This window comes from Thalassophryne amazonica, chromosome 1, assembly GCF_902500255.1.
Source record: "Thalassophryne amazonica chromosome 1, fThaAma1.1, whole genome shotgun sequence".
Taxonomy (NCBI): Eukaryota; Metazoa; Chordata; class Actinopteri; order Batrachoidiformes; family Batrachoididae; genus Thalassophryne; species Thalassophryne amazonica.
In genome coordinates, this window is record NC_047103.1 from 133,638,873 (window position 1) to 133,783,051 (window position 144,179).

The window sequence follows — 144,179 nt, forward strand, 5'->3', positions numbered from 1 at the left end:
CAGTCAGTGCTAAATTAATAACAAATAAGTGCGCGGTCTGGCGAGGTGGAAGAACGGTGCGCTCCCAGCAGCACAAACGGTCCGGAGCCAGAACAGTTCGGACCCAAGGACCCCGCCGACACCCCCCAGGTGGCCGCGACCAACCGAGTCTGTGAAAGAAGAAACCATCATGTGAGTCCACCACTCCACACACAGAGAGACCACTCAAAGGTGTACATAAACAGCAAACACTTCCTGGCTTAATCACCAATCAGCTTCCCACCCTGCAGGCATGGAACACCCAGTTCAATTCTCCACTGCAGTGGAAGCTGATTAAACGACTAACATAACAGCTCAATATAATAAGGTGTGAGGGACACCACATTTACTGACTGTACTCATGTTAGTCACAAAACCTAAAGTACCTCAGGAAGTGTGCTGACGAGCGTGAGACCCCACCCCCTCCTCTTTCACAGACCATGGCATCAAACCTGGTACGGTCTCTGCGTCCATGATGATGAGATGGTTCTCTAAACGTCGATCTCACCCGTCTGGTCACAAGGTCGAGTCTCTGGCAAATACACACTGTGTACTCCAGACTTAAATGCAACCATGCCCCAATCCATATAGATGCACCACAGCTGTGAGTCCTGACGAGTTGCACATGACCAGCCTCAGGTGATCAGGGTGAGGTCCTAATAACTCAGCCACACAGCCACTCAGTCCTGAACGCATGCCACCTGGAAGGAAAAACAAAAGACAGAAAACAGAAGACAGAAACAAAAGCCAGCCAGGCACCCCAGCCACAACAGCGTTATTGCTATCGGATGCTGAATCATGTCACCCCATCCAAATGGGGCAAAATGATGGTTAAGTACACTGGTTGTATGTTTATTGATGTTTCTACAGTGATGATGTTGAGAATGTAGACATTAAATTCGATAAACGGGGGGGATAATGACAGGGTTTTCTATATATTAGCAATATTATTATAAAATATTAATGTCTTTACTTTGATTGTTAATGCCTTTACTTTGATGAACTGCCTTTGATCTTGTTTTTGATTCTGTTCTCTATTTTCCATATATACATATATGCATGTGTAAGAGTTCATGCACCATTATTCTTCTAAATAATCACTCATTGTCAAAGCAGAAATATACACTGAACTGTTGAAGTAATCATTACAAATGCTCCCATGAGAAAAGTAACATTTGTCCTTTTGCTTAATGAATGTGCAGACTTTTTTGCTAGAGCTATGTTTTTGCTGAGCACAGATTAATATTTCGGCCTTGAGCAGAGAATAACAGCCTGTACACTAGTTCAAGTCTGGCGCTGTAACGTCTCAATTTGAAGAACAATTACTATCTGTCTAAGAAGACCATAAGGGGCCTTCCAGGTGCAAAGTGATACAAATATGAATTGACTGAAGAAACGCAGCTGTGCCTTGTATATTGTTTTGTAATATGTCTGTGTGCAAATAAATTTAGGAGCATAGTGGGCGGGCCCTTCAGAGTGAACGAGGACGAGGTTTGACGAAGGGTCGTTCGTTCTCTCCTGATCAGGAAATGAAATTCAGTCTCCAGTGTGATCATTCTTTGTGTTAGTTAACTGAGTTGCCTTTTTTACAGATTACAACTCTGACAAACACCAAAATGTGACTTTTTATTTTGTCTTAGGAAACACTTCCAGAGTGAACTGTCACATTGAAAACATGTTCAAGCCATATGACTTGATTGTTCAAAGATGCTGGTGTCAGGACTTGACATTTTGACATCACTGACCCTTTCATTAAAATAAATACTTGCTTTTGAGGGATGGACAACCTATTTTGAAGAAGTGACTCACTTCTGCAGGTTATCTACTAATTGTTTTGAGAAATGCCTTAGCAGTGGTGCAAATATAAATTGTGTGGTGAGAAATGCACCAAAGTGACTGGTGGAGATTCAGGGGTGTTACCAAGGGGTGGGGGGAGGCAGGGGTGATCAGTGCCCACCCTGAGAAAAACTCTGCCCACCCAATCAAAACTCAAGATAAACTGATTTACTACTATTTGACAACAAATGTGATATCCCATGTGACTCACAGCCGGAGGTAGACAGCCACTCATATCTAACACTATGTGTGATTTGGTGGATTCATTTGCCAGTCTATTCTGATGTAAAACTAACCAATGGGCACTCTCAAATTACTAGAGACCCTCCCATTCTTATTTCAAATGCCTTCTTCTCACTAGTGTTGTTTCAACAGTAATTCTGGATCATAAGCACATTTCAATATTTCAAACATCTCTATCATAAGAACTTCGAACATTTGCCAAACTGTGCCAACAGAAATGCATCGGTGGCTCATTAAAAAAAAAAAAACCAAGCAGCTCCCAATCCCCAAATGCAGTCTCTACCAGCAGCCCTGCAACCACTGAACAGAGCATTGCATCCATGGTGAGGTCTGAGACTGCCTGTGAATCACCAGCCGATGCACCATGCTCCAGTACCTCTGCACCCATGCTGGGGGCTCAACACGTCTGTTCAGGCCCCCGACTCTGCTGTGTCCACTCCTCCAGACTTAAATATGGATCTCCCATCTTAGCCCATTTTAACCAGTTAATCTAAGTGGCCACTTGGGCAAATTCAGAGGTGTTTTAACACAACATGATTTCAAACTGGACCGTGGCATGAATATTGCCAGCTTCTGCTTCAGTTGTTGCAAATTTAGTTCTAATTGTTATAGTGAGGACATATTTACTCAACATGGCTACACTAATTGGAAAAAAGCACACTATAAAGACAGTGGCTTTTACAAATAAACAGCAAGCGTCTCACACTCCAGGGCCATGGTCGCGTGGCAGGAGTACTAGCTCTGGTCAGAGATGGGGGAAAATATGGTCCATCTGTTGGGTCATACCTAAGTAAAAAAGAACAGATACCACATTAAAAGCATGGGTGAAGTCTTTCAGTTTCTCACTGTTAGTGAACTTGCTCTGCGTGGACATTATCACAGGGATATGGATGAGCAGGGACTGTTTACTCGGCTCGTTGATTACACTCCAGAGGTGGGAAGAAGTCACTGTCAAGTCATTCTCAAGCCATCCATCTGCAGGTTCCTAGTCAAGCTTGCAAACAATTGTTGGCCATTATGGCATGAGACTTGACTTGGGACTTTCTGATTCATGAGTTGAGAGTGATTTGATGGTGACTTTGTCCCAGCTCTGTTACACTCTGAAAAAAAGATTCTAAACTCACAGATATCACAAAATTCATCCCGGAAAATGGCAAATATGCTCATTTGGGGCGGCAACTGCTCAATTGGTAGAGCAAGCCGTCTTATGACCAAAGTGTTGGCAGTTTGAATTTGGCTCCCTCCCAACCAGTTAAAAGTCTGCATATTGCCGTTGTGTCCTTGGGCAAGATACTAAACCCACCTTGCGTGTGTATGAATAGGTGGTGGTTGGAGGGGCCGTAGGCGCAGAATGGCAGCCACGCTTCCGTCAGTTTGCCCCAGGGCACCTGTGGCTTCAGTAGTGGCTTATCACCACCAATGTGAGAGAATAAATAATGCAACTTGTAAAGTGAGAAACTTTCTACATTCTACATGTTTCTATTAAAAGTTCCCATTTATTGAGTACATTCTCCAAATTATCATAACATTCTTGTACCTTCTACCTTCCAAATAAATCAGTTTGTGTCTATATATATTTTTTTGCATGTTAATCCTTCAGGATTAATACAGCCTTCTGATTGTGATTAATTTCACAATATAATTTCTGACATCAATCTATAGGAGCACATTGATGAAAATGCACATCTGTCTACAACAAACATCACATTGACCTGGTGACACAACTCCCGATTTCTTCAAAAATGTTTCAAAGTTTTCAGCCAAACAAAATTTAATTGGAACACAATAATCAGCCCCAACATTGTCCCTTACATTTATTGGCTCAGTGTAAATCCTAAAATTCTGTAATCACACATGACAGTATCATAGATTATCAGAAAGTTAGCTTGGTAAGGATACATCAAGGCCCAGGGTGTCATGGTCTGCCTTTTCTGCGTCTCTCCTTTCCTTTTGTTTCTTAACCTTGTGTGTAGTTTGTTAATTTTCCCCCACATGGCGCGCTGCAGAGCTAAGGAACTGGAACTCCTGCTGCTCTTCACCGCCACACACCCGACGCACATGAGCGGCTCATCAGCAGCGGGCTACTTTGTCAGAATCTGCATTTGAGCTGGTATGTCTATCCTCATCTGGACTGATCATAAGAATCTAGCGTATCTCCGCACGGCTAAGCAGCTTAATGCGCGCCAGGTGATATTCCTTAGCCGGTTTAACTTTGTACTCTCATATCGTCCCAGGTCGAAGAATGGGAAACCCGATGCACTGTCCCGCCAAGTGTACTCTACAAACGCTGTTTCCAGCCCTGAAACCATCCTTCTGGAAACCTGTTTTGTGTCAGCTCTAACTTGGGACATCGAATCTAAGATAAAGTCGGTTGTGGGTGATACGCCTAATCCTCCGGAACGCCTGAGGGGCAAATTATTTGTTCCTGCTAAGTTGAGGGGTGAAGTTATTCATTGGGGTGATGATAGTCATTTTTCCTGTCATCCCGGTATCCAGAGAACCATGTTTGTGCTTAAACAAAGATTTTAGTGGCCACAAATGTTAGCTGATGTTACAGAATATGTTAATGCTTGTTCCGTCTGTGCGATGCACAAAACATCCACACGTCCACCTACGGGTGTTCTGTTACCATTACCTATTCCAGTGCAGCCATGGTCACACATCTCAGTTGATTTTGTAACGGGATTGCCTGCCTCAAAGGGCAATTCTGTAATTATGACCGTTGTCGATAGATTGTCTAAGATGGTTCATTTTGCTCCCCTGCCTAATTTACCTTCTGCTAAGGATGCCGCTGTTGCTTTACTTACCCATGTCTTCAGGTTACATGGTCTGCCACAGGATATCGTGTCTGACGGGGGTCCGCAATTCATCTCACAGTTCTGGAGGGAGTTCTGCTGTCTCCTCAGGGTCACATCCAGCCTTACTTCAGGATATCATCCCCAATCCAATGGACAAACTGAATGCCTCAATCAGGAATTAGAGAAAGGACTCCGGATCCTAGCTTCGCAGTTTCCATCCTCCTTGTCTTCACAACTACCGTGAATAGAACTTGCCCATAACAATCTCCCCACTTCAGCTTCTGGTTTCTCCCCTTTTCATGTTGTGTTTGGTCATCAACCATCTCTGTTTTCCCCTGCAGAGCTGCAATCACCTGTTCCATCTGCCTTTGAACTCATTATGCGGTGTCAATGAACCTGAGTGTGGCCACAGAAAACTTTGTTGAAGTCTTCTGAAAGCTACAGGAAAGCGGCTGATTGCAGGAGGACCTTGGTGCCATTCTACTCTCCGGGAAAACAGGTCTGACTGTCTACACGGTACCTGTCACTTCACGGGATTCCCGAAAAGATGGCTCCCAGGTTCACTGGCCCGTTCCCCATTACTAAAATCATTAATCCTGTTTCTGTCCATCTCCGCCTTCCAAGATCCATGAAGATACATCCCACGTTCCATGTGAGCCATCTGAAACCTGCCAAGACGAGTCCTTTACCTCGACTACTCCTCAGCCTGATATTTTTTGGACTGTTGCTCATGTTGGACTGCCTACCTGTGTACCGACTCCTGCTAACATCACAAGGAAACGCCTTAAAACTACAGAGCTGTGAGTCTGTCCTACATTTGTGTCCAGCCTGCTTTGCCAGTCATAGCTGATATACTTAAACCCAGGCTTTCAGCTGATTTACTGCTGGAATCTTGGTGGTTTTCCATGCTATGAGGCCAGATTCTCAATGATCATGAAGCCAAGCCAGATCCTGCTCCAGACTCCATGACCTTGACCCAGTGGTGGGCACAGTCCCGCTAATCCGCTAATTATCGAAGCTAACGTTTTTGTTAGCAGATTAGCTTTTCAGATAACTTTGAACGCCATCAGTGGACCAGTTAGCTTCCAATAAAGTTTAGTTCCGATAATTTTTAGACCACTAACATGGTTTTGTGGGCACAGCGAACAGGGTTGTCAACTCTCACGCAAAGCCCCCAGACCGCCCCAACCAGGGCCCTCTTCACCCCCTGCAATTTTAAGCAATTTTCATTGTTTGACTCTTACATGCCTGTAGATGAGCTTACTGAAATATTTTGGGAAAAGGAAGGATCATGGACGTGGAGAGGAGAAGAATCCTCCTGGTGTTATTAGGTGCTGTTTTTTCAACTTTTTCAGTTTCTGAATTCTTTTTCAGATACCTTTCACAGAACATTGGTTATGTCTGCTGTGCACACTTGGTTTCCATCTGATAACTTGAAGATATATGCATAAGATCAGAACCTCCATCCAGTTTTGGTGGTGTCGGTAAATCCATAACAGAAAAATGAAAGTGACTGAGGCACTTTTGACTGAGATATAATGCAAAATGTACACTAAATGGCCTTTTCAAGATTAAATTCAAATGTTCACAAAATTCACAGTCCAGATCAGGTGTGGATTAAACTGTGTCAGGTGACAGTGAGTGCCAATCTGCACCTTACCTTCAAATATGAGAGCGATTGGGGCACGTTTGATTAAGATATAATGTAAAATATACATTAAATGGGGTTTTCAGTGTTCATTTTAAATGGCCACAAAATCTGTAATCTGGATCAGATCCAAATTAAACTTTGTCAATTGATAAAGGATGCCATCCTACATAATGTTCTCAAATATGAAAGAATTTTGTTATAATAAAAAAAAAAAGTTCAATGTTAAAGATAGGGAGTTTTCCAAGATTTTTTTCTGACACTGACCTTGAAATTTAATCTTCAGTAAAAATATAATGATGCTTTGACCTTGAAAATGAATCTTCAGTAAAAATGTGATAATGACATATGAAAAATTGTGGGTGCCAGGTTATTCACAAACAAAAGGGTAACATCCTTTAACTTTGTTCGTGGAGGTTTAACCAATAGTCCAAATGCATTTTGTGCCCTCCTAACCTCCATTTTTACTCTCATTCTGCATGTGCTTTGGACGTTATAGAATAATCTCTGTTAGTTGTGACCAGGACCAGTAATATGAATGAAAAACTCTTTCACACATTAAAGTCAGTAAACATATTCAGTCACAAAAAATCCACAGTTCACACTGTTGGTTCTTCTTCCTCAAAAAAAAAAAAAAAAAAAAAAAAAAAAAAAAAAAAAAAATCCACCCCAAAATTAAAAGACGAAAAAGTTATTTCGCCCCACGTGGGACTCGAACCCACGACCCTGAAATTAAGAGTCTCATACTCTACCAACTGAACTAACCAGGTATATGTTGATCGATTCATATAATATATTCTTATCTATAAGATGTGGGCGTACCAGGACCAGTCATATGAATGAAAAACTCTTTCACACAATAAAGTGAGTAAACATATTCAGTAACACAAATACGCATTTCTCACACTCGGTTCTTCAAGGTTTTCCTCAAAAAAAAAAAAAAAAAGAAAGAAAAGAAAAGAAAAGAAAAGAAAAAATTAAAAATCAAAAACTTTTTCACTCAACGCGGGGCTCGAACCCGTGAGGCTGAGATTCTCTCTCGTGCTCTCCCTGTGGTCAACAGCGGTAATTTTTTTACGTCACTTCTTGGAGCTGGAAAAGGGGGCGTGGCACAAACACGCTGAGCTGAGCCTTCCCGCTTTAACCTTGATGAATCTTCAATAAAAATCTCATAATGATATATGAAAAGTTGTGGGCGTTGGGTTGTTCACAGACAAACAGGGGTGAAATAACCTCCTCTAACTTTGTTGGCGGAGGTTTAACAAATGATCTAAACGCATTTTTTTGCCTTCCTAACCTCCATTTTTACTCTCATTCTGTATATGCATTGAATGTTACAGAATAAACTCTGTCAGTTGTTACCAGGACCAGTAAAATGAATGAAAAACCCTCACACATTAAAGTGAGTAAACATATTCAGTCACAAAAATACAGACAAAAAAACTTTTCGCCCAACGTGGGGCTCGAACCCACGACCCTGAGATTAAGAGTCTCATGCTCTACCGACTGAGCTAGCCGGGCATTAATTAATATTTCATATAATATATTCTTATCTTTGAGGTGTAACAGCGCCATTTTTTTCTGTTGTGGTTAACAACGGTATTCTTTTTACGTCACTTCCTCGAGTTGGAAAAGGGGGAGGGGCGTTTCTTTCACCACGCAAGCACGCTGAGCTGACCCTTCCTCTCGCTTGTTCTCAGTCTTGAGTGCTGTGCTCCAATTTGCAATGCCAGAGTTCCGTTGTTAACAAGGCAGTTCTTCCATTTTGAACACTCTGAAAAGGAGTAATCTCTCACCGTTTTCACCCTTCTTCCGTACTTTTAGGCGGCCGGTACCTTTTTTCCGCGCGCAGATATGCCGAACATCGTGCTTTTTAGCGGGAGTTCTCACCACGACCTGTCCCAGAAAGTGGCCGATCGCCTCGGACTGGACCTGGGAAAAGTAATTACCAAAAAATTCAGCAACCAAGAAACATGGTGAGTACATTTAAAAAATAAGGTCTCTGCAGCCTTTTGGTACTTTTTCGTTGTTCTGGCACAATTAGCATGAAGCTAACTGTTGGTGTCCACGTGACGCGCTAGCCTCATGTAAACACAGAAGGCTAATGTAATCTCAGCTTTACTGCTTGTTTTACTCACCGAATCATTTGGTGGAACCTATGACACTGCGTTACAAAATTACGGATGGACTTACTCATCCAGTTTTGGCCATGTCAAAATGTTTTGTTGACAGCTGAAGTGACATTTGTTCTGCAAAGAGCTGAGCCACAATCAGGGTTCCAATTCAGGGACCAGATGCATGAAAATTTTGAACATATTTTCCAGGTGTTTCACTTGTGTATTTGTCAAAGGTAACCATTTGGTGAATCATATCTGAAAATTTTGTGAAGCAATCATTGAAATTCCTAGATAGCTCACAATATGCTAAACCGTTATATTACACCTGAGGTACTTCATGAATGTGTTTATTAAATATGGATTGTTGAATAGAAATGTTTGTTATTGTTAACACTAATGTAACTAATGTATATATAGTATGTATAATTTGAGTGTATTTCGTTGCTCATAACATAAAGAAAAATTGAAAAGAAGTTTGGAAAATCCACTTTTTTTCATCACATATTATAACACAATTGGACCTCACTTTTTCAACCAGGTCATATTTTTTTCAAACCAACCTCAAGGCAATTGAATTGTGCGTTAGTCAATAGAAAACCCATGAAATGAAAAATTAAAAGTAAATGAAAGGCCCTTGAGTCAATTTTAAGTACAACAAAAATTAAATTAAAAATGACCCTTGCGGATGTTACGCCGTCTGTCAAAACCAAGTGGGAGATATAGATGGTTAAAAGTCGCATAAACTATAGCTAACATTTACACTTAGATGGGCATTCTACTTTGAAATATGTATTCTCCGATATACTAGTGATGTTAAGCTCGAGTCGGTCTGCTCGACACAGCATCGAGCTTTGTGAACCAGAAGTGTCGGTGAGCAGCGTTTCGAGCACGCCCCCATTACGTGACCACTGCGAGCGAGGCCTCGTTACGTCACACCACGTGTCGAGCTTCGCGGGAAAGTCGAATAATCTGGGCGTGTCAATACGACCCGCCAAGTATTTAAATGAGACCTGAATCGCGACACAAACTGTGGGTTTGTGAGAGGAGGAGACTGCTAGTGACAGTGTTATTGCCAATTACTATGTGACAGGGACAGCATTAGTTTATATTTAGGTCTAGTTTAGAGTTCATTTAGTATAGTTCGTTACATACACATAGGACCTAACCACACACAACAGGCATCCATTCATATACAACATTTATCCACACAGTACATCAACACAAGTTATAGGTTAGACTATATATTCATAGGTAGATCAGAGACTGAGCTGAGTGACTGAAGAGCTGTGATTTTGGCGAGCGGGTCTTCTCCAAAGCTGGAGAGGTGGTGAGGCAGAAGAGGAGCCGATTAAAGCCCAGCACTGTTGAAATTATTCTTTTTTTGAATAAAAATTGTTGATAGTTGCACAATCACCGTCTCCTATCCCCTCTATACTAATTTACAAATTACAGTATCATAAGCACAAGTTGCAGAAGCACATCTTTCTCACTTTTCCCGTCACATTCCATCCAAATATTGAGGACTGATGAATCTACATATAGTCTACAATAAAGGTTTTCATAACTAGTATGTGTACATCTGTAAGGACTATTTATTACATTAAGAAAGACACAATAATGAAGATGACATTTTTTATTAGTATTTTTCAAGGACAAACCACATCAGTCATGAATTACTGCAAACATTTGTCACAGCACTCGCTCAGGGTAATTCTCAAAACAATCCAGCAGATGTCACCCTTCAAACTATCAAACGCCTCGAAGCAGTGTGTCGATTTTCAGCCAGTTGTGTTGAAGTGGCTCATTGGTTCATGAGGCCTCGAAATTGCCATCACTACGATATACATCATCAATTTGTATAAAAAAATAGCGTATTAAGAAATTATAACAAGTTGAAAACAACCTGAGAATTGTCCGTCAAAAATAACATCCGCAAGGGTCCATACTCTTATTAATTTCACTTTTCCATAATGGAAAAGTGAAATTTTTAAACTTAATAGTTAATGAGTTATCTTGAGCTTTGTGGTTTATGAAAGAAATATATGTGTACTACAATTTCAAACTAGCTTGCAATAAAAACATGTAACTTGAAAAATTGACTTTTGTGTTACACTTTCACAACAGTTTAGCATATTGTGAGCCATATTGGCATTATTTTAAAGCCTGTTATAAATAATGTTAGGGACACTACTTTGACAGTTAGGCCTGCCATATTTGACATTTATTTGGAAATGTCCCTTTTTTTTCAACAGCTCAAATTTTCTATTTAGACTGTTTCCACATTTTTTTCATGTTTCGAAGCAACAATCTTCTGATTATATTGTGACTGTAGATGATGGAAACCCTACATTTCTTGCAATCGAACGTTGAGAAACATTGTTCTTAAACTGTTGGACTATTGTTTCATGCAGTTGTTCACAAAGTGGTGATCCTCGCCCCATCTTTGCTTGTGAACGGCTGAGCATTTTGGGGATGCTCCTTTAATACCCAATAACAACACTCACAATTAGCGTCCACAGTTCCCAAATGCTTATTGAGTGTTGTTAGAAGGAAGGGTGATGTAACACAGTGGTAAACATACCACTGTCCCATCTGTTTTGAAATGTATTGCAGGCATCCATTTCAAAATGAGCAAATATTTGCACAAAACAATAAAGTTTATCAGTTTGAACATTAAATATCTTGTCTTTGTGGTGTATTCAATCGAATATAGGTTGAAGAGGATTTGCAGATTATTGTATTCTGTTTTTGTTTACATTTCACACAACGTCCCAACTTCATTGGAATTGGGGTTGTACAGTGAGGAAAATAAGTATTTGAACACCCTGCGATTTTGCAAGTTCTCCCACTTAGAAATCATGGAGGGGTCTGAAATTTTCATCTTAGGTGCATGTCCACTGTGAGAGACATAATCTAAAAAAAAAAAAAAATCCGGAAATCACAATGTATGATTTTTTTTTTTTATATATAATTTATTTGTATGTTACTGCTGCAAATAAGTATTTGAACACCTGTGAAAATCAATGGTAATATTTGGTACAGTAGCCTTTGTTTGCATTTACAGAGGTCAGACGTTTCCTGTAGTTTTTCAACAGGTTTGCACACACTGCAGCAGGGATTTTGGCCCATTCCTCCACACAGATCTTCTCTAGATCAACCAGGTTACTGGGCTGTCGCTAAGAAACACGGAGTTTGAGCTCCCTCCAAAGATTTTCTATTGGGTTTAGGTCTGGAGACTGGCTAGGCCACTCCAGAACCTTGATATGCTTCTTATGGAGCCACTCCTTGGTTATCCTGGCTGTGTGCTTCGGGTCATTGTCATGTTGGAAGACCCATCCACGACCCATCTTCAGTGCTCTAACTGAGGGAAGGAGGTTGTTCCCCAAAATCTCGCAATACATGTCCCCGGTCATCCTCTCCTTAATACAGTGCAGTCATCCTGTCCCATGTGCAGAAAACCACCCCCAAAGCATGATGCTTCCACCCCCAAGCTTCACAGTTGGGACGGTGTTTTTGGGATGGTACTCAGCATTCTTCTTCCTCCAAACATGGCGAGTGGAATTAAGACCAAAAAGTTCTATTTTGTTCTCATCTGACCACATAACTTTCTCCCATGACTCCTCTTGATCATCCAAATGGTCATGGGCAAACTTAAGACGGGCCTGGACGTGTGCTGATTTACGCAGGGGAACCTTCCGTGCCATGCATGATTTTAACCCATGACGTCTTAAGCCTGGTTCATACGACGGGATTTTAAAATTATCTGTAGGTTTCCAAAACCTGAGAGACCACACACGTGAAGATAAAAAATCATGGCTCTAACAGGTTTGGTCGTACAGTGTGTGGTGTGCAGCCACACGGTAAGGACAACAACACCACACATGAACAGATTTCACACACCAGTTCAGACAGGAAATCTCGCAAAATCTCTCGAGATTAAACGTGACTTCAGAGTAAACAAACGGAGGTACTTTATGGACTATTCAAAACAAAAGGAAAAAACGATACAACAAGAAAAAGAAAAGGTGCTCTATAAAGGAGTGGAGAGAGCGCGACCACCGGACTTTCTGGTAAGTCAGAACAGCTGTTTTGATTTTATTTTAGGCTCCATACATCCGTCACCTCGCTTTCTGATTGGCTGCATGTCACATTCAGCAGGCTGCGTGCTCGTTTGTGGTCGAAGGACACAACACGCTGCGATATCGGGCCAAAAAAATCCAACATGTTGAATATCCCCAATTTGCGATTGGAGCGCTCCTGACGTCCTTCCGAGCAGATCAGAGCGCTTTTAACACACCACACACGGCAGGAATATCTGATAAGATTATCTTTAGCATCATCACGATTGTTGGGGCGTCCTTAAGATTGTCGGAAGGGGAAGATCGGGTCCGATATCGGCCTAATTATCCTGCCGTGTGAACCCGGCCTTAGTGTATTACCCACAGTAACCTTGGGAAAAGTGGTGCCAGCTCTCTTCAGGTCATTGACCAGCTCCTCTCGTGCAGTTCTGGACTGATTCCTCACCTTTCTTAGGATCATTGATACACCACGAGGTGGGATCTTGCATGGAGCCCCAGTCCAAGGGAGACTGACAGTCATGTTTAGCTTCTTCCATTTTCTAATAATTGCTCCAACAGTTGATCTTTTTTCACCAAGCTGCTTGGCAATTGCCCCATAGCCCTATCCAGCCTTTTGAAGGTCTACAATGTTGTCTCTGGTGTCTTTGGACAGCTCTTTGGTCTTAGCCATGTTAGTAGTTGGAGTCTTACTGATTGTGTGGGGTGGACAGGTGTCTTTATGCAGCTAACGACCTCAAATAGGTGCTTCTAATTTGGAATAATAAGTGGAGTGGAGGTGGACTGTTTAGAGGCGGGCAAATAGGTCTTTGAGGGCTGGAATTTTTGCTGATTGGCAGGTGTTGAAATACTTATTTGCCGCAGTAACATGCAAATAAATTATTAAAAAAATCATACATTGTATGACCCCTCCATGATTTCTAAGTGGGAGAACTTGCAAAATCGCAGGGTGTTAAAATACTTATTTTCCTCACTGTATATTGAGTCATAATTCGAAGCAGCATCGACCGATTCCGATTCTGTAAACTGGAAAATAACACAGAAGTCATACCAACTGTAGCCATACCATAATGACGCATAACAACAAAGCTATATCAGAATGTGATGTTGAAATCAGTGTATATATCAAGTGGTCCTGTATAAAGAACAAGAATAGATCTTAAGTCTTGCATATTCATTTCTCATCTACAAGAAGTTTATAAATATCTTTTGAAATTGTTGAAGTTACATGTCATTCATGAGTTTCCTGGCTAAAAAATACTCCTGGATTGTTCTGTTTGTAATTTTCACAAGAATGTAGACCAATAACAAAAAAAAATGTAATGCAACAATCCTGATTGTGGGTCAGCCGAAACTTTTGACATGATTCCTGAAGATCTTAAAGCTCATTTCAACCACACATGCTGATAAAAGGAATCGCACTGACGTCACACGCTGGACGGGGCCCACACCAGTAGGCAGAAGACTTTTCTGCAGCCACTGACTGTGCGCACTTGGTGATCCATCACACGGTGACAGAACAGCGCCATGCATAAAAAAAACACATCACGTCCAGATGGATGACAATCCACTTAAATTTTTTTCACTTTGCAAGCATTTAGTCTCAAGGATCGGATGTGGTTTGGCTCAGAATTGTGTCCAGTACAGGTGGGAGATGGAATCACGTGAGCGCACCCTGTGTTCCAACTCATCACATTACAAACAAACCTCTTCTGTATTTTTTTTCTTTTTTCCTTTGGTTTCCTCTGTGCAGCTCCACATTTAGGTGATAAGCTGTGACTGAAGTTATTAGGGCTGCAAACTAACAACGATCTGATTTTCGGTTCATTGTTTTGAAATCACACACAAAACATGCGCAGGAAGCGATTTTGCAAAGAAATGGACAGAAAATGGTCAAAGCATATGTCTAGGAAATAAATTTATGGCTGGGTAGAAAGCTGAAAGGTTGAAGTTTTTAATAGCAATGTCAATATTGGCCCTGCATTTTTTCAGTCTAGCAAAAAGTCACTGCACCTGTTTGACACTCTTGATCTGGTGCCAAAACTCAATTTTTGTTCGCTGTAGTATGGTTAATCTTGGCATTTTCCTGAGTCTTGCTTGGCATCAACATAAACTTCAGGGTCTCTGCAAGTAAAAAAGAAACATAAGTGATTAAGTTTGTAGCATTTAAGTGTTTTAAATGTATATTTTTTTGGGACACCCTATATATATATATATATATATATACACACACACACACACACAGTATATATGTGTGTGTGTGTGTGTGTGTACTCACTCACTCTCAAATTATTATAGATGGGCTGATTTAGTGTTTGTGGATCTTGCATTTTTTTTTAATTTTATTTTTTAGAAGTCATCTGATCCACACTGGTGAATATAATCAACGTGTGGGTGTACATAATTAAAGCAGCCGTCTGTCTCATTGTGGTGGCTTTTTTTTGGTCACAGAGAAACCTTTGGAAGATTTTTTTTTTCCCCCCTTCATTTTTTCAACCATGGATGCACACACAGAATTGCTGCATTTAATGACTCTAACACAGGTGAACTACAAACTGATGCACGATGTGCACACCGGCCGGACTTTACGGGATTGTCATTTTTGGACTGCGTTTAATAAGTTCCTCAACTTAAAGCACATCCTGTTGCTGCACTCAGCTCACAGAGGTGGGACCAGGCAGCAGAAAGATCACAGACAGACATCAACGTCTGCAGCAGCAGCCTGATAACAGCGATCCCTCACATGACAACTGATAAAATAATTGTACGCCTCCAAAAACTTGAACTCCTTAATGGTGGTCATCTCCATTTAATTTCCCACAGTATCGCTTTCGATCTTCGGATCAACAGTTGACACGTAGTCTGAAGTCATCTTCCCATGTGTTTTCTCACCGCATCTGCTTGGAGTCTGGAGTTTTCTGCCTACCGTCTGTGTGCGCATGCGCAGGAAAGGCGGAAGTAAAGAACAACAGTGATCCCTTCTATTGGATAAAACAAGTACCTGCTCCAAATTTTGATCATGCATATGACGATTAGATCCTTTCTGGCTAACCACAGACAAACAGCAGGTCTTCAAACAGTTTAAATTGTTGCTGCAAGAGTTCTGACTAAAATAAGAAAGCTTGATCATACAACCCCTGACAAGAATTATAGAATCACCGGCCTCGGAGGATGTTCATTCAGTTGTTTAATTTTGTAGAAAAAAGACAAATCACAGACATGACACAAAACTAAAGTCATTTCAAATGGCAACTTTCTGGCTTTAAGAAACACTATAACAAATCAAGAAAAAAAAATTGTGGCAGTCAGTAACGGTTACTTTTTTAGACCAAGCAGAGGGAAAAAAATATGGACTCACTCAATTCTGAGGAATAAATTATGGAATCACCCTGTAACTTTTCATCCCCAAAACTAACACCTGCATCAAATCAGATCTGCTCGTTAGTCTGCATCTAAAAAGGAGTGATCACACCTTGGAGAGCTGTTGCACCAAGTGGACTGACATGAATCATGGCTCCAACACGAGAGATGTCAATTGAAACAAAGGAGAGGATTATCAAACTCTTAAAAGAGGGTAAATCATCACGCAATGTTGCAAAAGATGCTGGTTGTTCATAGTCAGCTGTGTCTAAACTCTGGACCAAATACAAACAACATGGGCAGGTTGTTAAAGGCAAACATACTGGTAGACCAAGGAAGACATCAAAGCATCAAGACAGAAAACTTAAAGCACTATGTCTCAAAAATCAAAAATGCACAACAAAACAAATTAGGAACAAATGGGAGGAAACTGGAGTCAACGTCTGTGACCGAACTGTAAGAAACCGCCGAAAGGAAATGGGATTTACATACAGAAAAGCTAAACAAAAGCCATCATTAACACCTAAACAGAAAAAACAAGGTTACAATGGGCTAAGGAAAAGCAGTCGTGGACTGTGGATGACTGGATGAAAGTCATATTTAGTGATGAATCTCGAATCTGCATTGGGCAAGGTGATGATGCTGGAACTTTTGTTTGGTGCCATTCCAATGAGATTTATAAAGATGACTGCCTGAAGAGAACATGTAAATTTCCACAGTCATTGATGATATGGGGCTGCATGTCAGGTAAAGGCACTGGGGAGATGGCTGTCATTACATCATCAATAAATGCACAAGTTTACGTTGATATTTTGGACACTTTTCTTATCCCATCAATTGAAAGGATGTTTGGGGATGATGAAATCATTTTTCAAGATGATAATGCATCTTGCCATAGAGCAAAAACTGTGAAAACATTCCTTGCAAAAAGACACATAGGGTCAATGTCATGGCCTGCAAGTAGTCCGAATCTTAATCCAATTGAAAATCTTTGGTGGAAGTTGAAGAAAATGGTCCATGACAAGGCTCCAACCTGCAAAGCTGATCTGGCAACAGCAATCAGAGAAAGTTGGAGCCAGATTGATGAAGAGTACTGTTTGTCACTCATTAAGTCCATGCCTCAGAGACTGCAAGCTGTTATAAAAGCCAGAGGTGGTGCAACAAAATACTAGTGATGTGTTGCAGCGTTCTTTTGTTTTTCATGATTCCATAATTTTTTCCTCAGAATTGAGTGATTCCATATTTTTTCCCCTCTGCTTGGTCTAAAAAGTAACCGTTACTGACTGCCACAATTTTTTTTCCTGATTTCTTATAGTGTTTCTTAAAGCCAGAAAGTTGCCATTTGAAATGACTTTAGTTTTGTGTCATGTCTGTGATCTGCTTTTTTTTCTACAAAATTAAACAACTGAATGAACATCCTCCGAGGCCGGTGATTCCATAATTTTTGCCAGGGGTTGTATTACTTTTTAAATTTATGCATTTATTTGCCTCCCTCCACTGACTTTCCATCTGTGTAAGGTCTGAGGTTTTAAGGTTTTACTAGTCTGTTGCCTGTGGGGATCCACAGGCTTTAGATTGGGTAGTGTTTATAAAATATGTAGCTGACATTTTTCAAGGGTGGCAATAAATTAAGGAAAGCTTGTATAATGAGTTGGAATGACATATGAAGAGGAACTCAGCCCTTTTATTTCCTGTTAATTATGTAACTTTTTAACGTTAAATTACTGTCTTAATGTATTCATAAATTGTTTAGGTTCTTGATATCATATACACACTATTGTTTTTATTTTTACCTCTATTTTGTCATTTAATTTTTAAATGGACTGTAATTGAAATAAGTGTTCCCTTTCTTGTGCCATTCATGTATTTTTAACGTATTTACAATTATATTATGTACTTGCATTGAACTTACTAAATAAAATCACTCACCACACTCACACTTAATATAAAGATAACTTACCGAACCCTGCTGGAATGGTGTCTGAGTCCAGAAAGTAGTTAGCAACATCCATTGTTCAGTGTTGATAGTTAATATCCATAACTTCTCCAAAAATATTTGTCTTATCATTGTTCTGTTTCCTCAACATTCATTCTTGATCCAAAACAAATAAACATACCAAATGGCAAACATAAGCTGTTCAGTTTGTCGGTGACTGAAGTTGCATGCATGCACAGGCAGCTGCTGTGAGCAGGTGCTTTTAATTCGAGAAAAAACATATGGTGATGGAAGACATAAAACCACAATACATTTCACTCATGGTACCAACATGACACCTAATGCACTCATGGTAAGAGCAGCATAACACATCTGAACTGACTAAACCAGTGGTGTCAAAACTATTCCAGAAAGGGCAGAGAGGGTGCAGGTTTTCCTTGCAGCCACTGACTTCAGCAGGTGATTTCACTGATTAACATCACAGATGGGATGAGTTCATCTGTGCCCTCTCAGCCCTTTCTGGAATAGTTTGGACACCACTGGACTAAACCAACTGAACTTCAAAAACAAAAATCAGTAACACGAACAACACTATTAAACTAAAATGAACCACAAAACCCTAAACTCCCTTGGTGCATTGTAGCACAGTGCCATTGATTAATGCAACTCTGAATCTGAAGGCTTTGACACTGTATGTTGGCATGTTGCAACAAGGCAAGCGAACCAATCAGTTGCCTCGGGCCCGACCTGGCCTGGGGCCCCATACAGTGATTAGTTATGAATTTTATGCAATGACAAACTGTGTGCACCGCTTTAGATTCTGTGACAGTCAATGCAGGAAAGTGCAGTGACAATGTTATCAGAATCCCTCCTCAAGGGGGCCCCTCCCACAGTAGCCAGCCACATGACGTAGCTCAACCGACGGGCGAGGTGAGCACATCATCAAGCAGCGTTATCTGTTAGGAAGCCAGAAGAGAAAGGAAGAGTAAGAAAAAAAAAACAAAAAAAACAGGACATTAGTGAGTGATAATTTACATAGGATAAATTAGGCCTACGTGTCAGCAAAATATAATGTTTATGTTAGCTACCTGCCTGGCTGTGTTATATTAACAATGTTGTATCTTCATAAATGAATAATCTCTACTCGTGAATTGAGTATCCCAAAAAGTAATCAACTGAACCACACTCAACTTTCTTTGTCTCACATCGTCGCCCTCTGCTGGACTCCTTTGAGCATAACACAAGTATGTTTGATTTCATTCCTATGCACATTTTTGGAAGTATTTCGGATTTTGTAGTTACAATACAATTTGCACTCTGTGTGTTGGTTATTATGGGATGGTGGTGTGGCTTTTGAAAATGTTCACTTGCAATGCCAAAGAAATATTTTATTGATATAAAGTTTGACCTTAAACATTGTGTCTAGGCTTTGGGCAGACAGGGCGGGGTGGTGAGGCGTAGGGGGCCCTCCAAGTCTATTTTGCTTGAGGCCCCCAAATGCCTTGAAACAGCCCTGACTGCAGTTTATATCAAACAGAGCTTTTCAAAGTTCACATCCACCTGAAAATTTCTGTGTTGGGTCTAACGTTGTGGTTAACAGGTCTGCGTTTTTTTTTTTTTTTTTGCCTTCTTCCTTGTTTGAACAGTGTGGAAATTGGGGAAAGTGTGCGCGGAGAGGATGTTTACATCATACAAAGTGGCTGTGGTGAAATTAATGACAACCTAATGGAGTTACTAATCATGATCAATGCCTGCAAGATTGCCTCCTCATCCCGGGTCACTGCAGTAATCCCCTGCTTCCCGTACGCCCGCCAGGACAAGAAAGACAAGGTAGACATGCACACGCAAACACAGAACTCTGTCTTCACATAACTTGCTCTGACCAGGTAAAAATGCAGTTGGGTTGCAAGAACTAGTTAATGAAAGCAGTTTGTCATGTCAAGATGTAATTTAAACCAGTGTCTCGTTGTTATGGGGTTAAACCTGGTAATTACTGGTTTAAAATCAATTTAAAATGTCTTAATCAGTTGAACAGTTATTTTTTGGACGTTCATGTCTCTGAGTCCTCAGAATCTCACAAGGCTGGTGTTCCGAGATGTTTGGTGATTCAGGCATCTTTGCAGTAGAATGAAGGTCCAAGTTTTCTTGGTTCTGGTGCTTCTTGTCTTCTTGTTTGGCTGTGAGACATGGATGCAAACCAGTGACCTAAGACAACAGTGGTACTGGATCTCTTTTGCGGATCCTTAGGAACACTTTTTTCCTGTTCTGCTGAGCTATACAGTGTTCCAACCAGCGATTTAAAGGGGCAGGGTGGAAGCAAGAATACACTGCAATTTTTTCATGGAATTTTCCAAACGCTTTATTTTCCGCAGAATACCCCTTCAAACTAAAAACAGTGGCAACAAAGCACCATAGTTATGGCCTGTGTCTGATGCAGAGCGATTCAAGATACCTGCAAAGGATTACATGGAAGGAGTAAACTTTATCCAGTCTTTGAAACCACTGAGAAGTCCAAGCGGTGGACTCGAGTTGTGCTTGTGGTTGACCAAATTTCTCCCACAAACATGTCAAGAAGAACAAATACATCTATTCCAAGCACTTTGTTGCTGAAGCTGGGCCAAGTATTGAGCATCCGGAGTAGAGCTGAAACAACTAATCGAGTTAATTGATTATTAAAATAGTTAACTAATTTAGTCATCGATTAGTTGCTAAATAACTGTTTTACCGCAAATGTTTTGTTTCTTCCATAAAATCAACTGAGCTTTGCTTTGAATCTTTAACCGAGTGCTTCGAGTTGCTGCTTCGTTGGTTTCATTTGTTTTATTTTGCTTTATCTTAAATTTTCTCCACTAAAACCCTAAAGAACATATGTCTGTGAGGAATATTTACCTTTTTTATGTTAAACTGACCTGTTATGGTCTTCTGAAAGAGTTGATAGATGTATTTTATGCAAACGCCGATGCTAATCCGTTAACATGTCTATGGCATTTTCAGTGTTAAAGTTAGCATTAAGCTGCTGGCATTTCAGCATGTTTGTGCATTTGTTTTCTGTATAATAATTAATGGCTCAGTGTTTGTTGTCATATAAGAGTCAAATGTATTACAAATTATAATTTAATTTATTTTTATTTATATATTAATAATAATAGCAACATAATAATAGTAATAATAACTAATAATGTTTACAATACAATTTTAGAGAAAGAGACACGTGTCATTGTGAAATGACCACATAGTTTACAAGTTATACAGAGAATGTTGCACATATAATGAGTCAGGTTACAGTTTTTGATTTAGGTTTTATGGTTAACTGGTTATGCTAATTTCTCATTTGCAGCAACAAAAATACCTTTTTTCACCATATATTTTGTAACATTTATATGTTTCAGTGTTGTTTTATGGCAACTCAGCACTTTAATAAAGCAATGTCATTTGAAATAATTATTTTTGTTCTTTATTATAAACTGTTTTATTCTTTATTATTTTATATTTCAACAGTCAAGGGACATTTAACGATTTTCAAGTATTTTAAGTTTTCAAATCTTCTGTTAAAGTAATGGAAGGAGAGGAAAAATTGTTTCCCTGGCACATTTTTAAAAAATTCCCCGCATTACACTGTTACAGGAGATTTTGTAATGAAAGACGTGCGGCGGAATGCACGCGTCAGGACGGAGCCGCGTAATGGCGCAGAACAAAAAGCACCTCCGTGTTGGAAGTCTCATGGGACATACCCAGCTCTTCCACTCTTCAGAAGATTCAGATTCGGAAGGCTTTGGGTGGCTTTTCAGTCGAGTGAGTATCTGAGAAGTTGTCGAAGATCTGGGCATGTCACATGTCCTGTGAGACCAACACGGAGGTGCTTTCGTTCCGCGCCATTAGCGGCTCCATGGCGAATTCCTCCACTCCTGTTTTCATGACAAAATCTTCTTTAACAGTGGAATATGCCGGAAAAGTGCTGATGTCCACCTTTTCTGCCATTTCTCTGGTAGTCAGACGACGTCCCGGATCAACACAGCATTCAGTTTGGAAATGATCTGGTCGCTTCAGCCTGTCGATCGCCGCTCGGAGCGCGGCGCACCCTCCGCCATTGTGCGTCGTCTTTAAGCCCGCTGTAACACTCTTTAATCTGTGTGATGCCCATAAAATCGTCCCTGAAAGCCATCTGAATTTTCCGAATGGTGTCCACCTGGCTGTCTCTTACAGTTTCTGGAAAAATTTGATGCAGCGCTGCTCCAGCCGTTCAGACATTTTCCTCACAATGAAAATCTGACGAGGGGGGAGGACCAGTGCTCACTCAAAGCCTGCTCAGAGGCGAATGATGCACCCGACAGGTGTGAAAAAACTCAAGCATACGCACGAAGGTTCAAGCTTGGCTGATCACACGTGATTCAAATCCATATGGTTTTTGCAAAAAATAAAAAGGTCGGATACTTTTTTAACAGAACTCGTATTTTTGAAATCGAGTATTCTAGCAATTTTTTAATCAGTTAATTGGATAAGAACAACTTTTGTGTTTTTTAAACAACATCAGTAGTCCAGGGCTCTCCCAAAGCAATGGCACAGTGTCGCTGCGCAATCAAGCAGATTGTCAAATTTAGTGTATCCCTTTCTGTTTTCCTGGATAATTATTCATTTTTTCACGTTTTTACAAGGTTTGGATCTTTCTCTGTGTCAGGAGCTCAGCACTCCCCTGGCACCGGACATTAAGGACAGGCGGTCGGTGCAATCCTCAGTCAGTCAGGCTCCATGTGAATGTCAGCACAGCCTGTGAAAAACTGAGCTCTGGAGTGCAGCTTTTCCACAGAATCCACACTGATAAATCCGTTCTGCACCCTGTCTATGAAAACTCTGATCAAATCCAAATAAAGGTGGTTGTTGAATAAACTTGACTGACTTAAAGCGCACGTAGAGCGGAGAGCAGCCAGAGGACCAAACCGTGCAGTTTTTAAAAATACACAAACGCACTGCTTCGTTTTAAATGCGCAGTAAGTCTATTTCAGATGATCAGCGTGGACCCTCTTTCTCTTAGACGGCTGTATTTTACTCTCTGTGTCGTGTTGAAAAACTGTAGCTTTTGGTGCTACATGATTAGCTCTTACGCGGTTTATGCGCACGCTCAAGTCTTTTTCTGTTTGTTTTCTAGGGATGTTACAGCGGCTTTGTAGTGAAGTAGGAATCTGTTCGGTGTGTCTACACCGCGCTTATAAAACCAAGCAGAACGTGTGCACTTATTTGATGACTCAGTTATAACCTGGCTTAATTAAACGAATAAAAACATGTAATCAATAAAAAATGCCTTTATCAGGCTGAGAAACTGGGTTCTGATGGGGTGCTTAGGGTCATAAAGTTCACAGAGGTCAGATAGTTTGTCATGTGACAGATTAGAATTCAGTACACCCAAATTGACAAAATAAGACTGGTTGCCAACTTTGTCTCAACAATGCCTGAAGGTGTCACAATTCTAGATTTTGGCATCAGTCTAGGTGTCATTTGGGTGATTTTGCCCTCCTCTGGGGAGATGGGCACATAGCAGCTGGTTTTCTGTTCTTTCGTCACCCAGTCATGAACAGGATAACTTGAGAATAAATGACAGCAGGCTAACTAAACCTGGTGTATAGGTGCCTCTTATGAGAACCTCGGATGAGTTCCTATATATGGGTTGCCTCAACCTATTTTTGAAGGTCACCAAGGTCAAAATTGGAAATTCTTGATGAACACAATGACTTGACCGGGTTCTAACTAGGATAAAATTTAAGCGTAGTGGTAATGTCAAGGGAGCAAAGCGACCAAGGGGGGGATGGTGCAGAAGGGGGGAAGCTTTTGAAAATTCAAGCTAAAAATTGGCCATGCTAGGGGTACCCAAAGGGGAAAAGCCAAGTACGACAGCCCAAGTCCCTTCATCATGTCCAGAAGGCTGGGGAAGTTTGTTGAGTGGGCACAAAAGTGACTCACGATTTCACATATTCAGGGAAGAAAGTGGTGAACAAAAAAAAAATGAAACCCCAAATTAACCCCCAACCCTAGCTGCACGAAAATGTTTGAATTCTAGAAGCTCTGAAATGCAATCTGGGACTATTCCAGACAATAAACTGCAGTGAGTGCAGCATCCATTTAGTGAGGAAAAAACCCTACTTTCCTTATTCAAATTTATTCCAGTAGTATTCTGCTCTTACTAGGATGCAGCAGTTATCTAGTTTGGCAGATAGTTCTGGAGGAAATCACTGAATAAATTAACACATTGAAAATATGGTTTGACTGAAACAAACTGTCATTAAAATTAAATAAAACAGGAATGAAATGGAGATGTAAGAGTCACTAGTTGTTCACAGGAAACATTTATTTCTGTATGTATTTATTTATTTATGTATGTTCATTGTTAGTTGGTTTTATATTTTCTGTTGTTTTTATTCAGGTTCTTTTGGTCTCTCTCTAAAATTGTATATAATAATTAGATTAGTTATTATTACTATTATTATTGTGCTTGCTATTATTAATATATAAACAAAAATCAATTTAAAAACTATTACAATTTGTAATACATTTGACTCTTTTACGACAACAAATGCTTGACAGCTGCAACAGCTTAATGCTAGTTTTAACATTGAACGTGCCATAGACATGCTAATGTGTTAGCATTGGTCCCGTTTTTAAGTTATACAATATCAATCAATCAATCAATTTTTTATATAGCGCCAAATCACAACAAACAGTTGCCCCAAGACGCTTTATATTGTAAGGCAAGGCCATACAATAATTATGTAAAACCCCAACGGTCAAAATGACCCCCTGTGAGCAAGCACTTGGCTACAGTGGGAAGGAAAAACTCCCTTTTAACAGGAAGAAACCTCCAGCAGAACCAGACTCAGGGAGGGGCAGTCTTCTTCTGGGACTGGTTGGGGCTGAGGGAGAGAACCAGGAAAAAGACATGCTGTGGAGGGGAGCAGAGATCGATCACTAATGATTAAATGCAGAGTGGTGCATACAGAGCAAAAAGAGAGAGAAACAGTGCATCATGGGAACCCCCCAGCAGTCTACGTCTATAGCAGCATAACTAAGGGATGGTTCAGGGTCACCTGATCCAGCCCTAACTATAAGCTTTAGCAAAAAGGAAAGTTTTAAGCCTAATCTTAAAAGTAGAGAGGGTGTCTGTCTCCCTGATCTGAATTGGGAGCTGGTTCCACAGGAGAGGAGCCTGAAAGCTGAAGGCTCTGCCTCCCATTCTACTCTTACAAACCCTAGGAACTACAAGTAAGCCTGCAGTCTGAGAGCGAAGCGCTCTATTGGGGTGATATGGTACTACGAGGTCCCTAAGATAAGATGGGACCTGATTATTCAAAACCTTATAAGTAAGAAGAAGAATTTTAAATTCTATTCTAGAATTAACAGGAAGCCAATGAAGAGAGGCCAATATGGGTGAGATATGCTCTCTCCTTCTAGTCCCTGTCAGTACTCTAGCTGCAGCATTTTGAATTAACTGAATTTGAATTAACTTTTTAGGGAACTTTTAGGACAACCTGATAATAATGAATTACAATAGTCCAGCCTAGAGGAAATAAATGCATGAATTAGTTTTTCAGCATCACTCTGAGACAAGACCTTTCTGATTTTAGAGATATTGCGTAAATGCAAAAAAGCAGTCCTACATATTTGTTTAATATGCGCTTTGAATGACATATCCTGATCAAAAATGACTCCAAGATTTCTCACAGTATTACTAGAGGTCAGGGTAATGCCATCCAGAGTAAGGATCTGGTTAGACACCATGTTTCTAAGATTTGTGGGGCCAAGTACAATAACTTCAGTTTTATCTGAGTTTAAAAGCAGGAAATTAGAGGTCATCCATGTATTTATGTCTGTAAGACAATCCTGCAGTTTAGCTAATTGGTGTGTGTCCTCTGGCTTCATGGATAGATAAAGCTGGGTATCATCTGCGTAACAATGAAAATTTAAGCAATACCGTCTAATAATACTGCCTAAGGGAAGCATGTATAAAGTGAATAAAATTGGTCCTAGCACAGAACCTTGTGGAACTCCATAATTAACTTTAGTCTGTGAAGAAGATTCCCCATTTACATGAACAAATTGTAATTTATTAGACAAATATGATTCAAACCACCGCAGCGCAGTGCCTTTAATACCTATGGCATGCTCTAATCTCTGTAATAAAATTTTATGGTCAACAGTATCAAAAGCACTACCCTTTCAAGAATTTTTGAGAGAAAAGGAAGGTTGGAGATTGGCCTATAATTAGCTAAGATAGCTGGGTCAAGTGATGGCTTTTAAGTAATGGTTTAATTTCTGCCACCTTAAAAGCCTGTGGTACATAGCCAACTAACAAAGATAGACTGATCATATTTAAGATCGAAGCATTAAATAATGGTAGGGCTTCCTTGAGCAGCCTGGTAGGAATGGGGTCTAATAAACATGTTGATGGTTTGGATGAAGTAACTAATGAAAATAACTCAGAACAATCGGAGAGAAAGAGTCTAACCAAATACCGGCATCACTGAAAGCAGCCAAAGATAACGATACGTCTTTGGGATGGTTATGAGTAATTTTTTCTCTAATAGTTAAAATTTTGTTAGCAAAGAAAGTCATGAAGTCATTACTAGTTAAAGTTAATGGAATACTCAGCTCAATAGAGCTCTGACTCTTTGTCAGCCTGGCTACAGTGCTGAAAAGAAACCTGGGGTTCTTATTTTCTTCAATTAGTGATGAGTAGAAAGATGTCCTAGCTTTACGCAGGGCTTTTTTTTATAGAGCAACAGACTCTTTTTCCAGGCTAAGTGAAGATCTTCTAAATTAGTGAGACGCCATTTCCTCTCCAACTTACGGGTTATCTGCTTTAAGCTACGAGTTTGTGAGTTATACCACGGAGTCAGGCACTTCTGATTTAAAGCTCTCTTTTTTAGAGGAGCTACAGCATCCAAAGTTGTCTTCAATGAGGATGTAAAACTATTGACGAGATACTCTATCTCACTTACAGAGTTTAGGTAGCTACTCTGCACTGTGTTGGTATATGGCATTAGAGAACATAAAGAAGGAATCATATCCTTAAACCTAGTTACAGCGCTTTCTGAAAGACTTCTAGTGTAATGAAACTTATTCCCCACTGCTGGGTAGTCCATCAGAGTAAATGTAAATGTTATTAAGAAATGATCAGACAGAAGGGAGTTTTCAGGGAATACTGTTAAGTCTTCTATTTCCATACCATAAGTCAGAACAAGATCTAAGATATACTCAACAAAAATATAAACGCAACACTTTTGATTTTGCTCCCATTTTGTATGAGATTAACTCAAAGATCTAAAACTTTTTCCACATACACAATATCACCATTTCCCTCAAATATTGTTCACAAACCAGTCTAAATCTGTGATAGTGAGCACTTCTCCTTTGCTGAGATAATCCATCCCACCTCACAGGTGTGCCATACCAAGATGCTGATTAGACACCATGATTAGTGCACAGGTGTGCCTTAGACTGTCCACAATAAAAGGCCACTCTGAAAGGTGCAGTTTTGTTTTATTGGGGGGGGGATACCAGTCAGTATCTGGTGTGACCACCATTTGCCTCATGCAGTGCAACACATCTCCTTCGCATCATCCGTGAAGAGAACACCTCTCCAACGTGCCAAATGGCAGCGAATTTGAGCATTTGCCCACTCAAATCGGTTACGACGACGAACTGGAGTCAGGTCGAGACCCCGATGTGGACGACGAGCATGCAGATGAGCTTCCCTGAGACAGTTTCTGACAGTTTGTGCAGAAATTCTTTGGTTATGCAAACCGATTGTTCCAGCAGCTGTCCGAGTGGCTGGTCTCAGACGATCTTGGAGGTGAACATGCTGGATGTGGAGGTCCTGGGCTGGTATGGTTACACGTGGTCTGCGGTTGTGAGGCTGGTTGGATGTACTGCCAAATTCTCTGAAATGCCTTTGGAGACGGCTTATGGTAGAGAAATGAACATTCAATACACAAGCAACAGCTCTGGTTGACATTCCTGCTGTCAGCATGCCAATTGCACGCTCCCTCAAATCTTGCAACATCTGTGGCATTGTGCTGTGTGATAAAACTGCACCTTTCAGAGTGGCCTTTTATTGTGGACAGTCTAAGGCACACCTGTGCACTAATCATGGTGTCTAATCAGCATCTTGGTATGGCACACCTGTGAGGTGGGATGGATTATCTCAGCAAAGGAGAAGTGCTCACTATCACAGATTTAGACTGGTTTGTGAACAATACTTGAGAGAAATGGTGATATTGTGTATGTGGAAAAAGTTTTAGATCTTTGAGTTCATCTCATACAAAATGGGAGCAAAACCAAAAGTGTTGCGTTTATATTTTTGTTGAGTATGATTAAAGTGGTGGGTGGACTCATTTACTTTTTGAGCAAAGCCAATAGAGTCTAATAATAGATTAAATGCAGTGTTGAGGCTGTCATTCTCAGCATCTGTGTGGATGTTAAAATCGCCCACTATAATTATCTTATCTGAGCTAAGCACTAAGTCAGACAAAAGGTCTGAAAATTCACAGAGAAACTCACAGTAACGACCAGGTGGACGATAGATAATAACAAATAAAACTGGTTTTTGGGACTTCCAATTTGGATGGACAAGACTAAGAGTCAAGCTTTCAAATGAATTAAAGCTCTGTCTGGGTTTTTGATTAATTAATAAGCTGGAATGGAATATTGCTGCTAATCCTCCGCCCCGGCCCGTGCTACGAGCATTCTGACAGTTAGTGTGACTCGGGGGTGTTGACTCATTTAAACTAACATATTCATCCTGCTGTAACCAGGTTTCTGTAAGGCAGAATAAATCAATATGTTGATCAATTATTATATCATTTACCAACAGGGACTTAGAAGAGAGAGACCTAATGTTTAATAGACCACATTTAACTGTTTTAGTCTGTGGTGCAGTTGAAGGTCCTATATTATTTTTTCTTTTTGAATTTTTATGCTTAAATAGATTTTTGCTGGTTATTGGTAGTCTGGGAGCAGGCACCGTCTCTACGGGGATGGGGTAATGAGGGGATGGCAGGGGGAGAGAAGCTGCAGAGAGGTGTGTAAGACTACAACTCTGCTTCCTGGTCCCAACCCTGGATAGTCACGGTTTGGAGGATTTAAGAAAATTGGCCAGATTTCTAGAAATGAGAGCTGCTCCATCCAAAGTGGGATGGATGCTGTCTCTCCTAACAAGACCAGGTTTTCCCCAGAAGCTTTGCCAATTATCTATGAAGCCCACCTCATTTTTTGGACACCACTCAGACAGCCAGCAATTCAAGGAGAACATGCGGCAAAACATGTCACTCCCGGTCCAATTGGGGAGGGGCCCAGAGAAAACTACAGAATCCGACATTGTTTTTGCAAAGTTACGCACCGATTTAATGTTAATTTTAGTGACCTCCGATTGGCGTAACCGGGTGTCATTACTGCCGACGTGAATTACAATCTTACCAAATTTACGCTTAGCCTTAGCCAGCAGTTTCAAATTTCAAATACATCTATCAACTGTTTCAGAAGGACCATAACAGGTCGGTTTAACATAAAAAAGGTAAATAATACTCACAGCCATATGCTCTTTAGGGTTTTAGCAGGGGAAAGCGAAAGAAAAAATTAATCAACAAAGCAATGATTGAAGCACTGCTTTGATCTGTGAATCACTGCTTCGATTGGTTCAAGGTTCAAAGCAAAGCCGTGCTGCAGGAAAAATTGATTACAGACCCTCTGCAGGGTCTGTAATCAATGTAGAGAAATTATAATTTTCCTGACAAACACCCCCCAAAACAACGGCCACTGTGAAGGACTGATAAGGGAATCGTTAAGTAAAAAGGTTATTGATGTTGGTAGATCGAATTATTTCTTAATGATACCCGAATAGAACTGGTTCTCGATACCCATCCCTAGTCAGGATGGACAACAATCATGTGAAAAGTTGTTCAACAATCTGTCCTTTAAGGCCTAACTTAATCTGCATACATCAAATAATAATTAATAAGCACTTCATTGGTCATCAATGCTTTATGAAAGTCTGCAGCTTCTTGTTTGATTTGCAGCAGAGGTTAGTTGCATCTCATGAGAGTTCACATTATTTTAATCAGAACACGGGATGATCAGAATATTGAGTTATTATTATGTGTTGCTTCTACATTGCTGTCAATTCACCCTCACCAACATTAACGCTTTCAACAGGAGCTCTATAAACATGTTACAATAATCAACATAGTCTTACTGTTCACACACTGTACAACCTTCTGCTCTGCTCTTCGGCTGGAGTGATAAATTACACTTTGTTCCCAAAACAAACCACGCTTAAAAAAATAGAACACTGAATGTATTTGGTAAAGTCAATGCAACATAATGCAAAACAACATTAAAGCTGGAATTGATTACATCAAATAAACAATCTCTCTAAATTTAACAGTAACAAACACTTTTAAAACACTAGTAACAATTACATGTAAGCAATTACATGTAAAACCCCTGTATTTCATGTGTTAAAGCACAACAAAACATCCCTGCAGTGTTTCTCAATTTCTCAAGTTGGGTGGTGTGGAGCGGCAGGGAGAGGAGGAGGAGAGAGAACTTTTAGAGCTTCCCTCAGCAGCTGTGTGTATACACGCTCCTCCTCCAACACCCCAGACCAGGAACAGAATACCACAACTGCTACAAACAAACAAGCAAAATAACCCAACTCTTCTCAAATAAAAACCTAAAAAACGTCCACAGGTCCAAAGAAGACCTGTGTTACATTACACACAACATATTATACACACATGTAGACACGGAGAACCCAACGGAACTGTTAATTACAGTGGATAGATAGACTTTTTTTAAATAGTCCTCAGAGTATCTACCACAACCACTGCTCCCTTCTGTCTGTTATGTCATCAAAAATAATTAGTGGATCAGTCAGTCAACAATTTTTCAATCTTTTAGCAGTATTTAATATGTATGCTGGGGAACTGATTCATAGAAATGTTTTATAACCCAAAGTCATTATTGCCTAGATGAGCCTGTTTCCAGCAAGATCATGAATACCCGCTGGAACTCACTGATCTAAGTGGTCAGTTCCACAGTAGCTCATTCATGATTACTGAGGCAAGATTGGCCAAATACTGCAATGTTCAATTGAAGCAGTCAATCTGAATTTTCTTCTTTTTCCCCAGACAGAAAAGAATCAACCCACACAAATTTCAAACCAACACCACACAAAAATATATCACACAACAATAAATCCAATCATTAATCACTCTACTGAAATATAATCTTGATTAGCTTTGCTTAAAATCTGTTCAGTAGTCGAAACTAACCAACTTTTACACCTTATCCAGTGTACAGAAATCAACCATATTTTAACCACTTCATCCCAGTTACATGATCATTCAATATGGAAAGTAGGAAGATGATAGTATTTATTGTCTTTGAGTTATCATCTTAACAAGCTGAAAAGTTTTATTTCATCAACAGATCTATTTCAGAATTCTCCCTCAAAATACTCTTTTACCCTGGACACCAACTCACACTCATACATGTACAAAATTGATTAATGTGCACTTATTTCTCAGTATCTTAACTCCACACTTTAAAATGTTGAAGTGCCAGCAACTGTGACCTTGACAGTTTTATCTAAAACAATTCACAATAATTACACACAATCTGTCTATATAGCGACAGCAGAATAAAAGTAAGGAAAATTGATAACAAGTATAATCTTCTAGAAAAGAAAGAACTGCAACCTTATAACCTTATATGTACATAAACAAAATTCATGTTGAAAATGAAGAACTTATCTTTGCGAGTGTGTACATTCATGCGCAAAGTGTCAATTCTTCCCTCACGCCCACGGGCTTTGCCTGTGGCTGCTCTGCGGCGTTGACCTTTGTCCTTTCCTACAAAATACACTTCTTCCTCACACATCATTATGACTGCTCCGGCAGGTTTAAAAACTGCTGTGTTTGGTGCAAAAGCAAGGTCTGGTGTATTTTTCACTCCACATCTCTCTTGCCTTTTTGTAAAATCACTGGTGTTTTCTTTTAAGGTATTAAATGACTGTTGTGGAGTTTAACTGTAATTTTCCCAAGACGTTAACGGTCTCTCGCCACATTTTTAAGTGTTCAGGTGATGCTGGATCTTTGGTCATCATCTGTGGTCTGGTGAGTGTAGGGAGGTGGAGGAGGCGCACTTGCTGTAGCTTCAGCATTATCTGTGGCTGGGTAAAGGGCTGCGCCTGCATTCTGTGGAGGGGGCCTCTGTCTCCCTCCCGGTGTCTCGTTATCGATTTTCATTTTTATTATACTCAACAAAAATATAAACGCAACACTTTTGGTTTTGCTCCCATTTTGTATGAGATGAACTCAAAGATCTAAAACTTTTTCCACATACACAATATCACCATTTCCCTCAAATTTTGTTCACAAACCAGTCTAAATCTGTGATAGTGAGCACTTCTCCTTTGCTGAGATAATCCATCCCACCTCACAGGTGTGCCATACCAAGATGCTGATTAGACACCATGATTAGTGCACAGGTGTGCCTTAGACTGTCCACAATAAAAGGCCACTCTGAAAGGTGCAGTTTTGTTTTATTGGGGGGGGGATACCAGTCAGTATCTGGTGTGACCACCATTTGCCTCATGCAGTGCAACACATCTCCTTCGCATCATCCATGAAGAGAACACCTCTCCAACGTTCCAAACGCCAGCGAATGTGAGCATTTGCCCACTCAAGTCGGTTACGACGACAAACTGGAGTCAGGTTGAGACCCCGATGAGGACGACGAGCATGCAGATGAGCTTCCCTGAGACAGTTTCTGACAGTTTGTGCAGAAATTCTTTGGTTATGCAACCGATTGTTTCAGCAGCTGTCTGAGTGGCTGGTCTCAGACGATCTTGGAGGTGAACATGCTGGATGTGGAGGTCCTGGGCTGGTGTGGTTACACGTGGTCTGCGGTTGTGAGGCTGGTTGGATGTACTGCCAACTTCTCTGAAACGCCTTTGGAGACGGCTTATGGTAGAGAAATGAACATTCAATACACGAGCAACAGCTCTGGTTGACATTCCTACTGTCAGCATGCCAACTGCACGCTCCTTCAAATCTTGCGACATCTGTGGCATTGTGCTGTGTGATAAAACTGCACCTTTCAGAGTGGCCTTTTATTGTGGGCGGTCTAAGGCACACCTGTGCACTAATCATGGTGTCTAATCAGCATCTTGATATGGCACACCTGTGAGGTGGGATGGATTATCTCAGCAAAGGAGAAGTGCTCACTATCACAGATTTAGACTGGTTTGTGAACAATATTTGAGGGAAATGGTGATATTGTGTATGTGGAAAAAGTTTTAGATCTTTGAGTTCATCTCATACAAAATGGGAGCAAAACCAAAAGTGTTGCGTTTATATTTTTGTTGAGTGTATAAAAGATGCTCTTAAGATCGTTTTGTCCCTGCTTCAGTTTGTTTTTGACTTTATTCTCAGCCTCACGCCGCCTGTAGGCTTCACTTTTCCACTTGAGTGCATTTAACCTCCATATACCTGAAATCATTAGACTGTGGTTGTGTGTCATGTTTACTGTGAGAACAACAGCAGTTACCCATTTTAGCTGTTCGTGGGGTTATCTCATAGGGAGATCTAAACGAACAGGCTGTTGTTCTTTTTTCACTGTTTGGTCACCGATCAGTCTGAAAAGTGTCACCACTTCGACCTCTGAGAGGTGGGTGATCTTGCTTATGGCTTCTTCCCAGAGTCGTAGGTTCACAAACAGGTGTGGTGTGTATAGAACGCTTACAACCTACTTCACAGACAGGGCTTTGTATCTGCCAGTGGGTTAAAACTGGTGACAGGCCCCCCGCGATTCAGTGGCGCACGCCCTCAGTCATAAAAACACACACATTCACACAAACACATTCACACCGCTGCGCTTCCGCTGTAATCACACTTCTGCGCAAACCGGATTTTCTATCAGAATTTTACGGCTCGCCCACTAAAGGTTTCACCGACCTAATACACTGTACAGTTTACGCGCTGTTGCGGACCCGAAAGTGGTCTTTCAGTTGTCTCTTGCTTCTTTTAATTGCCAATTGTAACCGCTGCCGGCTCAATCTGGAGCCAACAGCCACAGCGGGAAAGCAGCGCGAGCATGCGGCTCCGTAACAGATGGTCTTTAACCGCTGTGCCACCTGATTTTTCTCTCTCTCTCCCAGAGAGTAAAATTTAACACTTTACAGCCAGGCCTTAGCTTCACACCTTACAGTGTTTAAGCCAAGAGACGAACCAAAAAAGACATTACGGGGTTTTTCCTCGCGTCCGTCCCGGCCACACGCACATAAAGAAAAGCAGTCTCACCCGTGATCACACTCTGTCACCACCGCTGAAGTCTGTATGCCTTCACCCCGGTAAGCATGGACCCGTTAGGGAGGAGACCCGTCCCCCCGGAAAAGGGTCTGCGGGAACTAGTCCCGGCTGTGGCCACGGTCTTCCAATGGGGTTCTCCATCACGGGCCAACCAACCGGTCTATTGGCACCTGGCTTTCGAAGGACCAAGATGTCAGAGTTGTAATCTGTAAAAAAAAAAAAAAAAAAAAAGCAACTCAGTTAACTAACACAAAGAATGATCACGCTGGAGACTGAATTTTATTTCCTGATCAGGGAGAGCCAGCACGACCCCTCGTCACTGTCCGTCAGTCAGCTCTGAAGGGCCCGCCAACTCTGCTCCTGAATTCATTTGCACACAGACATATTACAAAACAATATACAAAGCACAGCTGCGTTTCTTCAGTCAATTCATATTTGTATCACTTCGCACCTGGAAGGCGCCCTGTGGTCTTGCTCAGACAGATAGTAATTGTTCTTATTACAGCGCCAGCCTCGCACTAGTTTACAGGCTGTTATTCTTTGCTCAAGGCCGAAATATTAATCTGTGCTTGACAAAAACATAGTTCTAGCAAAACAGTCTGCGCATTCATTAAGCAAAAGGACAAATGTTACTTTTCTCATGGGAGCAGTTGTAATGATTACTTCAACAGTTTAGTGGATATTTCTGCTTTGACAATGAGTGATTATTTAGAAGAATAATGGTGCATGAACTCTCACACATGCATATATGTATATATAGGAAAATAGAGAACAATCAAAAACAAGATCAAAGGCAGTACATCAAAGTAAAGACATTAATATTTGATAATAATATTGCTAATATATAGAAAACCCTGTCAGCATGTATTATTCGAGTGGTGCATGTCATTTTATACTGTACTAGCACTGGTGCAAGTAACTTTATCCAAGTTTTATCAACTATAAGCACCAGTAGAATGAGCCAATAAAGGAATAAATAAGGAAAAAAAAAACAACTTTCTGTGTGTTGTCTTTGTCTTCCCTGCGTTTTATGACTTTCACACACGGAGTGAGTTGCTGTGCTCTCTGCTGTGCAGCCAGACTGTTCACTCTGATTTCTCTTGTAGTTCATATTTGTTCTTGTGCTGAGCTGCAGGTCTGCGCTCTGAGTTCTGTTATAGTTTATCTTTCCTCCTGTGACTGCAAGATGAGCACGTGTGTGCAAACAAACCATCCCTGAGTAAATGTGGGGATGTCTGGAGTTATACTTCATGTGGACATGTCCTGTCTCTGGTAATCAGTCTGTGAGCAGGACTTGTGTCCTTTTTTAACACAGTGATGAGAGAGTTTGAGTGGAGAGCAAGGGCCTAACTGCCTGCAGCCAGACATCTTTTTTTTTTTTTTCATGTGCGCACGCAAAGTAATCGTCACAGCAACTCGCTCCATGTGTGAGAGTCATAAAACGCAGGGAAGACGAAGACAACACACTGGAAATTGTTTTTTCCTTATTTATTCCTTTATTGCTTCATTCTACTGGTGCTTATAGTTGATAACGTTTTGATAAAGTTACTTGCACCAGTGCAAGTGCAGTATAAAATTACGTGCACCGCTCGAATAATACGTGCACAAACTAACACATGCACATACTATTTCGAGCCCTGGTTTTGCATGTGGAGACAGTGTGCGCATGTTTTATTATATTGTGCGCACGTTTTTTTTAGAAATGGATGTGGTCAGGGTATATCATCATGGTTTGGGCGCACAAGGGCATATAGAGAACTCTGGCTACCCAGCATGGCATCATCTGGAGTTTAAGTACATTAAAAAGGATGCTGAGGGCGAAGCGTCTCCCCATTGTGAGGATGACAACTTAGGTCATATCATTTTGAACAAAAGGAAAACGCATACACATTTTATTCGCGTGCACATGGGAAAAAAACTGTCTGCCACTGCTGCAGCCGTTGCTGCAGCTGCAGCCCTCCCCTCAAATTCTCCCCAGAGAGGAAGAGTCTGCCACATCAGAGGAGGAGTTTTAAGGTTGATATAAGACTTTTGGTTGTGCAAGTAACATTTTTTTTTTTTTTTTTTTTTTTGGTGCAAGTAATTTTTTTGTTACTAGCACCAGTGCAAGTAGGTTAAAAAAATGTATTTTGACCCCTGGTCAGCCTTGTATAGATCACTACCCACTCACTGGAGCCCTTATTTTCGCAGTTCACATGGTACTCAGGTCAGTTAACAAGCATTGCGCTTTACTTACTCCGTAGGAGAGGCTGGCTGGGGTGCACTTTAATTACAGTCTGAACAGGCCAGTGTGCACCGCATGCAAGTTAAAGCATGCACTTTTCAATTAAAATGTGCTTGCTGTGTTCGACATGCCAGAGTATTGCAGTGATATCACCTTTAATCATCATTTACTTGAGTCTCATGAATGTCACAAATTGCTCTATAATATACTCAACAAAAATATAAACGCAACACTTTTGGTTTTGCTCCCATTTTGTTTTAGATGAACTCAAAGATCTAAAACTTTTTCCACATACACAATATCACCATTTCCCTCAAATATTGTTCACAAACCAGTCTAAATCTGTGATAGTGAGCGCTTCTCCTTTGCTGAGATAATCCATCCCACCTCACAGGTGTGCCATACCAAGATGCTGATTAGACACCATGATTAGTGCACAGGTGTGCCTTAGACTGCCCACAATAAAAGGCCACTCTGAAATGTGCAGTTTTATCACACAGCACAATGCCACAGATGTCGCAAGATTTGAGGGAGCGTGCAATTGGCATGCTGACAGCAGGAATGATAACCAGAGCTGTTGCTCGTGTATTGAATGTTCATGTCTCTACCATAAGCCGTCTCCAAAGGTGTTTCAGAGAATTTGGCAGTACATCCAACCAGCCTCATAACCGCAGACCACATGTAACCACACCAGCCCAGGACCTCCACATCCAGCATGTTCACCTCCAAGATCGTCTGAGACCAGCCACTCATACAGCTGCTGAAACAATCGGTTTGCATAACCAAAGAATTTCTGCACAAACTGTCAGAAACCGTCTCAGGGAAGCTCATCTGCATGCTCGTCGTCCTCATCGGGGTCTCGACCTGACTCCAGTTCGTTGTTGTAACTGACTTGAGTGGGCAAATGCTCACCTTCGTTGGCGTTTGGCACGTTGGAGAGGTGTTCTCTTCAACTCTATGCGAAGGAGATGTGTTGCACTGCATGAGGCAAATGGTGGTCACACCAGATACTGACTGGTATCCCCCCCAATAAAACAAAACTGCACCTTTCAGAGTGGCCTTTTATTGTGGGCAGTCTAAGGCACACCTGTGCACTAATCATGGTGTCTAATCAGCATCTTGGTATGGCACACCTGTGAGGTGGGATGGATTATCTCAGCAAAGGAGAAGTGCTCACTATCACAGATTTAGACTGGTTTGTGAACAATATTTGAGGGAAATGGTGATATTGTGTATGTGGAAAAAGTTTTAGATCTTTGAGTTCATCTCATACAAAATGGGAGCAAAACCAAAAGTGTTGCGTTTATATTTTTGTTGAGTGTAATATAATATATATATATTTTTTTTATAAAGTGCCCTTGACAATCTTTTCCTTCAGGCATTATTTCATTTGTGGACACAGCACTGGATAAACAGTAACTGGAGCCTGGTTTTCTGCTTCATCATCACTAACAGAGTGTTAAACCGTCAGTGAAAATACTTATATAATCATGAGTCATATTTCCCAAGAAGGAGGGCACGTCTTACGCGCCCTCTGAGCGCCACTGTTTTTTCGGTTATTTCACCTTGGGATTCCTCAGGAGGAGTTAGAAGGCCTGGCTAAAAACAGTAAGGAAGCGTGAGCCGAGCTGCTTAGTTTGTCTGCTGTCACGAGGACGCAGACTCTGATACGCAGCAGAAAATGAATGAATGAATATGCAGTTATGTGATCATAAGTGGCTTCACCTATTCCTAAATAAGAGGTTTTCTGCATGATCAGTTATAGTTTCCAAAAACTGACCAATATTTTACATATTCTTCCAGGGTATGTAAATATGAGCACAAGTTTAAACAGATTGCGCCGACATGACGCATTAGTGGGAAAACTATCCATAGAGTTGAAACGAACATCAGGTTAACATTTGCTTCTTTCATTGATCCATCAGACGTTCTAGCTTGTTGAAACATTAGTTCACATAACCTGCTTGTCTTGTAAATTATTATCTTGTTACCTCAGATGTTTAAAAGGGCAAGTCCAAATAAGGCAAGAAGAAAGTTGCAGTTTTCTTACATTTACTCCTGTGGCAACATCTGTTATTTATTTAACAAAGGAGCAAAATAAAATAATTTTACGTACGTGTGTGTGTGTGTGTGTGAGTGAGTGTGTGTGAGTGAGTGATATGCAGAGGTCAGAGTTTTGCAGATACTTGCTGTTAAATATCCATTTAGAAACAAGGGATTTCTGAAATACAGCATATGGAATTAGGGCAGGAAGACAGCAGGTGGGTCAAATTTGAAGGTTTTGCATATAATTTCTATTTCCTATACACACTAATTTTATTGGGCATAGTTTATGCTAATTTCCTCATTTTCCAAATTGTTGATGTGATTTAAAATAATTGAAGACTACATAATATTACACAGTGGCATTTTATAGACTTGCCCAATGGGTTGGTGATCAATGAATTAACTAATCCTGATATCCTGTCTCTTGCCACGCTGATGCTTTTGACTCTGCATAATTGCTCTTCTTGGCCCACTGCAGCCAGACTCTGTTCAGTCTCAATCTTTAAACTCTGTTTTTGCAGAACAGCTTAGATATGCAGCTGCACAAAGTCGACACTGTTTTGTCAACAGGTTCTGGAACCTGGGGTATGACCCGTACATCTTCACAATCTTGCATGGTGAGTGATTGTCTTATCAGAAAAATCCATAGAGGTGGGTGGGGCCAGCAAGCTTTGGGTTTTAGGTATAGGGTCATATGTGAAAGGTCAAAGGCAAAGCCTGACAAAAGGTCACTGAGTGTACCTGCTGCCTCCACGAATTCAGTCACTTGACTTGTATTGTCTGAATAAAGTCTAACTGAAGCATGAAATGTATGAAGTGTAAATGTGAAGCTGAAAGGTGTATCAGGGTTTCTTGACTTTCATTTGTCTGTCAGCAGAAAGTTGTTCCATGACAGTGAGGAAAGTCATCCCAGTTTTATGGCTGCATGGAGGTGTGGAACAGAGAAAGATTTTCTGAAAAAGATGTACAATTTCCGTTGTAGTTTACCATAAAACGCATGGTGAAATCCAAGCCTAGATTTGATCAGTTTGCTTTGAAAATCCATCTCTGTGTGACTCCACCGTAAAGCTGTGACTGGCAGTGCAACAGACAAAAGTTGCACCGTTTCTTCAGTCATAGCTTTAGAAGCCTGTAAGTCCTTCAGTGATGTCTGGGTGTCTTGGTGACTTCCCTCATGGTTTTCTCTTTGCACACTCACAGTTTTTGAGAGCTGACAACTCTGGACCGATGTACCACACATTACCATACTGTATATTCTGTAACTTGGGACCCTGATTTACATAAAGTCATGTTTCCTGGTCCTCAGGATTCACAGCACTGAGCATTTTCCATTTCTTTCTGCACTCACGGTACGTAATGAGCTAAATCCGGTGTGTTCCATTGTTTAGCTAACTGTTAATTGGCTGAACGCACCTGACTGTGCTGATCTGGCACAAATGGAAAATGTGCCATACTTGAGGTCCCGAGGACCACGATTGGGAAGTGTTTGTAGAAAATTGGCTGTAACAGCGATGATTTGTATTTAAAAACAATAAACAAACAAACCCCCCCCCCCCCCCCCCACCCAAAAAAAGTTTATATTTAGTTTTGCATTACTTATGGACTCTAAAATTGGATGGACTGTGCATTTTATTTATTTTTTTAAAGGCTGTGATTCCTAAACGCTAATGTGAATAGTTTGTTAAACCCCTTCAATTAAAGCTAAAGGTCTACAGGCACATAGTTTAATTTCAGCTCCACTGTGGTTATATAGAGGCAAATTACAAAAATTATGACCTGACTGTTTAAGGTTTGTGTTTTTGCAGCTGCCTGTCCACCTTCTTCTCCATGAATGCCGTTTGCATGCCTTTACCACACACTCCAGTGAAACTTGACCAAACTCATAACCTGTAATATAGGGCCATAGTTATTGGATTTATTGGTTTATGGATCTGCAAAACTGCCTAGAAATTGCTGACTCAGTAAAAACAATTCCCCTTGAAACTTTTTAAAATCTTTCCCACTGACTGCTGGGTTTGCTGCCAAAAACTTTCAAGACTCAGGGTCCTGTCACACCTTGAGGAATTAGCCAGTGTATGATGTATGAAAAATGCGCCAAATACACAGGATGCATCGAATGCATTGTGCGGCTGTCACACAATGATGATTTAGCCAGCATATGCTGACAGCCCATTTCTACCAAGTGGTTAGGGTCGGTACTGCATGGTATGGTGAGTCGGAATGGTTAAGTTTGGCTTCACTTGTGTTTCCACCACCAGCAGAACACTTTTGTTTGGCAGACAGAACACGTAAATATTGACAAGCACGTCATCAAGCATGCGCACGCTGTTGCAGCCTCTCTCCTCCACACGGAGGCCGAACAGTAACTTAACATTTTTTTTAAAATTTAATTTAATTTTTGTCTTGGTGGATTGTGGTATTTACTGTCATCGCGTGAAGAATGCTGAAGAGTCGACTGATGTCTGTGATAAACGATGACGTGAATGAATGAGGCACTGTGACTCTTTCAATTTTTAAAATAAGTAAATTTTCTTGTTGTGGGACAAAGCACCGGCCTCCTCTAGTTCAGGCTGAGAGATGCACAAAACACAGAGGGACATCTTTTAAAACACTGTTTCTTCAGCTGTGAAAAGAAACTAAACTATTTTCAGTCGTTTTCCAAAATCAGGACACTTTATGTGGTTGCGTTTTCATCAGGCTGTGATGATGAATCCAACTGAAACTAACAGATAAGACAAAGACTTTATATTTACTCCGTGTGTGAATGGTTTTAATATTTGTAACAGTCTGAACTGTTTGCATGAGGACTGCAGCTTTCAGTTGCTGCAATTTTTTTTGTTGTTGTCCTTTCGGCTGCTCCCGTTATTGCTTAGGGTCGCCACAGTGGATACAGCCAGATCCGCATAGGTATTTGGCACAGGTTTTACGCTGGATGCCCTTCCTGACGCAACTCCAGTTTTACCCGGAGAAACACACACAGCCGCTGGTGTTCCAAAGAGGTCTCCCATCCAATTACTAACCAGATGCTGCACTGCTTAGCTTCTGAGATCTGACAGGATCAGGCTGACACAGAGCAGACTGGCTATGCTCAATAAACATAAATATGTGTTTTATAAAAAATAAAATAAAGACATCTTTCTTGACCACATATTTAAATGTTGACAGCAGTAAAACTTACAATTTATAATTTACATTGTTTATATGAGGTCTGTTAGAAAAGTACCCGACCTTATTATTTTTTTAAAAAACCATATGGATTTGAATCACGTGTGATTACATCAGCCAAGCTTGAACCCTCGTAGGCATGCGAGATTTTTTTTCACGCCTGTCTGTGATGTCATTCGCCTGTGAGCACGCCTTGTGGAAGGAGTGGTCCAGCCCCCTCGTCAGAATTCTTTTGTCTGAGAAGTTGCTGAGGGACTGGCGCTGTGCTTGATCAAAATTTTTTCAAAAACTGTGAGGCACATCCGAGTGGACACCATTCGAGAAATTCAGCTGGTTTTCTGTGAAAATTTTAACGGCTGATGACAGATTTTGGATTGTTTCTATCGCTGTAAAGACTTCCCACAGAGCGGGACGTCGCGCAGCGCTCCGAGGCGACGTCGTCATCCTGTTTCAAGCTGAAAACCTCCAAACTTAAGCCTCTGTTGACCCAGGACGTCGTGAGAGAACAGAGAACTTTCAGAAGAGGTCGGAATCAGCAGTTTATCCGGACATTCCACTGTTAAAGGAGATTTTTTTAATGAAAGACGTGCGGACGGATTGGCGCATCGGCTTGCAGCCGGCGTGGCGCGCCTGCCACAGGAAAAACACCTCCGTTGGAAGCCTTAAGGACAAGTTGGAACATGCCCTGCTGTTAAACAATTTCTCAGATACTCACTCAACTGAAAGCCACCAAAAGTCACCTGGATTTTACAAATGGTTATCAACACGGAGGTGTTTTTCCTGTGGCGGGCGCGCTGCGTCGGCTTGCAGCCGGCGCGCCAATCCATCCGCATGTCTTTCATTAAAAAAATCTCCTTTAACAGTGGAATGTCCGGATAAACTGCTGATTCCGACATCTTCTGACAGTTCTCTGTTCTCTCACGACGTCCTGGGTCAACAGAGGCTTAAATTTGGAGGTTTTCAGCTTGAAACAGGATGACGACGTCGCCTCGGAGCGCTGCGCGACGTCCCGCTCCGTGGGAAGTCCTTACAGCGATAAAAACAATACAAAATCTCTCATCAGCCATTAAAATTTCACAGAAAACCAGCTGAATTTCTCAAATGGTGTCCACTCAGATCTGCCTCACAGTTTTTGAAAAAATTTTGATCAAGCACAGCGCCAGTCTCTCAGCAACTTCTCAGACAATGAAAATCCGACGAGAGGGCTGGACCACTCCTTCCACAAGGCGTGCTCACAGGCGAATGACGTCACCGACAGGCGTGGAAAAACTCACGCATGCGCACAAGGGTTCAAGCTTGGCTGAAGTAATCACACGTGATTCAAATCCATATAGTTTTTTTTTTTTTAAATAAAACTGTCGGTTTCTTTTCTAATAGACCTCGTAAATGTAACTATTAAATTCTTTCTCAACATTTTAATTATTAAAATTATTATTCTTATAGTATTAGTAGCAGTACGAAAAACTGTCTTCAAAAGTGGACCTTTAATCTAGGGGTGTGGAGGGGGAAGCCCCCCTCCCCACAGTCTTCAAATTCACATGGAACATTCTTAGGACACAGGCCTTGGACAGGTTCAAAGATGGTTAACCTTGGCATATTTTAAGAGGTTAAAAGGTCCCATTCTGTTTGAATCTGTTCTGCATTGCGTTTGAGTGGTGGGGATAACAGCCAGTCAGAGTAGAGCTGCACAGTGATGTCAGTGGCTGGTCTCTTCAGAACCGCTTTATATACATGTCTCTCGTATATTATGTAAAATCTAGCGAGAAATAAACACCTTTAAAGCCGCAAATGCCGTTTTTGGAACCATATAACACCTCTGAACTTACCTTGCGGATGTTAGCATGGTGCAGGGCTGTGAAAACTCCGCGGATCCAAGGAATTCCACTGATTTCATCATGGGGGGCAGGGGGTGTTAGTGTTGTACTCTGTAATCATGATCATATTGAGTTTTTAAAATGCCTTTTGCAAAGTATTACAACCCCTGGCAAAAATTATGGAATCACCGGCCTCGGAGGATGTTCATTCAGTTGTTTAATTTTGTAGAAAAAAGATCACACACGACACAAAACTAAAGTCATTTCAAATGGCAACTTTCTGGCTTTAAGAAACACTATAAGAAATCAAGAAAAAAATATTGTGGCAGTCAGTAACGGTTACTTTTTTAGACCAAGCAGAGGAAAAAAATATGGAATCACTCAATTCTGAGGAAAAAATTATGGAATCACCCTGTAAATTTTCATCCCCAAAACTAACACCTGCATCAAATCAGATCTGCTCATTAGTCTGCATCTAAAAAGGAGTGATCACACCTTGGAGAGCTGTTGCACCAAGTGGACTGACATGAATCATGGCTCCAACACGAGAGATGTCAATTGAAACAAAGGAGAGGATTATCAAACTCTTAAGAGAGTAAATCATCATGCAATGTTGCAAAAGATGTTGGTTGTTCACAGTCAGCTGTGTCTAAACTCAAGACCAAATACAAAAAACATGGGAAGGTTGTTAAAGGCAAACATACTGGTAGACCAAGGAAGACATCAAAGCGTCAAGACAGAAAACTTAAAGCAATATGTCTCAAAAATCCAAAAATGCACAACAAACAAATGAGGAACGAATGGGAGGAAACTGGAGTCAACGTCTATGACTGAACTGTAAGAAACCACCTAAAGGAAATGGGATTTATATACAGAAAAGCTAAACGAAAGCCATCATTAACACCTAAACAGAATAAACAAGGTTACAATGGGCTAAGGAAAAGCAATCGTGGACTGTGGATGACTGGATGAAAGTGATATTCAGTGATGAATCTCAAATCTGCATTGGGCAAGGTGATGATGCTGGAACTTTTGTTTGGTGCCGTTCCAATGAGATTTATGAAGATGATTGCCTGAAGAGAACATCTAAATTTCCACAGTCATTGATGATATGGGGCTGCATGTCAGGTTAAGGCACTGGGGAGATGGCTGTCATTACATCATCAATAAATGCACAAGTTTACGTTGATATTTTGGACAATTGAAAGGATGTTTGGGGATGATGAAATCATTTTTCAAGATGATAATGCATCTTGCCATAGAGCAAAAACTGTGAAAACGTTCCTTGCAAAAAGACACATAGGATCAATGTCATGGCATAGGGTCAATGTCAACGAGCAGATCTGATTTGATGCAGGTTTTAGTTTGGGGGATGGAAATTTACAGGGTGATTCCATAATTTATTCCTCAGAATTGAGTGATTCCATATTTTTTTTCCTCTGCTTGGTCTAAAAAAGTAACCGTTACTGACTGTCACAATCTTTTTTTCTTGATTTCTTATAGTGTTTCTTAAAGCCAGAAAGTTGCCATTTGAAATGACTTTAGTTTTGTGTCATGTCTGTGATCTGCTTTTTTCCACAAAATTAAACAACTGAATGAACATCCTCCGAGGCTGGTGATTCCATAATTTTTGCCAGGGGTTGTATTATTTATTTATTTATTTTTTTAACGACATCGTCCAAGTTTTATAAGCCCGCGGACACTGATCTGTATAACAGATACAAATCTGTGTCCTCAGATCCGAGGAAGTCCACGGAGAGCAATACCTCTCTCAAAGCGTGACTGTTGTGACAGTTGTCGTAGAGTGGGACTGTTTGGTTGCTACGCCGTTGCTGCTGCTCCAAGACTCTGTCCTTTAAACTAAACATAGCATGTGGACATTGCATACTTTAAGAGCCATCAAGTTTTTAAAAGAAGAATTTTGCAGCATGTCAAGGTGGTGAGAAACACGGTTTGAAAAAGTTTAATAAGGCAGGGATGAGAATTTTCAGCGGATACACGGTTTTCTGACTTTTTCTGTGTGATTTCTGAGAAAAATTTGGGGGGCGTGGTGCAGCGCTGGTCATCTGTGCGAGTTAAATCTTTCCTTATATGCATGGGAACCATAATAGCGCTGCCGAAACTGTAAGGTAAAACACACAGTCATTGGTTATTTTTTCCTACAAAAGTGAACTTTCAGCCAATCGGAATCTCTGTAAATCTGAAGTCACTGAAAGTACCTGGATGTAGACATTTTGAGTTTCTGCAAGTTTTAGCTGTCAAGCTAAGTCTTTAACATGGCCAAAATTACAGATAGAGAGGATGAAGGCCATGTTAAAGACATCAACAGTGGTGTAAAAAATAGGTTCAAGTGGACATGTTTGGAGTGGGAGGTGGACGGGACAAAGGTAAGACTTGGTGAAGTCGTCTGCAAGGTTGAGCTCCCTGGTAAAGCTCTCTGCATGTCAGGATCGGATTTCATCAACAAAACCTTTGAAGAACACTGCAAGAAACATGTTACCAAACTTAATATTAAACAGACTAATCTGCCCGGCTCCAGAGGAGGCACAGCGAGCCGCAAAGCAAAAACACTTGTGCCGCATTCACACCAGGACGCGCCACCATCGCCCGGTGTGTCGCTCAGCTTTTGCTGCAAAAATTCGCCCCGGTGCATCATCAAATAGGAGGAGCTTCTATTCCGCTCGCCGGCTCCGGTTGTCAATGAAGTCAACATGATGGACCTTGATCACACGGAGCGAGTTGTTGTGGAAAGCTGACAAACGTCATGAGACATTCCCAATTCAGGGAGTATCATTATTTGCTGCAGGAGCTGCGTCTGGATGACGGCTGCTTTCAGCTGTCCTTCCGCCTCTGCGGGACCCAGTTTGTGGACCTCCTGTCCCGTTCACGCGCGCACATGTAAACAATTTTTTTTTAAAAGAAAGAAACTCTGCTGCTTGCTGTGGGGCTGCAACTCGGTCTTCCCCCAAAAACTGTCATAATTGTATTTAGAAACCAGTCACCATTTGTTTTATTATACATCTGTGTAGGTAATTAATAAAATATTCTTCACACGTAAAAAAAAACCCAAAAAACTCTGCTGCTTGCTGTGGGGCTGCTCCTCGCTCTTCCTCAAAAAACTGTCATAATTGTCTTTAGAAACCAGTCACCATTTGTTTTATTATACATCTGTGTAGTTAATACGTAAAATAATCTCCATGGACGATTCGCTCGCGCGCGCACGTGACATACAAAGAGAAAAACTCCGCTGCCGCTGCTGTGGGGCTGCTGCTCGCTCCAAAAACTCTGTCATAATTGTGAAATAAAGGACAAAAGAGACAAGTCCTGCTCACAGGCTGCTACCAGATACAGGACATGTTCACATCTTCAGTCAAACTCCAGACATCTCCACGTCACTACATATTCAGTCCCTGATTGGTCATCGCGGTGCGACGAGACAAAAAAGTTTTGATTTTTCAACTTGGGGAGGAGGGCAACACGACGTGATGCGACACAATATTGCGCCACAAACGCGCCAATCGCTCAAAATTGCTTCACTCACATCGCTTCATTCACGTCCGTCGTGCTGCGTGACTTGGCGCCAAAACACATCATTCCATAGTGATTACATGGCAACCTGTCGCTCACGTCGTGCCCAGTGTGAATGCAGCATTGTACCGATCAGTGACTGAACATCCAGTGCTTAAGTGTGTCTCGCCATTTTAGATCAGGGCAACTCAGTGGGCAGCGCACACTGGCGCTCTGAGTCTCGTCAAGAAACGTGTAAAATGCTGCAAAGCCACAAAGGAAGAAGTGAGACATTTCCTTCTATAATTAAGCAGTTTTGGTTATTCATGTTACTTTTTCTGACTTTTGGGCAATAAACTGGTGTAAAGCATCATGCCTGTGTATGAAATCTGACGATTTGAAACCACTTCGAATGGAATTTTATTCAAAGCTGAATTTATTCAGTGCTATACAAAAAATAGATTTAATTAATGTGGATCATGTGGAATTAATGCACTCTGTGTGCCCATCTAGATTGTGGATATTGTGCCTTTATGTCAACAGAATTTGGAAGCTGGAACATATTGGATCTGTTTAAATTTTCAACAATAAACTAAAATAAAATAATAATATTCGTAGCTGAGACGCATTTGGTTTCATAACTACTGGCGAATGAAACCATTCGCTCATAGAATCAGAAATTGTTTACAGCTGCAGGTGTCGCGTCTGCATCACACGGTGGAACTTTTTTGGAATTGTGTCAAAGTTAATAATATATATATATATATATATATATATATATATATATATATATATATATATACACACACACAAAACCCCTGGCAATAATTATGGAATCACCGGCCTCGGAGGATGTTCATTCAGTTGTTTAATTTTGTAGAAAAGAAGCAGATCACAGACATGACGCAAAACTAAAGTCATTTCAAATGGCAACTTTCTGGCTTCAAGAAACACTATAAGAAATCAGTAAAAATTGTGGCAGTCAGTAACGGTTACTTTTTTAGACCAAGCAGAGGGAAAAAAATATGGACTCACTCAATTCTGAGGAATAAATTGTGGAATCACCCTGTAAATTTTCATCCCCAAAACTAACACCTGCATCAAATCAGATCTGCTCATTAGTCTGCATCTAAAAAGGAGTGATCACACCTTGGAGAGCTGTTGCACCAAGTGGACTGACATGAATCATGGCTCCAACACGAGAGATGTCAATTGAAACAAAGGAGAGGATTATCAAACTCTTAAAAGAGGGTAAATCATCACGCAATGTTCCAAAAGATGTTGGTTGTTCACAGTCAGCTGTGTCTAAACTCTGAACCAAATACAAACAACATGGGAAGGTTGTTAAAGGCAAACATACTGGTAGACCAAGGAAGACATCAAAGCGTCAAGACAGAAAACTTAAAGCAATATGTCTCAAAAATCGAAAATGCACAACAAAACAAATGAGGAACAAATGGGAGGAAACTGGAGTCGTCTGTGACCGAACTGTAAGAAACCGCCTAAAGGAAATGGGATTTACATACAGAAAAGCTAAAAGAAAGCCATCATTAACACCTAAACAGAAAAAAACAAGGTTACAATTGGCTAAGGAAAAGCAACCGTGGACTGTGGATGACTGGATGAAAGTCATATTCAGTGATGATTCTCGACTCTGCATTGGGAAAGGTGATGATGCTGGAACTTTTGTTTGGTGCCGTTCCAATGAGATTTATAAAGATGACTGCCTGAAGAGAACATGTAAATTTCCACAGTCGTTGGTGATATGGGGTTGCATGTCAGGTAAAGGCACTGGGGCAATGGCTGTCATTACATCATCAATAAATGCACAAGTTTACGTTGATATTTTGGACACTTTTCTTATCCCATCAATTGAAAGGATGTTTGGGGATGATGAAATCATTTTTCAAGATGATAATGCATCTTGCCATAGAGCAAAAACTGTGAAAACATTCCTTGCAAAAAGACACATAGGGTCAAAAAATAGTCCGGATCTTAATCCAAGTGAAAATCTTTTTTGGAAGTTGAAGAAAATGATCCATGACAAGGCTCCAACCTGCAAAGCTGATCTGGCAACAGCAATCAGAGAAAGTTGGAGCCAGATTGATGAAGAGTACTGTTTGTCACTCATTAAGTCCATGCCTCAGAGACTGCAAGCTGTTATTAAAGCCAGAGGTGGTGCAACAAAATACTAGTGATGTGTTGCAGCGTTCTTTTGTTTTTCATGATTCCATAATTTTTTCCTCAGAATTGAGTGATTCCATATTTTTTTCCCTCTGCTTGGTCTAAAAAGTAACCGTTACTGACTGCCACAATTTTTGTTTTTCCTGATTTCTTATAGTGTTTCTTAAAACCAGAAAGTTGCCATTTTAAATGACTTTAGTTTTGTGTCATGTCTGTGATCTGCTTTTTTTGACTTTTTTTAACTGAATGAACATCCTCCATGGCTGGTGATTCCATAATTTTTGCCAGGGGTTGTGTATATATGTATGTATATGTGTGTGTATATATGTATGTATATGTATGTATTAGGGGTGTCACGATTCTCCAAATCCTCGATTCGATTTTATTTTCGATTTTAGGGTCACGATTCGATTCGATTCTCGATTTTCTTTTTCTTACAACAGAGAGGCCTATGCCAGGTTTAGATTAGTCTATGTTCAGTCATTGGTTTGATTCATCAAAGTTGGGCTTGGTATAAGTGATACTTTTTGTAATACATCACTTTAGGCACTAATGGTAAAATTGTAATAATTTAATTAAGATATAATGTAACAATCTTCTCAGTCAAGTGGAACAACAAAAACAAATGTAACTAACAAAAATTAGAGGTCACAGAGGGTAGCAGCCATCTAGTGGCTTTTTTTGGTAGCAGCAGTGTGCGCTATTAAAATAGCAGTGTGCAACGTAACAAAATAATAAAAAAAATACAGTAACAGTCATGTGCAAAGTAATAGAACAATTAGAGCCATAACAATCTAAACTCTATCCTACAACAGTTGAACATAAAAAAATAAAACTTTTGGTCCCTGAATGACAACTGTCATTTTTCTTTAACTAAGGTATAACTTTATGTGGGGAGAAAGATGCTCCTTAAGGTACCAAAACTATTAACATATTTGTGGCTAGACAAGACAACAGTTATTTTTATATTTTCAAGTTTTTGTTTAAGAAGATGAGAATGTCCACATTCTCTGGAGAAAGGGCTGCTCTATGAGCATACACAGTGTCCCCTGCTGTGGAGAACACTCTCTCACTTGCTACACTTGTTGCTTGCACAGCAAGATAATGTTTGGAAAGCTTGGACAAATTTGGGTATTGATGCTCATTGTTTTTCCACCATTTGTGGATTTGCATCCACAGAAATTACTTTTGCCATCCTGTATAGCTCAATGTCCTCCTTGACAACATCAGGCCATGATTTTGGTGTTGTTGATGTAGTGGAGGCTGTGCTATAAAAGTCACCAAACAGTTCACTGAGTGTGATTCTCTTTGCTGGGGAGCTGCCTTTACTGGATGCTGCAGTTTCTGGGTTCTCTGCATGGTATTGGCTGGTCGCATTTCCTGAGGCCTGAGTCTAAAAAAGAATATAAATTTATAAATGTATCAGTATTTCAATTACAAGATAAATTTGCATCACTATTAATAGCTGACATTTCATCATATGAATTTCAATTGGTCACATACCTGTGTGGGATGCTTTTGTAGGATTTTCTCAGCCAGACTGTTGAATATCTCTTTCCGAGAGGGGTCATCCAGATGGGGTAAAGACTTGAACCGAGGGTCCAAGGCAGTGCTCTCATTAAGGAACTGTTGAAGACTGGGATCTGAATACCTCCCTTCAATGTTGGTTGCTATAGCAGATTTAACATCCTTCACAATCTGTGAATCTGTGCCAGTGTGTTTCATTGTTGTGAGAAAGGAGTGTTTGAGTGGCAGGATCATAGACACAGTGGGCTGCTGTTCTGAGCTCAATAGAGTTGTGATTGTTTTCATGGGCTTCAGAACCTCAACCACATCCTCCAGAACAGTCACATCTTGATCAGAGAGTGTGATGAGATCTTTGGCATTCTTTTTAACATCTTTTTCTGTGAGTTCAGAATAAACAGCAGCTTGTTGCTCTAAGTAGCGTTTGAGCATGTCATAGCTGGAGTTCCACCTTGTAGTGACGTCTTGAATCAGCTTGTGAGGAGGAAGCTGGAGCATCTCTTGTTTGGCCTTTAAGACAACTGCTGCAGTCGTGCTCTTATGAAAGAAGGTGACGACTCTCCTGACTTTGCTCAACAGACGAGAAATCTGGTTTACTCCCAACCCCTTCTGGGATGCCAGGTTTACTGAGTGTGCAAAACACCCTATATGCGGTGACAATCAAGCTGCATTTGAGGCATTGACAATGTTTTTGGCATTATCAGTGGTCACAGGGATGGTTGTATTTTGTTTATCCAGTTTCCATTCTAATACTGCTTCCTTTAGCACTTCTGCCAAATTATCACTTGTGTGTGATTCATAGATAGGGCGAGTTTGAAGTACTGGACTTTCAATCTCCCAATCATTATTGACGTAGTTTGCTGTCACTGTAATGTAGCTCTCAGTTGCTCTTGAGGTCCAGCCATCTGTTGTTATGGCAACTAACTCCGCAGTGCTTAGACCCCTCAAAACTTTTTCTTTAGCATCTTCATACATGGAGGGCAACAATTTGGTTGTAAGATGCGATCTGCTGGGAATACTGTAGCGCGGCTCAAGTACACTAATTAAATGTTTAAACCCAACGTTTTCCACCACTGAATAAGGCTGCAGGTCTGCTGCTATGAATAGCCCTATAGCGTTAGTTATTGCTTTAGCGCGAGCTGAGGTCTGTGCAAGTTTCATTACAAATGAAGAGTCAATAGTTGGCTGGACCAATGATGATGGTTTTCCAGCCAAATCAACATCTTTGTGATGATGGCGAATGTGTCCAGCCATGTTCGTTGTGTTTCCCGTAGCTGGGTAAGGCACACGCGTGTAGCACATTTTGCACACTGTTGTCTTCTTGTCGACATAACTCACCGCGAACGCAAAATATTTCCATACTGCTAATTTAAGAGAAGCAGGAGCGGCTTCCAGCTCCAGTAAGGCGTCCTTATCTGCACTTGCCATGGTGACATACTCTGCAGGTTAGCAAACTAGCGGCGTCGGCTACAGTGTACTGTGTCGCGTGCGTGCTTGCGCAGCTTAGGGGGCGGGATCGTCGATCCCCTTTTTGACTTCGAGGCTCGAGACCATGACGTAATTTCGATCGATTTCGATGAAATATCGAAATCGTGACACCCCTAATATTCATGTGTGTATGTATGTATATGTCTGTGTGTGTGTGTGTGTGTGTGTATATACACTCAACAAAAATATAAACGCAACACTTTTGGTTTTGCTCCCATTTTGTATGAGATGAACTCAAAGAGCTAAAACTTTTTCCACATACACAATATCACCATTTCTCTCAAATATTGTTCACAAACCAGTCTAAATCTGTGATAGTGAGCACTTCTCCTTTGCTGAGATAATCCATCCCACCTCACAGGTGTGCCATACCAAGATGCTGATTAGACACCATGATTAGTGCACAGGTGTGCCTTAGACTGCCCACAATAAAAGGCCACTCTGAAAGGTGCAGTTTTATCACACAGCACAATGCCACAGATGTCGCAAGATTTGAGGGAGCGTGCAGTTGGCATGCTGACAGCAGGAATGTCAACCAGAGCTGTTGCTCATGTATTGAATGTTCATTTCTCTACCATAAGCCGTCTCCAAAGTCGTTTCAGAGAATTTGGCAGTACATCCAACCAGCCTCACAACCGCAGACCACGTGTAACCACACCAGCAGAGGACCTCCACATCCAGCATGTTCAATCAATCAATTTTTTTATATAGCGCCAAATCACAACAAACAGTTGCCCCAAGGCGCTTTATATTGTAAGGCAAGGCCATACAATAATTATGTAAAACCCCAACAGTCAAAACGACCCCCTGTGAGCAAGCACTTGGCTACAGTGGGAAGGAAAAACTCCCTTTTAACAGGAAGAAACCTCCAGCAGAACCAGGCTCAGGGAGGGGCAGTCTTCTGCTGGGACTGGTTGGGGCTGAGGGAGAGAACCAGGAAAAAGACATGCTGTGGAGGGGAGTAGAGATCGATCACTAATGATTAAATGCAGAGTGGTGCATACAGAGCAAAAAGAGAAAGAAACAGTGCATCATGGGAACCCCCCAGCAGTCTATGTCTATAGCAGCATAACTAAGGGATGGTTCAGGGTCACCTGATCCAGCCCTAACTATAAGCTTTAGCAAAAAGGAAAGTTTTAAGCCTAATCTTAAAAGTAGAGAGGGTGTCTGTCTCCCTGATCTGAATTGGGAGCTGGTTCCACAGGAGAGGAGCCTGAAAGCTGAAGGCTCTGCCTCCCATTCTACTCTTACAAACCCTAGGAACTACAAGTAAGCCTGCAGTCTGAGAGCGAAGCGCTCTATTGGGGTGATATGGTACTACGAGGTCCCTAAGATAAGATGGGACCTGATTATTCAAAACCTTATAAGTAAGAAGAAGAATTTTAAATTCTATTCTAGAATTAACAGGAAGCCAATGAAGAGAGGCCAATATGGGTGAGATATGCTCTCTCCTTCTAGTCCCCGTCAGTACTCTAGCTGCAGCATTTTGAATTAACTGAAGGCTTTTTAGGGAACTTTTAGGACAACCTGATAATAATGAATTACAATAGTCCAGCCTAGAGGAAATAAATGCATGAATTAGTTTTTCAGCATCACTCTGAGACAAGACCTTTCTGATTTTAGAGATATTGCGTAAATGCAAAAAAGCAGTCCTACATATTTGTTTAATATGCGCTTTGAATGACATATCCTGATCAAAAATGACTCCAAAATTTCTCACAGTATTACTAGAGGTCAGGGTAATGCCATCCAGAGTAAGGATCTGGTTAGACACCATGTTTCTAAGATTTGTGGGGCCAAGTACAGTAACTTCAGTTTTATCTGAGTTTAAAAGCAGGAAAATAGAGGTCATCCATGTCTTTATGTCTGTAAGACAATCCTGCAGTTTAGCTAATTGGTGTGTGTCCTCTGGCTTCATGGATAGATAAAGCTGGGTATCATCTGCGTAACAATGAAAATTTAAGCAATACCGTCTAATAATACTGCCTAAGGGAAGCATGTATAAAGTGAATAAAATTGGTCCTAGCACAGAACCTTGTGGAACTCCATAATTAACTTTAGTCTGTGAAGAAGATTCCCCATTTACATGAACAAATTGTAATCTATTAGACAAATATGATTCAAACCACCGCAGCGCAGTGCCTTTAATACCTATGGCATGCTCTAATCTCTGTAATAAAATTTTATGGTCAACAGTATCAAAAGCAGCACTGAGGTCTAACAGAACAAGCACAGAGATGAGTCCACTGTCCGAGGCCATAAGAAGATCATTTGTAACCTTCACTAATGCTGTTTCTGTACTATGATGAATTCTAAAACCTGACTGAAACTCTTCAAATAGACCATTCCTCTGCAGATGATCAGTTAGCTGTTTTACAACTACCCTTTCAAGAATTTTTGAGAGAAAAGGAAGGTTGGAGATTGGCCTATAATTAGCTAAGATCGCTGGGTCAAGTGATGGCTTTTTAAGTAATGGTTTAATTACTGCCACCTTAAAAGCCTGTGGTACATAGCCAACTAACAAAGATAGATTGATCATATTTAAGATCGAAGCATTAAATAATGGTAGGGCTTCCTTGAGCAGCCTGGTAGGAATGGGGTCTAATAAACATGTTGATGGTTTGGATGAAGTAACTAATGAAAATAACTCAGACAGAACAATCGGAGAGAAAGAGTCTAACCAAATACCGGCATCACTGAAAGCAGCCAAAGATAACGATACGTCTTTGGGATGGTTATGAGTAATTTTTTCTCTAATAGTTAAAATTTTGTTAGCAAAGAAAGTCATGAAGTCATTACTAGTTAAAGTTAATGGAATACTCAGCTCAATAGAGCTCTGACTCTTTGTCAGCCTGGCTACAATGCTGAAAAGAAACCTGGGGTTGTTCTTATTTTCTTCAATTAGTGATGAGTAGAAAGATGTCCTAGCTTTACGGAGGGCTTTTTTATAGAGCAACAGACTCTTTTTCCAGGCTAAGTGAAGATCTTCTAAATTAGTGAGACGCCATTTCCTCTCCAACTTACGGGTTATCTGCTTTAAGCTACGAGTTTGAGAGTTATACCACGGAGTCAGACACTTCTGATTTAAAGCTCTCTTTTTCAGAGGAGCTACAGCATCCAAAGTTGTTCACCTCCAAGATCATCTGAGACCAGCCACTCGGACAGCTGCTGAAACAATCGGTTTGCATAACCAAAGAATTTCTGCACAAACTGTCAGAAACCGTCTCAGGGAAGCTCATCTGCATGCTCGTCGTCCTCATCGGGGTCTCGACCTGACTCCAGTTCGTCGTCGTAACCGACTTGAGTGGGCAAATGCTCACATTCACTGGCGTTTGGCACGTTGGAGAGGTGTTCTCTTCACAGATGATGCGAAGGAGATGTGTTGCACTGCATGAGGCAAATGGTGGTCACACCAGATACTGACTGGTATCCCCCCCCCCCCCCCCCCCCCAATAAAACAAAACTGCACCTTTCAGAGTGGCCTTTTATTGTGGACAGTCTAAGGCACACCTGTGCACTAATCATGGTGTCTAATCAGCATCTTGGTATGGCACACCTTTGAGGTGGGATGATGGATTATCTCAGCAAAGGAGAAGTGCTCACTATCACAGATTTAGACTGGTTTGTGAACAATATTTGAGGGAAATGGTGATATTGTGTATGTGGAAAAAGTTTTAGATCTTTGAGTTCATCTCATACAAAATGGGAGCAAAACCAAAAGTGTTGCGTTTTATATTTTTGTTGAGTATATATATATATATATATATGTATGTATGTGTATATGTGTATACGAGGGCTGTCAATAAAGTATAGGTCCTTTTTATTTTTTTCAAAAACTATATGGATTTCATTCATATGTTTTTACGTCAGACATGCTTGAACCCTCGTGCGCATGTGTGAGTTTTTCCACTCCTGTCGGTGACGTCATTCGCCTGTGAGCACTCCTTGTGGGAGGAGTCGTCCAGCCCCTCGTCGGAATTCCTTTGTCTGAGAAGTTGCTGAGAGACTGGCGCTTTGTTTGATCAAAATTTTTTCTAAACCTGTGAGGCACATCGAAGTGGACACGGTTCGAAAAATTAAGCTGGTTTTCGGTGAAAATTCTAATGGGTGATGAGAGATTTTGAGGTGATACTGTCGCTTTAAGGACTTCCCACGGTGCGAGACGTCGCGCAGCGCTCCCAGGCGCCGTCGTCAGCCTGTTTCAAGCTGAAAACCTCCACATTTCAGGCTCTATTGATCCAGGACGTCGTGAGAGAACAGAGAAGTTTCAGAAGAAGTCGGTTTCAGCATTTTATCCGGATATTCCACTGTTAAAGGAGATTTTTTTAATGAAAGACGTGCGGATGGGTCCGCGCGTCGGGACGCACAGTTCTGTTTGGGGAGAACCCTGCCACACGTTAGCATCCATAGGCAGGTGTAACATAGATAATTTGTAACCAAGATTTTTAATACAAAGTGTTGACATTTTATGGTGCTCAGTGCTGGAACTTTGAGGACAAAAATGTTATGTATTTTCAAACCTTCTGGAATAGATGCATAAGTATATGCTGAATTTGCCTTGTACAACACATACAAGGTTTCTTTCAGTACTAATTGGTACGTGCAGTGCAGTGCATTAGAGCAGATATACTGCCGTTATATTCGCTTACTTCAAACCATGTTGAATAATACAAATGTAAAAGTTAAATATTTAGCCAAAATATTTGCCAATGATACAAATTATATTATTGGTGCTAATTTGTGTGTTATTGCAACAGTGCTCATTTGTAAGAAATCTTATGTCCTTACATTAAGCAAAAGTCAGATGACAAATGTCTTTTTAGTCAAGTATGACTAATTGCCTATCAAATTAAATAGTGTAGATTTTTACTTGAAGGTAAAGTTGATATTGCTGGATTTGGTACTCAAGAAATTTTACATATACACAACTAAGTATAGTATGTGTGGTTTCCACAACAATAACTTAATTTTATTCTGTCAAATTCTGTCTTTTTCTCTGTTATGTCTTTTTTTATTATATGTACTGTTTAATTTTTTTCACCTTGATGAAGGCTTGTATTATTGTTTGGTTATAATTTTACAGTATTTTTTTTTAACTTTTGCTTGTTTTATTGTTTGTTCTTGTTTTTATGTACTTATGTATGAGTTACACCAAAGTGATGTATGCACTTGCCATTATGTGTGAATAAAATATTGAAAAAAAAAATGACTGTGGCTGTTTTGCTGTGTGTGGATCAGATAGATGTGAAATTTTTTGAACCACCGTAACATGTAACTTAAGCACTCTGTTTAAAATATTAAGTTTGGTGGTTCACTGTGATTATGCCATCAAGCCGCTGGGCCACTATTACCATATTCACGTATGTGAGGGCCCAGGGCTGAGCATTAGCCCACCCCCTTTTTTGACCCATCCAATATTTTTTTTTTTTTTTTTTTTTATGATTAAAGTTTGTTAAACGCTCACCCAAAATAAATTAATTCTGTCACCCCTAGCATATTGCAAAAAGTAAAAAATGAGTTTTCACGATTTTTTTCTCTTCTTCTGTGTCGGACTGGACAACCGTTTGTCCAGTGTTTTTATTGTGAAACACTCTTGTGCAAGAAACGGGAAGCGCTGTGTGGCAATGTGGCTAGCTCTGCCACAGTCACATGGTGATGGAGCTACTCTGTGTTCATTTTATCCAACAAAAGTCCTTTTTCTATCCACCAAAATTAGTTTTGTGTCTTCTTATGTCTACAACATTTGTCATTAAGCTTTATGCATGTTCAGAACTTTGAGAGAAACTGGAAGTGTTCTGTGACAGTTTGGCTAGCTTTGTACAGACAGCAACAGACGGATCACTTAACTGCAGAGTTGCCTGACTTCATACACGTAGGAACTTTTTTAAAGCTTCCACGAGAGTCAGAGCTTTCTGTTTTATTGTAAACACTGTGCAAAATGTTCTAGTGGAGTAAATTATTGTCCGTTTGGTTAATCTTGAAAACTAACCGTGCACGTCACCTTTTATTTTTGTTTACATCAGCTGACATGGAACACATTTAGTAAAGGATAAAACAGACACAGACAGGTGATTTATTCTTTATTTGTGAGGAAATTGGACATTTTATTCAAATGAGCGGTCCGACAAACATAATATTTGTCCGAGTTTGTGCAAATGCCAACTGCAAGCAGGATTTCATGCAGAGCACCCAGGACGCTCAGACGCACGAATACAGTAATGCCAGCACCCCATACTTGTTTGTCTTGACTCATGCAACTCTATCTATACTTGTTTTAGAGTCGAGCACCCATATCAGCCAAGCTGGTGGCAAACATGCTGTCTGTGGCTGGAGCTGACCACATTATTACCATGGACCTCCATGCTTCACAAATTCAGGTTAGTTCAAATGTGTTTCAGTCAAATGAAATGAGGCTACTGTGTTGTCACACTCTTTGTTGCAGTCTATAAGATGAATATTGAGGGATTGTGTGGGAGATTGTTTGATCATCATTATTTCAGTCTGCACATGCACGGTAGTCAGTCTCTCTCACTCTCTCTCTCACACACACACACACACACACACACACACACACACACACACACACACACACACACACACACACACACATCGCTTCAGAATCTAAGTCCAAATCCAAGTCACATGGTAACAGTGGCAGAGAGCAGCTTTGGAGTACAAAAGTGCCTTAATCAATCAAGTCCCACAAAAACAGCGCACAAAGGATATCATTATTGTTTTTCCTTTGCATGAAGGACCGTAACTTCAGCTTACGGCGAACCGGGAACAGCGGCAGAGAGCAGCAGCATTTGGAGGAATGATGTTTAATCAGTCAAGTCCCACGACAACACACGGAGGATATTTTCTTCTTATTATTTTTCCTTTACATGAGGGAACTTAGTTGTATGTAAAAGTTTGAGCCCCCTGATGATTTCTATGATTTTCCTTTATAATTCATTGGTTGTTTGGATCAGCAGTTTCAGTTAAATATATCATATACTAGACAGTGATATTTGAGAAGTGAAATGAAGTTTATAGGATTTACAGAAATAGGATTTTCAGATGGTTTTCGGTAAAAAGTTTAACGGCTGATGAGAGATTTTGGTCTGTAAGTGTCGCTTTAAGGACGGCCCACGGCGCCTGACGGCGATCTGCGCTCCGAGGTGGCGTCTCGCTGTTTCAAGCTGAAAACTTCCACATTTCAGGCTCTGTTCACCCAGGTCGTCGTCAGAGAACAGAGAAGTTTCAGAAGAAGTCGGCATGAGGAGTTTATGCGGATATTCCACTGTTAAAGGAGATTTTGTAATGAAAGAACGTGCGGGCAGATTCGCATGTTGGGTTCAGACCCGACCGCGGGGGGTCGCGACAGGAAAAACACCTCCATTGGAAACCTTAACGGACAAGTTGGAACATGCCCAACTGTTAAACAATTTCTCAGATACTCACTTGTTGAAAGCCATCAAAAGCCTCCTGAATTCTACAAATGGTTTTCAACACGGAGGTGTTTTTCCTGTCGCGGCGCAGACGGATTTGCGTCGTCGTCACGGAACCGACTCGGCGAATTTGCCCGCAGGTTCTTTCATTACAAAATCTCCTTTAACAGTGGAATGTCCGCATAAACTCCTCATGCCAACTTCTTCTGAAACTTCTCTGTTCTCTGACGACGACCTGGGTGAACAGAGCCTTAAATTAGGATGTTTTCAACTCGAAACAGCCAGACGCCACCTCCGACCGCGCCGCGCCGATCCGCTTTGTGAGCTGTCCTTAAAGCGAAAGAAACTCCACAATCTCTCATCAGCCGTTAAACTTTTCACCAAGAACCAGCAGAATTTCTCGAATAGTGTCCACTCGGATATCCTTAACAGGTCCTGAAAAAATTTTGATAAAGCAACGCGCGCCGTCTCCAGCAGCGTCGCAGACAAAGGATTTCAGCCGAGAGGGCTGGACCAGTGTTCACTCAAAGCCTGCCCACAGGCGGATGACGTCACCGACACGCGTGAAAAAACTCATGCATGCGCACGAGGGTTCAAGCATGTCTGGTATAATCGCACGTGATTCAAATCCATATAGTTTTTTTTGTTTTGTTTTTTTTTATAAAACTGCCGTTTAGTTTTCTAATAAACCTTGTACTTTTTACAGTCATCATGTCTAAATCTTCATAGTCAGTTGATCTTTTGCTTACAGTTTTTTTTACAATATTTCTTATTTCATCTTTTTCCACATTGTCAAGGAAAATACTATTGACCGTATTTACAAGTGTATTTAATTTATCTTCTACTATTAGTTTATTTCCCACCAGACTTGATCCCACATTTGAAAAATAATCATTAAACTCATTTGCAACTTCTTTTATGTCATATATCTCTTTATTTTCCTTGACAGAGTAATTTGGAAAAGTTGATTTCACTCCATCACTTTCAATCACACTATTTATAATTCCCCATGTTGCCTTTATATTATCTTTACTCTTATTTAATTGTTCACTATAATAATCATTTTTTGTTTCATAATTATTGTCAATAGTTTATTTTTATATTTTTTGTATCTGTGTTCTGTTTCCTTTGTTTGCAATTTTAGAAAGCACCTATATAAATAGTTTTTCTTTACACATGCATTTTTTATTCCCTTAGTCAGCCATGGTTTATTTACTCTTTTCTTGATAATTTTTATTAATTTACGGTTTTTATTATATGATTTCATCAGAATTTTCATAAATGAATTATATGCTACATTAATGTCGCCGACATAAACTTCTTCCCAATTTTGATTTTTAAGGTCATAATTTAATGCCTCTAAGGCTTTTACTGACTTATCTCTTTTAAAATTTATAACAGTTTTTTCTTGTACCTATTTTTGTATTTAAATATTCTTGAACATTGTTCTCAAAATCTGCTTATATTGAATGGAATCCTTGTGACCCTCAAGTTTAACAAGAGTCCCAGTATCTGCACTGGCAACACAGCCCCACAGCATGATGGAACCACCTCCAAATTTTACTGTAGGTAGCAAGTGGTTTTATTGGAATGCTGTGCCATGCATATCGCCCCTTGTTAAGTGGTTTTATTGGAATGCTGTGCCATGCATATCGCCCCTTGTTATGTCCAAATAACTCAATTTTAGCGTCATCCGTCCGCGGCACATTATTCCAAAATGGAGCTGGCTTGTCCAAATGTGCTTTAACATACCTCAAGCGACTCTGTTTGTGGTGTGTGCACAGAAAAGACTTCTGCATTACGCTCACATACAGCATCTCCTTATGCAAAGTGCGCTGTATAGTTGAATGATGCACAGAGACACTATCTGCAGCAAGATCATGTTGTAGGTCTTTAGAGCAGGTCTGTGGTAATGTACTAGTACTGTGCCTGTGGTCTTCCATTTCCTCACTATGTTCCTCACAGTGGAAACTGACAGCTGAAATCTCTGAGATAGCTTTTTGTATCATTCCCCTAGATTATTATGTTGAACAATCTTTGTTTTCAGGTCATTTTAGAGTTGTTTAGAGGCTCCCATGTTGCCACTCATTAGAAGAGATGCAAAGAGAGGAAACATTTGCAAACGGCCACCTTAAATACACACACACACTCATCTTCAACCGCTTACTCCAATTAAGGATCGCGGGGGTCAGCAGTCATAGAGCGTGAGGCGGGGTTACACCCAGGACAGAACGCCAGTCTGTCACAGGGCCACAAACAGACAAACAAACATACACTGCTATGGACAATTTAAAGATTCCAGTCCACCTAACCCGCATGTCTTTGTATGTGGGAGGAAACCGGAGCACCCGGCGGAAACCCACGCACCCCACCTTAAATACCCTTTCTCATTATTGGATTCACCTGTGTAAAGAGGTCAAGGGTCATTGAGCTTACCAAACCATTTTTGTGTTCCAATAATTAGTGCTGAATTTATTCAGATCAATAAAATGACAAGGGTTCCCAAATTTATGCACCTGCCTAATTTTGTTTAAATAATTATTGCACGCTTTCTGTAAATACTAGAAACTTCATTTCACTTCTCTAATATCACTGTGTTCGTCTGCTACGTATATGATATATTTAACTGAAATTTCTGATCCAGACAACCAATGAGTTAAAAAGGAAAATCATGAAAGGGGTGCCCAAACTTTTACATACAACTGTAACTTCAGTTTATGAACCATCAAAGTAGGAGAAAATGGTTCAATCCACAGCAGAGAAACATTGTGGGCCACCCCAGTGGAAAAAGACATGTTAATGAGGACCGAATAAAAACTGTCTCGTTTGAAACGGCAGACGATTCTTGCTTCTTGCCTGCAACAATAGACAAGAGTACCGGTTATCGACTTTAATCAGCAGAAAGGTCACGATTGACATCATTAAATGGCTTTGATGGAGGTTTATGAGTAAATTGTGAACATGCTGCTTCTGATTAACAATCTGGCTATTACTGATTTGGCAAAGCTGAATGAAAGCTTGTAATCTGAGTTGTACTGGTCAGACTTGAGCTAGGCTACATTTGTTTTATGAGTGAGAGCATCTTACCGATTAAATGTGAATGGAGTTATTAAAAACAGATGACAGTTTTACATTGTGCTCAGCAGAAAAACATTTGTTTTAAGTCTGCGCTGCTTCTCTTGCATGCAGTACGCATGTACGTTTGCACCGTAAGGCCATACTGTAGAGCATGCATGCATGCATGAGTACACACACATTTGTCAATAAATGCCTCCCCTTCCATGAAAATTTCATGGCCTTGGGGCGTTTATTAGCGTAAATGCAGTATTTGCCCGAATAAATGTAATTTAGCCAGGTACATCAATTTTAATGTACATCAATTTTCCCACTGCACACCCCCAAAAACAACATAACGGCCCAGTTTGCAACATAATTTTTTCAGGCAGCAGCGTAACGGGCTGTTACCCTGTTATAACACTGGCGAGAACCATACTGTTAACTAGGGATGTGAATCGTACAACAACTCACGATTCAATTCGATTCCGATTCTTGGGGTGACGATTCGATTCAAAGAGCTCTGAGAAATAGTTATATTACTTAAAAAATGTTTAAGAAAATTCAGCTTTACAAGGTTAATCAAGTGATTCTAGATGTAAATTTACTTATCTGCTTTGCTCATTCAGAGTTGGCTGGCAGTTTAGCGAAGCGCTGGTCAGTAGTCGGCAGAGACCGCTGCTCCACTTCTTTTAGCTCCAGGTGATGGCGTATCATGTGGGCTTGTGGATTTGAAGTGTTTCCAAAGTATGTGACTTTCATTTTGCAGATTTTGCACACTGCATACGTCATGTCAAGCTCCTTCTTACGCAGCAAATAATAAAATCCAAAATGCGCCCAAACATTTGCCTTCAGCAAAGACGGTGCTGGCTGAATTAGCTCTTCGTCCGCCATGCTAAGCTGCAGCTCATGAATGTTTGAAGCACACCGGACCCTCCCCTCATGGGGATGCTGCAGTATGGAAGCCGTTGCCTGAGAAACAGTACGTGCAGCGAGTAAGCAAGAAAATGTTTTAAAAAAATGCTTTTTAAAAATTGATTCTTGGACATTTTGGATCGATTCAGAATCTTAATAAATAAGAACCGCGATTCGGACGTGAATCGATTTTTTTTACGACACCCCTACTGTTAACGTGATAACATTTGTCTTCCAAAGTCTCATCTGATAGAAACTGGTGACTCCAAATCAAAGAGTGATCAGATGTTCTCTGTTCTTCACGACTGAAATTCACTTTTTTCTCCTCGCAATACCTTAAAACATGAGTGGAACGTCCTTTCTGTTGGAGCCATTTGAACACCCAGCAGCATTGTTCAGTCTTTGAATGTTTGATCATCATTATGCTTGGTGAGGATGATTCTGTGGTAATTTCACATCTGTCCAAATGAACCTCACAAAGGTGACTGAAATGCCCTGACAAAGCCCCAAGGACACAGTTTTCCAAAATCACATCATCAACAACATCAGTAACATCATCAATGTTTTCCTCGTTAGGTGGACTTAAGGCCCAGTCACACAGCACTTAACGAAGGGTGACGAAGCCCTGACGAAACAAGAACTCTGGACTTTCGTTGACTGTCGTTGGCATTGTTTAACCTTCGCACAGCTTCGTTCCCGCAGCTGGCACTACGTCAGGATTTTTAAACTGTTGAAAAATTTGAACGAAGGGCAACGAAAACCTCAATTCATCTGTCTTGTTTTGCTGTCGTTCTTGATGGTTTTTAATTGTTTTAGTTTTTCTCACGTTGTTGTTTAATTTGTCTTTGTTGGAGCAGCTGAACAATTTCACACAGTGCAGAAGCCGGTTTGTGAGCGCTGAGGCTGCTGTTGCTTCATGTACCGTCGGAAATTCGGCCTGCTTGCTTGTTTTTTTTTTTTATCTGGGGGGGGCAGCTTCAATGGGCTCAGGCACCTTACACAGGCCAGAATTAATCTTTTGTGTGGATATAATTAATTATTTTGCCAGAAGCAACTATTGAATTTGAAACAACAAAAAATTTGTGTAATTTCCGAAGGTACTTGAATGCAGCAGGAGCTGCTGCGTGCGCATATTTTGTGTTAAATATAACTATGAGTGTAGGAATGATAATCCAGCCCTTATGTACATGTGGCAATGGGTAGATGAATCAAAATGATTATATAAAGAGCTGTTCTGGAAGGAAGAATTCACGTTGTGGATCAGTGATCAGCTGGTGGAATAACCGCACATGTGAGTCAATGCGCTCGTTCACACACACTGATTAATTTACTGCTCTGATATATTCAGTCATCTTTAAACTTTAAACTTATATTTATTATTATTTATTATTATATTCTCCCTTTTGACAGTTTTCTGTTATAAATAAATATATATGGCTTAGAACATAATACAGTGATACAGCAGTGACCACAGCACACTTTTTTATTTATTTTTTTTTTTACTTGGAGGAAGACGGCGCGTACAGCGTGGCGATAGACAGTGTGGATTCTGATAATGATGGAGATGATCCCTCTTTTGTTCTGTATGAGGAACCAGAGCAGGTGGTCCACCGACGTGCACACAGATCTCCACAGCTTCTGTTTGCAGTTTCTCCAGGACTCAGGCGCTATGAGCTCTGTCCCAGCACCGAGTCCTGGAAATCGGAGATGCAGACACACACTGCTCCAACTGTGGCTCCAGGCGTGTTTTGTCGAGATCGTGAGCTTCGGTTTTGTTAATTTCCTCTTTTGTCCCTTTTGCGCTCTTGATTCGCAGGCTGTTCGGTGATAAAAGCTCTTTCGTCCACCTTTTCTCAAGGAATTGTGACGTTTTTTTTTACTTTTTCCCTTCGTTCAGGAATCGTCGTGTGCCGTGTGACTGGGCCATTAGTGAAATACAGGTGGTCTCATTGCGTTGAAGTGCCAAAAATTAGTTGTCCTTTATTGGTTCCCATCAATAACAACCAGGGCCATGTGATGTCTTGTGAAGGGCTTTTTCGACATCGCCGTGGACAACCTGTATGCAGAGCCTGCTGTTCTCCAGTGGATCAGAGAAAACATTCCAGAGTGGAAAAACTGCATCATCGTGTCGCCAGATGCTGGCGGAGCGAAAAGGTAAAATATAAAGACATTTCAGCAGTTTGGTTCTCATAACTAACAGGGTCTGACAGGAACTACATACATAAATATAACTGCAATCATATGGGGCAAAGCAGAATTGAAAGGCCAGAGTTGCCAAGCGACAGTATGACCATGTGAAAAGTATGTCGGCAAAAACTGGCAGCAAAATGAATGCTAATTAACCAGTGGTGGGCACACTTACGATAATCCGATAACAGATAATTATCGAAGATAATGTTTTCAGTATCGGATTATCTTTTTAGATAACTTTAAAAACCATTATCGGACCAATTATCTTCCGATTAATTTTTATCCGATAACTTTTAAACCGTTAAACAAAATAAACAAAGCTGAACAGCGACAAACATTTTTAAAATTAGTTCAACACCCGCCTATTAAAAGTTTTGTAACAGACGCATAGTTATAACCTTTGCAAACAGAAGAGAACTGCTTGTCTAAAAAGCATCTCAATCCTCTGCAAACAAAGGAAAAACAGCCCCAAAAGGAAAAAGAAAAAAAAACATTCCCTTTAACACCATACTGATATGCTCGCAATATGACCTAAGTCATCCAGAGACATACATTTTTAACTTATGGTTCAAATTTTAACCAAACTAATTTTGGAGAAGTTATTTAAAATTTCTGTCATGTCTGAAGTTTCATAAAGTAAAAATATCAGATATATGTTTTAGTTTTAAAGTAATGTGCTAATTTTTAAGGTTTTGTGAGCACATGCTGTGCCCCGCAGTGCATTTTGGGTAGGATGATGTAATCTCAGTACATCACGACAGGACAGATGCATTTCAGACACTCTGTTCAGGCTCCACGGACAACAGCATTAAACTCTAGTGCCTAAAACTCTCTTGAATATATTCTCTGCGTTTATAGATGTTGATTTTTTTAATTGCGTTTGTTAAATTCCACGCATTTTAAATGTGAGCAGACAGGGATTATCTAGAATTTGTTTTGAAAGCCTCTACTGCCATCTAGCATCTACTGGCCAGTAGTGTTCATGGCAGTGTCTGGGAACCAGTAGATGGCAGTGTTCTATTTATTTTGACCCCGGTTATGTCAGATGATTGTCAAATCAACTTTTTTGCTTTGCAAATGGCTTTTTTTTTTTACAAATGAAGTTTAAAAACAAAACAACTGCAAAATAATAATAATATTATTACAAGACAGGTCTGCAGTGTTTGCACAGGCACAGTGCGAACGGTTGGATGCTGCTTGTAGCTTTCAGCAGCAGGATAACTTCACGATGGCCGACCACAATAATATATCAAACAGGTTTGATTCTCATACGATCGGCGATCAGGAGGTGGTTGTCAGATGTTGACCGCAGCTTGATACTCCATGAACACTACACAATGCAGGACGCACGATTAACCTGAAACTTGGTCCAAAAAATTCCTGCATGAAAAATCATCTTGCACACTGTAAAGCATGTTTTACATCAAATTAATGTTGTAAGGAGAGAATGTGCGCAAACATGCGCACATTCTCTCCACATGCAAAAAATTTTGCGATGACACTTCCAGGGCTCCGTAAAAATGCTTGTTTTTACAAATAAAAAAATGGAATATTTTACAAAAGCACATTTAAACACCAACACACAACAGACGTCACATTGTGTTGGGTTACATAATGAATGACTGAACCAAACAGTGTTTAGCAGAGGCACGTTTACCCAGAATCCTTTGCAATCTGTCTCTTTGTTACAAAATGTCAGAATTAGTGCATTATTCAACATTAAAAGATATGTTATATTTTAACTTTGTACAAATGACAGAATTGACATTAATGGAGTTATTCTATCGGTATTGTTATTAATTATAAATCAACACCATAACTCAATATGTCTTTATTTTTCAAGACCTCTGCATGACCGGAGCTTTGTCGTTGATAGAGAGCTGGCTTTACGGCTGCTCTCAGGGTGCCTCTGTGTTGGGAGGGCTGTAATAAACAAGAGCTTCCAGCAGGGGCCGAATGTTGAAAGAAAAAAATGTGGTCTTGTTTGGGTCTCGGGGTGCCTCTGTGCTCGGAGCGCTGTAGTAAACAAGAGCTTCCAGCAGGGGCAGACTGTTGAAAGAAAAAAGTGTGGTCTTATTGTTTGGGTCTGTTGTTATTTTTAATATTATTAGAAGCTATTAAATTTGTTTTACTAGTAGTTGTAAATGTGCCAGAGATAATATTGGAATTTATCTGTTATCTGTTATCTGTAACTTCCGATACATTTTTGGGTGGTTTATTGTTTTATCTTTATTGAAGATAACTTTTCAGTTATCTGATTATCTGTTATCGAAGTTAATTTTTTGGTTATCTGTGCCCACCACTGTAATTAACAGAAAATGAGTATATTCACTATAGCAACGCCCCTACAGGTCAAATCAGCTAAACGGTATTTTTTATCTTTTCACAAATGAATTCTGAGTAATCGTAACCAAGCTTGGTTTTGATATGTCAGTGTTGCTGAGATGTGATCTCACATCCTTTTTTGCTGTCTCATGATCAAATTCACTTGGTTAAATTGGTCTTTGATCAATCATGACAACATATAAATAGAATTGTCAAGGTTGGTCGGAGGATCACCCATGTCAATTTTCTGGAGGATTAGTCAAAATTTGTGACCTGTGAGCAAGTTTCTATGCTGTTCTGTATAATGAAATACGAGGGTAGGCTGAAAAGTTCTAAGGCTGACTATGATGCAGTTGTCGAATTGAACAAATTCAGGGTTATTTTTCTACATAGTCTCCCTGTAACTCCACACACTTCTTCCACCGGTGCTTGAGTGCTTCGATTCCCTTGGCATAGAAGCGTTCATCTTGAGAGTCAAAATAGTCCTCAGCGGCAGCCATCACCTCATCATTGCTCCGATAGTGCTTCCCAGCCAAGTTTTTTTTCAGGTTTGGGAACAGATGAAAGTCCAAGGGTGCCAAGTCAGGGGAGTATGGTGGGTGATCTACTAGTTCGAATCCACACTCGTGGATAGTGGCCATGGCCACTGTTGACTTGTGAGCTGGGGCATTGTCTTGATGGAACAGCACCCCTTTTGTCAGCTTTCCTGGTCGCTTCTTTTTGATAGCCTTGCGTAACTGTCTCAGTAGGTTATAATAGTACTGTCCATTTATGGTTTGTCCCTTTTCAAGATAGTCCACGAGCACAATGCCCTTGGCATCCCAGAAAACTGAAACCATGACCTTCCCCGCAGACGAAAAGACCTTGGCCTTCTTTGGAGGTGGTGACCTTGGGTGTTTCCACTGCATTGATTGTTTTTTGTCTCTGGTTCAAAGTGGTGAACCCAACACTCATCCTGGGTAAGAAAATGTTCCATGTAATTGGCTGGATCCTCTTCAAATTGCGCCAAGTTTACCTTCGACATGACTAGCCTGGTGCGTTTCTGATCAGGCGTCAGAAGACGTGGCACCCACCGAGCTGACACCTTTGACATTCCAAGTTCTTCATGCAGAATGTGTTCAATTCTCTCACGGGATATTCCCACAGCATCTGCTAGCTGATTAATCGTCGATCGTCTGTCGTCCATCACCATTTCATGAACAAGGTCATTGTTTTTATGGGTTGTGGCTGTTGCAGGCCGCCCAGACCTTGGGTCGTCTTCAAGGCTTTCTCTGCCCCTCTTAAATTCAGCTGCCCACTTCTGCACTGTAGATATGGAGGGAGCTTCATCCCCTAATGTAGCAACCATATCCGCATGAATGTCCTTGGGCTTTAACCCCTTCTTATGCAGGTACTTAATCACACCGCTATGCCAGATTTTGTCCATTTTTGCCGTTTCCCTCTACCACAAACTTTCAAACTTGGCTGTGAACCACAAACTACCTCACAACCTGGAAGAAAATAACACAGTCAGTCATCAGAAGAGTTGAACTTAATGCATGCCAAATTTTATTGAAATGGCATTTCTCCTTGGTGAGCCTTAGAACTTTTCAGCCTACCCTCGTATGGCAGACATATCATTTAGGTTATCTGTCTGACAGAATGCATTGTACACACTTCGGTGGTAGTTTCTCCACAATGTTAAAGGTCTCCTCTGGTGTGCCTCAGGGCTCTGTTTTAAGTCCAATTTTGTTTAGCATTTTTGTGGATGTACTTGGCAGAAATGTCACTGATGCTAAATTCCATTTTTATGCTGATGACACTGTTATTTACTGTTGTGGCTCCACCCTTGCTGAGGCTGTTGGCTTTTTACAGACTGCCTTTAACCTCCTGGAATGTCAGCTTGTAAATTTGAAACTTGTTCTTAACGTTTCTAAAACTAAATTTATGATTTTTTTCAAATGGCAGGAAGACACCCGAGCCCCCTCCTAATGTGTTCTCTCTGCAAGGATACACGATTGAGCTAGTGCCTTGCTACAAGTATTTGGGTGTGCTGAGAACCTGATCAAAAAACTAAAGCTAAAACTGTTTTTTTTTTGTTTTTTTTATCGTAACAGGACATGTTTAAGTTTTGCCGCTAGGAAGAATTTAGTAGCTGCCACCTTTCTTCCTTTATTGGACTATGGCGACCTTCTTTATATGCATGCCCCTGCTAATTGTATCCAATCTTTGGACTCTATGTATCACGGTGCCCTGAGGTTTGTTACATGTTGCAAAACCTTCACTCACCATTGTACTTTATATAGCAGAGTTGACTGGCCCTTGTTGGCTGCACGTCGTCTCTCACACTGGCACATTTTTATTTACAAAGCAATCTTAGGTCTACTCCCCCAATATCTATCTGGTTACATTTCGAGAACCTAGAGTACTTACTCCTTGCGTTCCAGTGATTGCTACTTGCTTAATGTCCCCAAAATTCGTACTGAGTTAGGTAAGCATTCCTTCATGTACTTCGCACCTGCTGCCTGGAACTCACTACAGAGAACTTTGAACTTGAGGGAACTAACTTCTCTTGGAACATTTAAAAACATTGAGGGGCATAGTATCTGCCTCAACTCTATGATGTGACCAGATTGTACTTGTCTGTTTTATTGTTGTCTGATTCTATGTTCTCATTTTGAAACTTTGTTTTTAAGCTGCTTTCTTGGCCAGGCTTCCCTTGGAAAAGAGATCTTTGTGTCTCAATGGGATCGATCTGGTTAAATAAAGTTTTAATAAAAAAAAAAAAAAAAAATATATATATATATATATATATATATATATATATATGGTATTACTTTTATGAGTTTTGGGAAGCCCCATTGTATTAATAAACATGAATTCTGTTTTAACATGTGAGACATCAACAGCTATTAGTAAAGACTAGAGCTGAGCAACAATTACAAATTTTAATCACAATGAATCGCGTGATTTCCATGATTAATCATGATTAATCGCATTGTTATACGCAAAATTAAAAAATGAATTCAAAAGTAGTGTATAGCACAATTTTATTTTAAATGTTCTGCCATATGAATGAAAGTGCCATAAAATTTCTTCTCCAAACACTTAATAACAGCATTTTATGCAGTTGCAGTTAAGTAAAAATAAATTATAGTTACCCAGTGATGTCCAGTAGTCCCCAGTGAGAGCAACAGTGGGTGCATGTTGTAAAGTTATGGCTTGTGCAGTCCTCTCCTTTATGGTGCATCGTGAGGTAATCTCATATGTGCCGTCATTTGTTACGGTTCTCAGAATGTCTCATAGACAGACATCCTCCACAACATTAATCGACCTGCAGTCTGTAGCAATCCATTTCACTGTCGCATTTGCGAGCTTCTCTTGCCTTTGTTTATCTGTAGTTCTCCCACACGCTGCATCTAGTTTGCCGAAGCCTCGCACCGCAATTTGTTTCGTTGAATGATTTGCTGGTATCAGCTGTGTGTGCTGCATTTAGGTGATATTTAAGACTCAAAGTACTCCGCCGATAATGAAATTCAGCTTTGCAGTGGCCGCACGTAACTTTGGTTCTATTGATTACGCCGTCTGGAAGCACTTTGCAGGGCTGTGAAAACTCTGCGGGATGGCAGGGCTGTGAATCTTTGGGAATCCCACGATTCGATTCAGAATCGATTCTTGGGGTCACGATTTGATTTTTTTCAGATTCTTTCAAATCCAAACAATTCGATTCAAAAACGATTATTTTCCGATTCAAAACAATTCTTGATTCAAAACGATTCTCAGATCTCAGGATCTACTCCAGTCTGCTGGCATGAAAGTAGAGTACATTTATAAAGATTTTATAATTGTAAAGGTTTTATCAACCTATTGCAATAATGTAAACACACAAAGGTAAATCCAAGACAACGTCTGATTTATTTATGCTTGCACGCATTTTTTAAACTTGTACCAACACAACACAATATCTTTGAGGCTGACACTCAAGCTACTTGAACTTCTCACAGTTTAACATTACATTAAAGTAATAAAACTGTAGTAAAATAAATAAAATTGGTAGGCTTAGGCTAGCTGCCAGAACTTGCCACTACTCGAAACTTAAATTATACAATACTGCTCTTTCTGTAAAAACAGCAAATTGCTTCGTACAAGAACTAGGCTTAGGCTAGCTGCCAGAACTTGCCACTACTCAAAACTTAAATTATACAAAAATACTCCTCTTTCTGTAAAAAGTAAACAACAAATTGCTTCGTACAAGAACTCAGCTTAGGCTAGCTGCCTATTTCTGAAAACATGCCACTTCCAGAAATAAAATTACACTTTTTTGGGTAGGCTTAGGTTAGCTGCCAGAACTTCCACTTCACAGATGAAACAAAAAAATACTGTAACCCGTCTTTGTGTAAAAACTACAAAACAAAAGGTTTATAGCAGCCTCTATAAAGAAATAGGCATTGCCTTTAGATTTCTGAGAGCATCCAAAATGAAATTAAACAAACACTGTTCTCTTTTTTTCTTAACAGCAAATCACAAAAATGCTTGACACAACTAAATTGGCAGTAATCAAATCTATAGGTTCTTCTGCAGGAAAATAAGCTGATCTGCATGCTCTGAAGAAAGACAGCTCCTCTGAGCTGTCACTACATCTCCAGCAGTGGAGAATACTCTCTCTGCTGCCACACTTGTACCAGGGATACATAGATAGCGTTTAGCTAATCTGGCTAGTAGAGGGAAATCTCTCTCATTGGACTTCCACCAGTGAAGGAAGGGGGTCTTATGAGAGAGAAAGTGCAGGTACAGCCAGATACTTGTTCAGCTCCTCCTCAGCCCTGCTGCTGGCTGATTTGGGTGCAACTCTGACCTCAGTGAATGTCTTGCTCAGCAGATTCACCAAAGCAGCAGATGATGTTCTCCTTTTAGGGATAGGACCTTCTTCTGGGCTTGCCTCTGGCTCCACAGGACTGCTGTCAGCCTCCCCAGGCTTCTCCTGATCCTGTAGGAGGAAAACATATATTGTTTTAGTTTTGTAACAAGGTTCATAAGATTATTCTGTTATTTGCCTGTTTTATTTGTATTCTAAAATATTAAAATTAATTAAAAATACTATTAACACTATTAATAATATAATTTATTAGTTATTGTATTCTTGTGTTCTATTCTCTTAAGTATTTATAAAAAAAACTTATAACATCTTATCAATGTGTTTTACACTTGCTTTGTGTAAAGCACTTGGTTTGATGAAATATGCTATTTATAATCAATGAAATCACATTTTATATTATAAATATAATATATAGTTGTGTATACACACACACAGGTATGTTTTTTTTAAAGGGTTTTAATAAATTGTAGGTTAATTAAATTTTACCTCAAGCGCTGCCTCTTTTATCACATCTGCATGGATGTCCAGCTGTTGTTCTCTGGCAAGGAAAGGCAGTGCTTTAAACCTGGGGTCGAGTGTAGAGGCCTTGTGGAGAAGCTTTTGGGTCTTCACACTGCTGTATCTCTTGGCCAGATCCTCATGGATTGCCCGTTTAATTTCCCGGACAAGTGTGGAGTTATCAGAGTCATCTCCTGTGTCATGAAGAAGCTGGGCAAGCAATGACTGACAGTGTAGGTGATGAATCCTCTGACATGATGTTGGTGGCGTCTCTCATTGGCCTGAGTGCCATGCTTTATTTCTGCGTCACTTAGTGTGGGGGTGTCGGCTGTGTTATTTTTGCGCACCCCAGGATTGGTGAGAGCGGCACATATGGCAGGCTGCTGCTCCAGAAACCTGTCGACCATCTCGTATGCGCTATTCCATCTGGTCGCGACGTTGATTTGCAGCTTGTAATCTTCCAAACCAAGAGCCTTCTGACTCACTTTCAGGGCCTCACACGCCATGGTGCTCCAATGGAAATAACCAGTGATTCGCCTAATCCTCCCTAGCACCTGTGACACAGTATTGAGCTTCAGAGCTCGCTGAACTGCGAGGTTGAGTGTGTGTGCAAAACAAGATACATGTTAGGTTCTCCTCAAGCTGCATAGCAGCAAGCATGTTAGATGCGTTGTCTGTAACAATCAACAGGTCCGTGAGCGTTAGCTTCCATTCCTTTGCGACTGAGTGAAAAGTTGCATGAATGTTTTGAGCAGTGTGGCTTTCATGCATCACCCTAGTTTGCAGGACTTGAGACTGGAGCTGCCATTCTTCTGTGATGTAGTGCACCATAAATGTAGCGTATGATTCGGTTGCCCTAGAGGTCCAGTGATCACACGTAAGTGCTACTCTGGTGGCGTTTTTGGCCACGGCTTCCCCGACCTTTAGCTTTGTCTCTCTGTAAAGTTCAGGTACAGCAGTGTCTGTGAAGTATGTGCGTGAAGGTATGACATACCGTGGCTCAATAGTCTTAATCATGAATTTGAAGCCGTCTCTCTCCACTGCGCTGTATGGTCGCAGGTCTTTTGCGATAAAACAAGCGATGGATTTTGTTATCTTCTTTGCCCGTTCACAATTGTGTGGCAGTTTTTCAAAGTGGTGAAGCGTGCGCTGATCAGCTGGTCGTGTTGGCGCTGTCTTCACTGGATTATCCAATTCTACCAACAACTTTGGGTGATGTCTTTCCAGGTGAGAACGGGGATTTGAAGTATTCCTGAAATACTTTACTTTACCTTTGCAATCGATGCAAATCGCATGAGTCATGTCGAGCCCTTTCTTACTCAGGCCGGGTTGACGGTAAAATCCAAAGTGTTTCCAAATGGTTGCTTTCAAAGACCGCGGGGGCGGTTGGATTTCTTTTTCTTCATCCTCCATACTTTAGCGGCGCAACAACAAACACCGTAACACGACAACAGCCCTCTGTAGCCTACTAGGCTAGCATGCCTGTACATAGCCCACGCTGCTTCCTTGTTTTGCCAAGCACTACAGTGGCTGAGAAGGCACACCCGCACCCGCAAAAAAAAAATAAATGATTTTTTGAAAATGAAAATCGATTCTGAATCGTTCATTGTTAGAAACGCGATTCGAGCTCGAATCGATTTTTTCCTGCACCCCTATTGTACTCTTTAATCATGATCGTTACTGAGTTTTTAAAATGCTTATCGCAAAGTGTTTTTTTTACGACATCATGCAAGTTTTATAAGTCCGCAGACACTGATCTGTGTGTTACAGATACATATCAGTTTCCTCCGATCCGCAGAGATTCGCGGAGGAAAAATGCCACTCAAAGCCTGGCTGACGACAGTTGTCGTAAAGCGGGACTGGTTGGTTGCTGCTGTGACACTGTGTTTCTCCTGTGCGAAGCTTAGCTAAACGTAGCATGTGGACATCGCACACTTTTAGAACTTTCAAGTTTTTAAAAGAAGAATTTTGCAGCATGTCTGTGTCACGGAGCGACATCAGACAGAGCGAAGATGGCGAGAAAGACGGTTTGAAAAAGTCTGATAAGGACAAGAATCCGTGGAATTGTTGCTGGCTTCATGAACACACCTGAAAGATAAACGGGAAAAGCGAACTGGTAAGAATTTATTTTTCTCTCTCTGGAAAATAAACATTGTGCTGTTCAAACAGGATTTCAGAAAAGATTATGTGCCTTTTTTCTTTCATTAATCTAGACTTTCTTTCATTGAAAAAAAGACATTGTGTCTTTGAATGAATTTAGGCTACATGAATTTACACAACAATGTAAATTAGTTTTTATTAATGTAGACTTTTTTCATGGGAAAAAAGACACTGGCTTTGAATGGATTTACAGGAATTTACACAAGAATGTGTGGCTTTTTACTATAAGGTATGTTATTGATATTTTACCCTGATCTTTAAAAAAAATATTCTACAATCTTTAGCTGTGGTTTTTGACATGGTTTAACAGTCTTTTCAGTCTTCATGAATTTCATGTAGTTTAATTGTTCTGAGTTAATGCATAATTTGGTTTACAGTTAAAAGGAAAATCATTCCAGGTCCTACTTCCACGTCGTATTCTGTTATTTCAACATGATCATTGATGGTTCAAATGAAAGGTTGAATCTAGGATCATTTAAATATACACTAATTTTGAGATTTTTTTTTTCTTCCAGATGTTGAAAACGTATCAGTAGATGAAAATTTAATTTGGTTTCTGGGGTCCCACAAGGCCTTAGACCCCGGCTCCTGGGGAGCTGCGCCCCCCAGAGCCCCTGCGAATTTTCCTCGGATTTTACAATTTTCATTTCACAGCCCTGACTTTAAAATGAAAATGGCCATGTAAAAGTTCCATGCCCTTCTCCATGTTGGTTGGTTTATCTGCCAATTATTTTCTTTTTTAGTGTCGGGGACTCATCACACCGGTTCCTGTGAGTGCGGCAGCAGTCAGCGACAGACTTTTGAAGCCGTCTCTCTTACAATAAAAAAAAACTGTGTTAATGTGCAATTAAAAAAAATTGTCGGTGTTAATTAATTAATGCACTAACATGATAGTAATGCGTTAACCTGCCCAGCCCTAGTAAAAACACATTTTTTAACAAGCAAGATACTCACACAAATTGTCTGTTTCAAGCTCGGAATATTTTTTTATCAGTCAGTATCATTAGTAGAGAAGCTTGAATCTTTGGCTGGACTGGGTTGCTTGACGTGAGAACGTTTCTCGACAAGGGTCAGACAGAAGTCAGACTACCAGAGCAAGAATTTTATCTGAGGAAGCTTCTGCGATTTGAAGCGAAACGTCTTCGCGTCAAGCAACCCACTCCAGTCGAAGATTCAAGCTTCTCTACTATGGAAACCACCTGGACAACTGAGAGCCTACACAGAAACAAAGTCAGTATCATTCCCTTTCCACACACTTAGGTCAATACCAGACATGCTTTTGCATCCCATCGATGAAGAAATCTTCATCATGCACACACTTCTCTATTACTCAATAAATCAATGTTGTGCATTTCTTGTTCAGATGTTGTGCATCTGTGACTGTTTAGGGCACCCGCTATGGGCCTGGTCACAGACTCGTAGCTAGATTTTCACCTTTCAGACTCGTGGCTCAGTTATCGACTGCTGCCATCCACACAGCTGTCGACATAGGGCTGCTTCTTTCTCTGCCCCTCACCAAGGCAGCGTCTACATCTGGAGTTGGTCCCCGGGTGCTGGACTGTGGCTGCCCACTGCTCCGAGTGGTTAGATTGTATCCAACTGTAATTAGGATGGGTTAAATGCAGAGGACAAGTTTTGTTGTACAGTGAGCAAAATAAGTATTTGAACACCCTGCAATTTTGCAAGTTCTCCCACTTAGAAATCATGCAGAGGTCTGAAATTTTCATCGTAGGTGCATGTCCACTGTGAGAGACATAATCTAAAAAAAAATCCGGAAATCACAATGTATGATTTTTTTTAATAAATTATTTGTATGTTACTGATGCAAATAAGTATTTGAACACCTGTGAAAATCAATGTTAATATTTGGTACAGTAGCCTTTGTTTGCAATTACAGAGGTCAAAGGTTTCCTATAGTTTTTCACCAGGTTTCACACACTGCAGCAGGGATTTTGGTCCACTCCTCCATACATATCTTCTCCAAATCTTTCAGGTTTGGAGTTTCAGCTCCCTCCAAAGATTTTCTATTGAGTTCAGGTCTGGAGACTGGCCAGGCCACTCCAGGACCTTGAAATGCTTCTTACAGAGCCCCTCCTTAGTTGCCCTGGCTGTGTGTTTGGGGTCATTGTCATGCTGGAAGACCCAGCCATGACCCATCTTCAGTGCTCTTACTGAGGGAAGGAGGTTCTTTGCCAAAATCTCACAATACATAACGCCATCCATCCTCCCTTCAATATTGTGCAGTCGTCCTGTCCCCTTTGCAGAAGAGCACCTCCAGAGTATGATGTTTCCATCCCCATGCTTCACGGTTGAGATGGTTTTCTTAGGGTTGTTCTCATCCTCTAAACATGGTAAGTGGAGTTGATTCCAAAAAGCTCTATTCTGGTCTCATCTGATCACATGACCTTCTCTCATGCCGCCTCTGGATCATCCAGATGGTCACTGGTGAACTTCAAACGGGCCTGGACATGTGCTGGTTTGAGCAGGGGGACCTTGCTGCCCTGCAGGATTTTAAACCATGACAGCATCATGTGTTACTAATGTAATCTTTGTGACGGTGGTCCCAGCTCTCTTCAGGTCATTGACCAGGTCCTCCTGTGTAGTTCTGGGCTTTATCAGAATCATCCTTACCCCACGAAGTGAGATCTTGCATGGAGCCCCAGACCAAGGAAGATTGACTCTCATCTTGTGTTTCTTCCATTTTCTAATAATTGCACCAACAGTTGTTGTCTTCTCACCAAGCTGCTTGCCTGTTGTCCTGCAGTCCATCCCAGCCTTGTGCAGGTCTACAATGTTGTCTCTGGTGTCCTTAGACAGCTCTTTGGTCTTGGCTATGGTGGACAGGTTGGAGTGTGATTGAGTGTGTGAACAGGTGTCTTTTATACAGGCAACAAGTTCAAACAGGTGCAATTAATGCAGGTAAAGAGTGCAGAATAGGGGGGCTTCTTAAAGAAAAATTAACAGGTCTCTGTGAGCCAGAATTCTTGCTGGTTGGTATTTGTTCAAATACTTATTTGCAGCAGTAACATACAAATAAATTATTTTTAAAAAATCATACATTGTGATTTCTGGATTTTATTTTTTTTTTTAGATTATGTCTCTCACAGTGGACATGCACCTAAGATGAAAATTTCAGACCCCTCCATGATTTCTAAGTGGGAGAACTTGCAAAACCACAGGGTGTCCAAATATTTATTTTCCTCACTGTATGTGCAATGACAATAAAGGCTCTATTCTGTTCTAGGCAACACCCATTGATAAATGCCCACAGGTGTACAACCGTCTGCCGTGAAGTATTCAGTAATAGCAAGTTGTTTCATAAGCATGTCTATGTACATCCCTGTTTTTTTTCTTTTTTTGGAGACTACCGATTATGTTGTGTCAAAGGCAATTCTGCACATGCCTGAAATTGCAGGTGAAAATTGTCAATAAATAAAGGATTATTCTTGTACCAGTTTTACTTTATCTTGCTTGTTGTTGAAATAATCACATTGGAGGCAGAACCTTTCAGCTGACCCTTGTAGATGCATTTTTTAGGCTTGGTCTGAAGTTCAGCTAAGCCTTTTTATTATTATTATTATTATTATTATTATTATTATTATTTAATGAAGTTTGGGCAAAAGTAAGTTTTTCCCATACACTCCAAGTTGGTGGAAAGTCTTAACATATTGGAAACTGATGTCAAAGGCTGTGTTGAACTCTGCTTGACCCAAGGAGTCCAGCGGTACCTTGTTTTTGAAAATCAGGCATATGTTCAAAGATTACATGCATAGACACATCTGCAAGTTTGACCTGTTGGTGGCGCTAATGTAATTAATCCATAAATATGTAGAAACACAATAGGGTGTCTTTGCAGCTTTGCCTTCTAATTATGTGTCAGTGCAGCGTTTGTAGGTAGTCGCCTAACAGTCACTCACACACACTCATCTTCAACCACTTACTCAAATTAAGGGCTGCAGGGGGGTACACCCCAGACAGGACGCCAGTCTGTTGCAGATATACAGTATAGACAAACGAGCACATTCACATCCGCACGCACATCTATGGACAATTTAAAGTGTCCACTTCACTTAACCTGCATGTCTTTGGATGTGGGAAGAAGCCGGAGCACCTGGGGGAAACACGGGGAGAACATGCAAACACAGAAAGGCCACAGGTGGGAATCGATCTCATGAACTTCTTGCTGTGAGGCAACAGTGCTAACCACTAAGCAACCGTGCTGCCAGCTAACAGTTAGTAATGATTGTTGTTTACATACTTTTTCTCTGTCCAGAGTAACATCCATTGCAGACCGTCTGAATGTGGACTTTGCGCTCATTCACAAAGAAAGGAAGAAAGCCAACGAAGTCGACCGCATGGTACTGGTGGGTGACGTTAAAGATCGAGTGGCCATCTTGGTGGATGACATGGCCGACACCTGTGGCACAATTTGCCACGCTGCAGACAAGTCAGCATCATCTATGATTTTGTTACTGTTGTGTTGTATCTTTTAGTTTGTTGTTCTTGGAAGTTTTATGCCGAGCGTGCACACAGTAATATGGATGTCCTGCTTCCAGCATATTGACATTTAAAGTGGTGTTCTTTGATCTTTTTAATAACAGCACCTCATGATTTGTGTACTACCATGTTTGCATGTATAAGCTGGTAAATAAAATGAACGCGGTGACTCGCTGCTCTGAATTCAGATTGAGCTGCTTTCTCTGCATTTCCACCCTTTTTTTCTAGGCTGATAGATGCTGGAGCAGTAAAGGTCTACGCCATCCTCACTCACGGAATATTTTCTGGCCCAGCTATTTCTCGCATCAACAACGCCCCGTTTGAGGCTGTGGTGGTCACCAATACCATCCCACAAGATGAGAAGATGAAAGCATGCACAAAAATTCAGGTACACGTCACTCAATTAAACTCAAAACTGTCTCTTGCACTTATATGAGGTTTTAAAATAAGACCGTTTTGCGTCTAACACAGCAGTGGCCAATTGTTCATGTATTGACATAGAAGTGTGGAACTTTGTGGATGTTTAACATGAAATGTCAACCATATTTGTCTGTAAACAGTAGCTTAGAATAAGATTTGGCGCAGGTGTGGAAAAAAATTACACCTGACACTCTAGTGTCCTGCTCATCTCTGGAGTGTTGGTGTGCAATGCCATCAGCACTGAGAGAAATAATTTTTTTCCTCCATAATAGTACTGCAATGTAAAATAATGAAGATAAAATAATGCCAAATGTTCATTAATTTGATGATCATTTTGGCACAGTTTTGATGAGCACTGCAACGCTGAGGCTGATAATTAGAGGTTTTTGCTTTTTCTTTCTTTCTGCTGCTGCTGAGTTCCACACGTGAGTCAAAACACCTGATCTATACTTTTCTTATAGATGCAACTGACTACAAAGTCAAGTTGGAGTTTAAATGTTAAACTGGCGTGTTACTCGTGGGGATCCACCTGCTCCAGATTGGGTAGTGTTTCTAAAATAGATAGCTGACATTTTTAAGGGTGGTAATAAATTAAGCCTCAAGTTGGAATGGCATGTCAGTCCAGAAGGTTTTTAGAAGCATAGACATCAACAGTTTTTAGAAGAGGAACTGAACCCTTTTATTTCCTGTTAATTATGTCATTCTTATGTATTTATAAATTGTTTAGGTTGTTGTTATCATATACACACAATTATTATATAATTATTTAATTTTATTATTACTTCTATTTTGTCATTTGATTTTTAAACGGACCACAAAGGAAATAAGTGTTTTCATTTGCTTGTGTCATCCATGTATTTTTAACATATTTACAATTATATGCACTTACATTGAACTTAGTAAATAAAATCATGCACTCGCATTTTTATATAAAGATGATTTACTGCCCCCTGCTGGACTGGCACGTGAGTCCAAAATGTAATTTGCAACATTAGCTAATATTCGTAGCTTCGCCAAAACTATTAGTCCTATCAGTGTTCCATTTTGCCATTAATCCTTGATCCTAAATACATAAGTATGGCAAATGCCAGCTGTGTTCTCTTGGTCTCTAGTTGAAGTTGTACGCACAACTGTTTGTCTTTACCGCATGCAGGTGCTTCCAATTTTAGACACAAACAGGCACATTTCACTCATGGTGTCAGCAACACGAGACTGAACTCACTCATGGTAACGGCAACACAACTGAAGTGACTAAACCAACTGAACTACAAAATCACAATAAATCAGTAACACTAACAACACCATAATAGTACAGCAGATAACTATAAGAATCGTTCAGATCCGGTTACAAGCACCAAAATTTGACTGTGTATACCTTTTGGTACATATTGTAGAAAAACAATGTTATCCATTTGAATTTTCAATAGGGGGCCAAGTAGGGGTCAATTGAAGAACTGCATAGGGGTAAAAAAAAAAAAAAAAAGTTCCAGTCATATTGAAAGCCATACTACATTATGCGTCTGATCACAAAGATTCCAAAAAGGTATAGTTTGGACTATCTATAACTGAATGTTCTGGAGTTATGGGGTAAAAACAGCAAAAATGGTGACAAAGGTCAGTTTCAGTTTGTACAGGGGTCAAAAGTTAGTTGTTCCAGTTTTGGTAAAACATGGTGCAAATTATTGGTTGAACTAATAGGATTAACAAATGGAATAGTTGTAACTGTGTTGAATGTTTGGTCTCCAAAGTAAAAGTCATACAATGTCGACATCCATTGGATTCTATGACATGTGACATATGTTAAATCAAATCAAATTTGTATTTATATAGCGCCAAATCACAACAAACAGTTGCCCCAAGGCACTTTATATTGCAAGGCAAAGCCATACAATAATTACGGAAAAACCCCAACGGTCAAAACGACCCCCTGTGAGCAAGCACTTGGCGACAGTGGGAAGGAAAAACTCCCTTTTAACAAGAAGAAACCTCCAGCAGAACCAGGCTCAGGGAGGGGCAGTCTTCTGCTGGGACTGGTTGGGGCTGAGGGAGAGAATCAGGAAAAAGACATGCTGTGGAGGGGAGCAGAGATCAATCACTAATGATTAAATGCAGAGTGGTGCATACAGAGCAAAAAGAGAAAGAAACACACAGTGCATCATGGGAACCCCCCAGAAGTCTGTCTATAGCAGCATAACTAAGGGATGGTTCAGGGTCACCTGATCCAGCCCTAACTATAAGCTTTAGCAAAAAGGAAAGTTTTAAGCCTAATCTTAAAAGTAGAGAGGGTGTCTGTCTCCCTGATCCGAATTGGGAGCTGGTTCCAGAGGAGAGGAGCCTGAAAGCTGAAGGCTCTGCCTCCCATTCTACTCTTAAAAACCCTAGGAACTACAAGTAAGCCTGCAGTCTGAGAGCGAAGCGCTCTATTGGGGTGATATGGTACTATGAGGTCCCTAAGATAAGATGGGACCTGATTATTCAAAACCTTATAAGTAAGAAGAAGAATATTAAATTCTATTCTAGAATTAACAGGAAGCCAATGAAGAGAGGCCAATATGGGTGAAATATGCTCTCTCCTTCTAGTCCCTGTCAGTACTGTAGCTGCAGCATTTTGAATTAACTAAAGGCTTTTCAGGGAACTTTTAGGACAACCTGATAATAATGAATTACAGTAGTCCAGCCTAGAGGAAATAAATGCATGAATTAGTTTTTCAGCATCACTCTGAGACAAGACCTTTCTAATTTTAGAGAGAGTGCGCAAATGCAAAAAAGCAGTCCTACATATTTGTTTAATATGCGCTTTGAATGACATATCCTGATGAAAAATGACTCCAAGATTTCTCACAGTATTACTAGAGGTCAGGGTAATGCCATCCAGAGTAGGGATCTGGTTAGACACCATGTTTCTAAGATTTGTGGGGCCAAGTACAATAACTTCAGTTTTATCTGATTTTAAGAGCAGGAAATTAGAGGTCATCCATGTCTTTATGTCTGTAAGACAATCCTGCAGTTTAGCTAATTGGTGTGTGTCCTCTGGCTTCATGGATAGATAAAGCTGGGTATCATCTGCGTAACAATGAAAATTTAAGCAATGCTGTCTAATAATACTGCCTAAGGGAAGCATGTATAAAGTGAATAAAATTGGTCCTAGCACAGAACCTTGTGGAACTCCATAATTAACCTTAGTCTGTGAAGAAGATTCCCCATTTACATGAACAAAATGTAATCTATTAGATTAATATGATTCAAACCACTGCAGCGCAGTGTCTTTAATACCTATAGCATGCTCTAATCTCTGTAATAAAATTTTATGGTCAGCAGTATCAGAAGCAGCAATAAGGTCTAACAGAACAAGTACAGAGATGAGTCCACTGTCTGAGGCCATAAGAAGATCATTTGTAACCTTCACTAATGCTGTTTCTGTACTATGATGAATTCTAAACCCTGACTGAAACTCTTCAAATAGACCATTCCTCTCCAGATGATCAGTTAGCTGTTTTACAACTACCCTTTCAAGAATTTTTGAGAGAAAAGGAAGGTTGGAGATTGGCCTATAATTAGCTAAGATAGCTGGGTCAAGTGATGGCTTTTTAAGTAATGGTTTAATTACTGCCACCTTAAAAGCCTGTGGTACATAGCCAACTAATAAAGATAGGTTGATCATATTTAAGACCAAAGCATTAATTAATGGTAGGGCTTCCTTGAGCAGCCTGGTAGGAATGGGGTCTAATAGACATGTTGATGGTTTGGAGGAAGTAACTAATGAAAATAACTCAGAACAATCAGAGAGAAAGAGTCTAACCAAATACTGGCATCACTGAAAACAGCCAAAGAGAACGATGTGTCTTTGGGATGGTTATGAGTAATTTTTTCTCTAATAGTTAAAATTTTATTAGCAAAGAAAGTCTTGAAGTCATTACTAGTTAAAGTTAAAGGAATACTCGGCTCAATAGAGCTCTGACTCTTTGTCAGCCTGGCTACAGTGCTGAAAAGAAACCTGGGGTTGTTCTTATTTTCTTCAATTAGTGATGAGTAGTAAGATGTCCTAGCTTTACAGAGGGCTTTTTTTTTTTATAGAGCAACAGACTCTTTTTCCAGGCTAAGTGAAGATCTTCTAAATTAGTGAGACGCCATTTCCTCTCCAACTTACGGATTATCTGCTTTAAGCTGCGAGTTTGTGAGTTATATCACAGAGTCAGGCACTTCTGATTTAAGGTTCTCTTTTTCAGAGGAGCTACAGCATCCAAAGTTGTCCTCAAAGAGGATATAAAACTATTGACGAGATAATCTATCTCACTCACAGAGTTTAGGTAGCTACTCTGCCCTGTGTTGGTATATGGCATTGGAGAACATAAAGAAGGAATCATATCCTTAAACCTAGTTACAGCGCTTTCTGAAAGACTTCTACCCCACTGCTGGGTAGTCCATCAGAGTAAATGTAAATGTTATTAAGAAATGATCAGACAGAAGGGAGTTTTCAGGGAATACTGTTAAGTCTTCAGTTTCCATACCATAAGTCAGAACAAGATCTAAGGTATGATTAAAGTGGTGGGTGGACTCATTTACATTTTGAGCAAAGCCAATTGAGTCTAACAATAGATTAAATGCAGTGTTGAGGCTGTCATTCTCAGCATCTGTGTGGATGTTAAAATCGCCCACTATAATTATCTTATCTGAGCTAAGCACTAAGTCAGACAGAAGGTCCGAAAATTCACAGAGAAACTCACAGTAAGGACCAGGTGGACGATAGATAACAAATAAAACTGGTTTTTGGGACTTCCAATTTGGATGGACAAGACTAAGAGTCAAGCTTTCAAATGAATTAAAGCTCTGTCTGGGTTTTTGATTAATTAATAAGCTGGAGTGGAAGATTGCTGCTAATCCTCCGCCTCGGCCCGTGCTACGAGTGTTCTGACAGTTAGTGTGACTCGGGGGTGTTGACTCATTTAAACTAACATATTCATCCTGCTGTAACCAGGTTTCTTTAAGGCAGAATAAATCAATATGTTGATCAATTATTATATCATTTACTAACAGGGACTTAGAAGAGAGAGATCTAATGTTTAATAGACCACATTTAACTGTTTTAGTCTGTGGTGGAGTTGAAGGTGCTATATTATTTTTTCTTTTTGAATTTTTATGCTTAAATAGATTTTTACTGGTTATTGGTGGTCTGGGAGCAGGCACCGCCTCTATGGGGATGGGGTAATGAGGGGATGGCAGGGGGAGAGAAGCTGCAGAGAGGTGTGTAAGACTACAACTCTGCTTCCTGGTCCCAACCCTGGATAGTCACGGTTTGGAGGATTTAAGAAAATTGGCCAGATTTCTAGAAATGAGAGCTGCTCCATCCAAAGTGGGATGGATGCCGTCTCTCCTAACAAGACCAGGTTTTCCCCAGAAGCTTTGCCAATTATCTATGAAGCCCACCTCATTTTTTGGACACCACTCAGACAGCCAGCAATTCAAGGAGAACATGCGGCTAAACATGTTACTCCCGGTCCGATTGGGGAGGGGCCCAGAGAAAACTACAGAGTCCGACATCGTTTTTGCAAAGTTACACACCGATTCAATGTTAATTTTAGTGACCTCCGATTGGCGTAACCGGGTGTCATTACTGCCGACGTGAATTACAATCTTACCAAATTTACGCTTAGCCTTAGCCAGCAGTTTCAAATTTCCTTCAATGTCGCCTGCTCTGGCCCCCGGAAGACAATTGACTATGGTTGCTGGTGTCGCTAACTTCACATTTCTCAAAACAGAGTCGCCAATAACCAGAGTTTGTTCCTCGGCGGGTGTGTCGCCGAGTGGACAAAAACGGTTAGAAATGTGAACGGGTTGGCGGTGTACACGGGGCTTCTGTTTAGAACTATGCTTCCTCCTCACAGTCGGCCTGCTTTCCCGGCTGCTTGGGATCTTCCGGAGGGGAACTAACGGCGGCTAAGCTACCTTGGTCCACACCGACTACAGGGGCCTGGCTAGCTGTAGGATTTTCCAAGGTGCGGAGCCGAGTCTCCAATTCGCCCAGCCTGGCCTCCAAAGCTACGAATAAGATACACTTATTACAAGTACCATTACTGCTAAAGGAGGCTGAGGAATAACTAAACATTTCACACCCAGAGCAGAAAAGTGCGGGAGAGACAGGAGAAGCCGCCATGCTAAACCGGCTAAGAGCTAGTAGCTGCGCTAAGCTAGCGGATTCCTAAAAACACACAAAGTGAATGTGTAAATAATTTAGAGGTGATTCAGCAGAGGGAGTGCTTTAGTTAAGGCACGTGAAGATTACACTGTGAAACAAATCGTTATCTAGTTAACTAGATCAATCTAACTGCGCAGATTAAACAGCTAACAGATACAGCAAAACACCGCTGTGCTCCGGAACAGGAAGTGATACAATACCACAGTGAGAGCCAACCACCAGTAGAGGCAAGCCTATGTTACCCTGTAACATGATAACTAACCATAACACATGGTGCACACTATTCCTTTTTAAAATCCTACTAACTCAACCAATAATTTGCATCATGTTTTACCATAATTGGAGCAACTTTAACTTTTGACCCCTGTACAAACTGAAAGTGACCTTTGTCGCCATGCTTGTCGTTTTTACCCCATAACTCCAGAACATTCAGTCACAGATGGTCCCAGCTATACATTTTTGGAATCTTTGTTCTCAGACACATAATGTGGTATAGCTTTCAATATGATTGGAACATTTTTTTTTTTACCCCTATGCAGTTCGTCAGTTGACCCCTACTTGGCCCCCTATTGAAAATTCAAATGGCTGTTATTTTTCTAAAATATGTACCAAAAGGTATACACAGTCAAACTTTGGTGCTTGTAACCAGATTTGAAGGATTCCTCTGCAAATATTCTGTTATCTGCTGCACTATAATAACATTTAAAACTCCAAAACCCCAAACGCCTGTGGTACATTGCAGCACAACATCCATTGTTTATTGGTTAGCTAAAATTGCTAATTTCTCCAAAAATATTAGTCCTATCAACTTTCCATTTTCACAGCGTTCATCCCTAACCCAAAATACATAAGCATACCAAGTGGCAAATGTCAGCTCTCTTTGCTTTTTGCGTGATCGAAGCCATATGCGCAGACACACACACACAGAGGCCACTTGGCTATTATAATGTAGAATATCGGCAAATCCTACAAACATCATTTAGGCCTGACACAGCTTGTTTGAGACCCCTGTTATATATGTAACAGGAATACTCCTCAAATGACTGAATTTTTATCTCAGACTATTACCTGCCCCCCCAATTAACTGAAGGGACAAATAACTTGTTGACCTCCAAGGTGACTTTAGATTAAAACTCATTGTTGCATATTCTGCTAGCCTTAGTTTGGTTTTTATGCATTCTTTGCTTTTGTAGCATTTTGTTTAAAATACCCCACCACTCACAAAAGATTATCGGAAATACTGGTGTACCGTCTGCAGAAAGTCTGAAGTGCTTACTGTGCTCGGTTGTTGGTGTGACAGTAACTGTGTTTGCTGAGTTGATTCATGTCACTGTGCTGGGAGTGAAACGTCACTGTGATAAATTCATCTATTGCCAATAACCTCTGGACTCTGACCACTTTCACTCAAACATTGTTTGCCTCAATTAATATTGGCTAACTTGCACAATCGCTTGAGGAGAGGTACAAGTCATGAAACATAAAAAATCCAATTGTGTGTAGGGGATACGCGCGCGCGCACACACACACGGACAAAATTATTATTATTATTAGCGACCCCACCCCATAAACTGTACATTTTCTTAAAAATTTTCCCCAACTGCTTTTTAGCAGAGCAAGGAATTTTCAACGCATTTCTAAACATACTAGCTTTATTTTGAGAACTGATCTTTTTGTTGAACCATAGCTCAGACCGCTGTTGTGCAATGATGTGCTTTATATTTTTAATGCTCAGAGCTTGTGAAATCAAGTTAAAACTGAGTGATATCTTTCATTATGCACACAGTATAAACACATCAGAAAGGGTGTGAACTATCACCTGAGAAAGCATAAAAAAATCAGTTTAGACTTGAGAAAAATAATTTTGGATGTTCAAAAAGCAGGAGGAGGATCACAGCCTTTCTGAGTATCAAGAACTGGACTGAGAGGTATCAACAACAAATTTAAAAGGAGCCACAGAGTACAGAACAAGCCCGGCAGAGGTAGGAAGTGAAAGATTTTAAAGACTCCAGAACAACTGCCAAGACACGAGTGAGACTTAGCCAAGTCAGGAATTGTAGTCTCAAAGAGGACAATCACTAGAGCCCGGCACACAATTGGACTGCGAAGTTGAAGACCAAGAAAAAAACTACACTTCTGCAGAAGAGACACCTTCAAGCCAGACTGAAGTATACTAAGGACAACCTGGAGAAAGATTATGCATGCTGGAAGTGTGTCCTTTGGTCAGATGAGATGAAACTAGAGCTCTCTGGCCACAGAGATGTTGCTTATGTTTGGAGAAAGAAGGGAGAGGTGTAGAACCCAAAGAACACTGGGCCCACACTGAAACACAGCAGTGGTGGGTATTATGCTGTGGGGATTCTTTAGTGAGTCTGGAACTGGGAATGTCCTCAGGATGGAAGGAATCATGAAGAAAAAAGGATATATAAAGATTTTGAAAGAAAACCTCAAGCAGTCAGCAGCAAAACTGGGTCTGGGTCATTGCTTTGTCTTCCAACATGGCAATGACCCATTGTCATTCCTGCTGAACAAGGTCTGTTAGAAAACTATCCGACCTTTTTATTTTTTGCAAAAACTAAATGGATTTGAATCATGTGTGGTTGCATCAGCCAAGCTTGAACCTTCATGCGCATGTGTGAGTTTTTTCACGCCTGTCGGTTGCGTCATTCGCCTATGAGCACGCCTTGTGGGAGGAGTGGTCCAGCCCCCTTGTCGGATTTTCATTGTCAGGAAATTGGCTGATTGACTGCCGCTTTGCTTCATCAAAATGTTTTCAGAAAGTGTGAGAGACAGCCAAGTGGAAACCATTTGGAAAATCCAGATGGCTTTCGGTGAAGATCTTATGGGGATCACACAGATTAAGGACAATTACAACTGGATTAAAGACGGCCCACAGCGGCGGATGGCGCACCGAGTGGCGATCGACAGGCTCAAACGACCAGATCATTTCCAAAGTGAACGCTTTGTTGATCCGGGACGTCGTCTGACTACCAGAGAAATGGCAAGACAGCTGGACATGCCACAACATGTCCTGTGAGGCTTCATCACGGCGTTGCTTTTTGTTCTGTGCCCTGCGCCTCCGTCACGACGCGCGAAGTCCTCCGCACGTCTTTTCATGACAAAAAACTCCTGTAACAATGGAATGTGCCGTTCATTTCCAAAGTAAACCCTTTGTTGATCCGTTACGTCGTCTGACTACCACAGAAATGGCAGAAGAGTTTGAGATCAGCACTTTTTTGGCATGAAAAGACGTGCGGAGGACTTCGCGCGTCGGGACGGAGGTGCAGTGCACAGAACAAAAAGCAACGCTGTGATGAAGTCTCACAGGACATGTTGCGGCATGTCCAGCTCGTCCACAATTTCTCGGATAGTCACACGACTGAAAAGCCACCGAAAGCCATCTGAAAGCCGTCCTCTGAGACCAACACGGAGGTGGTTTTGTGCTGCGCCATTTGCGGCACGGTGGCGCATTCCTCCGCTCCTCTTTCCATGACAAAAATTCCTGTAACAGTGGAATGTGCCGAAAAAGTCTTGATGTCCACGTCTTCTGCCATTTCTGTGGTAGTCAGACGACGTCCCAGATCAACACAGCGTTCAGTTTGGAAATGATCTGGTCGTTTGAGCCTGTCGATCGCCGCTCGGAACGCGGCGCGCTCTCAGCCGCTGTGGGCGGTCTTTAAACCGGCTGTAACACTCCTCAATCTGTGTGATCCCCATAAAATCATCCCTGAAAGCCATCTGAATTTAGCGAATGGTGTCCCGACGCGCGAATTTCTCCGCACATCTGTCTCAATGTGCCGAAAAAGTGCTGATGTCCACGTCTTCTGCAATTTCTGTGGGAGTCAGACGATGTCCCGGAGCAACATAGCGTTCAGTTTGGAAATGAACGGCACATTCCACTGTTACAGGAGTTTTTGTCATGGAAAGAGGAGCGGACGGGACGGAGCCGCATGGCGCAAAGCAACGCCGTGATGAAGCCTCACAGGACAGGTTCTGGCATGTCCAGCTAATCCACAATTTCTCGGATAGTCACACGATTGAAAAGCCACGAAAGCCGTCTGAAAGCCGTCCTGTGAGACCAACACGGAGGTGCTTTTGTCCGCGCCATGAGCGGCTCCGTGGCGCATCCCTCCGCTTCTGTTTCCATGACAAAAACAACAGTGGAATGTGCCGAGAAAGTACTGATGTCCACGTCTTCTGCCATTTCTGTGGAAGTCAGACGACGTCTCGGATCAACAAAGCCTTCACTTTGGAAATGATCTGGTTGTTTCAGTGGGGTTTCAGCCTGTCGATCGGCGCTTGGAGTGCGCCGCGCTCTCAGACGCTGTGGGCGGTCTTTAAACCGGCTGGAGCACTCCTTAATCTGTGTAATCCCCATAAAATCGTCCCTGAAAGCCATCTGAATTTTCTGAATGATGTCCACCTGGAGGTCTCTCACAGTTTCTGGAAAAATTTGATGCAGCAAAGCTCCAAATCGTTCAGACATTTTATTCGCAATAAAAATCCGACGAGAGGGGTGGACCACCGCTCACACAAAGCCTGCTCACAGGCGAATGACGCAACCGACAGGCGTGAAAAAACTAACGCATGCGCATGAAGGTTCAAGCTTGGCTGATGCAATCACACGTGATTCAAATCCATATAGTTTTGCAAAAAATAAAAAGGTTGGATAGTTTTCTAACAGACCTCGTATATGTATGTATGTGTGTGTGTGTATGTGTATATATATATAATGTGTGTATGTATGTGTGTGTGTGTATGTGTATATATATATAATGTGTGTATGTATGTGTATATACACACACACACAGCAGGTTAAAATACTTATTTTAACCACCACCATTTTTCTCAGTAAATTTATTTCTAAAGCTTTTATTGACATGAGATTTTCACCAGATATCAGTAACAACCCAAGTAATACACACATAAAGAAACCAAAACAAATAAGTACAGAAATGAAGTTATGTGTAATCATGTGAAATGGCACAGGAAGGGGGGTGCAAAAACACGTAGAATACCAAGACATCAGCTGAAATCTATCAGTAATTAGAAAGTAATCCTGCCCCTTGTCGGTGCATATTAATATCAACTGGTTCAGTTGCAACTGATGGGCTATTAAAAAGGTGTCTCATTACCAAGGTTTCGCACAGGAAACATCTCAGGAGGGGTAAAAGCAAAATTGCGCTCAGGCTCTTCATAACCCTATTGTTGCAAAACATACCGATGGCACTGGGTACAGAAGGATTTCAAAACTTCTGAATGTTCAGTGAACACTGTGGGGCTATAACCCAGAAGTGGAAAGAACATCATTTCACCATAAACCGGCCAGGTCCCGGTGCTCCTGGCAAAATTTCTGACAAAGGAGTGAAAATAATTATGAGAAGAGTTGTCCAAGAGCCAAGGAACACTTGTGGAGAGCAACTGAACAATTGTTTCAAAGAAAACAATAAGTAATGCACTAAACGGCTATGGCCTGTATGCATGCTCACCACACAAGTCTCTATTACTGAAGAAAAACCATGTTGAAGCTTGTTTAAAGTTTGCTGCACAATATGTAGACAAGCCTGTGAAACACTAGGAGAATATAGTCTGGTCAGATGAGACCAAAATTGAACTTTTTGGATGCCATAATACACACAATAAATGGCACTGCACATCAGCCCAAAAACACCAAACCAACAGTGAAGTTTGGAGATGGGAACATCATGGTGTAGAGCTGATTTTCAGCATACGTCACTGAGAAACGTCATATAATTAAAGGAAGGATGCGCCACACATTTTCAATGGGCGACAGGTCTGGACTGCAGGCAGGCCAGTCTAGTACCCGCACTTTTTTACTATGAAGCCACACTGTTGTAACACGTGCAGAATGTGACCTGGCATTGTCTTGCTGAAATAAGCAGGGACGTCCCTGAAAAAGATGTTGCGTTGATGGCAGCACGCGTTGCTCCAAAACCTGGATGTACCTTTCAGCATTGATGGTGCCATCACAGATGAGTAAGTTGCCCATACCATGGGCACTAACACACCCCCATACCATCACAGATGCTGGCTTTTGAACTTTGCGCTGGTAACAGTCTAGATGGTCTTTTTCCTCTTTTGTCCGGAGGACACGACGTCCATGATTTCCAAAAACAATTTGGAAAGTGGACTCATCAGACCACAGCACACTTTTCCACTTTGCGTCTGTCCATTTCAAATGAGCTCGGGCCCAGTGAAGGTGGTGGCCTTTCTTGATGTTGTTGATGCATGCCTTTTTCTTTGCATGGTAGAGTTTTAACTTGCACTTGTAGATGTAGCGATGAACTGTGTTAACTGACAGTGGTTTTCTGAAGTGTTCCTAAGCCCACACAGTAAGATCCTTTGCACATTGATGTCAGTTTTTAATGCAGTGCCGCCTGAGGGATCGAAGGTCACGGGCATTCAGTGTTGGTTTTGGCCTTGCTGCTTACATGTAGAAAGTTCTCCAGATTCTCTGAATCTTCTGACTATATTATGGACTGTAGATGATGGAATCCCTAAATTCCTTGCAATTTAACATTGCGAAACATTGTTCTTAAACTGTTGGACTGTTTTGTTCATGCAGTTGTTCACAAAGTGGTGATCCTTGCCCCATCTTTGCTTTTGAATGGCTGAGCCTTTTGGGGATGCTCCTTTTATACCCAATCATGACACTCACCTGTTTCCAATTAGGTGTTCTTTGAGCATTCATCAGCTTTCCCAGTCTTTTGTTGCCCCTGTCCCAGCTTTTTTGAAACGTGTTGCAGGCATCCATTTCAAAATGAGCAAATATTTGCAAAAAAAACAATGAAGTTTATCAGTTTGAACATTAAATATCTTGTCTTTGTGGTGTATTCAGTTGAATATAGGTTGAAGAGGATTTGCAAGTCGTGTTCTGTTTTTATTTGCATTTTACACAATGTCCCAACTTCATTAGAATTGAGGTTGTATTAAATTTATTTCAGTAATTGTGCTCAGTTCATTTTCCCAGTGTAATTACATTTTACTTCATTTCTGTACATGTTTGTTTTGGTTTCTTTGCTTGTGTGGATTACTTGGGTTGTTAACATCTGGTGAAAATGTCATGTCAGTAGGACCTTTAGAAATATATTTACTGAAGAAAATGGTGATGTGTTCCATACTTATTTTATCTGCTGTATATAGCACTTTATCAATTGCATTGAGTGTTAGAATGTCTTCTTTTCATGTTTGTTTATTTTAAAAAGTAGGTACAAGATTGATTTAATTTTTTCTTCACAATGCCAATAGTTTATGAACACAAAGATGAATGTCTCTTTAAACAGCAAGAAGCTTCTGCAGTCTGATAATTTACTTATAAAATCTTCTGTATAACTAATTTGGATAATTTGGGCTTCATTGGTGAACCTTTGTCTTTCAAGGCCTACCCCAAGAATCACTGCCTTCCTACGTTTAATGGGAAAATCGTATTAAACCCACAAGAACCACAAAGCTTGACTGAATGGAATTCAGTTAGTTATCAATAGGATGAAACACAGAATTAAGCAAGATTTTAAAACAAAATCTCAAGAATGTGGCCAAGGCTTCCCAAGCAGATATAGTTTCTGGTTTCATTTTTGTTTCTCGCAATATATCAGTTGTATCTGGTTTTTGGTTTTTGTCCTTCAGCCAGTTGAGTCTTGATGTTGCATGATGTCTGATCCCTCTTGAAACAGTGGAGCTTTATTTCCTCTTGATGCTTATTTTTTTCAGGTTATCGACATTTCCATGATCCTGGCCGAGGCAATCAGGAGAACCCACAATGGAGAGTCAGTGTCCTATCTCTTCAGCCACGTACCACTGTAAAGAACAGGAAGAGGAGACCTGTGGCCTCCTTGCCCCCGTGCCACATTTCATGGCATGAGAACGCCTGATGGTTTTGGCCTTTCCCACGTGACATTTCAGAGTTCATGCTGAAAAGTTGTCATGTGACAAAGTATCAATAGCTGTTCTGAAGACCAAGTTTGTATTTATAAGATTCTCCTTTTTTGCTGTCATGTATTTTTTTTTTCACAATCAGTGTTTCCAGAGGCTTCATTTTTAAACCCAACCGGCCTTTATGTACGTGTTACTTGTACCTCATTTTGAACTCTATTCAGTGAAACATTCCATTAATGACATTGTGTTACTTATCTTTTTGCTTTAAAATTAACAAAGTTCAAATGTGTCCTGTACCCTCCCGATATGCTGACAACATACCTGTAAAAGTCTGGTTGTTAGTTGATGCTATATTGGTGGTGATGCTCAGTGCTGTCATTAAATTGCGTTGAGCTAATTTTTTTCCCTGTATTTTTAAATCTTAAACATTCAAGTTATTTATGTTATTGGCCCATCTGTTTTAGCATTATTGCTGCATCTCACTCTGTCATTTCATTCAGACTCAAAAACAGGGAGTTCCTGCCACCTGGTGGTGTGGTGTTGAGTTGCAGTGTTTAGTCCTTCCATACTTGTCCTTTCAGCTGTTCCCTTGTTTTTTTCACTCTGGGTCGCCACAGCAGATCCAAGGTGGATATGCATATTGATTTGGCACAAGTTTTACACCGGATGCCCTTCCTGACGCAACTCCACATTACATGGAGAAATGTGGCAGATTGAACCGTGAACCTTCCACAGTAACCATTTGACCACCACTGTCATTGTTCCAAATGAAATGATGTATACTAGCTGCTGAATACAACTTAATGGAGACCCCCCTTTTTTTTCAAAACGATGTTTGATTTTTTTAAATTTTTTTTTTGGCCCTGGTTCCAAAAGGTCACTAAAGAAGCCAAATGTTTGGCAATAATGTTAGATTTTAATTTTGATTGTGTAACTGTCACAGTTGCAATTGAGTTAGTTGGAAAGAAGCAGGTTTTGCCATTTGACTTGATGTGGGAGGGGAAATTGGTGTTTTGTTTTGTTTTTAATATAGGTGGTACTCTGACAATAAAAGTTCTGATGGTTTACTGTTCAGAGAGTTTTGCAGTTTTTTGTTAATTGGTGTTGGGTAACAGCACAGTTCATGACTAATATATTGTCCGATCTCGCTGACTGCTTTGAGCAGTTGTAGGAGCCTGATACTCCTGCTGAATTCTGGGACATCTCCAGTGCCACAGTTCTGGTGGCTGATCTGACAGTCAACTGCAAACCACCATATTTCAGTGAGATTGCGAAGGTGGTGAACCAGCAGGGTGTTGGGTAAAGCTACAAGGATGTGTGCTATCAGAGGAAAAAACCCAAGAGGATGGAGGTGCTGTTTTCCTGGCATTGTAAGCAATTATTTCCTTTAATAATGGAGAATGGATTCATCCCAATAGGCTGGAGAAAAGTCTGACCCTGTCTTGACAGCAAAGGGTCATCACCTGGATTGTGTCTGTGTATTGAATTCATTGATTTTTTTTTTTTTTTACTTGGCAGTAAAATATACAACCCCTGGCAAAAATTATGGAATCACCGGCCTCGGAGGATGTTCGTTCAGTTGTTTAATTTTGTAGAAAAAAGCAGATCACAGACATGACACAAAACTAAAGTCATTTCAAATGGCAACTTTCTGGCTTTCAGAAACTATAAGAAATCAAGGAAAAAAATTGTGGCAGTCAGTAACGGTTACTTTTTAGACCAAGCAGAGGGAAAAAAATATGGAATCACTCAATTCTGAGGAAAAAATTATGGAATCATGAAAAACTAAAGAACCCTCCAACACATCACTAGTGTTTTGTTGCACCACCTCTGGCTTTTATAACAGCTTGCAGTCTCTGAGGCATGGACTTAATGAGTGACAAACAGTACTCTTCATCAATCTGGCTCCAACTTTCTCTGATTGCTGTTGCCAGATCAGTTTTGCAGGTTGGAGCCTTGTCATGGACCATTTTCTTCAACTTCCACCAAAGATTTTCAATTGGATTAAGATCCGGACTATTTGCAGGCCATGACATTGACCCTATGTGTCTTTTGCAAGGAATGTTTTCACAGTTTTTGCTCTATGGCAAGATGCATTATCATCTTGAAAAATGATTTCATCATCCCCAAACATCCTTTCAATTGATGGGATAAGAAAAGTGTCCAAAATATCAATGTAAATTTGTGCATTTATTGATGATGTAATGACAGCCATCTCCCCAGTGCCTTTACCTGACATGCAGCCCCATATCATCAATGACTGTGGAAATTTACATGTTCTCTTCAGGCAGTCATCTTTATAAATCTCATTGGAATGGCACCAAACAAAAGTTCCAGCATCATCACCTTGCCCAATGCAGATTCGAGATTCATCACTGAATATGACTTTCATCCACAGTCCACGATTGCTTTTCATTAGCCCATTGTAACCTTGTTTTTTTCTGTTTAGGTGTTGATGGCTTTCGTTTAGCTTTTCTGTATGTAAATCCCATTTCCTTTAGGCGGTTTCTTACAGTTCGGTCACAGACGTTGACTCCAGTTTCCTCCCATTCGTTCCTCATTTGTTGTGCATTTTTGATTTTTGAGACATATTGCTTTAAGTTTTCTGTCTTGACGCTTTGATGTCTTCCTTGTCTTCCTAACGAGCAGATCTGATTTGATGCAGGTGTTATTTTGGGGGATGAAAATTTACAGGGTGATTCCATAATTTATTCCTCAGAATTGCCATTTGAAATGAGTTTAGTTTTGTGTCATGTCTGTGATCTGCTTTATTTCTACAAAATTAAACAACTGAATGAACATCCTCCGAGGCCGGTGATTCCATAATTGCCACGGGTTGTATATTTTACTGCCAAGTAAAAAAACATTTTACTTCAACATTTTATGGAGTCTTCCATGGCGTAATAGGTATGTGTTAAAAATTTCGTCAAAATCCGTGAAGTAGTTTTGACATAATCCTTCAAAGTGTATATAAAGGGAAATCTTGATCCAGAATTGGGATTCAGATCTGGATCACCTCCAAAATTTAATGGAGTCTTCCATGGCCTAATATGCATCTGACAGGTGGGACAAAGTCACTGTCAAGTAATTCTCAAGTCATCAATGTGCAAGTCTCAAGTCAGCTTGCAAACAATTGGTGTTCATTATGACTTGGGACTTGCTGATTCGTGACTTGATGGTGACTTTGTCACACCTCTGGTCTGTGGTGCGTAAAATACCAAGGAGCTGAATATTTTCACAAGCCACTGTAAAGGCACCTGAAGGACTTTCAGACCATGAGAAAAAAATTCTCTTGTCTCATGAGACAAAAATTTAACTCTGACATGAATGCCAGGTGTCCTGTTTGGAGGAAAGCAGGCACCATCCCTGCATGGTGGTGTCAGCGTCACACTGCAAAAAAAGAAAGAAAAAAAAAGGTGACTAAAAACAAGATAAAACTAAATCTGAGGGGAAAGGTACTTAAAACAAGTGTAATTAAATGTCCATGCAGAAAGATAAATTCACTTAAGATTTGTGAATTAGGATCGTGAAATCTAGGAATAAGCATTTTGAACACTTAAAATAAGAAATTAACTCTTAAAACTAGATAAATTATCTAACACTTGTAAATATAAGTTGTTTTTTGTTGTTTTTTTGTTTTTTTCTTGGTAACTAAATAATTTGCTGTGCATGTTGTAGGTTACTTTCCTGAGTACTTAATCTTAAAAATAACCAAGTTAGATTACTAGTTATCTTAATAGTTACATTCAGCAGATGCTAATGAAGTAACTGTATAAAGTAACTTTTCAAAGTTACTTTGGCAACATTGGTTGTGGGGAGGTTTTTCAGCAGCAGGAACTGGGAGACTAGTCAGGATTGAGGGGGAAAATGAATGCAGCAATGTACAGAGACATCCTGGATGAAAACATGCTCCAGAGTGCTCTTGACTTCAGACTGGGGCGACAGTTCATCTTTCTGCAGGACAATGACCCTAAGCACACAGCCAAGATATCAAAGGAGTGGCTTCAGGGCAACTCTGTGAATGTCTCTGAGTGGCCCAGCCAGAGCCCAGACCTGAATCTGAAAATGGCTGTGCACCGATGCTCCCCATCCAACCTGATGGAGCTTGAGAGGTGCTGCAAAGAGGAATGGGCACAACTGCCAAAAGATAGGTGCACCAAGCTTGTGACATCATATTCAAGAAGATTTGAGGCTGTAATTGTTGCCAAAGGTGCATCACAAAGTATTGAGCAAAGGGTGTGAATACTTGTTTATATGATAGTTCTTAGTTGTTTTTTATTATTATTTTTAATAAATTTGCAAAAATTAAATAAAACTTTGTTCACGTCATTATGGAGAGTTGTGAGTAGAATTTTGAGGGGGAAAAAAAAATTCCATTTTGGAATAAGTAACATAAAATGTGAGAGAAGTGAGGTGCTGTGAATACAGTTGTATGCAAAGGTTTGGGCACCCCTGATGATTTCCATGATTTTCCTTTATAAATCATTGGTTGTCTGGATCACAAATTTCAGTTAAAAAAAAATCATATAGCAGACGACACACTGATATTCGAGAAGTGAAATGAAGTTTCTAGGATTTACAGAAAGTGCAATAATTATTTAAACAAAAGTTGGGCAGGTGCCTAAATTTGAGCACCCTTGTCATTTTATTGATTTGATTTAGCACTAATTATTGGAACACAAAATTGGTTTGGTAAGCTCACTGACCCTTGATCTCCTTACACAGGCGAATCCAATCATGAGAAAGGGTATTTAACTCACTCGATGCCACTGACTCTAAAATGCGTCTTTTCCGATAGTAACGCCCTGCGCCAAAGACGCGTCATTGAGCCAATTTCTTTTCTCCTCTTTTCTTTTCTTGTGGTATGTTTGTTGTTGACATGGACATAGAACTCAATTTTCTATGGGTCTTGAAAAAACACTCAAATGCTGAAGAAATTCTGGCACCGGGATGTTCTGAACTTTGAAAATGGCTGGCACTCAATGAGTTAAGGTGGCCATTTGCAAATATTTCTCCTCTTTGCATCTCTTCTAATGAGTGGCAACGTGGGAGCCTCTAAACAACTCTCAAATGACCTGAAAACAAAGAATGTTCAACATCATGGTTTAGGGGAAGGATACAAAACGTGGTCTCAGAGATTTCAGCTGTCAGTTTCCACTGTGACGAACATAGTGAGGAAATGGAAGACCACAGGCACAGTACTAGTTAAGGCCCAAAGTTTCTTGTGCAATATCTGTACCCATGTGCAATATTTTCCCGTGCAATATCATTCCACAGTTGTACATAATTCTCGTTTTACATTTTATATTTGTCCACATTTTATTTTAGTTGTACATATATTTAAATCATTTATTTTGTTATTTTTTATTATCTTTTATTTGGTTAATAATTACTCGCACCTCAGAAAAGCACCTTTTGGAGTTCACACTCAAATCTCGTTGCAATGTAAATTACAATGACAATAAAGGCGATTCTGATTCTGACCTGTATATATACACAACAACTTCACATAACATAAAAAACCTAACCCAATTATAATACCTACATGAAATGCATTTTGTCAGAAACATTGTGTTGAAAAGTTAAAAACTTGACGTGTGCCGTGATCTGACCACTTACATTAGGGGTCATCAACTTTCCTCCTGGAAATGATCTGCCCTGCATAGTTTCCATGTGTACCTGCTGTAACCTCAGCTGATAGTAGCAATTGACTGGCTGAACAGACACGACTAAGTTAATTAGCAGTGGGTGGAACAGGGCAGGTGATTGTCAAGAGTAGGGTTGTTGACCACTTGCTTTCATTAACATTTGAGTCATAAACAATAATGGATGATCCAAGATGGCTGCCTCGTCCAGAGCTCACTCAGTAGCACAGATTTTTGTTGTTTAATTCTGTTTGTCCTTTGCTTTTTGTTAATAATGTATTCTGTCTTATTGTGTTTGACTATCAAACTTGGCTGTACATAAGATCTGAGGTCACTTGGTGCTTCCTGGAGTTTCAGTTTTGGAATGCAGATATCCAGTGGAGACCCGCCATTTGTTTAGTCTGAGATGACTTTGTCTGAGCTCCTGGAACCTCCAGACATCAACATAGAGACAAGAGATCGGGCATCCTAGTTTGGCTGAGAGGACACACAAACAGATCACTGCTCCCCAGCTTACTACTAGCTCATTGGCAGTCTCTGGAGAACAAGCTGCACAAATGTGTCGGGGCCAGCAGGAGTTGCTGTGCAATTGAAGTCAGCAAACTTCACTTCCCATTGCCAAAAGACACTCTAGTAGCGAGGTCAGCGACAGACTCTGGAGCCCATGGGTTTAGCCTTGTGGTTAGAGTGACTGCTTCCTATACCAGAGATCTTAATTTCACACCCCAAAGGGGAACTACAAAGCAGAGGTTAATTGTAAGGTTTAGACTTTACTTGTGTGAAGTGCCTTGAGGCAGCTTTGTTGTGATTTGGCACTATATAAATGAATAAATTGAATTGAATCGACTTTCACGCAGGGATCTCATTCCAACAAGAGACATGGGAATGCTGCGTGGTCTGCCTTACAGAAACCTAGCTGTAGGACAAGATACCAGCCTCCACCGTTGAGCTACCGGGTGTGTCCGTGCATGGCGCGGATAGATCGTGGCAGTTGACTAGGAAAAGCAGAGGAGGAGGCATGTGCTTCATGATCAACAACTCCTGGGGCGATCATGCACCAATCAAACCGTTCTGCTAACCGGACCTGGAATATCTGATGCTTATGTGTTGGCCTTTCTGGTTACTGAGTGAATTTACAGTGGCCGTTATTACGGCTGTTTACATCCCTCTACAAGCCGACAAACTTGGGGAACTGCATAGTGCGATCAGTAAGCAGGAAACCATGCACCCAAAGGTGGCGTTTATCACAACTTAAGGAAAGTTTTACCAAAACTCCATCAGCACATTCAGTTTAACACTTGGGGAGAGCATCTGCTCAACCTTTGTTACACTTCCTTCTGGGATGCGTACAAAGCTCTCTACCTTGTGCTCCATTCTGCTCCTGCCCACCTATAGGCAGAAGCTGAAACAGGAACTCCAACCCTTAAGGTGGTGCATTGCTGGACGGAGCAATCAGAGTCCACGCTACGTGACTGTTTTGATCACGCGGACTGGAATATATTCAACATGGCTGCTGACAGCATTGATGAATACGCAGGGACTCAGTCTGTGGCTTTATCAAGAAATGTGTGGACAATGTTGTTCTGACCAAAACAGTCAAAACTGGTGGTCCGGATATTTTTTTGAAGGGGGTTACAGCCCTATCAACACACACCTTAGAGCCGCTGGTGTCAACAGTCTGCTTTTGTCCTGTCACATTCTGGTAAAAACACTTTTTTTTTTTGTCTTATAGGTGACTATAAGGTCACCTGCTTGTTTATTTATTTATTTGTTTGTTTGTTTTCATTAAGAGCCTGCTGCTTCATGTCACTCTAATCAAACCCGCCTTCCGTTAAGTCTTCGTACAACTGTTAGGTTAGCTTCACTGTAATCTGTTGAAAACTACAAAACTGTCATCACCTGATTATTTTTAATCAGATGTCTCCACTCAATCAAACGCTCACATTTCTCCGACTGACACATGGGAATCAAACTGTTTTTTAACTTGTTTAAAAAAAGATCAGAACCCCCCCGTCAGAAGCTTATTATCCCTGTCCAAGTCCCCTTTATCGATTGCTTTTGTTTTTGTTCATTTGTTTTCTCTAGTCATTCAAATACAGCATTTTATGAAATAAATAAATAAAAATCCGACGTTTTGTAAATAAAGTTTATTGAAATTTTTTAAAATGTTGTTTTTAACGACGGTCACCAGGGGCGCACGTGACTTAATTAAATATGCTGCGACAAAAAGATGAACTCATTTAAATTCGTGAAATTATTATTCGTATTAAACAAAGTGTTGACATGCTGAAGGAATTAATTAGAACACTGAGCGACATGCGGGCGTTTTGTATTCAATTTTAAGTTTGTTTTTCCTCACTTTTTCACAGTCAGATTTGATGATTTTTTTTTGTGCGTGTGTGTTTTATTTCAGATTCTGGTGTCGAACCCTCAAGAGGAGGATGGGGAGCGTGACGTCACGCCTCATTAGCATGCAGCGTGTATATATGAGACTTGCGCAGAGACGCGCCAGTAACCGCTGCAGCGCCCTGACCAGAGAGTTTCTACCCGCCGGCCAGCACTTTGGTGAGAAATCTGCAGTAATCAGCTACCTGTTTGTGCTTTAATGTCAATTTCGTTAAAGACTCATTTTATTTTAAAATCAGTAAATAAAAAAAACTGACCAGTTGGGATGTCGTGTTACAAATGGAGGTGCGCAAAAAATGACTTTTTGTTTTTTGGTCCGCCAAAAATCTACTCGCATCTTTTCGTTTTGTTTTATAAATTACGGTGGAATGTGGCGGCGCGGACGCGCTGATCAGGCGGCTTCCTTTGTGTTCACGCCGCACACGCACGCTTTCTGATTAAAACGGCGCGCATTGTTCGCACGTTTTGACCATATTTAAATTATTATTTTTTTTTTAAGCTTATTTTGTAGTTGGTCGGTGGAGGGGGAAAAAAAAAAATTCCGCCACGCGGTGATGGAGGAAGACGCTGACCTGGGCGGTGGTTCGGGTGTAACGCACGCGCGCGCGCATGCGAGCCTGCAGGAGAAATGGTGGTTTTTCCAAATGAATATTACACAGCGTGCACATAGAAAAGCTCGTGGTCGAGTCTGAAGTCGGTGGTTTCACCTGTGAAGCTTCAGTCTGATGTCGTCCCCGCTGCGGAGCGCGTTTGTTGCGTAAAAGAAAAGTGCGCCGCGGCGTCCGTTCACGGAGAACAAAAGCGCATCAGCGCTAATCTGCGCCATGCGCAAGTGTCTTACCCAGTCAGTTTGTTGCCTTTAGACTTTTAGTCGACGCCCTTCTGTCGTTTAAGCCTCGTGGCGGCAGAAAACTCCAAAATACACAATTAGTAAAAGGAACTGGATGTTTTGTGGGTGAGGCTAATGCCAAGATTACTGACGCAAGTGAAGTGGAATTTATTTTTAAGCTAGTGGACAGATGAGTAATTTTTTTTTTGTAGAGATTCTCCACATGTGTATGTGGTTGCTCTCAAATGTCTCCAAATTATGCAGACTACTGCCTGTAATGTGAGTGTAGGTGTTGAAACTGGGTAAATTGAAGCCTTTACCAGTTAAACTCTGATTGAAAAAAAATAACGGTAGTTTTTCTAAAGAAACCTGGGCGGATGTGGCGCTTGCTGCGCTGATGAACTGGAAAGCAGAGGCCTTAAAGGAAATGAGGTGGCAGGCAACATCAGGTCACGCTAACGGAACTGACACAGCTGTTGTGTGACTAAATCTGCAATCGTGAGCTTGTAATAAAACTTCCAGCCTACTGAAATAAGGCAAACATGGAAATGAAAAACGTTGCAGTTCCTTAAATGGCCACTTGAGGCTGGCCCCAGGAGTCAGTCCAACTTTAGAGGAAACCACTTACAAAAATGACTTCTAGTTTCTGCTTTCTTAAACTGTATGCGGGTGAATTTATTTTAATCCATGCAGTTATGACTAATTGTGGGTGGGGTTACTGATCGTCAGTGCGCTGTTCCACTAGCGGTGGCTGCTAGCCGTTGTAGACTGACTTTGTCCTTTTTGAGTATTGTCTCAAAGTATCTAACATGGCTTGCTGTACTGTTTAAATGCATGAATGGGCCATTTAAGATGTTTGTGCTACACTAGTGTCTATGTCGTAAAGTTTGTATGTTAGTAGGTACTAGTAGTATTCGGGGAGTGTTTAAGTCTCTTCAGTTCACCCTGGTCATGCATGGTCTTGCTCACATTCCACCTCCTTTGCGTTTGAAATTTGCAGTAAGTATACACTGTGGAAAACGCCCCGTGCTGCACTGTCAGTCTGGTGTGTAAATGGCTGTTTTTACAAACGTGGTGGTGTCTAACCAGCTAAAGGAACTTCACCAATTCCCTGCAGAGCCACATCTGTTCCAGTGAAATATGTTCTAATTATTGGTGCCTGGTCCTTGGTCAGGATGTGATCCAAGATGGTGCTTTCACCACTTGACTATCATGTTTGGACCACACCTTAATCTTGGCATTAGATGGACTGAATGCTTGTAGACACTAAGTTAACAATGGTTGTTAGCATGGCAGGATGTGCTAATGTAGCCACAGAATGCTGTACATGTAAGATCATGACTAACGCTCTACTGCTATAGCAGTAAGCATGTCACTACGTCCATGGGGTAGCGGTTGACGTGGCTCATGATGAACATGAGCAGCTAATGTGTTAGCATGCTAACTGCTGCACATGATGGAACCTGGCAAATTGGAGTTTTTGACTTGACATTTTAACACCTTTCAACAAACTGAATTTAAATCATGAACACTATTTTTTTTTTTTTAAACAAGGTATCACTTGTGCGCTGTCGCTTTAGTAAAGTAACACATTTTACACAAGCAACATGGCAGCCGTCTGGTCCATGGCCGACTTAGACTTTGAGGTACAGTGACGCATTAAAGTTGCACGTGGACAACATGCTGTGGCTAACTGCTGTTGGTATTGGTGAGTTTGTGCCAACAGCATTAATGCTAGTCCTATAATACAACTATGTACTGTGCAGTCTAAACTGTAACTAGTTACAGGTGTCATGTAGATACAAACTCTGCTTCGTTTCAAGTGTTTTGCTTTTTGTCTTCTTGTAGACTACCTTACAATGGCTGACAAACCTGACATGGAGGAGATCAACAAATTTGATAAGACAAAGCTGAAGAAGACTGAGACGCAGGAGAAAAATCCCCTGCCTTCAAAAGAGAGTAAGAACCATCCTGTACTGTAACCTGCATTTAGATTTGACATATGGCTAAAATCTCATCTGTTTCTCTCCACAGCCATTGAACAGGAAAAGGCGGCGGGACAATGAGGCCCCTCCCTCCTGTCATGCACTGTACACACCCCCTTCCTCCTGCATTGCCTTGTTTTCAGTCACTTCTCTTAGCTGTACAACTTTACAATATTCTGAACCTATAACAGTCTGGACAGTTGGCCCCACCCCCTCAGCTACTACAACACTTCTAACCACCTTAAAGCGATGAGCTGTTCTTTAGTTGTGATGAAACTTTCTTGGGAGGAGGGGGAGAGACTGTGGATGTCCATGTCTTGACCAACACAGATGTGGTGTGGCAAAGGGGATTTTTTTTTTTTTTTTTTTTCAGGGGGTCATGGCCTTTGTCCCTGGATCCTTGTCACCACCACCGGGCTTCCTGTGTGTGTGGTTGCTTTCACACCGAAGTGAGGCGTTATGTACGTCTTATTTTTCTGTCCCAGTTTTGAAGCTCCATTCACTGGCCAAAAGTGCAAATTGATAGTCTTTTTGTTACTTTGTTTTGTATGTGTACGATGACAAAGGTAACGGGAACCACTTTAATCTGGGATACTCAACTGGAGGCAACAGTTGTACCAAATCATTCAGGGTGGCATTTGACTTTTTTTTTTTTCTCAAATGAGTAGGGGGTGTGAATGGCATAAATCCTAGAAATTCAGCGCTTGTCACTGATCAGAATGTTGCATATTCTTTTTTGTAAAGTCCCAGCAGCTGCATTACTTTGCCACAAATCATTGCCCAGAAATGGAAAACCATGAAATGTTGTAATAAAGGTTTGTTACTAAGATGTCTACTGTGTAAATGATACTGTGATGAAAAGCCTCTGTTTGCACTGACTGAACTTTTACACCAACACCAAAGAAAATGTTAACCATGATTGGCGTAGCAAATACGAACAAATGCTAGAGGGGTGGAAAATGAGTAAAGGCTCTGTAACGCAGAGGTGGAATTGGTGGAGAACCTGCATTTTTTGGAATATGTTTGAGACCTGATGTAAAGCATAGGACTAGGGGTTAATCTCTAGCATTGTACCATGATTTAAAAAAAAAAAAAAAAAACAGCGCTAAGCAATACCTAGTCTTGCTGGCTACGGGCCCTTGACAGTCCTTACTTAGGACTGCTACTCATTTGGTGGTTCCAAAACTGGGGTAGTGTCTCGACATAGCAAAACAATTGGGTGTTCTTGGCTTAAAGCAAATTTGGCACCCAGTCTAAATTAGCTATTGAGATGTGGTGTCATCCTGGAGCTGACCTGAGCTACAGTAGTCAAAAACTTAATGCGCCAATCAAACTATCACATTGATCATAACTATTTCAAAAAGGTGTAGTCTATTATGGGGCAAAAAATGGTGACAAAGGTCAGTTTGTACAGGGGTCAAAAGTTGCTCCAATTTTGGTAAAGTGGTGCAAATTATTGGTTCAAATGGGATTAAAATAGTTTTGGCTTGAATGCTTAATTTTCATAGTAAAGGTCAAAAGTTTATCCATTGGCTTCTGACATGTCATGTTACCCTGTAACATAACTAAACATGGCAGTGCAAACTATTCCCCTTTAAAATACGATTAACCAATAATTTGTCACTGTTTACCTTGCAATTTGTTGTCTTTACTGCATAACTCCAGAATATTCATAGTACAAACTATACCTTTTTGGAATTAAGCTTTCAACATGATTGGGCTAAACTCCAGGCCCCCTGCGATCCTTAATTGGAGTAAGTGGTTGAAGGTGTGTGTGTGTGAAGCATTTTAAAATTTTGATCTCTGTGTAATTCTTTATTGATCCTTGTAGCTCAGAAGTCAGCTCCAGGATGGCCCCATATCTGAAAATAAACAATTTAGAATGTGCCAAATTTGATGCTTTAATCACAAAATGCACAATTATGGAAATCTTATTTAAGCTGCTCTGCTAGGGGAAGGAGTGGTGTGAAGACTCAACCACCAAAATCAGGAATGTGATTAGAATCAGTTTTCAGTTTAAAGTGATTGGTTTACTCATTGTCTAGTGTTGGCTGCAAAAGTAGGGCAGATGGACCATAAGGACATTAAGTGAAAATCAATTAAAATCAACTTAATTTGATTTGACCAAATTTACTGTATAGGCTACAGAAAGACAGACTAGACAGTCAACTGGTTCCACAAAACAACTGCATGTTTCCCATTAAACACCCAGGTTTGTGGTACAGGGTGAGATGACTAAAAACTCCTGTGCTGCAAGCTAGTGGGGATTTACAGCACCGGTGGCGTTTGGAAAACTGGTGCCCAAGCAAATAAAACTTAATGCTAGCTGCAAGAATGTTTAAAATCTGAACTGTAACTGTTAGTGAGGAAGTGCTTCTTGATTGGCCTGTTAGGTGTCTGCAATGCAGGAAGGAATGTGCGTCTGCGTGGTTGATGCGCGGCTCGGTCTAACTGCTGGTTTAGTGTCTGCACACGGTTACCTAAAGTACAGGGTATTTTGGATTTACTCCGCCCTTCAGCCTAAATTAGCCACTGCCTGTGAAACGAATGTTATTAGCATGACTGTGCTGAGGTTTGCCGTTAGCTGTGTAACTCATTTTTAAATCAGGACTTGGAGTCATGAAAGCTATGAATTATTTGAGGTCAAGTAGGGAAACTTTTAACAAACTAGTTTATCCTTCGGTGACACAGTATTAATGCATGTTGCCTGAGGCAGGTGAATACTAGTTTCATGGTGTGTCCATGTAATAGCCCATACCGTTCGGTTTGTGTAAGTGGATTGGTGTTAATCGGGGAGGAGATGGCGAAGCAAGACTAGGCCAAAGCCTCACCAAGCCCTCGTTCTCTCTGATGAGATTAGTGTCTCTCATCTCGCTCTCTGCCGACCTCAGTGTTTTCTCGTAAGTGGTACACGCTTTCAGTTGACGCAGCAGAGCAGGAGTCGGGCATGTCCGTATGCTGTGACTGTCCTGCCTGGTAACCCGTGGCAACAGCTCCTGAAGCTGAGTCACTTGGGATGGGCAGTGCCATGGTGAGATTGCTGTGCACCTTCCATCTGTCCTGCAGTCACTCTCCTCCACTGAACAGGCTCTCACATCAAGAAATGGCGCGATTCAGACACAAAATTATTAGTTATTGAATGCACATATGCCAGCACAGACGCGTTATTGTGCACAGAGATGTTTGGTGGGGACTAACTGCTGGTCACACATTGTTTTTAATGGCATTAATGGCTCATCCTCTTTTGTCAGGGCATGTTGGTCATTTTTCTGCACAGACGGCCAAATCAGTCAATTGTTTTCCTGTTAGTCGCTATTTGAGACAAACACCAGGTCTGCTGTGGATTACCATGGCAACAAGCCACCCAGCAGCTAGCCACTGACAGCGCTGAAGCCAGGCATGTTAACGCCTGACTGTTGTGTTTAATATCACAGACAGTATGGGTGTGGAGCGTTACTGCTACAGACGCACAAACGTGGAGCTAAAAAGACAAGACATACTTGCGAGTGACATGTTTGTGACATCACATTGTAAATTGTTGGCATCATCATACTTGATAAAGAAAACGGCAATAACAGAATGATCCTAATGCGAAAAATGCTGAAAAGAAATATTTACACCTGTTTGTAGCAGTAGCACATGTGGGGGTATTGTTTTAAGTTTTTATCCAGTTTGGACCAAACTTGGTGGAATGACTGTAGGAGAACCAGAGAGAAAATGATAAACTTTTGTACCTGTTTATACGTCAATTGAACCCCCTTTCATAAGTACTGTTAAGTTTGAGAGTAATTCTGTGAATCCCGTGAACCAACCAGAAACAGGCACAAGTGTGACAGCATGACCTCATGGTCACTTTAGATAGAAGAGTGTGTGATGTTACCACTCGGTTGCTTGGTGATTCCACACCCCTATGGGGTGATGCCTTACCTTAGCACCTCACTCATCAACACCAACTGCCAACTCTGTGGGAAGATCTCTGCAGACTGGGGCTCACCTGCTGACATAAATACAGTCAACATCCTAACAGGGGAACTTGCAGTGTTTGGAAGCACACACAGACCCACATGTGCACAAACACAACAACAACACAGCATTGCTGTATTTTATTGAAAAATGGTTAATCCTGTTTTTCATGCAATGCACAGTTTGCGGGTCATGTTTGTGTTATTTCTTTGAATGTCACTGCAGAGTTTAACACACCAAAGTGTGCAGAAACCTCAACAGCACCACATGTGTGAACATACAGATAACTGAAATAACCGACTATGACAGAACGGCAACAGTCACATATTAAGGTGTTCACAAATCACCGCACATGCACACAGGTATTATTGACTGATGGATAATTTATCATCTGCCTGATATTTTAATTAGTCTGAAAGTGCAATTTGTAAATCCAGAGTGTGTTCATATTTACTGTTATTTACACAGTGACTCCTCTGGGCTGTTTGGCTGATAATATTAATCAGATTACTACAAGATAATTTAGTGAACATTTTGATTCAAAAGAATACTCTCTGTAATATGGTGAGCTTCCACCAAATCTGGCATATGGATAATATGGACACAATTGCCCTTAAAGGATTTGTTTTGGCAAAGGTTAAGGTACTGGGGTCAAAGCTTAACACTCCAATACACTCCAGTGTCCACCAAACTCTGCACACATAACAGGTCATTCATTGGGTCAAAAGGTAAATAATTGAATTTAGGTCAATCATTAGATTCAGTTTTCACTTTAATTTGCACTAAGCTTGGCACACATATGGAGGACTGTTCTGGAAGTGCCCAGATGAGTTCAAGTTGCCAAAGTTCAGTCAGTGAGGTCAAGGTCCTGAAGGTCATGAATGTCAAAGAGCAAAATTAAAATTTTTACTCAGATTTACAGCACATTTTGCACACATATGGCGGTGGGTTCCAGAATTGGCCAGCATGGACAAATTGACCGAAGGCCCCGAGGTCACTGCCTGTCTGTCTGATGGTCCGTCCAGTTGCCGCTTTGGGCTTCCGCTTAGTGTTTATTCTGCACATTTCCAGGCTCCTTTCTTGTCTTTCTGGTTTGCAGATCTCACACTAAAGGTGTCTTTTCCAGGTTCCAGCCAGTTATGTCCCTGTGTTTGGTAAATATTGTTTTCTTAACTTTGAGCATTTCCGCTGACAGAGAGCAGACATATGCAGACAGAAACACATGCTCCTTGGTGGAGGCTCAAACCTTTTTCTGTGACTCTGTGGAGCCTTGTGGTGTTCTTCAGCAGAGGAAAAATTTAGAGATTTGACATAATGCTTCAGCAATTAAGTCAGCAACTTGTGGGTAGAATAAAACTTAAAGTCGTGCTAAAAAAAGAAAGAAAAAGGCACAGTCGGTGTTCTTTGATGGAATGCGTTTACACTTAATTGCTGTTCTGCATGCGAGTCTGAAGAAGGGAAACAGGAACTGTATTTTTATAGAACTTTTCTGTACAAAGACACAAAGCATTACAGAGAAGAAAACACATACCAGTCAGTGTGACTGCAGGAAAGACAAAATAAATAAATGAAGGTGAAGACTACTACAGCTACCCATAATGTCAGCGGTGATTACATCATATCCTGTGGACTGGCAAAACGGAATGTCTGTTAAACAGTTCACCATCGCAGAGACACAGCTGCGTTACTGTGAATCAAGGCCCCGGTCCTCTTTAAAACACTACTGCTAATCTACGTTATGGGAGTTTCCGGACAGGGTTTACTGGTCTGGTCCCACGTGGGGTCTCGATCGTTGCTCTGTAGATGCTGGGGGCGTTGGTTGGAAACAATAGCAGCATAGTTAAAAGCAAAATGCCCAGCTCCACACTCAAAATCCCATGCTGATAAATGAGGCCAAGGCAGAAGTGCCAAAACCTGCAGTACATTGAATGGCAACTTAAGGCTGGCTCCAAAAGCAAGTCAGTCCCCATAGAAGCACATGTTAAAATGCCCACCTTTACAGTGGATACATGCATGTTTAAAGTCTGGTACAAAAAGTGTTTTGGTTTCTATAGTGAGTTTCTCTGTTCATGGGAGATGTAAGGGCGGTGGGGGTGGGGGGTATGTAGTTAGTCATATTAGAGAACCACCTAGAAATCTGTGCTCAAGCATTTCTTTTGAGTGACATTTTTAGTATTATTTAAATTGTGTGGTAGGGACCATTAGCACTAATTAGCAGGTATTGATAGATTGGTCACACTAGCTACACTGTTTGTGCTATGGTTATTGAGGGTATATGCTGGTCATAGTTTTAATAATTGCACCCAAGCTCCCAATAGGACAGCACAGTCTCATTTGAACCCTGCGTGATATCGCGGGATTTGACACAGGAAAAACTGGTGTACTGGTTTGTTTTGGCTGCACTCACCGAAGCAGTTGCGAAAAGTGTTTTTTTTTGGTTCTCAGTAGAGAAGGTAAGACAAGGCAAATGGGAGACGTCGTGTCAGTAAGTGTTAGCCTACACAGCTAACCAGAGTAGCTACGTTCTCGCCTCCAAAACGGCCTCGACACATTTGATCTCCATGTCATAAACAAACTGCAACACGTCCACTTTCCCACCGCATCGTCACTTTTTCTTTGCATTTTACTTTGTTTGCATGTAATTTGCCCAAAAACTCAGAGAAAGTGCTGTGTTTTGTCCCTGGAAGTAGAGAAATTACATCATATGCGTCATATTTTACCCCATTTAGCGCCCGCCCTCAACGAGACTACGCTACGCAATTTAAGTGGTGTCTCCCAATCCACAACAATATGTGTTAATCAATCACCCAGAACTCAAGTTATCTAGCCCTTCAGCCTCAGCTAGCTTCACTACTTTGAGATTGATGAGTGTGTTTGGGCTTCATTCATCCCGCTCAGGTCATGCCAGTCTTGCCCGTGCGCCTACTCTTTATTTGTTGGCTGGGTGTTTGGGTGGAGCCAGGCACTGTAAAGATGGCGACATCCAAAGTCAACCCACTTGACCTTCTAACCACTCTTCTTAAAACCTACGGGTGACATCAGCGGTGGCTTTGTGCAGTGTCCATACAGTCGATTCCTGCATGTCAGACTGACTCAATGTGATAAGGAGGTGATTCTAGAGATACTCACCCTGAGAGTGCGAGTCACACCTGTGAAACTGTGCACATATGAATGCATGTGTGATTCTGCAAACAGGTGCACGTGTGCTTACTTTGATGGCTGCGTGGGGTGCAAACACAGAGATGCTCCCGGCAGCTGCTCACCCCGAGGGCTAATGCGCAGTGACAACTTTGGCATTTCCTCCGAGTGGAGAAACTGTGGCTGCAGACGACAGGCCTCCTCCTCAGTCGCTCGCTCGCTGCAAGCAGATGTAGGCCACACTGCATCGCTTCTTCCTCCTCACTGAACATGTAATGTTTACAACAACCTTGCACTTTCAGCTTCTCTTTGATAAAACAAGAGGTAGGTACATCTGGCTGTATGAAGTACAGTAGTGTTCAGAATAATAGTAGTGCTATGTGACTAAAAAGATTAATCCAGGTTTTGAGTATATTTCTTATTGTTACATGGGAAACAAGGGTACCCGTAGATTCAGTAGATTTCTTGTTGTGTGGGCCGCTGAAGAGGAGGTACTGCTGGCCCACCACCAGTGATGCCGGTAACGCGTTACTCTAATCTGACCACTTTTTTTAGTAACGAGTAATCTAACGCGTTAATCTTTCCAAATCAGTAATCAGATTAAAGTTACTTCTCCATGTCACTGTGCGTTACTATTATTTTTCATTGTGGGTCGATAGCAGCATTAAACTTGGTCTGTGGCAGGAGGTCGGGGTTCGACTGAACGTCCCACTTTAAGTGAGCTGTGAGCTTTTAATCCGCGGTTTTTTGCGGCTGCTGGACTCGTCCTCACCTCTTAAAGCGCGGTGATCAGCACACCTGCACTGAGCTTTACAAAGACATTTTTATACTTTTCCTCCTTTATTTAGAATTCTGAGCTGAGCCGCTCTGTATCTGGTCGTTAAAAACAGCTGATCCTCCATGACGCGTCAACAACTAACACTATTTTCCACTCAAATGCACCTAAACTCTCTTTCTGAGGACCACATGATGTGAAAACGCAATAAAACTTTCTTACCTGTAAATCTGGTCCTGTTTTCTGCATAAATAAATGTTATCCATTCTTTGTGCTCAAACGCCAAAGCAGGGGCGAATCCAGATGGAATGGGGGCGTAGGGCAAGGATGTGCCCCCCTCACAACACCCCTAGATTAAAGGTGCAATTTTGAAGCCGTTTTTTACTACAACTAATATTGCTTAAAATAATAATAATTTCGACAAGTAAAATGTTTAGAGAGAATTTAAATGTTAGAAAAATGTTAGAATTTAATAGTTACCTTTATAAACAATGTAGGCTCGAAATTGCAAGTTTTACTGTTACAGTGCTGTCAACAGTTAAATATGAGGTCAAGAAAGACGTCTTTATTTTACTTTTATAAAACAAGTATTTATTTTCATTGAAGTCAAGAAAGGGTGACTATAAAGTGAGTTTTGGCAAAACAGGTATCATTGTCATGTTGAAGGTGGCAGAGGGTTGTTGTCGGCAGCTGGGAAAAGTAACTAAAAAAGTAACTAGTAATCTAACTTAGTTACTTTTACAATTGATAATCAGTAAAGTAACTAAGTTACTTTTCAAAGTAACTGTGGCAACACTGCCCACCACCACCAGTCGGCGCCCTGCTTGGAGTGCGGGCTTCAAGCATGAGAGGGCGCCGGAAGCCATTGGAAGTGACAGCTGTCACTTGTCAACCACACCAGCTGTCTCTCATCAACCACCTCATAAGAAGCAGATTACAACTCCACCTCCTCGCCGAGAAATCATCTACCACTAGAGGTAATCTTCTCTGCTGTATTTTCTGAGTGTTTTTTTCAAATTGTGATCTGTGTGCAGCCGTACACCTGTGAAGTCTGTTGGAGATTGGATTGGCGGATAGTGAGAGGACGACGGTCTTCGTCTCTCACTCCATCCAGAAGAGGGACAAACAGAGCTGCACGAGTGATAACGTATCTGGAGGTGGAGGTTTTCCCTCCCGGAGGAATTGTGTGTAAAGGTTGCTGGGCTGTGAGGACTCACACTCACCGTCATCTGTTTCTTGTCTGCCAGCAGTACCAGGGCCGACAAACGGAGGACAGAGACCACCTGGGGACTCAGGACTTGGCGGCTCCGGTGTTCTTCAGGCCGTTGGTGGTGGAAGCGGTGTGGGCCCCGGCTCTTCGATCACCAGAGGTCTCCTATCTTCGAGCCTGCCCACAGTCCTCTTGTGTACAATTGGCATCCATTATTTTTCTGTCTGTATCCGTTGTGTGCTTCACAACATTAAATTGTTACTCCTTTTCTTATCCATTGTCCGTTCATTTGCGCCCCCTGTTGTGGGTCCGTGTTACGACACCTTCACAACAGGATTTCTCGGCCATTCGTCATGGATCCGGAGGGGCGTCAACCACAGCTTGAACAGCCAATGGGAGAACAAGGAGCGCAGGCGTCAGCAGGAGGCGTGGTAAGTGATCTGCAGCAAATCCTTACCGCTTTCACTGCTCAGTTACATCTGGTAACCGAGCAAAATGCAATCCTCAATCGGAGGATGGAGGCTCTCACCGCCAGAGTGGAAGCACGCGAGTCGAGCGTCGCTGCAGTGTCTCCTCCTGCTGGCCCGGGGCCTAATACAGACATTCCACTGGCCGTTCAACAACCCCCCCCCCCACCGTCCCCTGAAGCTTACATAAGCCCTCCCGAACCGTACGGAGGCTGTGTCGAAACGTGCGCAGACTTCCTAATGCAGTGTTTGCTCGTTTTTGCACAGCGTCCGGTTATGTACGCATCAGACGCCACCCGGGTGGCTTATGTAATTAATCTGCTTTGAGGTGAGGCACGCGCTTGCGCTACAGTGCTCTGGGAACAGGATTCATGGCTTCTGACATCATACACTGGGTTTATACGGGAATTCAAACAAGTGTTTGATCATCCCAACAGAGGCGAGACCGCCTCGACCGTGCTGCTGGTCAATGAGACAGGGGCGTCGGAGCGCAGCTGATTACGCTGTCGACTTCCGCATCGCGGCCCTGCGAGGTCTGGCGGGAATGACGTTGCGCTCCGCGCTGCCTTCATAAGCGGACTGTCTCCAGTACTGAAGGAGCATTTACTGGCTAAGGACGAACCGCAGGATTTCGACGGGCTTGTCAATCTGGTTATACGCTTAGACAACCGCATTAAATGAACACCGTCCGGGAGCAGGCCGGGGGGCGTGGCCGGGCACAAGCCGTCCCTCTCTCTTCCGGGTCCCGAAGGAGTGACGTCGTCCCACGGTTCCATTGCCAGAGGGCTCCGTTGTGGCAAACAGCTCCCCTGCTGACGAAGCTATGGACATGAGCAGGGCCAAAGTGAGATCTGATGTCAGACAAAGGAGGCTGGCCCGCGGGGAGTGTTTTTACTGTGGCTCATGTGAGCACATGTTAAAAGACTGCCCCAAACGGTCAAACACAACGCCCGTCCTTAGAAACTGGGCTAGGGTGGGCCATAACATGTACACGGGGAAACCCCGCAGATCAGCACGAATCCCAGTGATAATCCTGAGCGGGGATTTAACCCTTCACGCCCCAGCACTGGTAGACACGGGTCAGAAGGGAATCTGTTGGATAGCAAATGGGCAAAGGAAGTAGGGCTCCCTCTAGTGGCTCTGCCTTCGCCTTTGAAGGTACGGGCACTAGATGGCACTCTACTCCCGTTAATCACACACCGGACACAGCCCATGACTCTGGTTGTGTTTGGGAATCACAGGGAGGAGATCGTGTTTTATGTGACACCTTCTACCTCCCGAGTGATTTTGGGTTTTCCTTGGATGGTGAAACACAATCCACCGGATCGATTGGCCGTCTGGGGTAGTGGCGCAGTGGAGCGAAGCCTGCCACCGGGAGTGTTTAGGATCCTCGGGTCCACCGGGATCACGGCTAAGGAGGAGGTTAAAGTCCCTCCCAATCTGACGGCGGTGCCCGAGGAGTACCATGATCTGGCTGATGTTTTCAGCAAAGATCTGGCACTCACTCTTCCCCCGCACCGACCGTACGATTGTGCCATTGATTTGATTCCGGACGTTGAGTACCCGTCCAGTAGACTGTACAACCTCTCACATCCGGAACGCGAACCAATGGAGACCTACATCCGGCTCCTTAGCCGCCGGATTGATCCGGAACTCCACCTCCCCGATGGGTGCGGGCTTCTTTTTTGTGGGGTAAGAAGACGGCGGACTCCGTCCATGCATCGATTACAGGGGGTTGAACGAGATCACGGTTCGCAATCGATACCCATTGCCCCTCTTGGATTCGGTGTTCACGCCCCTGCATGGAGCCTCAAATATTCACCAAAACTTGATCTTAGGAATGCGTACCACCTGGTTCGGATCCGGAAGGGAGACGAATGGAAGACGGCATTTAACACCCGTTAGGTCATTTTGAGTACCTGGTCATGCCGTTTGGTCTCACCAATGCGCCCGCGACGTTCCAAGCATTGGTTAACGACGTCTTGCGGGACTTCCTGCACCGGTTTGTCTTCGTATATCTGGATGATATACTCATCTTTTCTCCGGACCCTGAGACTCATGTCCAGCATGTACGTCAGGTCCTACAGCGGTTGTTAGAAAACCGGTTGTTTGTGAAGGGCGAGAAGTGTGAGTTTCACCGCACTTCTTTGTCCTTCCTGGGGTTTTATCATCTCCTCCCAACTCCGTCGCCCCGGATCCGGCCAAGGTTGCGGCGGGTGAGGGATTGGCCCAACCAATAAGCCGTAGGAAGCTGCAACAGTTCCTCGGCTTTGCAAACTTCTACAGGAGGTTCATTAAGGGTTACAGTCAGGTTGTTAGCCCCCTGACTGCCCTGACCTCCCCTAAGGTCCCCCTTCACCTGGTCGGACCGGTGCCGAGGCCGCGTTTAGGGAGTTGAAACGCCGGTTTTCGTCTGCGCCAGTTCTGGTGCAGCCTGATCCTACTCGCCAGTTTGTAGTGGAGGTGGACGCCTCAGACTCAGGGATAGAGCCGTGCTGTCCCAGAGCGGGGGATGTCCGATAAAGTTCTCCATCCTTGTGCCTACTTTTCCCGCAGGTTGCCCCCGCTGAGCGGAATTATGACGTGGGCAATCGGGAACTCCTCGCGGTGAAGGAGGCTCTGGCAGAGTGGAGACACCTGTTGGAGGGAGCCACGGAAGCCTTTCACGGTTTTTCACGGACCACCGGAACATGGAGTACATCCGGACCGCCAAGCGGCTGCACCCCCAGGCAAGCCCGCTGGTCCCTGTTTTCGGACGCTTGACTTCCGGATCACCTACCGCCACCTGGACTAGGAAATCAACGGTCCGACTGCACTGTCCCGGGGGCACGAAGAGGAGGCCAAGACTGAGTTGTCGGACACCATCGAACCCATCCTTCCCGAGTCCCACTGTCGTGGCCACCCTCACCTGGGACGTGGAGGAAACCGTCCGGGAGGCCCTGGCAAGGAACCCGGACCTGGGAGATGGTCCGAAGAACAACTTTACGTCCCACCAGAGGCTAGGGCTGCCGTCTTGGACTTCTGCCACGGATCCAAGTTCTCCTGTCATCCCGGAGTGCGTAGGACCGTGGCAGTAGTCCAGCAGCGCTTCTGGTGGGTGTCACTGGAAGCCGACGTCCGGGACTACGTCCAGGCCTGTACCACCTGTGCCAGGGGCAAGGCGGACCATCACAAGACCAGGGGTCTCCTCCAACCCCTGCCTGTGCCTCATCGCCCCTGGTCCCACATCGGCCTGGACTTCGTCACGGGCCTCCCGCCGTCCCAGGGCAACACCGCCATACTGACGATAGTGGACCGGTTCTCCAAGGCGGCCCACTTCGTGGCCCTCCCAAAGCTCCCAACGGCCCAGGAGACAGCAGGACCTCCTGGTCCACCACGTCGTGCGTCTGCATGGGGATACCATCGGACATCGTCTCGGATCGTGGTCCCCAGTTCTCCGCGCAGGTCTGGAGGAGTTTTGTAAGGAGCTGGGGGCCACCGTACGTCTCTCGTCCGGTATCACCCACAGACGAATGGCCAGGCAGAGCGGGCGAACCAGGACTTAGAACAGGCCCTTCGCTGTGTAACCTCTGCGCATACGGCGGCCTGGAGTAACCATCTGGCCTGGATCGAGTACGCTCACAACAGCCAAGTGTCATCTGCCACCGGCCTCTCCCCTTTTGAAGCATGTCTGGGCTACCAGCCCCCATTGTTCCCACTTGTGGAGGGAGAGGTCGGGGGTACCCCTCGGTCCAGGCCCACCTGCGGAGGTGCCGCCGGGTGTGGCGGACCCGCCCGTTCTGCCCTGTTGCGGGCCCGACGAGGGCTAAGGCCCATGCAGATCGCCGGCGATCCTCGGCCCCTGCATACCAAACCGGGGCAGGAGGTGTGGTTATCCACTAAGGACATCCCGCTCCAGTGGCATCCCAAAACTGAAGGACCGTTTCATTGGACCATTCCCCATCGCCAAGATCCTCAGTCCGGCCGCAGTGAAGCTGACACTCCCGGCTTCACTGCGGATCCACTCGGTTTTTTCATGTCTCTAGACTCAAGCCATACCACGCCTCACCACTCTGCACCCCTGGACCTGAGCCACCTCCTGCCCGAATCATCGACGGGGAGCCGGCATGGACTGTTCGTCAGCTCCTGGACGTCCGTCAGATGGGCCGGTGGTTTTCAGTACTTGGTGGACTGGGAGGGGTTACGGACCCGAAGAACGCTCCCTTGGGTGAAGAGGAGCTTCATCCTGGACCCGGTCCTCCTGGCCGATTTCTACCGCCGACACCCGGACAAGCCTGGTCGGGCGCCAGGAGGCGCCCGTGAGGGGGGGTCCTGTGTGTGGGCCGCTGAAGAGGAGGTACTGCTGGCCCACCACCACCAGCTTGGAGTGCGGGCTTCAAGCATGAGAGGGCCGCCGGAGCCATTGGAAGTGACAGCTGTCACTTGTCACCACACCAGCTGTCTCTCATCACCACCTCATAAGAAGCGGATTACAACTCCACCTCCTCGCCGAGAAATCATCTACCACTAGAGGTAATCTTCTCTGCTGTATTTTCTGAGTGTTTTTTCAAATTGTGATCTGTGTGCAGCCGTACACCTGTGAAGTCTGTTGGAGATTGGATTGGCGGATAGTGAGAGGACGACAGTCTTTGTCTCTCACTCCATCCAGAAGAGGGACAAACAGGAGCTGCACGAGTGATAACGTATCTGGAGGTGGAGGTTTTCCCTCCCGGAGGAATTGTGTGTAAAGGTTGCTGGGCGTGAGGACTCACACTCACCGTCATCTGTTTCTTGTCTGCCAGCAGTACCAGGGCCGACAACGGAGGACAGAGACCACCTGGGGACACAGGACTTGGCGGCTCCGGTGTTCTTCAGGCCGTTGGTGGTGGAAGCGGTGTGGGCCCCGGCTCTTCGATCACCAGAGGTCTCCTATCTTCGAGCCTGCCCACAGTCCTCTTGTGTACAATTGGCATCCATTATTTTTCTGTCTGTATTCCGTTGTGTGCCTTCACAACATTAAATTGTTACTCCTTTTCTTATCCATTGTCCGTTCATTTGCGCCCCCTGTTGTGGGTCCGTGTTACGACACCTTCACAACAGATTCTCACAAATTCAACAAGACCAAGCATTCATGATATGCACACTCTTAAGGCTATGAAATTGGGCTATTAGTAAAAAAAAAAAGTAAAAAAGGGGGTGTTCACAATAATAGTAGCATCTGCTGTTGACACTACAAACTCAAAACTATTATGTTCAAACTGCTTTTTTAGCAATCCTGTGAATCACTAAACTAGTATTTAGTTGTACGAGTATAACCACAGTTTTTCATGATTTCTTCACATCTGCGAGGCATTAATTTTGTTGGTTTGGAACCAAGATTTTGTTCGTTTACTAGTGTGCTTGGGGTCATTGTCTTGTTGAAACACCCATTTCAAGGGCATGTCCTCTTCAGCATAAGGCAACATGACCTCTTCAAGTATTTTGACATATCCAAACTGATCCATGATACCTGGTATGTGATATATAGGCCCAACACCATAGTAGGAGAAACATGCCCATATCATGATGCTTACATCACCATGCTTCACTGTCTTCACTGTGAACTGTGGCTTGAATTCAGAGTTTGGGGGTCCTCTCACAAACTGTCTGTGGCCTTGGACCCAAAAAGAACAATTTTACTCTCATCAGTCCACAAAATATTCCTCCATTTCTCTTTAGGCCAGTTGATGTGTTCTTTGGCAAATTGTAACCTCTTCTGCACGTCTTTTATTTAACAGAGGGACTTTGCGGGGGATTCTTGCAAATAAAGTAGCTTCACACATGTCTTCTAACTGTCACAGCACTTACAGGTAACTCCAGACTGTCTTTGATCATCCTGGAGCTGATCAATGGGTGAGCCTTTGCCATTCTGGTTATTCTTCTATCCATTCTGATGGTTGTTTTCCATTTTCTTCCACGTGTCCTCTGTTTTTTATTTTTTTATTTTGTCCATTTTAAAGCATTGGGGATCATTGTAGATGAACAGCCTATAATTTCTTGCACCTGCGTATAAGTTTTCCCCTCTCCAATCAACTTTTTATTCAAACTACGCTGTTCTTCTGAACAATGTCTTGAACATCCCAGTATGAAAAGTATGTTCAACAGGTGCTGGCTTCATCCTTAAATAGGGGACACCTGATTCACACCTGGTTGTTCCACAAAATTGACAAACTCACTGACTGAATGCCACACTACTATTATTGTGAACACACCCTTTTTCTACTTTTTTTTTTTTACTAATAGCCCAATTTCATAGCCTTAAGAGTGTGCATATCATGAATGCTTGGTCTTGTTGGATTTGTGAGAATCTACTGAATCTACTGGTACCTTGTTTCCCATGTAACAATAAGAAATATACTAAAAACCTGGATTAATCTTTTTAGTCACATAGCACTACTATTATTCTGAACACTACTGTACTTTCCCTTAATTATCAGGACTAATCTTTGTCTTTTGTGGAATGATCTCCTTGCATCAATAAAACAGTTAGATTCTGTCGAGACTTTCAAGTCCAGACTTAAGACACACTTATTTTCCCTTTGGTATGGCTAGCATACTGGCATAGTAAGTTTCTATGCTTTTTAACCTGTTAAATTGATTTTATTAGTAAACAGAGCGGGCCGTGGCCTCAACTTATGTAAAGACTGAGTCTTTCAGTGAAGCTTTGGGCTAGTGGCCAGTGATCACTTTAGTATTTCTTCTGTTTTTATACTTACTTAATGCTGACAAATTATACTGTATTTGTTGTCTTTTTGCCACCTGATTCTGTTTTTTTTTTTCTCTCTCTCTGTTTGAGGTGCAGCTCCATCCAGAGGTGTCTTCTTCTGCAGTCCTCCCATCCTGTACACCAGCATGGACTCCAAAAATTTCTTGTATATTTGTGTTGTCAAGTGTGTCGGTAGCATGGCCCAAGCAGAGGGTCACCTGTTTGAGTCTGGTCTGCTTGAGGTTTCTTCCTCAAATCATCAGACGGAGCTTTTCCTTACCACTGTCGCCTGTGTGCTTGCCTCTGGAGGTTGGTAAGGTTAGACCTTACTTGTGTAGCTCCTTTGGAAGCCTCGACATGGAGCCTGTGAGACTCGGATTTGGGATTTGGGTTGCACTGTAGGAGCCTTGGGATAGATTAGGAGGACGTGCATGCCTGGTCTATGCCTGCTAAAAGTAACACCTGGATGGGGAGGAGCAGCAGGAGATAGATGGACAACCATGTCAGCTGCATTCTGTATTCCTCTGCATGCATTACCCTTTGCTCACATTGATTTATTATGCTCTTTGATAGTTATAGATATACTGTACATTTTTTTTAATGCTGCAACATGACTATTGCAACTGAAATGCCCAAGGACATGTTTTCGAGCCGCAGTGTTGTTGTAGTTGACTGATGAGTCATTTTCAAAAAGCCATCTAAGCTTTTCATATCCTCACTCATGTGTATGTGAACACGCTTGATAAAGTTGCTGTTGCGGTGGGAGTTGTCATCTTATGCTGGTTCCTCAAAATGAACTCTGTCTGTATATAGTGAAGCCATACTGACAACTCAAGCTTGTTTTTGCCTCTGTGAGTAATTTCCTCATCGTACCTCTATTCTTTCATTACATGTCCCCGGGGACTGTTATTATTACAACATAAATAATAGAGACATGCCAAATGTACATTTTTAAAGATAATGTTTGTTTTGATGCCCTCCAGGTTAACGGCATGCCCACACTGCACTCTTCAAGAGGAGAATTCAAGGGTTTCACTGCACATGGTGTCCATCATTTAGATCATGTGAGACAGGACTTGAAGAGTTGTTTGAAGGCTTCAATGTGCAACACCTCTCTGATGTTTGCGCTAAGAATTAATAATGTGTCTACATGTTCCAAGTACACAGGTAGAGCTTGATGGAATTTGTGAAGAACCATTTAATACAACTTTAAGGGCCTCTTTGTACATTATATCAACATATGAACAAAAAATTATATTAAAAACAATTTCACACATTTTTTGTTTATGCCATTTCAAATACAAAAAAAAAAAATAAATAAATTAAGAAAAAAAAATCTAAAATTACCTCCCTTAAACTCAACTAAAAGCAACCTCAACAACTTGATATAAATTAATTAAAAATATAAAAAGCCATGGTTGCATAAAGTATGGAACACTTTGGTATAATACCTGTAAATCAGTTTTTATTGCCAGTTTTCTTCAGGGGATGGATTTCCAAGTCACTGAATATGTCTTGGACTTTATTTACATCAATTATGAAGAAATACAGTTTCCTGTATATCTGTCAACTGTGTCGGTAGCAGTGTTGTATAGTAACGAAGTAAAAATACTCACTACTGTACTTAAGTACGTTTTGGGAGATTTTGTACTTTATTTGAGTTTTTTTTTAATTCAGCTTACTTTCACTTTACTTCACTACATTTCTGACCTAATTGCATACTATACTCAATACATTTTCTATGCGCCATGCCGTTACTCGTTACAAAACACACACCACACAACACACACACACACACACACACACACACACACACACACACCACACACACACACACACACACACACACACACACACACACACACACACACACAGAAAGTCGTGTTTTCACCTAGAGACACCACTGATTACTTGTGACTGCAACAAAGTCAGGGCGATTTGTCATGAGGCATGTCCGGTAGGCTTTTTTGCAGTTGAGCACTTGGGGGGTGTTTGTCAGGAAAATGATCATTTCTCTGCATTGATTACAGACATTGATTACAGATTACAGATTTCAGAACCTCCATGACCAGTAAAAAATCAAGGACCGAGATGTCGCCCGGTATGGCGGAGCCGGGGCCCCACCCTGGAGCCAGGCCTGGGGTTGGGCTGGCGCGCGAGCGCCTGGTGGTCGGGCCTTAGCCCATGGGGCCCGGCCGGGCTCAGCCCAAAAGAGCAACATGGGCCCGCTTGCCTGTGGGTTCACCACCTGCAGAGGGGGCTATGGGGGTCGGGTGCAGAGAGGATTGGGTGGCGGTCGAGGGCGGGTGGCCCGGCGGCCTGGTCCGTGCTCACAGCCCCTGGCTGTTGGGACGTGGAATGTCACCTCGCTGGGGGGAAGGAGCCTGAGCTTGTGCAGGAGGTTGAGAGATACCGACTAGAGATAGTCGGGCTCACCTCCACTCACAGCTTGGGCTCTGGTACCCAAATCCTGGAGAGGGGCTGGACGCTTCATTTTTCTGGCGTTGCCCACGGGGAGAGGTGGAGAGCTGGGGTTGCATTGCTTATTGCTCCCCAGCTCAGTCGCCATGTGTTGGAGTTCACTCCGGTGAACGAGGGTCGCGTCCCTACACCTTCAGGTCGGGGACAGGTCTCTCACCATTGTCTCGGCCTACGGGCCGAGCAGCAGTGCAGAGTACCCGACCTTCCTGGAGTCCCTGGGAGGGGTACTAGATAGCGCTCCGACTGGGGACTCCATTGTTCTCCTGGGGGATTTCAATGCCCACGTGGGCAGCAACAGTGAGACCTGGAGGGGGGTGATCAGGAAGCACGGCCTCCCCGATCTGAACCCGAGTGGTGTTCAGTTGTTGGACTTCTGTGCTAGTCATAGTTTGTCCATCACAACACCATGTTCGAGCACAAAGGCGTCCATAAGTGCACGTGGCACCAGGACACCCTGAGCCGGAGGTTGATGATCGACTTTGTAGTCGTATCATCTGACCTTTGGCCACATGTCTCGGACACTCGAGTGAAGAGAGGGGCTGAGCTGTCGACCGATCACCACCTGGGTGAGTTGGATCCGCTGGGAGGGGAGGAAGCCGGTCAGACCTGGCAGGCCCAAATGTATCATGAGGGTCTGCTGGGAACGACTGGAGGAACCCTCTGTCAGCGAGGTCTTCAACTCCCACTTCCGGGAGAGCTTCTCCCAGATCCCGGGGGAGGTTGGAGACATGGAGTCCGAGTGGACCATGTTCTCCACCTCCATTGTCGATGAGGCCGCTTGTAGCTGTGGTCACAAGGTCTCTGGTGCCTGTCGCGGCGTCAATCCCCGAACCCGGTGGTGAACACCGGAAGTAAGGGATGCTGTCAAGCTGAAGAAGGAGTCCTACTTATCTTTGTTGGTAAGTGAGACCCCAGAGGCAGCTGACAGGTACCGGCAGGCCAAGCATGCCGCAGCCCGTGCGGTTGCAGAGGCAAAAACACGGGTCTGGGAGGAGTTCGGGGAGGCCATGGAGGAGGACTATTGGTCGGCCTCGAAGAGATTCTGGCAAACCGTCCGATGCCTCAGGAGGCGAAAGCAGCTCTCCACCAGCACTGTTTACGGTGCGGGTGGGGAGCTGTTGACCCTGACTGGGGATGTTGTTGTACTTCGAGGATCTCCTCAATCCCATCATCACGTCTTCCGAAGAGGAAACAGAGACTGGGGACTCAGAGGCGGACTCATCCATTACCCAGGCCGAATTCACCGAGGTGGTTAGAAAGCTCCTCGGTGGCAAGGCTCCTGGGGTGGATGAAATCCGTCCTGAGTACCTTAAGTCTCTGTTGTGGGACTGTCTTGGCTGACACGCCTCTGCAACATCACATGGCGATCAGGGACAGTGCCTCTGGATTGGCAGATCGGGGTGGTGGTCCCTCTGTTTAAGAAGGGGGACCGGAGGGTGTGTTCCAACTATAGGGGGATCACACTCCTCAGCCTCCCCGGTAAGGTCTATTCCAGAGTACTGGAGAGGAGAAGTCGACCGATGGTCAAACCTTGGATTCAGGAGGAGCAGTGTGGTTTTCATCTCCTGGTCACGGCACACTGGACCAGCTCTACACGCTCCATCGGGTACTCGAGGGTTCATGGGAGTTCGCCCAACCAGTCCACATGTGTTTTGTGGATCTGGAGAAGGCGTTCAACCGTGTCCCTTGGGGCACCCTGTGGGGAGTGCTCCGGGAGTACGGGGTCCGGGGTCCTTTGCTAAGGGCTATCCGGTCCCTGTACGACCGCAGCAGGAGCTTGGTTCGCATTGCCGGTAGTAAGTCAAACCTGTTTCCAGTGCATGTTGGCCTCCACCAGGGCTGCCGGTTCTGTTCATTATTTTTATGGACAGAATTTCTAGGCACAGCCAGGGTGTAGAGGGGGTCTGGTTTGGGAACCACAGAATCTCGTCTCTGCTGTTTGCGGATGATGTGGTTCTGTTGGCTTTGTCCTTGCCTCAAGTGGAGGAGTTTAAGTATCTTGGGGTCTTGTTCACTGAGGGATGGATGGAGCGTGAGATCGATAGACGGATCGGTGCAGCATCTGCAGTGATGCGGTCGCTGTATCGGACCGTCGTGGTGAAGAGAGAGCTGAGTAGGGGGGCAAAGCTCTCAATTTACCGATCGATCTACGTTCCGATCCTCGCCTATGGTCATGAGATTTGGCTCATGACCGAAAGAACGAGATTGCGAGTACAAGCGGCCGAGATGAGTTTCCCCGCAGGGTGGCTGGGCGCTCCCTTAAAGATAGGGTGAGGAGCTTGGTCACTTGGGAGGAGCTCGGAGTCAAGCCGCTGCTCCTCCACGTCAAAAGGAGTCAGTTGAGGTGGCTCGGGCATGTTTTCCGGATGCCCCCTGGACGCCTCGCTGGAGAGGTGTTCCGGGCACATCCCATTGGGAGGAGGCCCCGGGGAAGACCCAGGACATGCTGGAGGGACTACATCTCTTGGCTGGCTTGGGAACGCCATGGGGTTCCCCCGGAGGAGCTGGGGGAGGTGTGTGTGGATCGGGAGGTCTGGGCGGCTTTGCTTGAGCTGCTGCCCCCGCGACCCGACTCCGGATAAAAGAGGAAGAAAATGGGTGGATGGATGATTACAGACCTGCAGCGGGTCTGTAATCAACTTTTCTGCAGCGCGGCTTTGCTTTGAAACTTGAACCAATCGAAGCAATGCTACAATTCGTGGATTTTATTTCGCTTTATCCTAATTTTTTCCCGCTAAAACCTTGAAGAGCATATGTCTGTGAGTAATATTTAATATTTTTATGTTAAACCGACCTGTTATGATCTTCTGAAACAGTTGATAGATGTATTTTATAACTTAAAAAGAGGACCGATGCTAACGTGTTAGCATATCTATCGTTTTCAATGTAAAAGTTAGCATTAAGCTGTAAGCATCAGCACGTTTGTGTTGATTTTTCTGTATAATTAATGGCTCAGCGTTCATTGTCGTAAAAGAGTCAAATTGTAATTTTTTTAATTTATTTTTATTCATATATTATAGCAATAACAATAATAGTCTACATAATAGACAATAATAGTCAATAATAATAGACTATTAATGTACCATACAATTTTAGAGAAAGAGACAAAAAGAACCTTACGAAACAAAACACAATAGAAAAGATAAAACCATGTAACAATGAAAATAAATAAATACATATAGAAATAAATAACTGTTTTCTGTGAACACCTAGTGAGTAGCCTACTCTCCTTTAGGTTTTGAAACCTTGTTTCTGAAGTGTTTTTGTGTGATGTGCACAATTTTCAGTATTTTGACTAATACTACCAGTCATTTACAAGCCTAGATAAACTTTTATTTAAAAAAATCAGTCCGTTTACTTGTACTTTTACTTTCAATACTTGAGTACATTTCATTGTACATTACTTGTCATAATAAATACTAGATACTTGTACAATAAATACTAGATACTTTAAGACTTTTACTTGAGTAGCATTTCAATCAGTGACTTGAACGTCTACCAAAGTCATTTTTTTAATGGCTATCTGTACTTTTACTTAAGTGTGATTTTCCGGTACTTTATACAACACTGGTCCGTAGCATGGCCCAAGCACCCCTTTGAGTCTGGTCTGCTTGAGGTTTTTTCCTCAAATCATCAGAGGGAGTTTGTCCTTACCACTGTCGCCTGTGTGCTTGCTCTAGGGGTTGGTAAGGTTAGACCTTACTTGTCTGATTTGCTGTGATTTGGCGCTATATACATGAAAATAAATTAGAATTAAATAAAAAATTAAAATTAAAGCACTCTATGGTAAATCTGTGTGGAGCAGGCCGTTCTTAAAAACTGAGTGACTGTGCAAGAAGGAGAAGAGTGAGGAAAGACACCAAGACACCCAAACATCCCAGAATAAGTTACAGGCTTCTGTGGCTGTGATTGGAGAAATTGTGGATAGTGCATGTTTTGCATTTTGTATCCCCAGTTATACAGCTTCATGATGAAGTGGTATAAAGGAAGACTTCCATTCACTAAAACATCAAATCTTGGCTTGTATCTCAGATGTACCTTCTGGTAAATTGAACCTGAACTTTCAGGTCTTCTTTTTACGAAAATCTTCCTCTGTACCACTTCGTCATGAAGCTGTATAACTGGTGATGTATCCTGTACACCCTGGATAGGATGCCAGTCTATCACAGAGCCACATACTGATAAACAAACTCATTCACACTCACTCACACCTACTGTCAATTTGAAGTTTCTCTCTGCTGCTGATACAGCAGCCTGTCAAGCACAGTAAGTTAATGCCAAGAGTTCAAATGTGCAAAACAAAGACACTATAAGCACCCGCTAAATTTCTGTCTACAAATCTCACTTATTTGCATGTTTCCTTCCACAGTTTTGTGTACTTGGGTGAACGAACCCCAAATTGCATATTCATGAATGCAAACATATGCTAAATGGACAATAAACATTGTTTTTAAAATTTAACAGACACATCTTCAGTGCGCATTGTTAGTAAATCGACATGCAGGGTTTTGTTCTTTGCGTGTGCCGTAGTTAGGATCCCTTAAAATACAGAATTGCCCTTTATTTGACAATTAATTGTTGTCTGCCATATTGTTCCCGTATTGTTCCGTATTTTCATAAATGTCCCTCACACACTCATCAAAACTGAAAAATGAACAAAATAAAAGTAGCGAGGACCTGACGTGAGGTACAGCAGATGGACCTCAGACTTTCACGTCTGCAGCTCTGTGTGCCCACGTTTATTGCCCTGTCATGGGTTTCCTGGTTGCCTGGCATGTCTAAAGCTGAAACTCCACCACATCCAAAGAAGCAAAATATTTGCAAATGTACAGACACGAGTGGGAAGAGTCAAACTCCTGTCTTGACAGCGTTAGTGGCAATGGGTACAAGGCAAACTGTAGGCAAACAAGTATTTTTATTTTTAATTTCCTCTTAAAGTAAAAATGCCCTCACTTTAAAGATTAAAGTTATTGGTCTGTTTTCCTTAATATTTATATTTATTATTGCACACTTCAGTGACTGCTCAGTTTATCATTAACGGGGGTCGACCCCCTCATATACAATGGTGGAATACAAATTTTATTTAATGATACACAGCTTTTTAATGATATTAGATAGAAACTTAAATAAATGTGTGTGAAAATTATTTTCCACTTTATTTTTTCCTTTCTTATTTGATTGTAAACCTTTATTACACTTACAAAACACCACTATAGCATATATTCTGAAAGTACAGGTTGTCCTGAAAAAAAAAAGACATCCTACTTGCTTTTTTTTTCAAAACGATGTTTGATTTTTTTAAATTTTTTTTTTGGCCCTGGTTCCAAAAGGTCACTAAAGAAGCCAAATGTTTGGCAATAATGTTAGATTTTAATTTTGATTGTGTAACTGTCACAGTTGCAATTGAGTTAGTTGGAAAAGCAGGTTTTGCCATTTGACTTGATGTGGGAGGGGAAATTGGTGTTTTGTTTTGTTTTTTATAGGTGGTACTCTGACAATAAAAGTTCTGATGGTTTACTGTTCAGAGAGTTTTGCAGTTTTTTGTTAATTGGTGTTGGGTAACAGCACAGTTCATGACTAATATATTGTCCGATCTCGCTGACTGCTTTGAGCAGTTGTAGGAGCCTGATACTCCTGCTGAATTCTGGGACATCTCCAGTGCCACAGTTCTGGTGGCTGATCTGACAGTCAACTGCAAACCACCATATTTCAGTGAGATTGCGAAGGTGGTGAACCAGCAGGGTGTTGGGTAAAGCTACAAGGATGTGTGCTATCAGAGGAAAAAACCCAAGAGGATGGAGGTGCTGTTTTCCTGGCATTGTAAGCAATTATTTCCTTTAATAATGGAGAATGGATTCATCCCAATAGGCTGGAGAAAAGTCTGACCCTGTCTTGACAGCAAAGGGTCATCACCTGGATTGTGTCTGTGTATTGAATTCATTGATTTTTTTTTTTTTTACTTGGCAGTAAAATATACAACCCCTGGCAAAAATTATGGAATCACCGGCCTCGGAGGATGTTCGTTCAGTTGTTTAATTTTGTAGAAAAAAGCAGATCACAGACATGACACAAAACTAAAGTCATTTCAAATGGCAACTTTCTGGCTTTCAGAAACTATAAGAAATCAAGGAAAAAAATTGTGGCAGTCAGTAACGGTTACTTTTTAGACCAAGCAGAGGGAAAAAATATGGAATCACTCAATTCTGAGGAAAAAATTATGGAATCATGAAAAACTAAAGAACCCTCCAACACATCACTAGTGTTTTGTTGCACCACCTCTGGCTTTTATAACAGCTTGCAGTCTCTGAGGCATGGACTTAATGCGTGACAAACAGTACTCTTCATCAATCTGGCTCCAACTTTCTCTGATTGCTGTTGCCAGATCAGTTTTGCAGGTTGGAGCCTTGTCATGGACCATTTTCTTCAACTTCCACCAAAGATTTTCAATTGGATTAAGATCCGGACTATTTGCAGGCCATGACATTGACCCTATGTGTCTTTTTGCAAGGAATGTTTTCACAGTTTTTGCTCTATGGCAAGATGCATTATCATCTTGAAAAATGATTTCATCATCCCCAAACATCCTTTCAATTGATGGGATAAGAAAAGTGTCCAAATATCAATGTAAATTTGTGCATTTATTGATGATGTAATGACAGCCATCTCCCCAGTGCCTTTACCTGACATGCAGCCCCATATCATCAATGACTGTGGAAATTTACATGTTCTCTTCAGGCAGTCATCTTTATAAATCTCATTGGAATGGCACCAAACAAAAGTTCCAGCATCATCACCTTGCCCAATGCAGATTCGAGATTCATCACTGAATATGACTTTCATCCACAGTCCACGATTGCTTTTCATTAGCCCATTGTAACCTTGTTTTTTTCTGTTTAGGTGTTGATGGCTTTCGTTTAGCTTTTCTGTATGTAAATCCCATTTCCTTTAGGCGGTTTCTTACAGTTCGGTCACAGACGTTGACTCCAGTTTCCTCCCATTCGTTCCTCATTTGTTGTGCATTTTTGATTTTTGAGACATATTGCTTTAAGTTTTCTGTCTTGACGCTTTGATGTCTTCCTTGTCTTCCTAACGAGCAGATCTGATTTGATGCAGGTGTTATTTTGGGGGATGAAAATTTACAGGGTGATTCCATAATTTATTCCTCAGAATTGCCATTTGAAATGAGTTTAGTTTTGTGTCATGTCTGTGATCTGCTTTATTTCTACAAAATTAAACAACTGAATGAACATCCTCCGAGGCCGGTGATTCCATAATTGCCACGGGTTGTATATTTTACTGCCAAGTAAAAAAACATTTTACTTCAACATTTTATGGAGTCTTCCATGGCGTAATAGGTATGTGTTAAAAATTTCGTCAAAATCCGTGAAGTAGTTTTGACATAATCCTTCAAAGTGTATATAAAGGGAAATCTTGATCCAGAATTGGGATTCAGATCTGGATCACCTCCAAAATTTAATGGAGTCTTCCATGGCCTAATATGCATCTGACAGGTGGGACAAAGTCACTGTCAAGTAATTCTCAAGTCATCAATGTGCAAGTCTCAAGTCAGCTTGCAAACAATTGGTGTTCATTATGACTTGGGACTTGCTGATTCGTGACTTGATGGTGACTTTGTCACACCTCTGGTCTGTGGTGCGTAAAATACCAAGGAGCTGAATATTTTCACAAGCCACTGTAAAGGCACCTGAAGGACTTTCAGACCATGAGAAAAAAATTCTCTTGTCTCATGAGACAAAAATTTAACTGACATGAATGCCAGGTGTCCTGTTTGGAGGAAAGCAGGCACCATCCCTGCATGGTGGTGTCAGCGTCACACTGCAAAAAAAGAAAGAAAAAAAAAGGTGACTAAAAACAAGATAAAACTAAATCTGAGGGGAAAGGTACTTAAAACAAGTGTAATTAAATGTCCATGCAGAAAGATAAATTCACTTAAGATTTGTGAATTAGGATCGTGAAATCTAGGAATAAGCATTTTGAACACTTAAAATAAGAAATTAACTCTTAAAACTAGATAAATTATCTAACACTTGTAAATATAAGTTGTTTTTTGTTGTTTTTTTGTTTTTTTCTTGGTAACTAAATAATTTGCTGTGCATGTTGTAGGTTACTTTCCTGAGTACTTAATCTTAAAAATAACCAAGTTAGATTACTAGTTATCTTAATAGTTACATTCAGCAGATGCTAATGAAGTAACTGTATAAAGTAACTTTTCAAAGTTACTTTGGCAACATTGGTTGTGGGGAGGTTTTTCAGCAGCAGGAACTGGAGACTAGTCAGGATTGAGGGGGAAAATGAATGCAGCAATGTACAGAGACATCCTGGATGAAAACATGCTCCAGAGTGCTCTTGACTTCAGACTGGGGCGACAGTTCATCTTTCTGCAGGACAATGACCCTAAGCACACAGCCAAGATATCAAAGGAGTGGCTTCAGGGCAACTCTGTGAATGTCTCTGAGTGGCCCAGCCAGAGCCCAGACCTGAATCTGAAAATGGCTGTGCACCGATGCTCCCCATCCAACCTGATGGAGCTTGAGAGGTGCTGCAAAGAGGAATGGGCACAACTGCCAAAAGATAGGTGCACCAAGCTTGTGACATCATATTCAAGAAGATTTGAGGCTGTAATTGTTGCCAAAGGTGCATCACAAAGTATTGAGCAAAGGGTGTGAATACTTGTTTATATGATAGTTCTTAGTTGTTTTTTATTATTATTTTTAATAAATTTGCAAAAATTAAATAAAACTTTGTTCACGTCATTATGGAGAGTTGTGAGTAGAATTTTGAGGGGGAAAAAAAATTCCATTTTGGAATAAGTAACATAAAATGTGAGAGAAGTGAGGTGCTGTGAATACAGTTGTATGCAAAGGTTTGGGCACCCCTGATGATTTCCATGATTTTCCTTTATAAATCATTGGTTGTCTGGATCACAAATTTCAGTTAAAAAAAATCATATAGCAGACGAACACACTGATATTCGAGAAGTGAAATGAAGTTTCTAGGATTTACAGAAAGTGCAATAATTATTTAAACAAAAGTTGGGCAGGTGCCTAAATTTGAGCACCCTTGTCATTTTATTGATTTGATTTAGCACTAATTATTGGAACACAAAATTGGTTTGGTAAGCTCACTGACCCTTGATCTCCTTACACAGGCGAATCCAATCATGAGAAAGGGTATTTAACTCACTCGATGCCACTGACTCTAAAATGCGTCTTTTCCGATAGTAACGCCCTGCGCCAAAGACGCGTCATTGAGCCAATTTCTTTTCTCCTCTTTTCTTTTCTTGTGGTATGTTTGTTGTTGACATGGACATAGAACTCAATTTTCTATGGGTCTTGAAAAAACACTCAAATGCTGAAGAAATTCTGGCACCGGGATGTTCTGAACTTTGAAAATGGCTGGCACTCAATGAGTTAAGGTGGCCATTTGCAAATATTTCTCCTCTTTGCATCTCTTCTAATGAGTGGCAACGTGGGAGCCTCTAAACAACTCTCAAATGACCTGAAAACAAAGAATGTTCAACATCATGGTTTAGGGGAAGGATACAAAAACGTGTCTCAGAGATTTCAGCTGTCAGTTTCCACTGTGACGAACATAGTGAGGAAATGGAAGACCACAGGCACAGTACTAGTTAAGGCCCAAAGTTTCTTGTGCAATATCTGTACCCATGTGCAATATTTTCCCGTGCAATATCATTCCACAGTTGTACATAATTCTCGTTTTACATTTTATATTTTGTCCACATTTTATTTTTAGTTGTACATATATTTAAATCATTTATTTTGTTATTTTTTTATTATCTTTTATTTGGTTAATAATTACTCGCACCTCAGAAAAGCACCTTTTGGAGTTCACACTCAAATCTCGTTGCAATGTAAATTACAATGACAATAAAGGCGATTCTGATTCTGACCTGTATATATACACAACAACTTCACATAACATAAAAAACCTAACCCAATTATAATACCTACATGAAATGCATTTTGTCAGAAACATTGTGTTGAAAAGTTAAAAACTTGACGTGTGCCGTGATCTGACCACTTACATTAGGGGTCATCAACTTTCCTCCTGGAAATGATCTGCCCTGCATAGTTTCCATGTGTACCTGCTGTAACCTCAGCTGATAGTAGCAATTGACTGGCTGAACAGACACGACTAAGTTAATTAGCAGTGGGTGGAACAGGGCAGGTGATTGTCAAGAGTAGGGTTGTTGACCACTTGCTTTCATTAACATTTGAGTCATAAACAATAATGGATGATCCAAGATGGCTGCCTCGTCCAGAGCTCACTCAAGTAGCACAGATTTTTGTTGTTTAATTCTGTTTGTCCTTTGCTTTTTGTTAATAATGTATTCTGTCTTATTGTGTTTGACTATCAAACTTGGCTGTACATAAGATCTGAGGTCACTTGGTGCTTCCTGGAGTTTCAGTTTTGGAATGCAGATATCCAGTTGGAGACCCGCCATTTGTTTAGTCTGAGATGACTTTGTCCTGAGCTCCTGGAACCTCCAGACATCAACATAGAGACAAGAGATCGGGCATCCTAGTTTGGCTGAGAGGACACACAAACAGATCACTGCTCCCCAGCTTACTACTAGCTCATTGGCAGTCTCTGGAGAACAAGCTGCACAAATGTGTCGGGGCCAGCAGGAGTTGCTGTGCAATTGAAGTCAGCAAACTTCACTTCCCATTGCCAAAAGACACTCTAGTAGCGAGTCAGCGACAGACTCTGGAGCCCATGGGTTTTAGCCTTGTGGTTAGAGTGACTGCTTCCTATACCAGAGATCTTAATTTCACACCCCAAAGGGGAACTACAAAGCAGAGGTTAATTGTAAGGTTAGACTTTACTTGTGTGAAGTGCCTTGAGGCAGCTTTGTTGTGATTTGGCACTATATAAATGAAATAAATTGAATTGAATCGACTTTCACGCAGGGATCTCATTCCAACAAGAGACATGGGAATGCTGCGTGGTCTGCCTTACAGAAACCTAGCTGTAGGACAAGATACCAGCCTCCACCGTTGAGCTACCGGGGTTGTCCGTGCATGGCGCGGATAGATCGTGGCAGTTGACTAGGAAAAGCAGAGGAGGAGGCATGTGCTTCATGATCAACAACTCCTGGGGCGATCATGCACCAAATCAAACCGTTCTGCTAACCGGACCTGGAATATCTGATGCTTATGTGTTGGCCTTTCTGGTTACTGAGTGAATTTACAGTGGCCGTTATTACGGCTGTTTACATCCCTCTACAAGCCGACAAACTTGGGGAACTGCATAGTGCGATCAGTAAGCAGGAAACCATGCACCCAAAGGTGGCGTTTATCACAACTTAAGGAAAGTTTTACCAAAACTCCATCAGCACATTCAGTTTAACACTTGGGGAGAGCATCTGCTCAACCTTTGTTACACTTCCTTCTGGGATGCGTACAAAGCTCTCTACCTTGTGCTCCATTCTGCTCCTGCCCACCTATAGGCAGAAGCTGAAACAGGAAACTCCAACCCTTAAGGTGGTGCATTGCTGGACGGAGCAATCAGAGTCCACGCTACGTGACTGTTTTGATCACGCGGACTGGAATATATTCAACATGGCTGCTGACAGCATTGATGAATACGCAGGGACTCAGTCTGTGGCTTTATCAAGAAATGTGTGGACAATGTTGTTCTGACCAAAACAGTCAAAACTGGTGGTCCGGATATTTTTTGAAGGGGGTTACAGCCCTATCAACACACACCTTAGAGCCGCTGGTGTCAACAGTCTGCTTTTGTCCTGTCACATTCTGGTAAAAACACTTTTTTTTTGTCTTATAGGTGACTATAAGGTCACCTGCTTGTTTATTTATTTATTTGTTTGTTTGTTTTCATTAAGAGCCTGCTGCTTCATGTCACTCTAATCAAACCCGCCTTCCGTTAAGTCTTCGTACAACTGTTAGGTTAGCTTCACTGTAATCTGTTGAAAACTACAAAACTGTCATCACCTGATTATTTTTAATCAGATGTCTCCACTCAATCAAACGCTCACATTTCTCCGACTGACACATGGGAATCAAACTGTTTTTTAACTTGTTTAAAAAAAGATCAGAACCCCCCGTCAGAAGCTTATTATCCCTGTCCAAGTCCCCTTTATCGATTGCTTTTGTTTTTGTTCATTTGTTTTCTCTAGTCATTCAAATACAGCATTTTATGAAATAAATAAATAAAAATCCGACGTTTTGTAAATAAAGTTTATTGAAATTTTTTAAAATTTTGTTTTTAACGACGGTCACCAGGGGGCGCACGTGACTTAATTAAATATGCTGCGACAAAAAGATGAACTCATTTAAATTCGTGAAATTATTATTCGTATTAAACAAAGTGTTGACATGCTGAAGAATTAATTAGAACACTGAGCGACATGCGGCGTTTGTATTCAATTTTAAGTTTGTTTTTCCTCACTTTTTCACAGTCAGATTTGATGATTTTTTTTTGTGCGTGTGTGTTTTATTTCAGATTCTGTGTCGAACCCTCAAGAGGAGGATGGGGAGCGTGACGTCACGCCTCATTAGCATGCAGCGTGTATATATATGAGACTTGCGCAGAGACGCGCCAGTAACCGCTGCAGCGCCCTGACCAGAGAGTTTCTACCCGCCGGCCAGCACTTTGGTGAGAAATCTGCAGTAATCAGCTACCTGTTTGTGCTTTAATGTCAATTTCGTTAAAGACTCATTTTATTTTAAAATCAGTAAATAAAAAAAACTGACCAGTTGGGATGTCGTGTTACAAATGGAGGTGCGCAAAAAATGACTTTGTTTTTTGGTCCGCCAAAAATCTACTCGCATCTTTTCGTTTTGTTTTATAAATTACGGTGGAATGTGGCGGCGCGGACGCGCTGATCAGGCGGCTTCCTTTGTGTTCACGCCGCACACGCACGCTTTCTGATTAAACGGCGCGCATTGTTCGCACGTTTTGACCATATTTAAATTATTATTTTTTTTTTAAGCTTATTTTGTAGTTGGTCGGTGGAGGGGGAAAAAAAAAAAATTCCGCCACGCGGTGATGGAGGAAGACGCTGACCTGGGCGGTGGTTCGGGTGTAACGCACGCGCGCGCGCATGCGAGCCTGCAGGAGAAATGGTGGTTTTTCCAAATGAATATTACACAGCGTGCACATAGAAAAGCTCGTGGTCGAGTCTGAAGTCGGTGGTTTCACCTGTGAAGCTTCAGTCTGATGTCGTCCCGCTGCGGAGCGCGTTTGTTGCGTAAAAGAAAAGTGCGCCGCGGCGTCCTGTTCACGGAGAACAAAAGCGCATCAGCGCTAATCTGCGCCATGCGCAAGTGTCTTACCCCAGTCAGTTTGTTGCCTTTAGACTTTTAGTCGACGCCCTTCTGTCGTTTAAAGCCTCGTGGCGGCAGAAAAACTCCAAAATACACAATTAGTAAAAGGAACTGGATGTTTTAGTGGGTGAGGCTAATGCCAAGATTACTGACGCAAGTGAAGTGGAATTTATTTTTAAGCTAGTGGACAGATGAGTAATTTTTTTTTTGTAGAGATTCTCCACATGTGTATGTGGTTTGCTCTCAAATGTCTCCAAATTATGCAGACTACTGCCTGTAATGTGAGTGTAGGTGTTGAAACTGGGTAAATTGAAGCCTTTACCAGTTAAACTCTGAATTGAAAAAAAATAACGGTAGTTTTTCTAAAGAAACCTGGGCGGATGTGGCGCTTGCTGCGCTGATGAACTGGAAAGCAGAGGCCTTAAAGGAAATGAGGTGGCAGCAACATCAGGTCACGCTAACGTGAACTGACACAGCTGTTGTGTGACTAAAATCTGCAATCGTGAGCTTGTAATAAAACTTCCAGCCTACTGAAATAAGCAAACATGGAAATGAAAAACGTTGCAGTTCCTTAAATGGCCACTTGAGGCTGGCCCCAGGAGTCAGTCCAACTTTAGAGGAAAACCACTTACAAAAATGACTTCTAGTTTCTGCTTTCTTAACTGTATGCGGGTGAATTTATTTTAATCCATGCAGTTATGACTAATTGTGGGTGGGGTTACTGATCGTCAGTGCGCTGTTCCACTAGCGGTGGCTGCTAGCCGTTGTAGACTGACTTTGTCCTTTTTGAGTATTGTCTCAAAGTATCTAACATGGCTTGCTGTACTGTTTAAATGCATGAATGGGCCATTTAAGATGTTTGTGCTACACTAGTGTCTATGTCGTAAAGTTTGTATGTTAGTAGGTACTAGTAGTATTCGGGGAGTGTTTAAGTCTCTTCAGTTCACCCTGGTCATGCATGGTCTTGCTCACATTCCACCTCCTTTGCGTTTGAATTTGCAGTAAGTATACACTGTGGAAACGCCCCGTGCTGCACTGTCAGTCTGGTGTGTAAATGGCTGTTTTTACAACGTGGTGGTGTCTAACCAGCTAAAAGGAACTTTCACCAATTCCCTGCAGATGCCACATCTGTTCCAGTGAAATATGTTCTAAGTTATTGGTGCCTGGTCCTTGGTCAGATGTGATCCAAGATGTGCTTTCACCACTTGACTATCATGTTTGGACCACACCTTAATCTTGGCATTAGATGGACTGAATGCTTGTAGACACTAAGTTAACAATGGTTGTTAGCATGGCAGGATGTGCTAATGTAGCCACAGAATGCTGTACATGTAAGATCATGACTAACGCTTACTGCTATTAGCAGTAAGCATGTCACTACGTCCATGGGGTAGCGGTTGACGTGGCTCATGATGAACATGAGCAGCTAATGTGTTAGCATGCTAACTGCTGCACATGATGGGAACCTGGCAAATTGGAGTTTTGACTTGACATTTTAACACCTTTCAACAAACTGAAATTTAAAATCATGAACACTATTTTTTTTTTTTAAACAAGGGATCACGTGTGCGCTGTCCGCTTTAGTAAAGTAACACATTTTACACAAGCAACATGGCAGCCGTCTGGTCCATGGCCGACTTAGACTTTGAGGTACAGTGACGCATTAAAGTTGCACGTGGACAACATGCTGTGGCTAACTGCTGTTGGTATTGGTGAGTTTGTGCCAACAGCATTAATGCTAGTCCTATAATACAACTATGTACTGTGCAGTCTAAACTGTAACTAGTTACAGGTGTCATGTAGATACAAACTCTGCTTCGTTTCAAGTGTTTTGCTTTTTGTCTTCTTGTAGACTACCTTACAATGGCTGACAAACCTGACATGGAGGAGATCAACAAATTTGATAAGACAAAGCTGAAGAAGACTGAGACGCAGGAGAAAAATCCCCTGCCTTCAAAAGAGAGTAAGAACCATCCTGTACTGTAACCTGCATTTAGATTTGACATATGGCTAAAATCTCATCTGTTTCTCTCCACAGCCATTGAACAGGAAAAGGTCGGCGGGACAATGAGGGCCCCTCCCTCCTGTCATGCACTGTACACACCCCCTTCCTCCTGCATTGCCTTGTTTTCAGTCACTTCTCTTAGCTGTACAACTTTACAATATTCTGAACCTATAACAGTCTGGACAGTTGGCCCCACCCCCTCAGCTACTACAACACTTCTAACCACCTTAAAGCGATGAGCTGTTCTTTAGTTGTGATGAAACTTTCTTGGGAGGAGGGGGAGAGACTGTGGATGTCCATGTCTTGACCAACACAGATGTGGTGTGGCAAAGGGGATTTTTTTTTTTTTTTTTTTTTCAGGGGGTCATGGCCTTTGTCCCTGGATCCTTGTCACCACCACCGGGCTTCCTGTGTGTGGTGGTTGCTTTCACACCGAAGTGAGGCGTTATGTACGTCTTATTTTTCTGTCCCAGTTTTGAAGCTCCATTCACTGGCCAAAAGTGCAAATTGATAGTCTTTTTGTTATCTTTGTTTTGTATGTGTACGATGACAAAGGTAACGGGAACCACTTTAATCTGGGATACTCAACTGGAGGCAACAGTTGTACCAAATCATTCAGGGTGGCATTTGACTTTTTTTTTTTTTCTCAAATGAGTAGGGGGTGTGAATGGCATAAATCCTAGAAATTCAGCGCTTGTCACTGATCAGAATGTTGCATATTCTTTTTTGTAAAGTCCCAGCAGCTGCATTACTTTGCCACAAATCATTGCCAGAAATGGAAAACCATGAAATGTTGTAATAAAGGTTTGTTACTAAGATGTCTACTGTGTAAATGATACTGTGATGAAAAGCCTCTGTTTGCACTGACTGAACTTTACACCAACACCAAAGAAAATGTTAACCATGATTGGCGTAGCAAATACGAACAAATGCTAGAGGGGTGGAAAATGAGTAAAGGCTCTGTAACGCAGAGGTGGAATTGGTGGAGAACCTGCATTTTTTGGAATATGTTTGAGACCTGATGTAAAGCATAGGACTAGGGGTTAATCTCTAGCATTGTACCATGATTTAAAAAAAAAAAAAAAAAAAACAGCGCTAAGCAATACCTAGTCTTGCTGGCTACGGGCCCTTGACAGTCCTTACTTAGGACTGCTACTCATTTGGTGGTTCCAAACTGGGGTAGTGTCTCGACATAGCAAAACAATTGGGTGTTCTTGGCTTAAAGCAATTTGGCACCCAGTCTAAATTAGCTATTGAGATGTGGTGTCATCCTGGAGCTGACCTGAGCTACAGTAGTCAAAAACTTAATGCGCCAATCAAACTATCACATTGATCATAACCATTTCAAAAAGGTGTAGTCTATTATGGGGCAAAAAATGGTGACAAAGGTCAGTTTGTACAGGGGTCAAAAGTTGCTCCAATTTTGGTAAAGTGGTGCAAATTATTGGTTCAAATGGGATTAAAAATAGTTTTGGCTTGAATGCTTAATTTTCATAGTAAAGGTCAAAAGTTTATCCATTGGCTTCTGACATGTCATGTTACCCTGTAACATAACTAAACATGGCAGTGCAAACTATTCCCCTTTAAAATACGATTAACCAATAATTTGTCACTGTTTACCTTGCAATTTGTTGTCTTTACTGCATAACTCCAGAATATTCATAGTACAAACTATACCTTTTGGAATTAAGCTTTCAACATGATTGGGCTAAACTCCAGGCCCCCTGCGATCCTTAATTGGAGTAAGTGGTTGAAGGTGGTGTGTGTGTGAAGCATTTTAAAATTTTGATCTCTGTGTAATTCTTTATTGATCCTTGTAGCTCATTAGAAGTCAGCTCCAGGATGGCCCCATATCTGAAAATAAACAATTTAGAATGTGTGCCAAATTTGATGCTTTAATCACAAAATGCACAATTATGGAAATCTTATTTAAGCTGCTCTGCTAGGGGAAGGAGTGGTGTGAAGACTCAACCACCAAAATCAGGAATGTGATTAGAATCAGTTTTCAGTTTAAAGTGATTGGTTTACTCATTGTCTAGTGTTGGCTGCAAAAGTAGGGCAGATGGACCATAAGGACATTAAGTGAAAATCAATTAAAATCAACTTAATTTGATTTGACCAAATTTACTGTATAGGCTACAGAAAGACAGACTAGACAGTCAACTGGTTCCACAAAACAACTGCATGTTTCCCATTAAACACCCAGGTTTGTGGTACAGGGTGAGATGACTAAAAACTCCTGTGCTGCAAGCTAGTGGGGATTTACAGCACCGGTGGCGTTTGGAAAACTGGTGCCCAAGCAAATAAAACTTAATGCTAGCTGCAAGAATGTTTAAAATCTGAACTGTAACTGTTAGTGAGGAAGTGCTTCTTGATTGGCCTGTTAGGTGTCTGCAATGCAGGAAGGAATGTGCGTCTGCGTGGTTGATGCGCGGCTCGGTCTAACCGCTGGTTTAGTGTCTGCACACGGTTACCTAAAGTACAGGGTATTTTGGATTTACTCCGCCCTTCAGCCTAAATTAGCCACTGCCTGTGAAACGAATGTTATTAGCATGACTGTGCTGAGGTTTGCCGTTAGCTGTGTAACTCATTTTTAAATCAGGACTTGGAGTCATGAAAGCTATGAATTATTTGAGGTCAAGTAGGGAAACTTTTAACAAACTAGTTTATCCTTCGGTGACACAGTATTAATGCATGTTGCCTGAGGCAGGTGAATACTAGTTTCATGGTGTGTCCATGTAATAGCCCATACCGTTCGGTTTGTGTAAGTGGATTGGTGTTAATCGGGGAGGAGATGGCGAAGCAGACTAGGCCAAAGCCTCACCAAGCCCTCGTTCTCTCTGATGAGATTAGTGTCTCTCATCTCGCTCTCTGCCGACCTCAGTGTTTTCTCGTAAAGTGGTACACGCTTTCAGTTGACGCAGCAGAGCAGGAGTCGGGCATGTCCGTATGCTGTGACTGTCCTGCCTGGTAACCCGTGGCAACAGCTCCTGAAGCTGAGTCACTTGGGATGGGCAGTGCCATGGTGAGATTGCTGTGCACCTTCCATCTGTCCTGCAGTCACTCTCCTCCACTGAACAGGCTCTCACATCAAGAAATGGCGCGATTCAGACACAAAATTATTAGTTATTGAATGCACATATGCCAGCACAGACGCGTTATTGTGCACAGAGATGTTTGGTGGGGACTAACTGCTGGTCACACATTGTTTTTAATGGCATTAATGGCTCATCCTCTTTTGTCAGGCATGTTGGTCATTTTTCTGCACAGACGGCCAAATCAGTCAATTGTTTTCCTGTTAGTCGCTATTTGAGACAAACACCAGGTCTGCTGTGGATTACCATGGCAACAAGCCACCCAGCAGCTAGCCACTGACAGCGCTGAAGCCAGGCATGTTAACGCCTGACTGTTGTGTTTAATATCACAGACAGTATGGGTGTGGAGCGTTACTGCTACAGACACGCACAAACGTGGAGCTAAAAAGACAAGACATACTTGCGAGTGACATGTTTGTGACATCACATTGTAAATTGTTGGCATCATCATACTTGATAAAGAAAACGGCAATAACAGAATGATCCTAATGCGAAAAATGCTGAAAAGAAATATTTACACCTGTTTGTAGCAGTAGCACATGTGGGGGTATTGTTTTAAGTTTTTATCCAGTTTGGACCAAACTTGGTGGAATGACTGTAGGAGAACCAGAGAGAAAATGATAAACTTTTGTACCTGTTTATACGTCAATTGAACCCCCTTTCATAAGTACTGTTAAGTTTGAGAGTAATTCTGTGAATCCCGTGAACCAACCAGAAACAGGCACAAGTGTGACAGCATGACCTCATGGTCACTTTAGATAGAGAGTGTGTGATGTTACCACTCGGTTGCTTGGTGATTCCACACCCCTATGGGGTGATGCCTTACCTTAGCACCTCACTCATCAACACCAACTGCCAACTCTGTGGGAAGATCTCTGCAGACTGGGGCTCACCTGCTGACATAAATACAGTCAACATCCTAACAGGGGAACTTGCAGTGTTTGGAAGCACACACAGACCCACATGTGCACAAACACAACAACAACACAGCATTGCTGTATTTTTATTGAAAAATGGTTAATCCTGTTTTTCATGCAATGCACAGTTTGCGGGTCATGTTTGTGTTATTTCTTTGAATGTCACTGCAGAGTTTAACACACCAAAGTGTGCAGAAACCTCAACAGCACCACATGTGTGAACATACAGATAACTGAAATAACCGACTATGACAGAACGGCAACAGTCACATATTAAGGTGTTCACAAATCACCGCACATGCACACAGGTATTATTGACTGATGGATAATTTATCATCTGCCTGATATTTTAATTAGTCTGAAAGTGCAATTTGTAAATCCAGAGTGTGTTCATATTTACTGTTATTTACACAGTGACTCCTCTGGGCTGTTTGGCTGATAA

The 144,179-nt window shown here is 41.7% G+C and overlaps 2 protein-coding genes, 2 long non-coding RNA genes and 2 other non-coding genes across 6 annotated transcripts; 2 read left to right on the forward strand and 4 right to left on the reverse strand.

Annotated features, from left to right (window-relative positions):
- Positions 1–3,403: 3,403 nt before the first annotated feature.
- Positions 3,404–9,659, reverse strand: LOC117514484. The gene is made up of 3 exons (XR_004561890.1): positions 9,649–9,659; positions 4,404–4,410; positions 3,404–3,460 (listed from the first exon to the last, which is right to left on the reverse strand). It is a non-coding gene; the product is annotated as an uncharacterized LOC117514484 (long non-coding RNA).
- Positions 7,241–7,313, reverse strand: trnak-cuu. Its single transcript has one exon. It is a non-coding gene; the product is annotated as a tRNA-Lys (tRNA).
- Positions 7,992–8,064, reverse strand: trnak-cuu. Its single transcript has one exon. It is a non-coding gene; the product is annotated as a tRNA-Lys (tRNA).
- LOC117514475 (ribose-phosphate pyrophosphokinase 2) lies at positions 8,220–94,972 on the forward strand. Its single transcript, XM_034174958.1, has 7 exons — positions 8,220–8,519; positions 19,679–19,862; positions 58,618–58,716; positions 65,768–65,892; positions 80,040–80,213; positions 80,492–80,651; positions 94,605–94,972. The coding sequence occupies exons 1-7, from the start codon at positions 8,398–8,400 to the stop codon at positions 94,695–94,697; spliced, it is 957 nt and encodes a 318-aa protein (XP_034030849.1). The 5' UTR covers positions 8,220–8,397; the 3' UTR covers positions 94,698–94,972.
- A 7,934-nt stretch (positions 94,973–102,906) lies between these two features.
- LOC117514490 (thymosin beta-4) lies at positions 102,907–106,211 on the forward strand. Its single transcript, XM_034174978.1, has 3 exons — positions 102,907–102,979; positions 105,498–105,608; positions 105,684–106,211. Exons 2-3 carry the CDS (start codon positions 105,509–105,511, stop codon positions 105,713–105,715), a joined length of 132 nt encoding a protein of 43 aa, XP_034030869.1. The 5' UTR covers positions 102,907–102,979; positions 105,498–105,508; the 3' UTR covers positions 105,716–106,211.
- A 13,465-nt stretch (positions 106,212–119,676) lies between these two features.
- Positions 119,677–140,578, reverse strand: LOC117514503. Its single transcript, XR_004561892.1, has 3 exons — positions 140,179–140,578; positions 133,963–133,966; positions 119,677–119,687 (listed from the first exon to the last, which is right to left on the reverse strand). It is a non-coding gene; the product is annotated as an uncharacterized LOC117514503 (long non-coding RNA).
- Positions 140,579–144,179: the final 3,601 nt, after the last annotated feature.

Excerpts from the sequence above, each read along its gene's own strand:
- LOC117514475 (XM_034174958.1), top strand. The coding sequence starts at position 8,398 with ATGCCGAACATCGTGCTTTTTAGCGGGAGTTCTCACCACGACCTGTCC. Across the intron at positions 65,893-80,039 it reads GATGCTGGCGGAGCGAAAAG|AGTAACATCCATTGCAGACC; the intron begins GTAAAATATAAA and ends TTCTCTGTCCAG. Across the intron at positions 80,214-80,491 it reads ATTTGCCACGCTGCAGACAA|GCTGATAGATGCTGGAGCAG; the intron begins GTCAGCATCATC and ends CTTTTTTTCTAG.
- LOC117514490 (XM_034174978.1), top strand. The coding sequence starts at position 105,509 with ATGGCTGACAAACCTGACATGGAGGAGATCAACAAATTTGATAAGACA. Across the intron at positions 105,609-105,683 it reads TCCCCTGCCTTCAAAAGAGA|CCATTGAACAGGAAAAGGCG; the intron begins GTAAGAACCATC and ends TTCTCTCCACAG.